General features: G+C 54.9%; 2 protein-coding genes across 5 annotated transcripts; one reads left to right on the top strand and one right to left on the bottom strand.

The window, feature by feature from the left end:
* The first annotated feature begins 56,057 nt into the window (after positions 1–56,057).
* NDRG1 (N-myc downstream regulated 1) lies at positions 56,058–105,584 on the top strand. Of its 3 annotated transcripts, XM_079134652.1 has the most exons (16): positions 56,058–56,201; positions 68,259–68,339; positions 71,870–71,905; positions 84,171–84,276; positions 86,262–86,382; positions 88,561–88,623; positions 89,298–89,358; positions 90,247–90,333; positions 92,245–92,301; positions 94,915–95,018; positions 95,842–95,898; positions 96,604–96,655; positions 97,763–97,810; positions 99,442–99,477; positions 100,920–100,971; positions 103,797–105,584. In XM_079134652.1, the coding sequence occupies exons 2-16, from the start codon at positions 68,277–68,279 to the stop codon at positions 104,036–104,038; spliced, it is 1,185 nt and encodes a 394-aa protein (XP_078990778.1). In that variant the 5' UTR covers positions 56,058–56,201; positions 68,259–68,276; the 3' UTR covers positions 104,039–105,584. The 3 variants fall into 3 exon arrangements, with proteins under 3 accessions (XP_078990778.1, XP_078990777.1, XP_078990779.1); XM_079134653.1 differs by lacking the exons at positions 56,058–56,201; positions 68,259–68,339; positions 71,870–71,905 and adding an exon at positions 78,740–79,528 and having other exon boundaries at positions 103,797–103,899; positions 103,960–105,584; XM_079134651.1 differs by lacking the exons at positions 56,058–56,201; positions 68,259–68,339; positions 71,870–71,905 and adding an exon at positions 78,732–79,528.
* A 3,910-nt stretch (positions 105,585–109,494) lies between these two features.
* CCN4 (cellular communication network factor 4) lies at positions 109,495–139,326 on the bottom strand. Of its 2 annotated transcripts, XM_079134711.1 has the most exons (5): positions 139,149–139,326; positions 126,167–126,446; positions 119,804–120,064; positions 116,903–117,096; positions 109,495–115,231 (listed from the first exon to the last, which is right to left on the bottom strand). In XM_079134711.1, exons 1-5 carry the CDS (start codon positions 139,215–139,217, stop codon positions 114,932–114,934), a joined length of 1,104 nt encoding a protein of 367 aa, XP_078990837.1. In that variant the 5' UTR covers positions 139,218–139,326; the 3' UTR covers positions 109,495–114,931. The 2 variants fall into 2 exon arrangements, with proteins under 2 accessions (XP_078990837.1, XP_078990838.1); XM_079134712.1 differs by lacking the exons at positions 116,903–117,096; positions 119,804–120,064.
* Positions 139,327–140,008: the final 682 nt, after the last annotated feature.

Genomic DNA, 140,008 nt, shown 5'->3' with positions numbered 1-140,008 from the left:
GGCAGAGGTAGCGACAATGTTCTCCTGCCCAGGTGACACTTCAGGAGGCTCCTTTGAAGCGGCAGCTCAGGGCCACCCTCCCAGCTCCTCCTTCACCTCCTCCCTGGGACCCCACGCTATTCCTACAGAGTCATGGTTTCATGGTGACCCTCTTCTTTATTCATTCATTGAGCAGAAATTCATTGAGCACCTAGCACGTGCCAGGCGCCCTCTAGGCCTGAGGGTTCAATGATGAACAAGAGTCCAAAATGGTCCTGCTCTCAAGGAACTGACTTTCCATCGGAGGAGAGACTTCCAGCAAAACAAATCCAGGTGTTGCACAGAACCACTATGAAACAGGAATGAGCGCTGCAGAGAAGAATGATGAGGGGCGGGAGGCGTGGTTCCAATGAGCAGTTCTTTCAGGAAGCCGTCTCGTGTGGCTGTCCAGGGCCCCTGCCTCTACGCCTCTTCCGCTGATCTTGTCCGTCTGTACAGACAGAACCTGGTCCATTTTCTCCGCGTCCTCTCTTCAGGTGGTCGCCCCTCATGTGTGGAGGCTTGACGGGGTGGAGGTGCTGGTGGGTACCTTCTGGTCACTGCCGCTGTGACAGGTGGGTCTGGTGCCCTTGGTTGGCTGTGAGGCTGCAGCTGCAGCTTCAAGACACCGGGTGCTCTGGCCACTAAGGGCTCAGCCAGGTCGAGGCCCCATGTGTCCAGCTGGAGCCTGCTACCCGCCCTCTCTGCACTTGTCCCCGCTGGGCCCTGGGCAGCAGCTTGTGGACAGTGGTGGGCTCCTCCCTCCCCGGGCCCTTCCACTCTGCACCTTTGCCCTCCTGCACTCTGCACGGGCCTTCTCGTCCCCATGTCCAGGCAGCGTGGCCAGCCTGGCCAGGCACCAAGTCCATGACTATGTCACATTCTTCCCTCTTTAAGCCACATTCTGAAGCCTGGGCATCTCTTGCCTGACCATGTGAAGGTCCTCTGCCTGCCATGCCCCCTGGGCCTCAGCCAGAGCCCTCTCTAATGCTCCCATCTGGGTGATACCCAGGGTCCTCTCTAGTGCTCCCATCTGGGTGACACCCAGGGTCTTCTCGGAGCCCAGAAACAAAGGCACCCACCCACTAAGGCCCTCGGTGACAGTGACAGGTCTCCGATGCAGCTCCAAAATACCTTGTGTGCAGATCCCAGCTCTGCAGGTCTCTGACCCTGCATCCTTGCACAAGGAACTAACTTGATATCTCCTTGTCTTATAACTGTGACAATGCAGGTTCCTCTGTCCTAAAAGGTGGGTGGATTCAGAGAGGTAATGCAAGGACAGACTTGAAGGGGGACCCCCAACAAAGTAGAAAGGATTCTGGTTGCCATTCAGAATGTCCCAGGTCTGTGGCCCTGCCACTTTCTGGCTGTGTGATCTTAGGCAAGTCTCTTGACCTCTCTGAATTTCAGATTCTACTGGCAAGTTCAGATGTGGGTCTCAGTGAGCTCTGAGACTGAAGGGAGAGAGCAGAGACTAGACAGCCCTGCGGGTGCTAGGGCATGGTACAAATGATTCTGCATGTCTTAGAATCTATCAGCGGTAAATCCGATATTGGCTTTTAAATTGAAATTAACTGAAATGAAATCAAATTAAAAGTTCAGTTCTTTGGCACATGTCAAGAGCTCCGAAGTCATGGTGGGGGGCTGTGGTGGGGGAGGGCCCTGCAGCACCTCACTCCCTCACTCAGTCATTCACCACACCCTCCCTAACCGCTGTGGCAGCTACTGGGCCACCCTGGGGACACAGATAGCCAGGGTCCTGTCCTATGACAGCACGGTGGTGAGCCTTCTCTCCCAGACTTGCCTCTGCCACCTCCTTTGCGGTCAGTCTGCCTTTCTGTAAGATGGATCTCAGGGACTCGAGTCTGCCTATGACCCCCAGAAGCCCGCCCAGCATGCTTGGTGCCTCGTCTGGGGTCTCTGGGGCCAGGCTGAGCTGGGATCGAATGTCAGCTCCCTGCACCAGCCTGAGACCAGCCTGAGACCCACCTGGCCACCCAGGATGGCAGCAAGGAAGCAGAAGCTGGGTCATGGCCTCCAGTGGTCTGTCCTGCTGGGCGCCCATGGAGGGGTCAAGTTGGAGAGGCCAGGGAGCAGGGAGGGAGCTGCCAGGGAGGCAAGACCCAGGGACAGGCTGGGAGCCCCCGCACAAAGTCCAGGCTGCTGGCCCAGGGAAGGCTGCCCGCCCTCCCCAGCCTCCACGCCCTCTGCTGGGCCCGTGTGGCCCAGGCTGTGCTGAGTCACCGCCCAGCCAGGAGGGATTCCTGGGAAGGGCGTGAGACGCGGCACGTCCTGAACGGGGAGGCTGCCGGCGCCACCCCCACCCCGGGCTCTCGGTCTGGTCTTCCTGTTGTCGTCCCCACTCCAGCCTGGCCGAAGCCTTGGGCAGGGCCAGCACCCCAGTCCCGTGGCCTGGGGGGAAAGACCCTGGTTTCCAGGCACCAGCCCTGGGGGTCAGGTGAGGTGGCCCAGCCCTCCAGCAGCCCAGGTCCAGGAGGAGGCTGTAATTGTACCCCAAGGTGCATGGCTGTCCTGTGGCCCTGGGCGGCTCAGGGCTCTCTGAGCAACTGCCTGCATGTCGGCACAATGGACACGCACAGCCCCGCTCTGTCCTGCCCCTGGCCCCTTGCAGAACTTAGGGCCAGTGCTGTGCAGGTGCAGAAAGGGACCCCCAAAAGGAGCAGGAGGCGGGCTGAGCCAGGGAAGGGCGGGACCAGCGTGTGCTGAAGACCACCTGGGACCCTGCTTCCATGACAGACCCGGTGCTGTCAGGCGTGGCCGCAGTCACAGTCTTGCTTTAGTGATGTGTCTGCCTCCCGCCACCCCAAACCGGGCCTCTGTTTTCTGCTTCCTCAGAAGTGTTTGTTAAATGGATAAAAGGGAGTGATGGCAGAGGACGGGCTGAGGCTGGGCGCCTGGCCCCTTCCACCCCAGGAGGCCTCGTGATCTCCTGGGGCCCAGGCCTGCCACCAGGTGGGACACCAGAGCAGCCCAGGGCCGACAGCGTTGAGCCTGGAAAACTATGGCCGTGCACCCAGCCACGTGCCCGACTTCCTCCTCTGCCAGGTGACAGTGGAGATCAAACCAGCGGCCAGACCGCCCCCCACAGGGCCGCCCTTCTGCCTTGGACAGCCTGCCTTCTGTCGGCTGAGGAACGTGTCACACAGAGAAAAGCGCAGCGTGCAGGTGCTGAAGCTTCGTGAGCTGGGGAAACACGAAGACAATGTGCAGACCAAGAGCACAGATCCCCGCTGCCCGGACTCCGCCCGGCCCGGTCACTGGCCAGCCCTTCCTCTGAGCTCTGACTGACCCCTCCGCTCCTTCCCCAGTGTCAGGCCTGCCCTTGAACTTCATCTGAAAGGACCCACAGGAGATCGGAGGTTCAGTGGCCCGTCCCAGCCCGGCCGTCTCTGGGAGAGACACTTCCACCTGCTCTTGGGGCCCCTCCTCGTGCTGCCTGGCCCATGTGTCCATGCACACACCGTCTAAGTGTGGACTCCAGCCACCCGAGCTCCCAGACCTCCCGAATCTTACTCACGGGAGCCACCAGATTGACCTGGAGGACTTGATAGGAAGAGCCCTTAGAGGCCCCACTGTGATCCCACTGGCCAGACTCTGGGTTCAGGTGGGAAGCCGAGACGCCGCTGCTCGGAACCTTCCATGTGCACGCCTAGGTCCCCGCCCTCCCGCTGTGGATCCGGTCCTCTCAGCCCCCCTGCCAGGGACCCTCCTGCTGCACGGGTCAGGGCTCCCAGCCAAGCCCACCAGAGAGGAGCCCAGGCCTGGGCTGCTTTCCACCATTCATCCCTAGCTCTGGCCCTGTTGCTCCGGGAAGACGGCCACCATCTTCCTGGCTCTCCCCTGTGCCCCAAGCTGGCCACTGTGGTCTCATTCAGCTGACAAGGTCTCTGTGGCTCAGGTGTTACTAGTCCCCTTTCACCATGGAGGAAATCAAGGCTCTGATGGTCCCAGTGACTTGCTCATGGTCACACAGCCTGTTGGTACCGAAGCCAGTCTTGGAAGCTGTCCTGGCCCCGTGGCTGGGGCTGTGCATTGCAGCATGGAGCCTGCCCGTGAGGGTGCAGTTTCCCTAGCCAAGAGCCACTGAGCACGGGGTCTCTGCCTCGCAGGGCTGTGCCTGCCGGGCGGTTCCCATGACCTTCCAGCACCAACCAAGCCCGCACCAGGGCCCCTCACTGGGGCCTCTCCACAGAGCCTGGGTCTGGGCTCTTGGAAACCAGGCCGCGGTGCAGTTTAGACATTTTAACCTTTCTTCTCTCCCTTCTGGTCCCCTCCGCAGTCCTCGCCGCCTCCCCTGGCCCCTCGCCTCCGCCTGGGCCCCACCCTGTGATTTGAGAACCACCTTGGGCCTCAACCTGGTAGTTTCTGGGGAAAGTGCTGCCTGACAGACGAGAGGTGGTTCAGAGACATTCCAAAGTGAGGGCGGTCAGGCCGGGCAGGTGGGGCGGGCAGCGAAATGACTGTAATCAGGGCCAGAGGGTGACAGGTCTGGGGAACCCACGCCTGCTCTGGGGAGGCCTGGCCCTGGGCGTTCCCGCTCACGGGCAGACATGGCCGGCCTCTGTGGTCTGTGATAAGAACCGCAGTGGTGCTGTGGACGGCTGCGGGTGCTGGGGGGACCCTGAGGCCCCCAGCCCTGGGACAGCTGCCGGGAGGCCTGTGGGCGGAGGCTGCAGGCGGTGCTGGGGCTCAACGGCCTCTGAGGCCCGGCAGGAGGCTGCGTCTCAGGGACTGCGGGGCAAAGGTCAGACACGCACGGGACAGCTGGGAAGGTGCGTCCTCTCAGTCCTACACCTAGGGGCCCGGCCTGCACCTTCCTGAACGTCCAGCCCCCTGTGCTGGCACTCAGGAAGCCACTGCCCAACTAAACCAGGGACACAGGGAAGGCGGGGAGGCCTTTGCTCTTCAGAGGGCAGGTTGGGGATGGACGTCACAGGGCAGGTGACATCAGAGCGTCGCACCCCCAGAGGTGAACTGCCAGCTCCAGCTGACCAGCGTTATTGCACCCTCACGGCTGCCCTGGTGAGGCAGCTGGGGACAGACCCGGGTCACGCTGTCTGATCTGCATCTGGCCACCTGTGGTCCTTCTGTGGGAGAAGCTGCTGTCAGACTCAGGGGTCCTGCCGTGGCCTCTACCCTGTCCCACACACTGATTTCCTGGTCTCAGCCCCTCATGCCAGGAATCCCGTCAGCCCCAAACTGGGACAGCTGGTCACCCTACCCCACACTGCTGACAAACCTCCTTCCAGAGGACCCCCCTGCTGAACACTAGCCCGTCTCTGCCTATCTTCCCACACTGGACCTCGCACCCTCTGTTCTACCCAGTGGCCTCCCTGCTGACCCTCAAATATGCCATGTGGGGCCTTTGCATGCGCTGTCCTCCTTGTATAGAATTATTTTCTGCCAAGAACCCACATTGCTACCTCCTGCGTGTCCTCTGGTCTTTGCTGACATCCACCCTTATCAGCCAAGCCTCCCCATGTGAAGTAGTACCTCCTGCCTGTGGAAGATAATCTCCAGAGATGGCTGCCTCCACTCCTGCCCTTCCTGGTGTGCACTTCCACACCATCTTCGTCAATCCAGCCCAGCAGGCTCCCCATGGAACAGGAAGAACTGCCCAGCTGAGTTAACCCAGATCACAGCATGGAAAAACGACACATCAACGTGTTCTAAACTCTGCCTTCTGTTGCGTTTTGGGTGGTAACTGATGACTGAATAGCCTTTTGGACTGATGGGTGAGGTCCCAGCCATTTTCTTCTGTGACACTGGTCTCCAACTAACACGCCACTTTGTTCTTTGATATTCACCTGGTGGCCCGGCTGCCCCTGAGCACCTGGCAGCCGAGGGATCCCGTCTGTGTGCCTGGCCTGCTCACAGGCTGTGCCTTTGAGTGGGAGCCGGAGGTGAGGGCTCTTTCCTCCCCTTTGTCTTGTGGAGCAGGTGCTGCTCAGTTTCTGTGTCTGCCCTTGCTCTAGGAGACGGAAATATGCACAAGAACAGCTCGTGGGCAGACATCTTGCCACCCAGCAGCTTCCAGAGGCGCCGTGCTCTCCCGCCTCCCCGGACCCCTAAGCGGTTTCCCAGGCCCCTGGGGAGCTCACTTGATGTTGGACCTGGAGCCAGAGGTCTCTAATCACATGCATCACCCAGTGACTTGTCAAAAACGCAGCTGCCCAGGGCCTCTGCTGGCGATTGTGGTCTGGGGTAGGGCCTAGGAATCTGAGTTTCCAACACTCTAGAACTTTCTCAGAGCGGGAGACTTTGGGCGGACACTCTTTGGTGAACTGCCCCAGCTATGTTTGGTGAGGAGCTATGTTTGCGGTCCTTTCCCAGGGCAGCTGGAACACACTCCTCCAAACCAGTGACTAACACGACCCAAGTGCAGCCCGGCAGTCCTGGGGCCACAGGCCAGTGGCAGGTCTCCCCGTCTTGCCAGGACCATGTGAAGTTGGAGCTAATTCCAAGAAGCACCCATATCTCAACAAGAAGGTTGTTGGATCTTGGGCAGTGACACAGAGAAGCAGCTGGTGACATCAGTTAAACCGAAAAAGGAGAAAGAAGGAAGAAAAAAAGACATGGAGCCCATACATCATCTGCTGTGGCTTGAAACCGGATGCTCCCCAAAGCCCATGAGGCGAAACCTTGGTCCCTCCTGGGGGCTACCAAAGTGGTGAACCTGTTAGGAGGTGGAGTCTAGGGCAAGGAGTTGAGTGATTGAAAGCATGACCTTGAAGGAGACGTTGAGATCCTGGCCCCTTCCTCTCTCTCAATTTGCTTCTGGCCACCATGAGGTGGACAGACCTCCTCTGCCACGCTCTCTCACCATGATGCACTGTGCTGCTACAGACCCAAGGGAAAGGGGCCAAACAATCACAGACTGAAGCCCCTGAAACCATGAACCAAAATAAACCTTTCTTCCTTTTAAGTTTATTATCTCTGGTACTTTGTTACAGCAATAGAGAACTAACACAAACTTACATGAAGTTTGAAGGGGGAGACATCTCCTCTCCCATAATACTTAGGGACACTTCTGGATTTCTGTACCTATTTAAGGACTATCCATGGATTTCGTTTCGACTTGATTTAATTTAGATACCATATTGAGGGATAGTTGTTAGTGGCATTTTTTTTCACAATTTTTATTGATGCATTATAGTCATACATACTGATGGGGTTGTCATGGCTTTCTGAGCCTGAAAGTCTCTAGGACAAAAGGTAGTTAATTTCTGTGTTCCAGAGCCTCTTATGACTTCTCACGCAAGTTACCATGGTCTTAGCTGCAAGAATTAGCACCTACATACAAGTGGACTGAATGATAAAGGGAACTTGTTGGTACATGGTATAAAAATTTTGGCAGGAAGGAACCTTCTGGAAAGGTTTGATTTGGCACTCTATGGCTATCAATAAGACCTATGCAAAATATGCAAATAGAAAAAGCAAAATCTCAATTAACTTGTGTGGCTGGTTCCCTAATGTGCTGCCTGCCCATTTGCCACTCAATCCAGGGCATGCCTCTTGTCTGCTGGGGGTCCCATGGAGAGAAAGCCCTTAGCGGTCAACCCCTTGGGCGACAGCAAGTGTCTCCTTGTCTGAGGTCACTGAATGCCCACAAGCAGAGCTGACTGACATGTGACATAATCTCCCAACCAGCCGACATGAGCCGAATAACATCCCCAGAAAATTACGCTGAAGTTCTAGCCGCCAGTGCCCCAGAACGGCACTGTATCTGGAAAGAAGGTTGTTGCAGGTGTAACTGGTTCAGATGAGATCACAGGGACGTAGGGTGGGTCTTCCTTTTTTATCTTTTTTTTTTTTTTTTTTTTTTGCGGTGCTGGGGATCAAACCCAGGGCCTTGTGCTTCCAAGGCAAGCACTCTACCGACTGAGCTCTCTCCCCAGCCCTGTCGTCCTTAATTCAACATAACGGTGTCCTTGAAGAAGAAGCCAAGAGACAGAGACAGGGACACTGGGAGGGACACCATGAGCCCACTGAGGTAGCGATTGGATGGATGCGTCAACAGGCCAGAAGGTGCGAAGAAATTCTGGAAAATGCCAGCATCTGGAAGAGGCAAGGAAGGATTCCTTCCTAAAGTTTTCCGAGGGTGCCTGGCCTTGCCGGCACCTTGATCTCAGACTTCTGTTGTCTTAAGTCACCCAGTGTGTGGCCTCCCAAAAAGAACCCACCACCTCGACCCAATTCCAGGCTGCGGCCACCCCAGATTCAGGCTGCCCCGCTCCTCAGAGCCCCGCGGGGACAGCTGGAGCAGGCCTTGGGGCAGCAGCCCAGCTCAGGGTCCCTCGGCTCCCTCCTGCTTCCTTCCCCTGCCTCCAGGACCCAGCGTGCATCTCAAGGGCAGCCCCACGTGAACTCTTGCCCACGGATCTCCGTCTGCTTCCCAGGAAGCCACAGTGATGCGGCTGGATCCTCAGCTAACCAGAGGTCTCCTCTTCTCATGGGCTTCAGGGGACAGAAAGGGACACAGGAAGTGAGAACCACATCAGGCCCTCCTTTGCTCCTGGGGGACCTTCTGAGCTCCTCCTGTACCCCAACCCTGAGCCAGCTCTGGGGTTACAGAGGTCAGTGCCACCACCTGTGTTCTCAAAGGCCGGGGAATCCAGAGGGTGTGGCGGCCAGCACAGAGGGTGTCCTGCCATCAGTTTGCAAAGCGGCCTTCTCTCAGGTGGATTCTCTCCAGAGGAAGACACTGGGAGACACAGATGCCCGGCAGTTCGGGAAGCCTGTCCTGCCCTGTTCCACAGGGAGGGACAGCTCACTCCCAGCCAAGCGGGGGAAATTGACACTGCAAGGAGGGATAATAAGCAGTGAGTCTGCAGGGACAGGGAATGAGGTTGCAGGAAATCGAAGCATGAGTCTGTCTTGTCCTGACAAAGGTCACTGTGGCAATCAACCAGGGAACCGCTCCACGGATTATAAATGTGTGTGCATGCGTACGTAAAGAGATGATGGACTCACGCAAACTTCGTAGGGAACAGTGAAATTGCAGCTCAAGATACCACCACACAGTGACCTTTCCCCCCCACAACTGCTGCTAAATCTCTTCCATCCCAATGCCAATAAAATAATAAATGCACCAAAAAAAAACGTGGAATTGCTGTGAATTGAATCAACATCACGGGGCTCTTGACGATCAGTTATCAAACTGTCGAGCTGGGCCGTGTGGTGCACAGCTGTAATCCCAGGGCTCAGGGGCTGAGGCAGGAGGATCGCGAGTTCAAAGCCAGCCTCAGCGACGTAGTGAGGCCCTAAGCACCTCAGCGAGACCCTGTATCTAAATAAAATACCAAAAAGGGCTGGAGGTGGCGCAGTGGTTAAGCACCCCTGGGTCCGATCCCAGCATCACACAAAACAAACAAAAGAAACCTGTGGACACCTGAGGGCCGCTGAGAGGGAGGTTCTCTTGTGTCGGGACAGTAGGCAAGCACTGCTGCGCGGTGCTAGGTGCTAGGGAAGCTGAGTGTTTAACACGCGTCCTGGTTGCAAACCTTCAAAGCACGTCTCTGGACACCTCTTTTGCAGTGTGGCTGGTCTTTCAGAGCATGGACCAGCGCACCAAGGCAAATTATTAAAGGGGAGGTGGGAGCTGAGCGCAGGCAAACAGTTCCCTGCCCTGCAAATCATGAGCATTCCCTGGGCCTTTACAAAAATCCCGAGGTCCCAACCCTCTCAGAACAAACCAAACTTGATGTTTTGGCAAAGGGCACCTGACATCAGTATTTTCAAGAGTTGCAGTCCCAGGGGATTCTAATACCAAGTTAGAATTTAGAACAACTGGTCTAGATTCTAGGGGATTTGGAGAGAAGTTTGGGGGACAAAACAATTGTCCATGAGGCAATGGCTGTATGCCTGCAGCTTCCTCCCATGAACGGAGAAGGCCAAGATGCCAGAGCGAGGCATTGAGAGAGAACCACTACGGAAAGCGCCTTCTAGCAGAGAAACGAGCAGGTGGGTCATGGCATTGCAGCCCTGGTGGTCAGTTAGTCTAGGACCATCCAGCACAAAGACCCCATGCTGCAGGGCATGCAGCAATGTCCGTGACCTGGGCTTGTGAGCAGATGTGAGAGCTGGAGTTTCCAGGGAGCATCGCTCAGGGCAGGATCCAGGGAGTCCGTTCTCCTTGTGTTCTCTGCCAGGGGCCAGGAGTCGTGCGTTCTGGAGCCTGGTGGGGAGCACGAGGTCTCCCTGGATGAAGCAGCCTCAGGGGCGATGGTGTTGCATAGGACGGAGCTGAGTCCCCAGCGGGGCAGGACGACCCGAGCAGACGCTCGCGTGAGACATAAGGTCCTGCCTGGTTTGTGTCAGTGATGTTTGGTCTCAGCTGGAACAGCTGACCCTACATCCTAATGAACAGACAGCGTGACCCTCCATGACCGGAAGTCAGCTCTGCACAAGCAGCCCTATCACAGCAGGGCATGCCGGGTGGGCAGAAGCCATCTTTAGACGGCCGCAGTGCTGAAGGCGACAGAGTTCTGCCTAGCCCCACGCCCCAAGAGGAACGGACAGTGTGAAGCCATGTCTGACATCCTGCCTTGTCCTGCGAGCCCCAACAGGGCAAAGACACGGCAGAAGTCAGAGGCTTTATTCATGGCTGACTGCCGGGGACCGTGGCCTTCCAGGCACTTACTAGGCTTGGGAGGTGCTTGCTAAGGACCGGGCCTCGTGAGCACACGGAGGACGCAGTGGGGCAGGAGGCATGCAGCCTCCCCAACGGCGGGTTGGGGCTCCAGGATTTGCCCCCACGCTGCCTCCCAGCTTCCTCCTCCCACCCTCTCCCCCTGTGGCCCAGGGCAGCGCCGGGCACTTAGCGAGGCAGACCCGCGGGCCACCTGGGGCTGGGCGTGGCCTGTGTTCCCAGGCATCTCCAGGTAACGGGGGGCTCACTGGAGTGGGGGTGGGTGCTCTGGGGGCAGCAGTCTGATCACATCAAGGGGTCCCCGCATGTCGCCTCCTCCAACAAGCACCTGCGGTCCCCAGGCTACACTCTGACGCAAGCCACAGGGGATGCTGCCCTGGCCCTGCCCACTCTGGCTGGAGCTGCCCCTCCCCTCCCCATGGGATGGGGCACCGCAGACAGGGTCAGGCTTCCTCACCCCAGGCCAGGCTCACAGTGGGTCCAATAAATGATAGAGGTTAGACTGATGCCCTGGGGAGGCCGTCTGGCCAGCTCCTGGGTGCAGACTGGACAACGAGGAAACCACCTGGCACCATGATCTTACCACCTTCTCAGGAGCAACCTCTTACGAACATGCACTTCAGAAGATGTCTGTGTGGAAAAGCAACAGATAACATCTTAACAATGAGGACAAGAAAAAAATTAACAATCAGACAATGTCCATCTGCCACATGATTTTCGTGCTTTTCTGTCTTATTATTCCTTACCACCCAGGTGGATATGTGTAATTATCCAAGTTGAAGACAGTGATGCTCAGAGAGGTTAAGTAGCTTGCTCTAGATCACACAGCCTAGACCCAGGGGCCTGTGATTGTGAGGATCTTCCTCATGGCAGCCCACACAGGATGGAGGAGCCAGTGGAGTGAGCAGCAACAGTTTTGCAGTCACTGACTCCTCCTCTGGTTTGCACCACCCCCAAACTGCCACTTGCTTTGGGGAATTTGGGCCAACATCGCCCGTGGGCTTCTAGGACCAGCAGAAGTGCCTGTCACTCCATGGGCTGTTTCCTGGGTCAGAATTTGTCTGGTGAGACTCTTAGCTGCTTTATAAGTGGAAGTCATATAATAAACAGCGATGGACTGGCTGTCGCCCTTGGCAGAAATAACCTCACATAGCGTTGAAGCTGCCCAGAGCGGCTTCCGTAGAAGGACGCAGACCCGGACACTGCGAGCGTCTGTGCTCCCAGGTGCTCGCACGTGTGGGCCCTGCAGTGTGCACAGGCAGAAGTGGTCTTGCGCGTCCAATGCCCGCAGGCTCCTCCTGGGTGGTTCTCATGGTGGGATCCTGGAGATTCGCGGGTGCGCCAGTCCTACTGCCACTGGGGGCAGCTCACCACTGGTGTGTCCAGCATGGTCTTTACTCAGTGTGTCCAAATCCTTGCAGCAAAGCAGGGAGGAGCGCCCTCGCTGCAGCAGGCCTGGAGACCCCTCCTCTTGGCTCCAGCCAGTGTCCTCTGGGGAGGGGTGGCTGTCCTCTGAGCCACCCGGACAGAAAGGGCCCAGTCAGGCTGAGCAGGGCAATCGCGCCTGCGTGGTGAGGCAAAGTTCTCCTTGGAGTCCACCTGCCTGTTTCATAGGACACAGAGCCTGACCCCCGTGGAGCCTCCCACCCTCAGGGCAGAGCTGTGACCCAAGAACAGGCCTAGCAAGGCGCAGGCATGCAAACTCGGGTTCAAATGTCATCTCTGCTGCTTACAGTCTGCGGCCGTAGGCAAATGTCCTGTGGCCTGAACCTCCCAGCTCTCGCCTCCTGGGACAGAGGAAGAGGATCCCTCCTGCTGCCGCCTCTGAGGTCCAGGCGGGTGGGGCCCCCTGGTGCAGAGCCACGTGGAGCAGGTGCTGGCCAGTGGGGCCCAATTCTCCCCACACGGCTGCGAAGGACGGGGAGACACAGCAGGCTGAGCGCCTTCCTTGGGAAGCAGGGTAGAGGAATGGGCGGGCAGCTGGGCCCCAGGACTGCTGCACCCTGCTGGGGCTGCACCCCACCTGCCTGGAGCACCCCAGCCTTGACCTCTGGGGGATTCCACTTATTCCATGGAGAACAGAAGTGGCTCACAGGTGGCTGAATCCAGGTGGATCAAAGGTACAAGCCACGAGCTAGGGGCGTCCCAAGAGGAGACACCCTCCTGTGGAGCAGGGTCCAGGCCTCCGGGCGGTGGATGCCACACAGAACTGGGCAGGAGAACGAGCAGAGGAGGAGGGGTGGGGCACTGGACCTGGCAGGCGAGGGCGGAGGGAGGTCAGCAGGGCTGGCCTGGAGGTCTGTGCCCTTCTCTGGAGCACACGGCCCTCTCCCTTGCGTTGGTTAGGCTGGTTAGGCTGCACACTGCACAAGGGCCCCTGGCCAGGGGCACAGGGAGGCTGATTCCAGCTGGAATTCTGATCTTTGTCAGGCACGTGCTGGCACAGGGCTGCTCAGAGCAAGGGGCACCTGTGTGTGACCTAGACTCAGGGCTGCCAGGACACGCATGTCCTCCTAGGAAGCTGCTGGCCAGACCACAGTTATTGTTCGCTTGGTTTTTATTTTCAGACCATGACCTTCTCAGCACCATCTGAGAGCACAGATAAAAATGCAAAGTGCCTGAGTCTGTGATGTGGAGCCCTGCCACCAGTCCCACTGGGAAAGGCCTGGAGCCACGCCCGCCCCTTCCCGGTGGCGGAGGCGAGCCCTGGGATGTTCCGGAGGTGCCTGGGCAGGTCTGCCAGCCACGGTGGTGCGTACCGTCAGCGAGCCACCCCTCTTCTTGGAATCATCTGCTGGGATGCTTGGCAGCCTCTGCCCAGACCTCACTGGAAACGCCATTTGCATAAGAGCAGAAAACTGGAAACCACCCATGAGCCATGGCGGAGTCAACTGCAGCCAGCTGAGACTCCAGAGCCCACCTTGAAGAGAAGCAGGCTTCACCTGCAACGGGGGAATGGTCCTGCCCACCTGTGGTAGGGACGGGTCACCGTGGGAGCATCTCAGTTCAGCGTGCATGTTGACCATTTCGTGGATGGCGGTGGAGCCCGTGGCCGAGTTCCAGTGCTCTGGAAAGAGCCCGCTTGGTGCACACCAGGCTGCCACCCTAGCTGGGTGGGCATGGGGAGTCAGTTGACTTGACTCAGGGAGTCCTGGGTACGAATCCTGCTTGCCACTTCCTTCCCATATGCCCAGCACCCAGTGACTCATCCTAGGTGGGTCCTTGGTGGTAAGAGTGGCATGCGGGCAGTACTCCCTCGGCTGCAGATGTGAGGACTAAAGAACGTGCCCTGTGCTGGTTCTGCTGAACCTGGAAACATGCACTGGAGAACCACATGCGGCCAGCGTGAGCTCTCAGGCCGTGTGTCCTTGAATGCACATGTGCCGTAGCACTCGACATTTTTGAAAGAAAGAATGAATTGCTCTTGCAGTCAGGAAAACAACTCTATCTTTTGGTTTCGAAAGAATGCCTTTGGAAATGGCTGCCTTGGGAGGTACAAGTGGCCTTCTACCCACTCCCTGAATAAAGGGTGAATGGATTTAGGACTCAGGGCCCCAGCAGGAGCCCCTGTGTCCCCTGCCCTGGTCCCCAGTCCCCATGCCCTGGACTCACTGCTGTCACCAATCTACCCCAGACTGACCCTGAAGTGCAGCCAGCCCACAGTCTCTGCTTCCCCAGGACCTGGGCCAGCACCAGGCTCACAGTAGTGCCCAGTGAGGATTTGCTGAGCACTTGAACATGCACGTAGAGCCCAGGGCTCGCTGAAGGAAGTGACTTCCACAGCCTGACAGTAAACACGCTCTCTGACCCTTCTGGAATGCTCCTGGCACACATTCCCACGTCAGGCCCTCCAAAACGAACACTGTGTTAATTACACGACAAAACAGCACATTCCAGACTCAACCTTGGGCAGCTGACCCTCCAGGCTGCCAGGCGGTCAGCTGGCCAACTGTAGCCAAGGCTCCCAGGGGAAGGGATCTCCAGCCCCAGCCACAGCCACCCGGCCTTGGAGAAAGCAGGTGGACCATAGGCAAGAGGGGTGCGTGCCAAACAGGGCTTCCATCTCCACGCATGCCTGTGACCCAGCACCCCAACAATCAGAGCAAGACAGACAAGATGAAAGGAGGGAGGGGAAGGAGGGCTTCGATTCCCCCATTCTGGCTCCCCACACACTCTAGAGAGGTAGCATTGAGAGTTTTTCCTCTCCTGCGAAAACTCAGCAGAACTCCTGTGGACCAGGACAGCCCACTGGCCAGGTGACCCTAAGGGCAGAGGAAGCAGGAGGGCTGCAGAGCAGGGTCCCCCAACAGGTCCCTCCAGCCACGTCTGCCCTGACAAGCTGGGGCCTGGGCTGTCAGTTACCCTTTTCAAATAACAACTGGACTGCTGGGTTTTTAACTTGAAACACACGGACATTTGTGTGTGTGCGATATGTATGGGGTGGAGCCCGAATGAGAAAGGAAGACACAACTATGCGGTCAGAGGAAGCCCAGGGGTTTGCAGCTGCTGACACTTGCCTCATCTCACAGGCGGGTGGACTGAGGAGTGGCAGCTTGCTGGGGGCCGCCGCGAGGAGGGTCCAGCAGGGGGTTTCTGGTCTCCCAGCCCAGACCTGCCCTCTGCTTGACCCCTTGTGGTCAGTACACTCAGGGAGAGATCCCTCCTCTGGCCCCGTCCACCCCTTCCCAGGAGCCTGCTCTGAGCTCGGGGGCCTGGGGCTGCACATCGAGCCCCCTTTCAACAGCAGAGTCCAGCTTCCAGCCCAGGAGGAGTCCCCAGGTGAGCGCCTATGCAGAGATCCTGGGGCCCTCTAAGATCCCAGGAGCCGCGGGCAGCTGAGCTGGACTCCTGGCTTCCCGCTTCCCAGCCAGGTGAGTCTGGGAAAGTTACAGACAGTCTCTGGGCCTCAGCGTACTCAGGTTTAGAATGGGTAGCATCCAAGGCTGCACGCAAAGTTCAGTTCATGTAAACAGAGCCACTGGGCCCAAGTAAGTGCCCCTTGGTACGAGATTTCTGCACCAGCTGGGCTTGGCCTATGTAGAGAGCCAGAGTCCTGTGGGTTTGAGCAGAGTCAGTCCTTGGTTTCTGACCGGCACCAGGAAAAATCCCATGCTTCTTCATGCTGAGACAAAGACCAGCTGAAGGCTCACAAACTCAGCTCCCTCCAAGTGCAGGGAGGGACAAGGGGTCGGGGAGAGGAGTCTTCAGGCCAGGGTGGGATGGACACAGGCTCAGGGTACAAGGCCATCAGCCCTGTCTCAATCAGCTGTGTGACTTTGGGAAAGTCACTCAACCTCTCTGAAACGGTTTCAGAACCCTAGCAGGGGAAGCAGCACTTGGTACGCCGCTTGGGAAGAGCACCGTGCACACACAATGCCTATGGTCCTGCTGCCCGTACCACAGGCGAGGATCCCGTATTCAAAATGCCTGGGACCAGAAGTGTCTCAGATTGTGGATTCCCCCCCGAGTTTGGAACATGTGCGTAGGTATGAGGTATCTTGGGGAAGGGACCCGCGCGTGAGCACGGGTCGCATTTATGTTTCATTTATATCTTATTCTCAGGGCGAAAGGGAATTCCACACAACGTTTTTAATGCACCTGTGTGTTTGCTGACTGTGACCTGACACACGAGGTCACTTTCCACCTGTGGTGCCAGGTCAGTGTGTGACATTTCGGAGCCAGTGCCCAGCCTGGGGTAGGACCGTGTCGGACGCTCACATGGCTGCCCTTGACCGCGTTGGACACTCTTGTGGCTGCCGGGCATCCGCAGCACACACTTCTCCTGGTCTCCAGCAACCCTCCAGGTGTCCCCTGGTTTCAACTTTACAGACTTCACGGCAGAAACCCAGAGATGTGAATTCACCTCCCTGAGGTCACTCTGCCGTCAAGAGGCTGAGCAAGAGCTGAATCCTGTGGTCCTTGGTCATTTCAGTGACCGCCATTTTTGGCTTCAAAGCACCCAGCCAGGGCTGTGGGTGTGGCTCCGGTGGAGCATTTGACTGGCATGCATGAGGCCCTGGGTGAGACCCCAGCACTGCACAATGAAACCAAAGCAAAGCCCCGTCGAGCTGCGTCTCTCCGTCCGCTGGCCCACCATCTCTCGCCCTGCACCCTGAGTCCTGCTCTTTGGTTTCGCTCTAACCCCTAAACTGTAATCGCCATGTGTCAGTAGGATCCTTTTACAAGGTCACTCTGGCCCCTTATTCCTCTGCTCACACCCTCCACTGGCCTGTGGCAACTAAAGGCCAGGCCTGGACTCCCTCTGGGGGCCCTGCAAGCCCTGCCTCTGAGGAGGAAAGGGAAGCCCCCAGGTTCATGTGTTGGAACCCTAGCCCCAGCCTCAGAACGCGGCTGTACTGGGGACAGGACTTTGAAAGAGCTGGTTAAGGTCAAAGCAGGTCCTTAGGGTGGCACTAATCCAATCTGGACAGTGTGCTCCTAAGAGGAGGTGATCGGCACACAGGGGTCCCAGGAAGGACCACATGGAGACACAAGGACAGGGCACCACCTGCCTTCCAAGGAGCCTCAGGAGGAACCAGCCCCCAACACTTGGTTCAGACACCTCCGGAATGGTAAGAAAATGCACTTCAACCATTTAGGCCCCCCAGCCTATGGTACAGGAGACCCCCGTTTCTATGTTACCCACAGTCAGGTGTCCTCTGGTCCAAAGATATAAAGGGAAAATTCTGGAAATAAGCAATGTATGAGATTTGAATTACACACAGCTTTGAAAAGCAAGAGGAAACCTCACACCCGCTCCCTGCTCGGTCCCACCAGAGGTGAGTCACTCCCTGGCCAGCTTAGCCACGTGACACATGGACGGCCCGTGGGTCGCCAGCAGCGGTCTGTTATCAGTGTGCGATGTTACGGTGCTGGTGTTCAGTAGCACTTACAGAGTCACTCAGAGCAAAGAGCCGGGTGCTGGCATCCGCATCACAGTCGGCATTAGGATTATCCTACTTGGCTCACCGCGTCTGTTATTGATTCAATTTAGTCGTAGGTATGTGTGTAGAGGGGAGGCGTGTTTAGAGTTCAGTGCATCTGAGGTTTCCCGCAGCCCCTGGGGCCTTGGAACATCCGTGGAAGAGGGGACCACAGGCTCAGTTATGGCAGCCCTGGTGACAAATGACCAGCTCCCCGTCCTGTGGCTCTTGTCCGCTGCTGCTCACTGGCCTCGGCAGGTACTCAGGCTGACTGCCTCCCCCGCACACCCACAGCGAGGCAGAGTGATGCGACGTTCAGAGAGATCGGAACAGATTAATAGACACCGGACAGATTAATAGACACCGTCACAGCAGCCCCTCGGGCCCTGCACTGAGCCACCTCTGTGGCGCGGAGACGAACAAGGAAGCCCCCTCCTTCTGGGGACAGAACTTCATCCAGGGACGCAGGACAAAGAGGGTGCTGGGGTGGAGAAAAGAAAAGGGGCCAAGACACCTTCCGGAATGGAGTGTGTCTACCCCAAAATGTCATGTCACAGCTGTGACCTCTGCTGTGACTGATTAGGGAGGGTGTTGACTAGGGATCAAGGGGGTCTCGAAGGTGGGACCCTCATGACACGATTATGCCTTGTAGAGTGACGGAGAGCAACCTGAGACCACTCTCTCCTCCATGCAGCAAGAGGTGGCCATCCACAGACAGGGATGGACTCATTGGTTCCCGCCTGAGGGCACTGGGAGCCGGCCCTGAGAGGTGGCCTCGGGGGTGTGCCTTGCTGGCAGTCAAGCTGACAGGCAGGCAGGGTGAGGTCACAGCTGGGGGCCAGGGGACTGGCTCCCATCCCTCTCAGCTGTGGCGACGCTGAGGCCTTGCTAAGGCCTGTTTCCTCAGCTCTGAACAAGAGATGACAAACCTACTGCTAAGCGTTCCTGGCCTAGTTACAGAACACCTGTGCATCTCAGCTGGCCAGTGTCCGGCTGGACAGGAGCTGCTGGGGGCAGGGGCAGCAGCAGCTGCAGGAGGAAACCCCACACAGCGCTTTTCTGGAACGCCTGAGGTCATCACAAGGGCCGAGTCCTGCAAGTTCTGGGGAAGCACAGAACTGACCTATCCCCTCTCTGGTTAAATATTTGCCTGCTTTGGCCCCATTTCCAGAGGAACACCACAGCCAGCTTGGCAAATCTCTGTGGGCCTGGCCTGGGCACAGGTGTTCTGCAGGCTTAGAGAGCACTTCTGTTATATGGGTTTTCATTTAACCAGAAGAGAAAAAAGTACATACATGCTCCCTGCCCCCATAGCCGGACCCCACCCCGACGGACCTGGGCTCTGCTCAGGCCCACAGTAGTCCAGGGCCCGCAAGGGCCAGAGCAGCAGGCTCCCCACAGAGAACGTGGGCAGCACAGCCTCCTTGCCTCTGAGGCGAAGCACCTCTAACCATCCCCTGACCTCCTGAGCCGTCTGTAGGCCCGAGCCCCCAGCGTCTCTGTCCCTGCACGCCCTGCCCTGCTCTCCTGGACTCCCTGTAGCTCCAACAGGTGCTGGTCTCTCTGGGCTCAGGTCCTTGCCTCCTTGCTGTGCTCCTCCCCAGCTATGGCAGTGAGGCCGCTGGAGGTGGCCGGGCTCCTGTGGGAACATCTGGGGAGGTCACCTAGGGAAGCTACCTGACCCTTCTCAGCAGGACTTCCCGTCTGTATGCTAGTGGCCAAGCACAAGGGTAGAGGGTCCTGGGAGGAAGAGGGTTGCTGAGGGGCCAGTAGAGACCAGCACTGCCTTTGGCCATCCGCCCTGGCCCGCCCTGCGCCACCCTTTCTCCCTTCCCTATCCTGGGCGGGTGCAGCGCCGGCCCTGTGTTCCCCAGAGCCCTTCTGGCCCCTGCAAAGCGCCTGGCTCGGCTGTGCGTAGAGCACGGTGTTTGTGTATGTGGTAGTGAGCGCTGGGCACAGGGACCAGGTCTCGCTGGTCTCCAACCCCAGGTCAACAGGCACTGGGTCACAGCAGTTTTCTGAAAGAGTGAGTGAATGAACTCCCGTGACCTTCCAGGCTGAGAGGGACGCGCTGCTGGTCTCTACCGGCCGATAGTCATCTATGACCCTGTTTCCGCCAGGCCCGAGAACACGATTCCAGGCTTCAAGTGTGTGACAGTGCTCACCGGAGCAGAGGGCAGGGCAGAACGGAAGGCCAGGGAGGTGGCACCTTGGGAAGGTCTTGAAACTGCATCCAAGGGCTGCCTGGGTGAGGTTCCTGCTGCACGAGGTCTTCAGACCCCTGGAAGGAGAACCTCCCCGCCTCACCCAGACCCTGGGGCAGCGTCCGCCAACCTACAGTGCCACTCACCCTGGCGTGGGCCTGCACCCCAAAGTGACACAGGAGGCCTGGTGCCTTCTTAAGGGTCCAGGAACACTAAGACAGGCATCAAGGCAACGAGACCTCAGAGTCTGAACGTCACAGACGGTCACCGAGCAGACCTCCTGTTCCACAGCCGACATACATTTCCAGAGGGTGTGCGAGGAACCAGGCCCTGGGCCTGTTCCAGTGAGCACAAGCCTGAGAGCAGGGAGCCCTTGGGGAGGGGTGTGGCTGAGCAGCCCGGAGAGGACAAGCCGCCCAGGGAATGCCGGGAGACTGCTGGTCAGGGGCTCTGGGCCAGCTCTGGGCCACGTCCTCAGCCCCCTGCGAGGTGGAAGGCGTGGACGCACCTCCTCCATGAGAAACCCAGGCTCAGAGAGGTTGAGCCACGCCCAGCTGCACCCAGGAAACACAGGGCCAGGCCCCCACCTCCTGGGGTTGAGTCCAAAGCCCATGACCACAAAGCAGAGGGCTGCAGGGGTCGGGGACACTGACGGGTCCCAGCAGGGTCAAAGCGGTTTTCACAGCAGAATCAGGGCCGGGAACCTCCCACGATCCTCCAGGCACGGACAGCACCCTGTGTGCCAGTGCTCCGCAGGACACCCTGGTGGGGCAGTTGGGGTGGGTGTGGAATGGAGTGGCCTCCGTCTTACGTGCCAGCCCCACCATTGCCAGGATGACCCTGGTCAGGGAGTCAGTGTCTCCAGCTCACCCCGTCCCTAGAGCGGTGGCCAGGAGTCCCACATGCTTGGAGTGCTTTGGGGACTGGCTGCTTGCTACGGTTTCAATCTTAAATGTCCCCAAAGGCCATCCGTTAAAGACTTGCCCTCAGCTGGTGGCGCTGTCGAGAGGAGCTGGGCCTATGAAAGGCAGGCGGGTCCCTGGGCTCTCCCTGGAAGGGTGGATTGGAACGGCGGCCCCTCCTCTCTCTGCTTCTCAGCCCCCATGAGGGGACAGCTCTGCTCCATCAAATGCTGCTGCCACGAGGTTCCGCCTCGCCACAGGCCCAGAGCGAAGGATCCAGTTGATCGTGGACTGACGCTTCTGACACTGAGTCACAATAAATCTTTCCGCCTTCTACTTGTTCACCTCAGGTATATTTTTTTCACAGCAACAGAAATCTGACACAACTACTTACTGCTTGGTCCTCCATTAACAAAGTGCAACAAATTCAAACAATACAACTCATTTTATCATATTTCTGGAGCTTGGAATTCCAAATGGGAGGAGCCAAAGGACCGGTTTCTTCTGAGGCCTCTCCTTGTCTCGCAGATAGCCGCCTTCTCCAGGTGTCTGCGTGGCCTCCTCCACATCTGTGTCCATCTCTTCCTCTCCTAATGACTCCACTCTCCTTGATGGGGTCCACCCTGATCCAACGACCTCCTTAATGCAGTTGCATCCTGAGGTTCTAGGAGCTGGAATTGGAACACGTGAACTTGGGGATGAGGAGGCGATTCAGTTACAGCTGCTTCAGCAAATTCCACCCGAGACCCTCACTGGACCCACATGCATGGCAAGCATCTTCCTGAGACATCGAAAAATAATGAGCACCAGTAATGACATAAGTTGATCTCAGTGAGAGCCTAGACCAAAACATACAGAGTCGACATCCCTCTGTGGGATGGAATGACAGAGAGAAGCCACAAACTGGGGGACAGGGGCAGGCGACCCACCCATGCTAATGGACACATCAGTGAGAAGCACACTTCCTCTTCCTGAGCCGGAGATTTGAGGTGGTCGTTCATCACACAATGCCTGCCCACTCTTCATCGTTCGTGGACAGACAGTCCCCGTATGTAATGACCTGCCATCGAATCCATCCTCACCCCTCCTCTGAGACCCTTAGGTTGAGCTTAGCACAGGACCGGAGGCAGGTACTCTGTGAATGAATGTGAGTTGACTTGTCTCGACTTGACCAGACTGGAGGAAAGGCCACTCTGGGGCTGTCCCTGGACACAGTCCCTACAGTCCCTGTAGCCTGGGGAGACCAGCGCAGCGTCCCTACTGGGGAAACAGCAGGCCATTCCGGCAGCTTTGCTGAGCTCAGGCTCAGGAGCCTGGGCTTCAGCTGGTTCTTGGAGCCCCTCCTCGGCCTGGGTGGAGCCTGACGTCACACATGGGGCCTACACCTTCCCTCCATGGCACGTTCCGGGCGCCTCGCCTGCTCTCTGCCCTCACTCCCAGGATTCCATGCTGCACTTGGGGCCTGAAGACGGGCCCATCCCTGCCTGAGCCCTGTCCTCCCAGCAGAACTCTGCTTCTTGCAGCAGGTCCTGGGCCCAGGCCTTGGGACACACGACTGAGGTAGGGATGGGAACGTCTCCAAAAACTCGTGTCGGAGAAAGAAAAACACAGAAGCCCAAATCCATCCTAGGTGACGCTTCTACATGGGAACAAATCTGCAACACTCCGGCCGTGCCGCTGGGAGCAGGCCAAGCCGAGTGCAAGAACTCGGCTGGGCCCAGCTTCTGGCCTCAGGGGCAGCGGGGCTTGGGGGGGCCACTTACTCTCCTCCTCAGTTTCATCCTCTTTAAAATGGGTATGTTTTAAATTACAGAGGAGACAGTTTATACATCCTGTTTGCTTTTTGTTTTAAAAAATGTTTCCCATTGATTAGTTGACACACAGATCATTTGCCAAATAACTAAAAAGAAAAGAAACTACTAGTAACATATGCTCAAATTTTTCCTTCCTTCCTTCCTTCCTTCCTTCCTTCCTTCCTTCCTTCCTTCCTTCCTTCCTTCCTTCCTTCCTTCCTTTCATACCAGGAATTGAATCCAGGGGTGCTTAACCACTGAGCCACATCCCCAGCCCTTTTTATTTAGAGACAGGGTCTCACTGAGTTAGTTACTTAGGGCCTCAATAAATTGCTGAAGCTCTCCTTGAACTCTCGATCCTCCTGCCTCAGCCTCCTGAGCTCCTGGGCAAATTCACTATTTTTAATCTTGGTTTAGTTTTATCTGTCCACAGAGTTATAGTCACAATGCACACAGCAGAAATAATACCCTGTGTCCACTGCAGTGTCCCCTCCTCCTGACACATGCAGCTGTCCAGTCCCTTCCTTGTCATGTCAGGGTCATGTGATGGAGTGCTGGCCAGTAGATGGGCTGAAGTGTACATGCCCCTTCACCTTGGCTGTAGATGTCCCCAGGAGACCCCCTGGCTTCCTCTTGACCTGCTGTGGTGACCCTGGTAGCCACATGTTGAGATGATGACAGCACAAATTTTGGAGGGGGCCAGGGAACCTGAAGACTGAAAGATCTCCCAGGAGACCATCACCGTGGATGGCTGTCTGGCCCACATCATGTTCTGTTTGTGCAAGAGGAAAGGCCACTCTGGGGCTGTCCCTGGACACAGTCCCTACAGTCCCTGAAACACTTGTGTTCAGCCCTGAGATTGGTGGGCTTATTTGTTTTTCCAGCATAGCCTGGCACAAACTCACTAAAATGCCGTTTTAGTCAGCTTTTTCGCTGCTGTAACTAAATGACCCGACCAGCCTAACTGTAGAGGAGAAAAGGTTTATTTGAGGACTCACAGTGTCAGAGGTCTTAGTCCAGAGATTAAGGGGGCTCCAGATGAGGCAGAACATCATGGTGGAGGAGTGGGGCAGAGGGAAGCAGCTCATATGATGGTCACAAAGCAGAAAAGGAGAGAGTCTCCACTCTCCAGGTACAAAATATATACCCCATAGCCACACTCAATTCCCACCTCCTCCGGCCACACCCTGTCACTTCAATGCAGCCCATCTGGGATTAATTCACTGATTGGGTTAAAACTCTACCAACCCCATCACTTCTCTTCTGAACCTTCCCGTACTGTCTCACATGTGAGCTTTTGGAGGACACCTGACGTTCAAACCATGACACACCCTTTGTTTATTTTAATGATCTTTATGCACATATTAGTTGCTTTCCATTGCATTATAAGCTATCTTAAAACCCACTGATGTAGGGTAGGCAATCACTTAAGGATTTAAAATGCAGAACCAGACAGGCCAGGTTTCTGCTCTTGGCTTGCTGTTACCGAGCTCTGTGTTCCTCCTGTGCCTTGAATAAGTTCCTCCTGCTTCTCTGAATCATTGTTTCATGATCTGTAAAAAGGGAATAAGAATAGCAGTAACTACTTCACACTTTTTGTGTAAAAAGTAAACAGCATAATGCTTAGCACAATACCTGAAACAGAGTAAACTTTCAACACCTTCAGAAAATTTAAAAAAGCTTTCTTAAAATTTTTAAGTCTGCCTTTTAGACCCCAGTATAAGAGCATCAACTAGGCCTTTCCCAGAACCTGTGCGTAGCTTATCTCCCATCTTATGATACCCTTGAAAGCATGTGTTATCACATCTATCTGATGCTTCACAGTTACAAATGACAGAGTGTATTCAAATCCAGGGTCGCGCCCTTTACACTATAATTTGTTGGGTTTCAGTAGGGTAGATTTTATTCCCTGGTCCCCAAATTTGGACTGGTACATTGCTGGTGGAATACTATGCAAGTAGGGAAAAGGTAGTTTGTTATAGTAGGGCCTTAAATTATTTCAAATTGAATGGGCTTATTGAGGTTTTAATAAGAAAATCCTTTTCTAATTCAGATCTTCTTTGAAAAATCGGCTCAATGGAAGAGATGGTGCTGTCAACATGTAACAATCTGACCTCAGAGTGGGGACATGTGGGTGGTACTCATGACCCTTGCCCATCAGTGTCAGCTGCTGTCCCTCCTCCAGGCAGATGTGCCACCTCTCATGATTTCTTCTCCCAATCCCACACCCCAACAGTTCTCTTGCCTCAGACCAGGAAAGTAGCCACTGGCTCTTCCTCCTTCCCCCTGTCCTGGCTCAGCGTGGAGTGAGATGGATGAGAAGTTCACTCTAACGTGTGAGAAGACAGGTGCTGTAACAGCCAAGCTATTAGTGACTATTACTGTGTTTAATTCTGGTGAGGAAGAACTTTAAGCAACATGTCAAAAACAGAAACCATGCAGAGAAAAATTAATAAATCTGGCTAAATACACCAGGTGTTTGACAAGCCAAACTCTGGGGACTGAGCCATCGAAGTTAATAACTGGCACCCAGCACATAAACCTGAACCTGTAGGACTCTTGCAGACAGGGTTTTGGATTGGATTCTCGTTGCTGTATAATAAACTCCCAAACAAGAGGTTTGGAACAACAATCACTGTCTTTACTGCTGGATTCTGCAGCCTGACAGGGTGTGGCAGGCTGGACACCTGCTCAGGTGCCAGGATGGTCTGGGGGCCCACCTCCTCCCAGGGGGCCAAGGGAGAACCCTCTAGTCCTTCTGAAGCACTCCAGAGTTACTTCTGCACATTCAATCTGTTGAGGTAGGACACCTGGGCAGACCAGCCAGGTTCAGGGGGAAGGGAGCCAGGGACCCCACAGACACCGTTCACTGCAAATGACAAAGTGACGTTCTGCCACAGTAAGAACTGAAAAGATGGTGAAGGGCAAAGGCATCACAGAGGTGGACAAGGGACCCACTTAAGAGATATCCATGGCCCAGCAGGGCATGTGTGTTGAATGCCAGCTACTCAGGAGGCAGAGGCAGGAAGAAAAGAAATCAAAATGACCAAGTATGTACAAAGTACATCCAACCTACTTGACAATTGAAGCAATGCATCTAAATCTCACCTAGTGACCAGGTGTGGCGGCACCCACCTGCAGTCCCAGCTTCTTGGGAGACTGAGGTGGGATGATCGCTTGAGCCCAGGAATTTGAGATGATCCTGGGCAACATGATGAGATCCCCCCATGTCCAAAACAAATACATAAACACGTTCATAAATACATCTCACCTCCCCGTCATGCAAGGATGGGGAGCACACATCACAGACTGACAGGCCACTGTCGGAGGAAAAGGGTCTGCAAATCCTCTGGTGGGAAAATTCGATAATGTGTACTTTTAAAAAAAATCTCTAAAAATAGTGCATCCTTTGATTCAGCAACTTCGCATTTAAGACTTTCTAGCTTATTTCAGGAAGAAAGTCCTGCGAAAAGTGCGCAGCCCTGCTTGGAACAATGGAGGGTCAAAGGGAACGTGGCACTAACATCCACTGCACAGAGCAGCTGAATGAATTTCTGCATTGACCTGGGGACACAGCACAAGAAGTGTCTTACGCAATTGGCTTTGAAGTCACCGACCTTGCTTCAGAAAATGTTTGTCAGCCCTTCCCAACTCGCCCCGGCTGGCTGTGACCGTCCAGGTGCCACGGCCTCCTGGTTCCACACTCACCCAATGCCATGTGGACGGCAGGAATTGAGCATGGCTCACTCCTTGCCTTTGAGTGTCTTCAGAGTCTTCAGAGAAAATAAGCAGAGTATTAATTACTAGATAAAAACAGTGTGACACATGGACAACCCCAGAGGAAAGCCACAAGATAGATCCAGGCATGAAACCACAGCTGGTGCTGGGGCAGAGGAGGCCAGCAGGACCTGGTGGGGGCATGCTGGCTGGCGTGTCACTGTGTCCCATGGCGGCTGGGTACATAAGTTCTACCTCTGTGAAGTGAACTCTACCTAACTCTGAATAGAGAATGATGTGCAACTGTGTCCAGGATCCTGTTAGAAGAAACAAAAGACTTCTCCTTGTCTTACCAGAGCAGTCGTGCAGCACATCCTTGGCTGCATGGAGTACATACACCCCAAATGCCTCCAAGGTAGGATGCCACTGCGCACAGCCACATCCGGGGCACCTGGGGAGTAGAAGAAGATTCACTTCTCACCTGAAGGCCTTGGGTCTTTGAGGCTGTTCTGAATGCAGTGTGGTTTAATAACGAATTTGATAAAACCTTTCAAATGTATCCAGGACTGTGATTTCACGACAGCTCACTTTGCTCACGTCTTCTAAATTCACTCACAGTTTCATGCATCCCACCACCCAAGCCCCGCCCGGGCGTAGTGTTACAGAGACTGCGGCAAGGCCGCGGCCCCTGGGAGGGGACACTCAGCGTCCAAGAGGGAAGCCTGGGCCTGCTGCAGGGGTCATGCAGGGATGTGGGGGAGGCCTCCATGGGACAGGCCATCCAAGCTGGGTTTGGGAGGGTGTGTGACCTGGTGTCAGGGGAGGAAGTCCAGGCAGAAACCCTGGCATCCATCAGAGCAAACAGCAACTGTTTCCAACTCTACCAACATATTTAGCAGGAAGGAGAAACCCACAAGCCAAAGAGAGAGGGCAGGCAGTGGAGGTGTCCAGGTTGGGGGATCTGCGAGGCCTTTGAGAGCTTCACAGAAGGAACCAAACCTTGGTTTTGCACAGTTTGAGAACAAGAAATGTTTCTCCCCATCCCCAGTCACCATGGCAACCAAAGACCCTTCTGCTCAGAGAGTGGACCCTGGCGTAGGCCCTCTCCCAGGGTGGGTCATGATGCTCCAACGTCCTGTGCAGGGCTGCTATGAGGACCGTCCACATCCGACTCAGGTGCTGAGACACATCTCAAGGACACAGCTGGAGGCCACTGGGAGGTTCTGGTAGGGTTTCCCAAACTCAGAACCCCAGTGAACACAAATCAGCTCTAAGCACAGCGGGCTTCTGCAGATGTGACCTGGGTAAGGCACTCTCTCTGAACAACCAACAACTCCCAAGGTTGGTGCCAAGATGAATGTGGCCTTGCCCGACATCAGATGCCACCCTGTGGAGCTCACCGTCTTGGGACTGTCCCCTGACCTGCGGCGACGCTCCCTGCTGGGATCTGCGACAACTCCGTCTCTGGCTGGGCTCCTCGTTCTCTTCCCCTTTTGCTTCAGCATCTGTCAGGCCAGGCCCCTCCCGCTGACGCCCCTGGCCGCAGCCTTGGTTTTGCTCCCTTTTCTCTCACTTTGAAACAGCTGTCAGTGGTCTCCTGCCTCCCTTCTCCCACCACACACCAGGAAACAGGAAGTTCTTATGAAAACACGAGTTCCCCTACCCAGCCTCCTGCTTCTATTCCTCCGGTGACCACAGTGGCCCCAAGGGAGGCGAGAACCCCAGGGAGGCTGTACAGGAGCTTTCGTGGCCACTCCCCGCCTACTCAACGAGGCTGCATTCTCGGTTCCCCAAGCCTTATTTTACACCTGGTAGGCAAGTTCGGAACCCATCCAAAGCCCGTGACCTTCTCACCTCCACGCTTCACACAGGCTGCCTGGAAACGCCATGCCTCCCGCACCTTCCCTTTGTCCAGGAAAATGACCCCGAGTATCTTATTGTCTGCTCCTCCTGCCCTGACTGGGTCGGTGGCCCTGCTCCCTCATCTCCCTGGTGCCTCCACCAGCTTGTCACAGTCGCACCCAGTCTCGGTTTGGCTTTTCTTGGCACCTACTTGCTTCACTACCCTAGAGCGACCCACAGGTGTGCCCAGCACAGGGACTGGCTGGAGAAAGTGGGGCCAGATGAGAGGACGATGCCCTTGTGTTAACCCAGGGCATGCCTGTGCCCCAACACAGCGGCCCGGAGAAGAGGCCCGGATGTTGCTAGACTCTCAGAGGCCAGAAGAAAGAGCGAGGCCAAAGGCCGGGGAGGAGTGAGTAAGGAGCATGGAGAAACCTTTCCAAGCAACGGCTGTGCACCTGAAATCCCAACGTGGCCCTTCCACCAGCGTGAGCTTCCTCTTCCTGACCTATTTATTTTCTAGAAGGAGACTACAACTATTGCTTCCATGACCTCCTTATGAAACATATGCCCTTTATCAAAACCATCCAGCATGATTTGCTTGCATGCACAATTCTAAGATAACACAAGTAGCGCCGTAGATTCTAGACACAAAGGGGAAATGGAATTCCAAGCAGTTGCGATGCGGACACCCAGGCAGGGTGCCTTGCTGGAGGACAGACGGGCAGTCACGCCCCACACCCGTGAGTGAGTGAGAACCGTGCAAACGCAGTTAAACGGAAGGGCCTGGGCGTGTTTTCCTGTGAGTCAAAGACCACGAGTAGCCTTGCTGGGAGATCTGGGAGTCTCCAAGCTGTGAGTAACCCTTACAAAACCACGGGCCAAACAGCACGCTCCCCTCCCTGCACTGCCTGGCTTCCTAGGAAACTCAGAAAGCATTAATACTGTGCTGCGTTGGGGGACTCTGTACCCCAAACTCCCGTGTTGCCGACTGAATCCTCAGTGCAGCTGTGCGGAGAGGTGGGGCCTTTCAGGTGGCTGAGCCATGAGGGCCCCGCCCTCCGGGAGGGGTTAGTGTCACCCATGGGACTGAGTTTGCCTCGCCCCTCACTGTCTCGGCCTTCTGATGGCACCACCATGCTATGATGCCACTTGGGGTCCTCCCCAGATGTTGGTCCTTCAACCTGAGTCCCCAGCCTCCAGACCGTGAGAAATAAATGTCTTTTCTTCATAAATTACCCAGTCTCTGGTATCCCGTTATAGCCACACAAAACGGACCCAGACACTGACAGACTCCTCTGTGTCTGTGTTCTAGGCTCAGATCATCATGACAATGTCTCACGGTGTGAACATCAATAGCACATATTTGAGGAGGGTAAGATGTGCGTTCATTTCTTTTGCACATTCAATGAGCGAGGGATACAGGATGCAGTGGCAGATCTGAATCCCTCTCATGGTTACCAGTAAGCCAGGAGCCAGACCACGGTGTCGGCAGGAGCACCGGAGATAAATCATGGTAATAAAAATAATAGCTAAGACTTCACTAGGCGCCAGGGACTATTCCAGGTGAAATCCCACGTATTAACTCATTGCTCCCTAACAAGAACCCTGTGAAGCTGGGCATAGAATCAGCCTGTTTTACTGATGAGAATCTGAGGCGCTGGGGGGTAACAGGACGTCCTTGAGGTCAGAGAGGCAAAGGTCTTCAGCTGGACACACCAATGTCCATGAGCACTACTGTGTGCAGAGGCTGTGCTCAGCACAGGGAGCATGGAAACCAACCACATTCAGAGTCCAAGGGAGGGAACTCGTGGCTACTGGGGACATACTGTGCACCAGGGTCAGTGACGCTGTCCCTCCAGCTGTGTGCTCTGTCCACCCAAGTGGACCCTGCCAGTCACCTGGGCAGGAATCCCTGGGGCAGCCTCCCTCTCACTCTGGCCCTGCCCTCACCGCCCTGCCTCCCATGTCCTCCCAGGGTCCTCCCCAGGCTAAGCTGTCTGAGTGAGGCCTCTGCCCAGCTCAGCCCTTGCCGGCCCCCTCACCTGGGGTCCCGGTGCAGGACTCGGAGCCTCTTCCCAGCACCCGGGCCAGCCGTGGGAAGTCCCGAGGCCCTCCTTGACCTCCCCTCTGGCTGTGCCAGGACACCCTGACTGTGCGCTCTCTCCTGCTTCTGCCTGCCTCGTCCCACTGGAATGCCAGCTCCAGGTAGGCACAGGCCTCCACGCCAGGAAGGGGCCCTCCACGCCTGACACCGTGTGAATGGGTCTAGTGGGTGGACAGGGCGAGGCGCCCGGGCCCTGAGAGCAGAGGCCATCGTGCCTCGGAAGCAGCCCTGGGGTCCTCGCCCCTGTGGCTCTCCGCCCAGCCCAGGAGCAGGTCAGCCACCCTCTGCTGCACGAGGTGCAGCCAGGGTCCAGAGCTCTGGGGACAGATTTCCTGAACCTGACGTGCCGCACAGCTGACCAGGTCCACCGCAGCCCTGGAGGAAAGGAGAGAGGCCCTGCTCGTCCTCCAGAGAAGAGGGTGCTGCCCAGAAGAGAGGGGGACAAATCCTGCACACCTGGTGTGCAATGGATACCTGGCTTCTTGGGGTCGGCCAAACTCTGGCCAGAGGAAACACTCAGCAGATCAGGGTGGAGAATAACAGGTGGCCTTGAAAGGGATCGCGGAGACAGCCATGTATTTACACAGAGATAAATGCATACATCACATTGATGGATGGATCATGTTTATGTTCGGGACACAGACGGGTCGAGAAGCAGCAAGCAGCATTCAAGGAGAACTCCAGGCTTTATCTTACACCCGCAGGCCCAGAGGAGAACACACTCCAAACTCTGAGCCCTGATCCACAGTTTCTCACGACATTTACAGGTCATCTGACGTCACCTTAGGCCCATCCTATCGCTGGGGCTTCTTCCTCTTTTTAGAAAAGCCCTGATCTACGTGGCTGAAGGCCTGTGCAGGGTCTCCAGCATAAAGCTGCTCACAGAAACAGGAAGAAGAACGGCTCCTGTCACAGCATCTGACATCTCAGGAGGCAGGAGCCAGACGCCTAGGGCAGCTATCGACAGTGGCAAAGGTGGGGACCCGTGGTTAATGAGGCTCCTGGAGAGAGGCTGAGGGGAGGGCAGGACCCTCCCCCAGGCCCTGGGGAATAACGTTTTTGTAATCTCATCTCACAACCAGCCCTGGTTTTGCCGTCATGATCTCTCCCTCTCTCTCTCTCTCTGTCACACACACATACACACATGAGGAAAGGATGTCCCCTCACATTGGCCTCCGCTGTGACCCTGTGAGCTCAAACTTGTGAGCGGCACCTCACTCTTCTGCTCCCCCGTCTTTCAAACAGGAAGGATGGCTGGTGTGTGGGCAGAGGAGCCTGCTTCGCCCTGGCCAGGGCTGGGTCATCCCGGGCAAACCCAGAGCGTGCTCAGAGCCCCAGAGTGAAGGCTGTGGTGACAGATGCTGCCACAGCGTGGTGGGAACCCCCATCTGCCCAGGACAGGGCCTTAATCCTGCCCTGGGGTCAGGTCCAGGAGCGTCCTTTGTGACTCGGGCAGTCTAGTCCCCCTCCAGGTGGGGGCGCTTCTTTGGGTAGAATTGCAATCACTCTTTCAGTTTCCCATTTGCAGGAGCCCAGAACCAGATCCTTCTGCACAAAGCCGGCTGGACTGCGCAGCTCCTTCCTGGCATCCTTGGTGTGTGCACCAGTCTTCTCCCAGCCTCTTCGAAGCCCACGCCCACTTTCCCAGGGCCCAGGGTCCATGTCCCTAGACCACAGTGCTGTGTGGTGGTGGATCCAAGACTGCCCCCCTCCCAGGGTTCTGTACGGTTTCGGTTTCACAGCAGCTGGGGCGGCTGCGGGCTCTGGATGTGGAGAAGGCCCCGGGAGGAGTCCCCGGGAGCAGAGTGCACTCTCTGCTCTCCTCCACCTCCACTTCCCTCGGCTGGGCCTCCGCCTCTGGCTCTGTCTCTGTTACTTAACGTAGCGGGGGGCCATGAGAATAGCTTCCTCCCACCTGTTTTTGTTGTGTTTTGTTTTGGTTGGCTGTTTTTAAACTGGGGCAGAGTTGCTTCTGCGTTCACTGATGCATTCATGACAATATTTACTGAGTGTCTGAGATGTTCCAGGCATATTTTATGCACAAAGGATTTAGTGGTGCCAAAACCAGACATGGCCCTCGTCCTCCTGGCCCCACTGTCTCCTGGGAAAGACCAGAGACAGGCTAGCACCCATTCCATGGTGCCGAGGATCAGGGCAAACATGAAACAGACTCGTGCTTCAGGGAGGGTGGGTCAGGGCTCTTTCCATAAATGTGACGTCGCTGAGAGCTGAGCTGCCAGGGCTGATCCACCTCGGCCACCTGTGCCCGGCCGGGGAAAGCAGGCACACCAAGCTCTCCATGGGTGGACTTGCAGGGAAAGAGAAAAATCGAACAGTGGTTGAGTACTTTAATAAGTACTCAGTGCACCAAGTTTTATCTTCAGATATATGCCAATGAAGTTATTGAATTTAAGATGATTATTTACCCTCCCCCCTTTCCCTTATTTTGCTGTAGCTTCCACATATGAGAGAAAACATTTGACCCTTGACTTTCTGAGTTGGCTTATTTCACTTAGCCTGGTAGTCTCCACTTTCATCCATTTACCAGCAAATGCCATAATCTCATTCTTCTTTATGATGGAGTAAAACTCCACTGTGTACGTGCACCAAGCTAGCGGCTGAACTAGAGCAGATTATAATCCATGCACGTGTGATTCCATCAGATTGCACGCCACTATCACATATAACCATAATGCTCTAATAAAACCTTTCGAAGGAGAGATTTTTTGGACAGTCAGGCAAACAGGTCAAGTCACGTACACAGGAGTTACAAATCAGACTGGCCTCCTCGGGGCCACAGCCACATCAATGCCAGAAGTCTGTGACAAGTTCACAACACCCTCAAGGTAATACGTGTGAGGCAAAGATGTATCCCGGCAGTGACCTCAAAGACGAGCCAGCTCAGATATGCAGACGCTCAGGACGTATCGTTTCCACTGGTCTGGCTTCAGGGAAGCCCTCAAACTTCATTTCAGCCAGACAAAATATCACCAAAATACCCAACTTGAAAAACTTAGAGGAGAAAAAGTTATTTTGGCTCATGGTTTCTAAGATTCAGTCGTGGCCAGCTGCTCCCACTGGTCTGGGCCTGAGGTGACGGAAGGAGAGGGGGAGGACAGCAGCTCAGCTCAGGCATGTCAGAGAGCAGAGAGAGGAAGGAGCTGGGGAAAATTAGTCCCCAAGGGCCCACCTCCAGCCACCCACCTCCTCCAGCCACACCCCCTAGCTACCATCCAGCAAAGCAGTTCTTTCAAACTAGGATGGACCGATTTGGTTGTAGCTGAAGCCAACATGTGTATATTTGAAAAACAAAATAAAATACATGAGCCTGTAATCCCAGTGGCCCTGGAGGCTGAGGCAGGAGGATCACAAGTTCAAAGCCAGTCTCAGCAACTTAGCAAGGCCCTAAGCAACCCAGTGAGACTGTATCAAGATAAAATACAAAAAAGGGCTGGGAATGTGGCTTAGTGGTTAAGTGCCTTTGAGTTCAATCCCCAGTACCAAAATAAATAAAATACATGAACCACAACCTAACCTGCTTAAGGAAAAAGCGGGGTAGAGGGAAAATAAATAAACAAGAAACGTTAAGAAGGAAAGAACAAGAAAGAGAGAAATTTAAAAGAATTGTAAGAGTCTATTGCTCAACTTTCAAATAAATTGGCACATGACGTCCTAAGAGGAATTCTTAGCTCTCTCCCCCACCACAAGTTGAACTTGACTTTGAGACAGCCTGGAGACTGATCAGCAGTTCAGAAAACACAGTGACATAAGAATGTGCTAAATGACACCTAGGGATGAAATGATCAAAATCCAGATGTAGGAATTCTACAAGCAACATGACCTAGTTTATTCAACAGATCGATTTTGCAGATAGCTAGGTGAGAAAGAAGGAGGTAAGATTTATAGGAAACCTGCAAACTGATACATCCAATGATTTTAATTCTTGACTTTAGTTGGTCCTTGACTTGAAAAACTATAGATATTTATGATACAGTTGGAGAAAATTTAATATTGACTAAATACTTGATCACACTAAATATTATTGATTTATCTGCTGTGACTGTAATATGCTTAGAATGAATGCCTGTCTTTTAATGGTGTATGCTGAAACATCTACAGACTAAATAATGCAACATCTAAGGTTGCTGCACAGTAATCCGGATCCCAGGGGAGGATGTGGGGAAGTAGATTAAGAATACAGGTGTAATTACAGTGGGCCACGAGCTCTAGCTGTTGGGTCTGGGTACACAGGGGTCCACTTTACTATTCTCTCCTAATTTACTTGTCTCCGTGAGGAGAGAGGCGAACTGTTTCCATAAGAGGCTCTGGTGAGACAGCAGGACCTTGGGTGGGCAAGCAAGGTCTCCAGGGACCCCACTGCTATGGCACCTCCCCAGTGACTCCAGCACAGGCAGCTGCAGGACCCCATATTGAGGAGGAGGCTCCTGCACTCCAGCCAGAATATCAGTACCTCCTGAGCTCCAGGCAAGTCTTTTTGACTCCCCAGCCCTTTCAGGAAAGCTAAAACTAGTTGATGATTCAGCTCCCTTGGACTGAAACACCTAGCCGGGGTTCTTTGTGCCAGTGGACTAATTCTGACCTATCCAAAAGATGCGGTGGGAGAAAAGCCCTTGAGCAACAGCAATAGAGTGATAAGACGTCTAGGAATAAACTGTAAAGGAAATAAGCAAGGCCTGTTACGGAGGAGGAGACTGTGAAAGTACTGCAAGACGCGAAGGTAAACCAGGCAGCAGCATGCGCTGTAATCCCAGTGACTTCAGAGGAATCACAAGTTCAAGACCAGCCTGGGCAATTTAGCAATCCCCCGTGTCAAAACAAAAACTAAGAGACCTGGGGACATAGCTTACTAGTAGAGCACCCCTCGGTTCAATCCTGTTCTGTATGAAAAATGAGAAAAAAAGACACAAAAGTAACTTGAGTACTTTGTCCTTGGTCAGGTAGGTCAGATAGAAAACGATGACAATTCTCTCCATTGTATAATGTAATTTCAATAAAATACCTAGCTTCTATTTTAGTTTCAGAAGTAGACTAGGTGAGTCTAAAGCTCATATTGAAAACAAGCAAGGAAAAAAAATCAAGAAAAAGAATAATGAGAGCATTCAGTCCTATTAGATATTCAAATGTTATGAAGCTCAATGATCAATTAATTTAATTAATCATTAATTAACTTTGAGTGGTACTGGCATTCATATAGTCCAAAGGAATAGAAAGAAAGTGGATAAACAGAACCAAACACATTTTGTAACTTGGTAGAAGACAAGGTAAACATGACATCTTAAATAATCAAGAAAAGAAAGTTAATAAGTGTTGGTGAGAAGACTGGGCAACAGGATAAACACAATTTTCTTCATACCCAAGGAAAATCTCTAAGTAGATAAAGTATTTAAATTTAAAAATTTTAAATATATAAAAATATTTTAAAAATAGAAAAAAGAAAACATGGAATAAGATCTGTTGAATTATGGTTCCTATATTGGCCTTTTTGGTAACTATAACAAAGTATCTGAGGTATATTAACTTTATAAAGCAAAGAAGTTTATTTAACTCACAGTTTTGGAGATTCAAAGTCCAGACAACATAATGCTGGTTGGGGTGAGGGCCCCATGATAGTTGGTAGGGCATTTGCTTCAGGGAAAGATCACAAAAGGAGGCCCAGAGAGATGGTGAGGAGCCAGGTTCAGAATTCCATAATGGCTTGCTCTCATGAGAACTCACTCCATGAAATCAGGGTTGCCCTAAAAGGACAGTGCTTCCAATGGCCTAAAGACATCTCACAAGTCCTCCTAAAGATTCCATCTGCTCCCACATTGCTATGTTATACCGGGGACCAAGTTCTCCACACAAGGAACTTTGACAGGATACACTTAAATTATATCCAATATTCATAAAACAAATGACTGATAAATTTACTATGCAAAATTTTAAAAAGTCTACCTAGAACAATAAAAGCCATTACCACATTCAAAAGATAAAAACAAACTGGGAAAAAAACCTTTCCACTCATATTATAGAAAAAATTATTGATATTCCTAATATGTAAAGGGCTCACAGAAATAAACAAGAAAAGGACCAATAACTCAAAAGACAAATGGGCCAAAGATATAAACAAAAGTTTACATAGCAATAGTTATTTACACAACAACTCGTAGTTATTGGAAGGCTCAGAAATGATGTATGTAAAAAACAAAAGTTGCTATTAAACATGCAAAAAGATGTATAGCTTGATGCAAAATGAGATAATAAAATAAAAAACAATCCAGAGATACCATTTTCACCTGTCAGATTGATTTAAAAAATATTGACAATATATGATGGTGAAGTTGAATAGGAACTGATAAATTCCTGGCGAAAGTATGAATTAGTATAAGCTCTAGGGAAGGCAATTTGGTAACACCTGATATTCCCAGACGTAGGTTGGGGTTTGCCACAATAAACCCATTGTAAGTTGAGAATATCTTAAGCCAAACATGCATTTAACCCACCAAGGCTACTAGACGGTACATCATGCCTGGGCCGCTAACCCGGCAACAGATGGCAATTCTAAATTTGAAGTACAGTTGGTAGCTATGGCATGCACATGGCTTTCACGCTACCACAAAGTTGAAAAATCACAGTCCAACCGCTGTAAGTCATGGGTGCGACAGCATTTATAAGGGCAGATACCATTTGAACCAACAATCCCAGTTCTGGGAATTTCTCCAGCCCATAAACTTACTCCATGATATAAATTATTGCAACACTGTTTGTAGTAAAGAGTTGGAAACAGACACGATACCCATCAGGAGAGTAAATAGTTCCAGCACACCCAGAGGGACAGATTCAAAGGCCAAGGAGATGGGGACACCGGCTCTAGGCTTTGCAGAAGTTCTAAGATAAACCGTTGCTTGAAACATGGCTCAGGGGGCGCACGCAAGTGCTCACCTTTGCTTAATACACATTGGGGGGTGACATGTATCATGAGCAAAGGTTATAAAAGCGGCTGCCGGGGTGTGGGTAAGTAGCTTGATGCATGGGGACAGGAAAGAACTGAGAAATTAGCAGTATATCTCTTCATATTGCTTATTTTGTAAGCTGTCAAAATGCAGTCCCGGGGCTGGGGAAATAGCTCAGTCGGTAGAGTGCTTGCCTTGTAAGCACAAGGCCCTGGGTTTGATTCCCAGTCCCCCCCCCCCCAAAAAAAAATGCAGTCCCTAATGTTCCCTGATTAGCACGGACACATTTGCACAGTTAGCTACAAAGGCGACGTGGAGGGGGTGCAGGTGGAAGGGAGAGTGGCCCCTGGGCATCTATGCCCCGCCCGTAGCTAGGAGCTGCTGGACAGACACGGGACCCGGCACTCCCGGTTCTGCTGGAATAAGCAACCTCCGCCATCCAAGCAGCCCTGAGACAGCACCCGGCCTGCCCCTGCGTGCAGAGAAATGACTTGCTGAAGGTGAGGCGTGAGGAACGTGTTCCCTGCCTAAGCTGACCTGTCTGCAGCAAAACACAGGCTTCTCCAACCACAGCGGGAACCACCCAACTCTCTGCGGTGAGAGCCAAAGTTGTGTCCTGGAACCAAAGCCAGAGGTCCCCGGGGAGGGGAGGTCTCCTGGGTAGCTGGCGCCGAGGGCCAAGGGGGAAAGTAGCCTCTGTCTTTCCCTCCCGGGGACCTAGCATGGCTTGGTGGAAGTCCCAGGGCGCTCTGTGCTCCAGCTGGGAGCAGCGTCCCACTGGGAGAGGCAGAGCACAAACCCCGGCAGGAGTGGGAAACCAGCTTCCTAATCTACAAAACGGGCGCCCTGGAGCCCAGCTAAGAAGGGATGCAGGCAGAGTGCCTAGCACTCGGGGCTCAGTCCCAGGCAGCCTGACCCAGCATCCAGGTGTCCACACTCCTTCCACTTCCGGCTCTGCACCCTGGGGACTTACACCAAGGAGAGAGCTCCAAGCCACCGCCTCGCTCCACGGGCGCCACTGGGTCACTGGCTATGCTCACGGGAGCCGGATTTAACTAGGCGTAAGAAGGGACCTGCTCAGGAATGGCAAAAGCCCTGCCCGTGTGGACGCGGTCACATGCACTCGGTGTCCAGGGGAGCCGTCACTAGCTGGTGGGACAGGGAATTCTCCGTGCTCATGGCTGTGGATGGCCAGGCAGAGGAGAGGAGATCCTCTTACCAATTCCAGACAGGTCTCCAGAGCCCCATCGCAATCTTGCTCTCTCTGAGTTTTCAGATTCTTTTAGAAGTTCAAATTCTAAATGATGTTAACATTTAATTTTAAAAACCATTAAAGCAGATTGCCACTTACAAATGACTTCACGGACATTTTGTTAACATTAAAACAGTTCTACTGGTGTGATAGGCAGGGGCGGAGGCAGGATTTCCTGCGAGGTCGGGTCGCCGAGGGCCCTGGAGGGCTCTCCTTGGCGTCCATCCCACCCCACCCAGCTCTCTGTCAGCCAGGAGAGTCCGCAGGACCAGCTTGGGGCCTTCTCCACTTGTGCTCCTGAAATAACCCCTGTGTATCCACTTGGGACCCACTGCGGTGGCCTGTGGGGAAAGGAGGGGCAGGAAACATTCATTAAACGCCTACTGTTTTATTTCATCTCTTCTTCTTGGCAACCTGTTGAGGTACATAATACCATTCCCACTGCTCATGTGACAAAAGTTAAGGCTCAGAGAGTTTAAATGGCTTCTCCCAGAGCTGGTAAAAAATGAACTTCTTCTCTGTTGAAATAACAGATCTGATTTTGCAGAACGAAGCCTTCCAAATCAAACCCACCTGGATATGATTGGTTGCTCCTAATCCTGAAGTGTTGCAGAACACCTGGGAGCGGGTAGAAACGTTGAATGCTCATGCCTGTGGTTTTATGATTATAGCTTGTTTTGTTCTGCGTCCCTGGAATGGGGGAACAGTCAGCTCACATCCCTATGGAACCACCTGCCTTTCTAGAAAGTTCTCCAAGATGGCTGGAAAGTTAAAAAAAAAAAAAAAAAAAAATTCCCTGTGTGCTTTCTCCAGCCTGGAAACTCTCTGTTCCCATCCATAAAGGCTCTGCCAGGAGGCCTGGTCTTCACAGTCAAGGCCAGGCTGACTGGTGGGTTTCTATGACACTGGTGAAGTGTCCACATGGCTATTGTCATCTGCAAAAGCCGAGAGCATCCCGTGCCCACCCAGGGATCTGGAGCTGAGGACAGTCTCTGCTGAGCTTTCCCCTGCTGGGCCCTCGCAGTGAGCTGTGGGCTGCTCACTCTGTATGCTGTGTCTCATTTAATCCATTTAATCCACACACCAGCCCCCTGGGGCAGCTGCTGTCACTGACCCACTACACGGATGGAGAAACTGAGGCTCCAGGGCTCCAGAGGTGAAGGCTAGTTAGTTTCCATCACTATAACAAATACCTAAAATAATCAGTTTATGAGGAGGAAAAGGTTATTTGGGTTCATGGTTTTAAAGTCCATCGCTGATTGGTGCCCGTGCTTGTGGGCTTGTGGGGAGGCAGCACCTTGTGAAGGGGAGCTGGTGGCCAGGAGAGCTTCTCATCTCATGAAAGAAAAAGAGGAAGGTGCAGGGTCCCACTACCCTTCAAGGGTACACCCCAGTGACCCAAAGGCCTCCCGCGAGACCCACCTCCTGAAGTCTCCGCCACCTCCCATGGCCCCCCAGGCTGCAGATCCCATGAACCCCTGCTGCAGCAGTGCAGACAACTGCACCAGGGCATGCCCTGCCCACAAGCATCCCAGTGAACCACGCGAACCCCTCACCAGTCTCTGTGGCCTCTGCCAAATGGGTTGTTCCACTAGAGAGCCACATCAAACCCCTGACAATAGTGGAGACCAGGCCCCATTATAAGAGAAAACTCTACTAACAGTGGTCCAGCGATAGAGAGGTGCTTCCTCTCACGTCCAAGGGGTCCAGAGGGGCTGTCCAGGGCCTCTGTGTTCAGAGTCCTTCTTTCTGTGGTAGCTGCCTGATGTGGCCTCATGGTCCTCCGCAGCTGTGGGAGCTCACGCCATTGCGTTCCGTTCCTACCAGCACTGAGGAGAGAGAACATTGATTTGCACATGCCTTCCCTTATTTCGGAAGGTTTCCACCCCTTCCGATTCGACCCCATTCATCACAACTTAGTCACATGAAGGGTGACAGGGGAATGGACTTGTTTTGTCTGGTGTGTGTTAAAATCAGGCACCTATCATGCAGAGGATGGGTGGATAGGACCCATTCTTGGGCAATTTGGCCCCAAAACAGAGACTTGAACTGGGAGCACTGTGTCCATTGTTCTTTCGTTCATTCATTATTTTGTAAAACATGCATACATGGAGGGTTCCCTGTGCTCATCCATTCCCCGGCCTGGGGATCCAAGGCAACCAAGATGATGCAGTCTCTGCCCTCCCAGTCTGCAGTCCTCGGGGCGTCCAGCCTCTGACCTCAGTGGACCTCTGACTTCCATGACCCTCATCCCCTCTCTGAGCCTGGGTTTTCCCAGGTAGAGTCGTTGGGTTGTTGTAGCTGATGGGAGACTCACCAGGGAGGGGGAGGGGCTACAGAACCCGGCTTCCATTTCCTCTTCTTAGGGACAAGGAGCACTGACTTACTGAGTCATTTCTTGGGTGTACCCCTGGGGAAGGGTCCAGCAAGTGCCTGGTTGAAAGGAAAACCTTTCTTTACAGGTTTGCCTGCTGTGTTGCTGGAGGGGAGGGGAGAGCCCCTGACTACGGATGGAGAGTACATTGGGGGCTTCAGAACATCCAGGGAATGGGGGGTGCCCAGGACTTGGAGGACTGTTGGGGGACATTGGAGAGCACCAGTGGTCATTGCCATGCACCCTCCTGCTCTGAGCACCCTTCTCCAGCCCAGGGTGTGGATTTTGTGGCTGCATCATCTCGGGTAACAACTCTCTGTGAGGCACGGCACTGAGGCTTTTGGGGCCTCCAGCCTGGGGTCAAATCCCCGTTCTGCACCCTCTGGCTATGATATGGGCTACACCGTGCCCCCCAAGTTCATCTGGTGAAGTCCTTACCCTGAGGCCTCAGGCTGTGACTGTCTTGGGGTCTCTAAAGAGGTAATCCCATTAAGGAGTCTGAGGGTGACCCAAGCCAACAAGACTGGTGTCCTTATAAGAAGAGTAAATGTGGGTGTAGGAGGTGCAGAGAGACGACCGTGTGAAGACACAGGAAGGAGGGACTTCGGCAGGAACCAGCCCTGCTGGCCCCTGGCCGGGGACTCCCAGCATCCAGAACCAGGAGGAGGTCATTTCTGATGTTTCCGCTTCTCCATCTGTCGTACTTAGAAACAGCTGCCCCAGAAAACTGATACAAACCGTGTGACACTTCCGCATTTAAATTCTCTGTCCACTTCCTCCTGGATAAATCGGGATCCTACGAGCACCTTTCTAAGAACGTTCTGAGGTTGCAGACCAGGAGAGCACCTGGGGAAGATCTGGCAGCAGGCATGGCTTAGGGTGCTCGCTTCCTGCGCACCCAGGGACCTCCCTACTTGCCCGGCCGAGGCCCCTCCTCCGTCCTCTACCTCTGCACTCGGCAGACTGCTTTGCCAGCAGCAGGGAACACGGCTAGACACCCATGACCCATGACAACGCGTAAAGGCTGCTCTCTGCTCCCTGCAGGGCTCACACGCCCTGAGACACGGTCTGAGCTCAGTGGAGGTGCTTGGAGGTAAAGCTGAGACAGCAGTAGAGGTACGTGGGCGCCGACAGGGAAAGGAGAACTTTCTTGTTGGGTTCTCAGAGGGGGTGGGGTTGACGCTGGCAGACACCCTGCCCCACAGAGACGCTGGGCCCCAGCCACAGGTTATGTTCATCTCAGAGGCTAGTGCAGACTACATGGGGAACGCGGCCTACGAGGAGGACGTGACCCAGCACGCGGGCAAGCCAGCGCCTGTGCCGGGGCCCTCCGAGAAGCCAGCCAGACCTGTGGAGCTGGGCCGCCCGGAAGAGCAGATGATCACTCGAGGCCGGAGCAGAGTGGGCAGGGGCTGAGCTAGGGCCACAGCGGCCTTCACTGCATGCCAGGATGACCTTACGACCTCACAGAGCCTGGCCTCCTCCAGGGCCAGCGTGACCTTGCAGGGCCGGCCCGTCCTCCAGGGTGGGGCCCGCCCTCCAGGACTCTCCCTGCACTTGTCTGCAGCCAGATTCTTAGTTTCTTGGATAAAAGACTCAATGGAATATTCCATTCTCTTCTCTGAACAATTTTTTAAAGTGCTAAAAGGAAAGTGTTTCCCACGCCTTGCTTTCAGTCTGGGGAAACCTTTGGGAGAAGGGCCTATTCCCCCCAAAGACCCCTCATGGATTTTTCTAGTCATCTTTTATCTATTGCATTTCTACTGAACCCTCTCCTCCCCTCCCCATTTTCTGGTTGTTGATCCCACAAACCCTCCGACCTATAACACCAGTTCTGTGAACCTAAGAAAGCAATTCAGAAATCCTAGGGTCTGGTTGTGCCAGAGCTGTAGGCCGCAGTGGTTTCCTGGAGAAAAAGAGTTCTACCCCCAGCTCTGCTGGAGATCACAGGCAGCCACCCCAGGCCAGCTCACCACCTGCCAGCCTGCCTGTCCTTCCATCACTGCTTACTAAGACTCTACTCCGCACAGCCTGGCTCTGGAGACGGTCGCACTGGTGACCAGATTTGTCTCAAAGAGCTGGGCCCCAACAGCAGGAGCATAACTACAAACAGAAAACCAGGCTTCGGCATGATATTGTCACCCCACAATGCCTTCGGTGTCACTGTTATGGTTTAGATATGAGGTCCCCTCAAAACTCATGTGCGAGATGATGCCAGAAGGTTTAGAGGTGATGATTGGTTTACGAGAGCTTTGATCTAATCAGGGCATCATCCACTTGACTGGATTAACTGGGTGGTGACTGTAGGCAGGTAGGGTGTGACTGGAGGAGGTGGGTCACTCAGGGGCATGCCCTTGGGATATTTATTTTGCCCCTACTGAATGGAGCTTTCTCTGCTTCCTGATTGCCACATCCTGAGCTGCTTTCCTCCTCCACACCCTTCCGCCATGATGTTCTGCCTCTTCTTGGGTCCAGAGCAACAGCATCGCTGTCTGTGGACTGTGTCCTCTGAAACCATAAGTGATAAATAAACTGTTCCTCCTCTAAATTTGTTGTTGTTAGGTCTTTCTGATGACAGCAATGAAAAAGCTGTCACCAGAGGGAGGCATGGAGAGCCACTCACGAAGGCCTCCTGAGAAGCCTCCACAGGAGCCATGGATGTTTCAGAGAACGAAGAGGCCACAGAGCGCCTCTGGTGCCAGGGGGAACTGATCTGCCCGTGCATTCTTCCCGCGCTTGTTCTAAGCTGCTTCTTCCACTTAATCGCTGGGAATCTTTTCTTCCACATTAACTGCTGGAAATCATTAAAGCTGCCCCTGGAGCTAAGCCTGGTCTTCCCAGTTCTCCAGCCGCGTAGAAAGCTTTTTTCCAATGCTCCCTGGAGAGCTGCCCTGTGTTGGTCAGCCTAGATGGAACTTTCTAGGGTAATGAACCAATACATCAATAGAACTTTCTTGGGTGATGGAATGTATATTGGCCAGTGCAGTAGCCACTGGTCACGTGGATGGCTAAACACTTGAAATGGGGCTAATATTTCATTACATGTCATTTTATATAGTTTAAACAGCCGCATGTGGGCTGTTGGACTCGCACATGTCCAGTGATTGAGGAGCTGCTCCCTTCTCAACCCCAGCCTCTGGTTTTCCCATGCATGTGTCTCTAAGGTGACTCTCCAAGCCAGCCCCATGCACTGGTGCTCAGAGCATGCAGGGATGTTCACAGGGTCCTGCTGCCGATGTGGGCGGGGATCTCAGGCCACAAGGTCACATGTGAAAGAAATATCAGCCGGGAATAAATATGGTCTATCCCCACCAAACCACGTGTGGGGGCTGGTATCCTCCACCCCATGTTTGGTGGAGTGGCCTGGTGGAGGCATTTGGCCCCCCAGGAGCATGAATGGGGTGTGGCTGCCCTGAGATGAGTGAGTGGTCAGTCCCCTGGGGCTGGATCAACCCTCTAGAGTGGCTGTGGTAACGCTGGACTGTCCCTTCCCTGCCCACTCTTCCTGCATGCCCGCTGTCCCCCACCTTCCACCATAAGCCCAAGCTGCCGCCTGACCATGGACCTCCAGCCTCCAGAATTGTGAACCAAAATAACCTTCTTTCTTTCTAAATCACCCATCTTGGGTATTTTGTTATAACAACAGAAGATGGACTAAGGCATAACCATTTCTTCGTTTTCTTTAACGAGTAGGAAATCGGGTCTCAGTCCTGAGCAGACATCTACTCCCCACCAGCATCGGGTTTCCAGGGTAGTTAGTCCTACAGCAGCCAGCATGATGGTCCAAGGCTCCAAGGACAGGGCACCCCACCTGTGCACCGGCGTCTCCAGAGGACGCAGCGGCCCCTCACCACAGAGTGATGGGGCCTGTGGTCAACAGCAGCCCAGCTCCTCCCGTCAGCAGAGGGCTCCTCCCTCAGCCCCCAAACTCGCAGCCTTGGCAGCCACCTTTCATGCCTTAGGTTTTACCAAAACAGAAGCCAGCAAGGGCTGTGTCTTGCTTTGTGCTCAGGAACTCTAATCTCTGGGTTGAGATTTTTTCTCAAGGACCCTACTGAAAATTAAAAAGAAACCCACCATTAAATATTGCAATATGTTGATCCTTCCTGATAGGACTGTTGGTCCCCAGACGGAGAACAGGGGAGAGACAAGGAAAAGACATTTATGCAAAAGAAAAAGTCCTTGAAGGGCCAGGACCAGCAGTGCTACTGTGGCGGCCTCAGAAACAGTCTCACACTGAGCAATTACACACCTGCTGAGCACACACTATATGATTATCTCTTGAGATGCCCATTTCGAAAAGAAGGAAACTGAGGTCCCAAGAGGCAAGACAGTGTGGTCAAGGTCTCTAGGGTTCAGCCCAGGTCTGTTCAAGCCAGGCAGCCAGCCTGAGAGCAGAGGATATCAAAGAGCAGGGAGAGACAGGTAAGACTGCAACTGGCTTCGAGTGGGTGTCCCGAGGTGAGAGACAGGATGAGTCACGGGAGATGACCTGGATCCTGACTCACCCAGGTGACTCCCAAAATCTGGAGGCCAGGCCAGCCTGGCTTCCCCAACACGGGCCTGTTGCTGAACGACTGCTATTAATAATCAGCCACAGGAAGCCTCCCACGGCTGCTCACTTAATGATTAAGCACTGAGCACGTCTTCAGAGCGCCCTGGCCGGCTGCCTGCGCTGAGATCACCGGCTCAGCCCTCTCGCCCTTCTCGGAGAGGTGGGACTGTGGTAGTGTTGGGTTCAGAGTCCCAGCATCTCTGCAGCCAGGTTCTTCCACCTGGAGAGAGGGAGCGTGGGCCGCACGCATTTCCCCCGACGTTGCCTGAGAGAATGTGTGCCGGAGAGGCTGGAGGTTCACAGAAGGGATGCGGCCTGAGGGTCATTCAGACACAGCCGGCGGGGCACCTGGTGAGCTCCCTGGGTTCCAATCCCACCTCTACCTTTTACTGGGACATCTAGAGGAAATGACTTAGGATGTGCCTACCTCGGAATTTCCATTCCGCGCTAATGAAAGCACCTACTCTTGGAGACGGGTGAAGATGCCGACAACACGTGTGGATGGTTCACAACAGTCCTGGGCACCGTGCGCTAAAGAAGCGCGAGACATTCTCCGCAGTCGAGAACCTTGGTCCCTCCCAGACCTTACCGGCCTTCTCCGTCTGCAAAATGAAAACACAAGTCCTTGGCAAAGGGGAGACATCCAGCCATGGAGAGAACCCCCTCCTCCTTTGCTTCTTGGAGCTCTTCTGATTTAGACATTCCAAGTTTCCATCAGGGAGAGATTCCTGGGCGGGTGGACTCAAGTCAAGGAGGAGAGGTGGGGTGGTGAGCACAGGAGGCCGAGGCAAGGAAGGGACCTAGGAGAGCTGGACATTGTCTAGTCCCTGGGAGAGGCACTCAAATGGAGTCCGAGTGAGGAGTGGTCCATCCCACCCTGATGGGTGCCATGGCACCACCAGGGGAAAAGAGTGAGCGTCTCTAGGAACATTCTCAGAATAACATTCTCTGGACACTGACATTCTTCTGTCCATTCAGAGGCTCATGGTACTGGTCCTCTCAGAAAGAACAGGTTCTTGAGAATCAGCAGGGTGAGTCCCTCTTCCCAACAGAAGACAAGGCCCCTCACCTCTCTGAGCTTGCTTCTTTGGTTTAAAATAAGGATTATAATACGTGTTTTTGCAACACTGTTGCACAAATTAGAAATAAAGGGCATAACTTGCCTAGTTCAGAGCTTCGCATTCATAGAGAGCAAATGAGTCTGGCTTGTTAAAGGTTGGAGTTACAATTCTTTTCCACTTTTAATATTTTCTCCCTTGCTAAGTGCTTGTCAACTGGGGTCTGGGAGGCTCAAAGAAGGAAGTGACTTAGCCCAGTCCCGACTGCTCCTTATTAGCAGAGGAAAGGACTTTGCATCCATGCCAAGTGTTGCTTCAAGTCCAGGAGCTGAAATATGGCTATAGACGGGAAGCAGAGGGGTGAGATGGGATTTGTATTTCTTATGAATGAACATAGGGTTCGGACAAGGGGATGAGATGATTCCTTTTGATAATAGAACCTCTAGTGCATAATCCTTGGAGGCCAAGTATAAATACGGGAAATAAATGACGTCATTTGGCCACAAGTGCCTCAAGACACACTGAGATTCTGGACTTCACCTCTTGGACGGCAAGCAACATGACTGGAGACATGCCCACGCTGAACGGAGGGCAGGGGCCAGCCCTCCTGCTGCCTGCTGGAAGGTGGGGTGGAAGCACGTCTCAGGAGCCTTGGCTTCCGTAGGTCCTTTGACCCAGAGATGTCGCTCCTGTGATCTACTCAAACAAGTTCTTGGAAGACTATAGAAAATGGGGGTATGAAAGTATATGTAGGGACAGGATGCTCACCCTGGTGAGGCAATGCAAATGTCTCTGTCCAACAATCTGCAAACCTTTAATGAACAGGTGTTCATCCGCATGATGGAATAGATGCCGGGCAGCCTCCGGGTCGGTGTGGCGGGAGCGTGTCTGGGTGGGCATGTTTGCAGTCTTACTCAGGTACCTGCTACCACGTTGGGTGTTCACTTTATAATCCTTCTATCACACTGTACACTGGAGTGTTCGTTTTCTTGTTTTGTTTTACGCATGTGGTATTTTATAAGAAAGTGAAGAAAATATGGGTGGGTATTTTTAATGCCAAGATGTTCATTATGAATGGGAAAAAAGCAGGTTACAAAAGAGCCAGGGTAGTATAATAACATTTCCAAAGGCGATCAGAGCTATTTATGATTAAATGCTATCCTTTTACATATACATTCAAATAAGCACACCCAGAGAAAAGTGTCTGGAAGGCAAAATCACGCAAACATTAGTGGAGGTCGTTTCTGGGTGGTGTTTGGTTTTACTTTGCTCTTTTGTGGTCTACTTTGCAGGTGTGTGTGTGCCTGTATGTACTTATGTTAAATTCCTAATAATTCTACATGAAGCATTTCTCTTTAAAACCTCTAAAAATTATGGTGAGGACAGCTGCATCATTTCTCAGGATTCCCCCCTGCTTCCTGGGTGCCCCGTGTGCACATGCTGGAAGTGAAGTCACCATCGACCTGGGCAGACACAGTTTGGACCTGCAGTAAAGTAGGACTGTCTGTCTGTTTAGACAGACAGGCATCTCAGAATCCTCCCCCCGGGGTGTGGCTCTGGCCACAGTCTCTCTGCTTCCTCTGGCAGGTAGTTGGAGACTGGCAGTCATGGTCCCTGTTCCCTGGGACTCTGGTTGCTTCCTCCTCCACAGCACAGCCGTGGGCTGGAGGTTTCCAGGAGGCCTGGTAGCAGGACACATCACCAGATCCCTGCCCAGCACTGTAGGGCATGTGGGCCACTGGGGTCCCCATGCTGGGCCTGGGCCAAACACTGGATTTCTTTGTGGTATTAGCCAGCACGTGGCCTCTGTGCACCAGCTGCCTGCAGCGCAGGAGGGCCCTCCCTCTGAGCAGTCCTGCGCCTGCGCCTACAGGGAGGAGGGCTCTCAGTGAGCCTTCGAACCTGACTGTCAATTCAGGGCCTGGTTCTTTCTCTTCCACATCACCCGCTTTTCTGCTTAGGAACAGGGCCATATGTTGTGGTGTGTGCTTTACCTTGAAGATCACATCAACTCCTCTGTGTCAGCCACTGTCCTGTGCTGCCCACCTCTGTCCTCTGGTTCCTTGCAGCTTGCAGGGTGGGTACCCAGAATGGGCTGGGCTCACACAGGGCTGCCCCTTTCCTATTTGCTTCTGGTGGGAGTTGCTGGGAGCCTGAGTGCGGGAGCCTGCAGTCCAGGTGCAGGAAAAGGGCAGGCCAGGCCCCGTGCAGTCAGGGCTGCTGCAGAGCTGTGGGTTAGAGGGCCCTTGCAAGAGGGGCATCTAAGAGACATTTAGATTTAGATTTAGATTCAGGAAGCACAGCAAGAGAAAGGAAGGGAGGAAGGGAGGGAGGGAGAGAAGAAGGAAAGAAAGGAAAAAGGCTATAGACTTGCCTTCCTAATTCCAACAGCATTGGGCGGTATAATTTATTGACTGAGATGTAATTTACCACCAGGTCCAGTAAAGGGCTGCTGCCTGTAACGTCATTGATCACAAGGTACGCACAGCCAGGTGGCACTTCTGGGTTTGGGCTGGGGATAGGTTTTATGGCTGCTATGAAATCCTTTTGTATTTCTGGGGTCAGGCCCCAGGTGAGGGTGGGTAGGGATCCAGTCAAGTTAGGTCTAATATCCCCACCACTGAAAATCACCGAGCACCTCTGGGGATAAGGTCAGCCCCGCCTCCAAGCCAAAAGGAGCAGGTGGAAGTTTAGGAAATAACCCAAGAGCCTCCCTGGCCACCTCCTAAGCCCGATCAGTGAGTCGTTCTAAGGGAGTTGTCTGCACATAAAACTCAAATCCCCTTCCTCCTGACCCCTTCCCCACTCCTTCGCTCTCCCTTCTCTCCTCCCTCCTTTCCTCTGTCCAGCCATCCAACACCACTCCATGCCGGCCTGGGTAAGGTGGAGTGTTCCCAAGGTGGAGAGCCTCCCACTGCAGAGGCCAGAGGCGTGAGGGCCCTGCCTGACCACATGTGCCCGACAAGCAGGTCGGGCTGGCAGGTACGGTGTTGGTGCAGCTGGTGGTGGAGGTGATGGTGGAGGTGGTGGACGCAGCCCAGCAGCAGAGGCCAGAAAGGTGGGCAGAACATCAAGGGCCAGCATGTAAGCAGACTTCTCGAAACTGGGCTAGCCTCTCAAGGAGAAAGAGGGGAATTTCTCAGGGCTCTGCCTTCCTGAGAGACCAGAATGTCTAATTTACTTGACAGCCTGGTGATTTAATCTAAAAAAGACCCGGCTGGGAACAAAGCCAACATCAAATAAAAGTGATCTGAGAAGTATTGAGAACTAGAGAGAAAAAGAGAGGGAGAGAGATGTCTGCTTATAGCAGACCCTGGATCCAGCTGTGCCTGAAGGCAGTCTCCTCTGGACTTTACTGTTACACGAGCCAATAAATATTCCCCTTCCTTTATTGCTTAAGGCATTTGAAGTTATATTTATACCAGGTATACACTAAAGAGTTCTAACCAATAAAAAGAAAGGAGGCACACAGTACTCGGGAGATCAGGAGGAGGTGGGGTCATGTCCATCCCTGCTTATCCTAATGACGCTCCACTTCAAATATCATCTTTTCCAGAGGGCTTCTCCTTCCCCAGCAGAGTAGGTAAAACCTTAGACCACGTGCTCTTCCACGACACTGTAGTCTACTTTCAGACACATGCACACTAGCAGTCATATAGGCATGCCGCTCTGTTTCCTGTGCTTCTCAGGAGGGTGGGAAATGTGCTTTTCTGGCTCTTGCCTTTATCCCCACTCTGCATACTGTGCCTGCTGGGCCCTACATCCTCACACATGCATACTAAGCCACGAAAACAAAACCGGCTCTTAATTGGAGAGGAGCAAGTAAGGCCTCCTGGAGGAGCTGCCAGTTTTCAACCTCTGGAGGGTGATGAATCAGCCAGGATGGGCTCCATCTGCCTCAGTAACAAATATTGTTAGAATTTTAGCAACGCAGGTGGCACACACCTGTAATCCCAGAGGCTCCAGAGGCTGAGGGAGGAAGATCGCCAAGGTAGGAGCCAGCCTCAGCAACTTAGCGAGGTCCTGAGCAACTCAGTCACACCCTGAGTCTAAATAAAGTATAAAAAAGGGCTGGGGATATGGCTCAGTGGTTAAATGTCCCTGAGTTCAATCCCTGGTATGAAAGAAAGAAAGAAAGAAAGAAAGAAAGAAAGAAAGAAAGAAAGAAAGAAGGAAGGAAGGAAGGAAGGAAGGAAGGAAGGAAGGAAGGAAGGAAGGAAGGAAGGAAGGAAGGAAGGAAGGAAGGAAGGAAGGAAGGAAAGAAAGAAAGAAAGAAGGAAAGAAAGAAAGAAAGAAAGAAAGAAAGAAAGAAAGAAAGAAAGAAAGAAAGAAAGAAAGAAAGAGAGAGAGAGAGGAAATTTCAGCAACACCCGGCAGCAGGTTTATTTCTTCCCTCTTAGTCTGTTGGGGCTGCTGTAAGACAAGGCCATGAACCAGGTAGCTTTAGGTAGCAGAAGTTTATTTCTCACAGTTCTGGAGGCTGTGAAGTCCTAGGTCAAAGCACAAGGAGGCCTGGAGCCTGGTGCCCACTTCTCTTGCCATGAACTCACTGCGGAGGAGCCTGCCGGCTCCCTGGGGCCTCTTCCAGAAGCACTCCATTCCTGAGCATCTCAGACCTCCAAGGCCCACCTCCTCCCCGTCACAAGGAGTACTGGCCCCAGGAGCAGTGGCTTCCCATCATAGCCCCCATGACGGGTTCATTTAGGATCAGCTAGGGGCTCTGCCACTTGCTCCTTCCAGGTTCCAGAGCAGAGCCTGCACTCTCCTAGCTCTAGTGGCAGAAATGAGGAGGGCGTGGCAGACACGTGGTCTGTGAAAGTTCCATCCCCAAGTGCCCAAGTCACTTCCACTCACCACTCCTTGACTGCGAATCACACCTGTGTGCCCGACTTCAAGGTGGGAGGGGCAGGAAGCTGCAAGACTGATAAGGTGGGAGCAGCCCAGCGTCTGGGCCAGTGCGTGGGCGGAGGCCCAGGGAAGGCTGGGCAGGCCGTCCAGGAGGAGGACCAAGCTGGGCGAGGGGGGCAGGGTGGAGGTGAGAGAAAGCAGAGAGTAACTCAGTGGTCAGGGAAGATATGCGGGGAGGGGAAATGGCTGGGGGACTCCACCCACGGCCACACCAGGAGGGCATGGTGACCTGGGCAGGTCGCAGGAGCTGTGAGCTAAGCCGTCCAAGATGACAGCCAAGCATGGGATGGAACCAGGCACAGGTGCAGAGCTCAAAGGTGGGTGGCCGTGGAGAAGCCAGGCAAGGGTCTCCGAGGGACTACTGGGGAGCAGAGTCACCAGGGCCAGCCTGAGCAGGTCACTGAGTAGGTCTCCCTGAACATAGGCTAAAAATATTTGCTAAATACATATTAACCCTGTGCTGGGTTGAATAATCCCCCCAAAGTATGTCTGCCCGGAACTTAAAAATATTACTGTATTTGGACATAGGTCTTTGCAGATATGATTAGTTAAAATGAGGCCACACTGGATTGGGGGGGCCCTTAACTCAATGCGACTGGGGTCCTTACAAGAGGAGGGACACAGTCACAAGAGAAGGATGCATGGAGACAGAGCAGAGTGCCAGGGCGTGGAGGGATGTGTCTGCAAGCCAGGAACACCAAGAACTGCCAGTAAACTCGGGAAGCGGGAGGGAGCAGAGCTTGCTGGACCCCCAGGAGCTGGACCCCCAGGAGCAGGGCCCTACCTTCACCTTGATGTTGGGCTTCCGCAGAGAACAGGTGTTTTTGAATCCCCCCACCCCTGCAGTCCCCAGAATTGTGGGACTTGGTGACAGCCATCCTCGGAAGCGCAGGCACGCCAGCAGGGAGGAGAAACCATTGTGGACCTGAAGGTGTACCCCGCATCCTCACGCAGAGGGCCCGCCCAGCCTCGGCGGGAGCCCCGCCTGCCCCCCACTGGGAGTTGCTTTTCCTGTCTCAGTTTCTATTTTTATTTCCCCTCCCATTGCTCACTGCTTCCACCTGAGAACTGGGAAATTCCCATAGGTCAAGACGTACAGGCCGGGGGTACAGTGGGGTCTGAAAGTGGACTCGGGATCTTGCAGCTGGTAGGAGGATCCCATTCTCCACACAGAGTCCAAGCAACAGGCCAAATAATGGAGGAGGAATTGACAAAGAGCCACGTGCCTCCACATACTCCTTCCCCGTCACCAGCTGCAGGTCTCTGCATCTCCGGTTGTGCAAGACAGCAGGGGGAAGGATGAGACGCTGCAGCTGCTGCTGATGGTGGCGGTGGTGGCGGCTAACATTTCAGCAAGAGCTCTCAACAGCCGGGCTCTGTTCTAGGCCCTTCACTCTATCAACACACGCGTTTCTCGCAAGGACCCCATGAGCCAACTCTCTTATGTGTGTCTTATAGAGCAAGAGGCCAAGGCAGAACATGAAATAAACTCAGTCACGAATGTGGAGCCTGCAAGCAGCAGAGGTAAGGTAGAGAGGACTCTCAAAGAGGTGAAACCTGAGGCTTGCCGGGAGGGGATGTGGGAAAGTCGGGCTGGGGAGAGACTCGTTTCCTAACACATTTTGTAGAATTATTCATACAGGCCCAAGAGGAACTTGCTAAATCACCCGCTGCAAAGGAAAAGGAAGAGGAGATGAGGAAGTGGAACTCGGTAGGGCAGATGCGCCTTTTGAGAAATTTGGAAAAGAAAGAGTGAGGGTGGAGAGGCCACATAGCTGCAGGGGGCCTTGGTCTGGGGTGGGTTGTTCAAGGTGATGGGTATTTACCTGCTGGCCAGAATGATCCAGAACAGAGGGAGAGGTGGATGCTAGAGAAAAGAGAGGATCCTGAGCAAGCCTGATAAGGAGCTAGAGAGATACTGGTTTTTCAGGGACAGATTCTCATTTAATCAGGAGGGAAAAGAACATGAGACTGCACCAGCTGGCTCATAAATTTTGGTCAAAAGGCCTGATGGCTTCCCTTACCCTTTCCTCCATGCAGAGAGGTGTGGTAACTTGTCCAAGGCACTTACAGCTTATAAGTGATGACATCTGATTTGTGGGCCGCAGACCTCCATGCTCTTCCCCACAAATCCCAGCTACCCCGGGGTCTCTTGCTAGTCCACATATCCACAGATACCAAGAAAGAGAGTTGGGAATAGATGATTCCTAAGGTCATTTTAAAATCTAAAGTGTTGCTAAATAGAAATTTCCAGTGAACATTAGTCCAGAAAATCTAATCTCATCCTGTGATAGAGCTGCAGTGTACGTACATTGACTAAGCAAATCTAATTCCATTGCTGACCAGTGAGAAAGAGAAATAATTTAAACAGCTCAATGCAGAGTGGCACCCACATCCAACTCCACAGCTTCTGCTGTCTCAGCTGCCCAGGGCTGGGGCTGGGGATGTGCAGGCAGCGCTCAGTTCCAGGGGTGACCCCTCCACAGTACAACCCTCCATCCTGTGTTGTATCCAGGATTGCACTAAGTCCGACTTTTTCCCTATGGCAAGCTTAGCTGAGCATGAGATAACTACTTCCTCTGCTGTTGGGAAGAAAGGAAAGCCAAGTGCAACAGGGAAGGGAAAATTGGCCGGCCACGCCAGCCCTACTGGGAGGAGTGTGGAATCCAAATGGCACCTTCCTCAAACTTTTCCAAGGTGATTTGAACTCTGGTTTTAAAATGTCACCACTCTGGGGAAATTCTACCCCACCCTTTAAGTCTCCCCTCCCCCCTGTTTTTCCTCCACTCTGATTCTGAACTGAAGGTCATCCAGAAGACTGGGCTTCCTAGGCACAAACTCAGCACCCCACTGGCTACATCCTTAGGGTTTCCAGCTGCAGGTCTGGGTTGTACTGTGTGGCCTGCCCCAAGGAAGTCTTCCTCCAAGGGACAGGAAATGCTTTCTCCTGGCAAAATGCCCTTCTCAACCCACAGGGTACGGGCTCCCTTTGTTACTGAAGGAGTCGACCCTCCTGCACACTTTTAATCTTAACACTGCATCTTCCATAGGTAGCAAGCCATAGGTGCTTCCTAAGTGTTTACTGGAAACGAAAACAGGAAAGGTTATGGGAACACGGATGTAGGTAAGCAGGTGACAGACTGCCAGGTCTGGGGGTGGTGGCCTTTGGACAACAGGATGGCTCCCAGGGATGCCAACTATTTGTTCATTCCCACATCCCCAGGATCTAGAAAAGCCTGGACGTAGCAGGTGTCAGTACGGCTGGGGAATGAATGAGCTCAGCTCAACCATCTGGTATGGATGGGGAAACTGAGTCAGAGGGCTCTAATCTGCCGTATCTGGAAGGAAAAGGATCTGCCTTTTCAGTCCTTTCCCAGAGGCTAAGAGCAGACCCAGCTCCACGCAGCAGCTCAATAAACAGTTCACGCAATGATCAAATAAGGGTCAGGGCTGATGAAGGCCAACAGGAGGCAAAAAAGAAAGTCAGTTCCCTTGCCTTCAGCACTCTTGGGCTGGCCGAGGAAAGGGGGTCACCATTCAGAAGGAGAAGCCAGGGAGGGGAACCGGAGCCTGCCCAGGCTTGGGGCTTGGAGGTAAGTTCAAAGCTGGACAGGTGGCTTTGGGACAGTGACTGGGTGAGGCTGAGTCACCTTCTCCTTTATTCATAAGATGATGTTTTTCTAGTGCAGCAGTTCTCAACATGGCTTCATGTACAGCTGACCTGGGGGAGGTTTTTAAAATGCCCAATGCCCAGTCTCTACCCCCTGAGATTCTGATTAAACTGGTCTAGGGTGGGACCTTGGCATCCACCTTCAAAAAAAAAAAAAACAAAAAACAAAAAACAAAAACAAAAAAAACAACAACAAAAAAACCGGCTCCGCTGGAGATTCTCACATGCAGATGGCACTGCGAACTGCTTTCTTTGGTCCCTGAGAACATGTAGGACGGCGCCAGTCACACAAAGCGCCGCCAGTGGGACAGGACTAAGGTTGGAAAGGCAGTTCCGCGCAAGTTCTGGCACCCAGGAGAGGCAGCGTGAGGGTGAGGATGCTCCCTCCCGTCTGCCTGTGTGGCAGGGAGAGGGGTCACCAGGGCCCGGGGCGGAGGGGCTTAGAATTGGGAGGGGGAAGGGATGGGGAGGTATGGGGCGTTGGGGTGCGGCAGGGAAGATGGACCAGATTAAATGGGAACGAGGATTTCAGCGGAGCGTTGAGGGGACGCGAAAGGAGTCTGGTGTGAGTCTGAGAGAATTGGTCGAGGAAGCAAAGGAGGCGGGCATGGGAAGGTCTCTGGTGGGGCTGCAGGTGAAGCCGTTGAGACCTGAAGGAACTCGGGGGTCCACCAGAGGGATGTCAGGGCGTGGCGCGATGAGACGTTTTAAAGAAGAAACTCTAAGGCAGGGATGGGAGCCAAGCGACCACGCCAAGGCACAAGGAAGTCCACACGCACACGCACGAGCGCGCACACGAGCACATACGGTACCCCGTGCACACGCGCCCGTGGTGCACGCCAAGCCCCGGGCCTCTGGGACTCTGGAGAGGACAGCAGAGCTAACCCCTGGGGCCCCTCCTTCCGCGCCCCTACTAAGGCTTGCGCAACAGGCGGCGGCTCCCGCGACCCGAGGAGCACCGCCCCAGCCCGGACCGGCTCTTGGGGAGGAGGGAGCGGGAAAGGGGTGTGTCCCCGCTGCGAGCGGGGCGCGGAGGCAGGGGAGGGGCGAGGCTCGGGGGCGGGGGCGAGGCTCGGGGGCGGCGCCGCGGCGCCTATAAAGTCGCCCTCCGCCCGGACATAAACAAACCTCGCCCGGCTGCCCGCTGTTGCTCCGGAGCGCACGCCGATCCTCACCTCTCTCTCCTGGGGTGTAGCTGGACTCTGCGCCGCCAGCCTAGCCACCGGCTCCTTTCCTCTCTCCCTCTGCGTTAGGTAAGCCCGACACCCTCTTCCTCCCCGGCACGACAAGGACAGCAGGAATGGGTCTCCCGGGAGTGCTGTTGGAGCGCTTGGCCCGCCTTTGTGGATCGCAGGCTTCTGGAGCTAGCGCCCCAGAACTGCAAGAGCGCGGGGACCCAGAGGCACGGGCGAGGGAAGGGACTTTGGGGCGCCAGCACGGCTAGAGTTGGGGTTTCGATTAGAGAAGAGGAGGAGGAAAAAAGACAGATCGCCGTCCACTCTTCTTCTAAATGGGGTTCTGGGGGGTCGGTGAGCACGCGTTGAGCCAGCTCGGGAACACCTGAATCGCGCTTTCTGGCGTCCTCCCAGAGGCACGGCTGGCCCCGCTGGCCCGCGCGCGTGCTGGACGTGGGCGCAGGAGGTTCTGGGTCTGTGTGCGTGTGCGTGTGGGGGGTTCGGGGTGTCTGGGGAGGGAGTGGTCGCGCCGCGTGTGGAGATGCGGGTGGAGGGGTGCGCCGCGCGGGCGACGAGGCTGGAGAAGGGGGAGTGGGTGTGTCTGGTGTCCAGACCAGGCCAGGAACGGGAGTAGGTACGAGGCGCGGGGGCCGACCCAGACCCTGGGCTGGGCGGTGTGTGAGAGAGGGCGTGTGTGTGCGCACGGGGCGGGGGCAGGGCCTGGGGTGTGCTACCGCGCGTGCCGCACGCGCGAGAGTGAGTGTCAGCCAGCGCCGCCAGGCAGGGCGAGTCCCCGAGGCGGCCCGGGGTAGGCGCTGTGGCGGGCGGGAGAGAGAGCTTAGGTGCGAGGGTCGCGCCTATATCTGGCCGCCCCTGCGCTGACTGCAGCTAGGAGTAGCGTCATTGTCGCCTCCGCCCACCCGCCCCCGCTTTCCTTCCCTCTGATGTCTCTCTGACCGGCCTCTCCTGTGGTCCAGCGGGAAGAACAGCTGGAATTGCTCGGCCGTTCCCGGGAGATCGCCGCGGTCTCTGATTCAGCCTCGGGAGGAGGTTCGGGCCGGGGCGTGGAATGCGGCGGGCTCCGGGGAAAACACAGGGTCACCGCCTCTGTCAGATTAGGCGCTGATGCTGGATTGAGTGGACCGCTGCCTTACCACTGCCATCTCCCCTATTCCCGCGTCTGTCGACCCAGGCTGCCAGCTGTGCCAGTGTGTTCACAGCGCCCCCTCTTTGGGTTGAACGTGGGAGATGCCGTCAGGAGCAGCTAGTAGGGGAGGGAGGGCCCGGTTGTCTTGTGCCCAGAACAGCCCTTCCTCACCCTGTCCTGAGCACTTCAGTTTGTTTGGTTCCTTTAAGCGCCTGGGAAGATGGAATACTCAGAGATGAGCCAGCTCCGCAAGGGCTTTAGACATCCTTATAAGCCAGTTGGCCTTGCTCCACTTTCCTCTATGCCACCCAGTGAACGTGATATCTAAGTACAAGCCCCGTTCTCCGTGTGAAAACACAGCTTCAAGGCAAACCTTCTAGTCTGGCCTCCTCCTGTCTAGACATTCTGGAGTCTTGACTTGAGTTTCACAAATGTGAATTGACAGAAGCAAGGTACAGCGGAAACCCGCCTGCCTTTAAGGGGCTGACCGACCCCCAGCAGCAGGGGCACTGTCAAGGAAAGGCACAGAGCCTGATCGGCCAGGATGGCACCAGGTAGGGTCAAGGAAGGTGCCAGAGAGGGAGAAGTTATAGTTGGTGATGGAAAACCTCCAAAGGGAGGGTGTGAGCATTGACCCTGGGGTGTCCCCTGCCCTGTACCACTTAGTTTTGTGGGACCTTGTCTCTCCAGGGTGGGGAGGAGGACTTTGACTCATCCTGGAGCCTGGCAGCTGGCCCAGGACCTGGCACCCAGCAAGAGTTTAAGCATATACATGGAATGAGCTGAAGAGCTCTTTGCCTTCTGTCCCCTTGCCCTCTGGCCCAGTGGGTGGAGTCCAAAGGAGAAAGGTATGGGTGGAGGTGATAGGTTTGGCTTAGGGATCATGTATTAGGGTCTCCTCTCCTGGAAGAGTTCTCTCAGAGTGACAAGCAAATCTGTGATTGCAAACCATTGGTTGGACCATTTGTAATGGATAGAAAAACCTCTTTGCACTTTGCCGATGGGAAGTGAGACCCAGAAACAGGGAGACTTGTGCCAAAGCCAAGTGAGAAGCAGAGCTCACCCTCCAGGCCCGTTCCAGGAGTCTCCCGGTTGGGGCTGAACTTGATCTTTTCCTGTCTACTGTAGAGAAGTGATAAGAAATCAACATTTCGCTAAGTTTGTGGAGAGGGTACTTGGAGGCAGGAGAGGCAGAATCTGGTGATATTTTTAAAATTCTAAATTGGTGTTTAGAGACTAGCAAAATCAGTTTAGTGAGCAAGGTACAAGGACCACAGACCCCTGCTGGTTGACTTTACTGGGTCGGGCTGCCCTTTCCAGGATGAATGGCAGATCTGGTGGCTGAAACCTGCTGGCCTGAGTTTACCTCTCAGGGGCCAGAAAGATGGCATTATGCTTTTCTGATGGCCTGAGGCTGCATTTCTTCCTTGGAAGCCAACTCCAGAGCATCCACCAGGGCACGACTCAAAGACCCTGTGGCTCAGCAGGAAAGCCAGCATGATGACTTGGCATCTAAGGTCCTAGCAGGGAGCAGGGCCAGATGCAGCAGGAAGGAAGGCTGGGCAGGGACAGAGCGTCCCTCTCTAGAGCAGCTGCTGTGGCCCCTTAACACCTGCAATCCTTGTAAGCCTGGGCTGTGTGAACCCCAGCAAATGGCTGAGAATATGGAGGCCAGGAAAGTCCGAGGCCTTGCCTGTAGCCACGTGCTGAGGGTGGGAGACCCACACTTTGAACCTGGAGAGTCGGTCTTCAGAGTCTCTGCTTTTGTACGACAGCATGTCGGGGAGCCTGGAGGAAGCAGGCCAGAATCAAAGTACAGAGAGGTGATCAGCCCTGTGCCTCTGCTTCATGGTCGGTAAAATGAGAATAACAGGATGTGAGAATATTGATTGAGCTGACCCAGTAAACCGAGGACAGTGCCCAGCAGGTGGGGAGCACTGAGTAGCTTCAGCTTTCTGGAGCCATCTCCAGAAACATCTCCGGTGCCTGGGGCCCTCTGTCCTAACCCTAACCAGGACTGGAAGCACCCGCAAATGCTGGACCCAGAGTTGGATTTTTGAGGTTTTTCCCAAACACTGAACTTATGGGCAGTTACGCCGAAGGCAGACCCTGCTCCAGAGTCCGGGGGGAGAGGAGGAGGGAGGGAGTGGCCACACATCCTGTGGCCTCTGGGTCTGGCAGTTAGTGAATGTTCCATACAGAACGCACCTCGCGGATAGGACTTGTACTTCTTACTTGTACTTCTTACTTCTCAGATCAGAAAACTGAGGCTTAGGCAGGGAACTTCCCGGTAAAATGAGTGGGTTCAGCCATTTTAAACTCCAGTGTTGCTCTTTAAGGCCACCCAGAGCCCCTGAGTCCATCCTTAGGGGAGGCACTTGGTTTCCTGGATTCACATCAGGCTGTCTCCCTGCTTGCATCTGTTCCCAAGCCTGCCTGCCTCCAGGGAGCTGAGTGGGCTGGGGGCAGTCTCAGCTAAGGAGCCTGGCCTCCTCCTGGGGGAGTGCCCAGGCAATGGGGGACACTGAGACCCGATGGGAGGGCTTCAGAGGTGAAGGGCTGCTGTTGGTGTTGGTGTGAAGCTGCATTCTCCAGGGTGGGCCACAATGAGGAGAATGACCAGGAGATCAGTCTTGCCATAAGAGAACAGGAACTGATTACAAAATCAAATCCACAGACAGCCTCTTTTATCCCAGAGTCTCTGACTTTTTCACCTGAAGTTTGTTGATGGCCTGCCCATCCCCCACCTTTTCACCCTAGCTAGGTGTTCCTCCACCTGGGGAGGTTAAGAGTTAGGCTCCTTAGCAGTCTGGGGACATGAATGCCCTGCTCAGGAGTGCATCTTTTATCTTATGGATCCTGTCCCACCTCAGTCTGGGGAGCCCTTTAAACAGAAGTGCATTTTAATCCCGCATGGAGCTTTGCCTCCAGAGGTGGGGTGCAGGGCCTGTCCCTCCCAGCTCCCTCCCCGCCCCCACCTGCCTTGACTTTGAAAAGGTTCTGAGCACTCTGCTGCAAATGTGTTGTGAGTGGGATGCTTAGAGACAGGTGACTCTAAGCATCTTTGACTGGGGAACCCCTGCCCCCGGGTCTTCTCTCCTATCTGCAGAAGGTCCCGATTGGGTGACTGTGTTGGGTCACTTCATGGTCCCATGTATCCTGGCCTCATCATGGTGGGTTAGGTTGTCTCTCTGCTCTTCCATTCCTCCTAGACCAGAGACCCTGGCCCTTCGTGGGTATTCCATTAATGGCACTCACAAGAAAACTCAGGCTGTAGACTCAGGATAGGGGTGGGCCATTCCAGAGGGTGGTAGCAGCAAGACCATTTTGGGCAAGGATCTTGTTGGCATGGCCAGCATCTGATCCTGGGGACAAAGGGCCCTGTATGAAGGATCCATTTCCGTGTCCTTGGGCTAACACTGGCTCTGTTTGTGTGACTTCAACAAATTATCTCAGACCATCCAGTGCAGCTCCTGCCCGTTCCACAGATTCACAGAACAATCGTTTAACGAGACCAATGTCCTCCTTCGGACTTCCAGTTACTCGGCTTGGCCCCTTGGACGGTTGTCTTCTTTCTGCCAAACCAGTGACTCTGCCAAGATTGCACTGCCAAGACTCCACAAGCCCCTCCAGGAAAATCCTGGTGTATTGCAGAGAAGGGGGTGGGCCTGTGGATTCCAGACCCTCCCTCTTCCTGCTATTGTGTTCCGGCGCTCTCCCTGACCTCTGGTTCTGGGCTGCTGCAGTTGAACACACAAAAATCTGGTTTGGGCTCTAGCTGAAACCCAGGGAGCACAAGCCATGCCCGTGGTCCCAGCGTGGGGCTGCGTTTGTCCTTCTAGTGACTCCTGGCCCATTCCTTCAATACTGAACAATTCAGTGATACCTACCAAGTTTCAGGCTCCTTGCAGAGAGGCCCTAGGAATCCCTAGGGTGGAGGTTTCCTGCCATTGACACTGTACTTGTTTTCTGATTTCTCTTGATCGCTTGCTCTCTCTCTTTGAGACTTTGAAAACCCAATCTCAACTATTCCTTTGCCTAATTGGGGAACTTTCTTGAAGGTCCGGTGAGTCCACCCATTCTGTTTGTTATGCTGATTACACAAGAAAAACAGAGTTAAGGCTGCCAACCTCCTCACCCTCCTGTGGCCTTGTGCTTCCAAAGATCCAGAAAACAGCAAGAGAGCCGGTGACCTGCCTCGCATCTTGGCTTCAGCATCTCTTTGGCAAAGAATCGACCCAAACATGTTTCCACAGTGAGGCAGGGGATCCTGGCACATCCAGGGCGGTTCTCCTTGAAGTCAGTGCAGAAATGGGACTGTTCTCTGGAACTTTCTAGGGGTTTCTGTATATGGGGAAGTCTCCGTGTCAGGCAGGAGCAGCACACATTGATCCTCCCCTCGTGCCCTTTAAAGATCTATTCTATAAAGAGCCCAGTGTTCCGGAAAGAACTCCAGTTGGTTTTCATGTGGCTTTAAAACCAGGCATGTTACTGAGAGGGTGAAATCCAGGCCTGTGGCTGATGATGACAATCAGTGCAAAAGCTGCCAGCGTCCCCTCCCCATCGGTCTAACGCAGCTTCCCTGCAGGACTCTGGGAGGCTGTGGTCCACCTCCACCTCCGGAACGCTCCCACGGCAAACCAGAGTTTGGCGCCCCTCCGGGGAGGAGTCCACACGGTGGGCCTGGGGCAGTCTGGTGGCTTTCGTGTTTGAGCCTCGTCTGCCCGTCTGAACGCTGGGCATGGCACTCCCCGCCCTCCCAGGGACTCGGAAGACCCAGCGAAGCCGTGCAGTGAACATCAGACCTCTGGGTTTGCCGATCGGCAGGGCCCTTGGGGGAGCTGAAAACGGACATTCTGGGCGTTGGGAGAGGCGATGACGTCCGGGGTGGAGTTTTGCCCACAGCCGAGGGCACCCCTGGTGTCTCAGGCGTGACTGTGCAGGGCGGAGGGAGAAGCGCGGCTGTCCCGCCCACCGGTGTGCACCCACTGCCACAAGGTCATGCGTAGTCCGCCTTAGGACGCTGTGCTGGGCCCCGGATGGAGGCGAGGTCTGCTGCGTGCAGGGCCCCATCGTGCCATTGTCAGCTTTGCCCTTCAGGGTTGCTCTCACCTGTGCCAGCTTGAGGCTTGCCCGCTTGGCACATGTCATAACTCTGCCTCGGCTGGTTAGCTGGTGAGCGTGCGCTGCCTTTCTCTGGGGCGGCTGTGGTGCTTGCAGCCAGCAGAGACTGGAGAGCTGAGTGAGCACTACAGGGGCGGCTCTGCTGGGTGTCTGCAGCCTGTGTGCCTGCCTGTGGCTGCCCTTCATGGGGCTCCGGGTTCTGCAAATCCCAGACGGGTCATGGAGGTGTCTCTGCTGAATCTCCCCTGGCCCCACCTATGCAGATTCCAGGGGTCCAAAAGAAGTGGCTCAAGAGAATAGACAGGAAACGAGGACACTTGAGCTGGAGCAGTGACAGAGCCAGAAGGAAACTTACAGGCAGGGGTCTGATGTGGGGAGGAGAGGGACTTGGTCCAAACTGCAGGGGTAACCTGGCCAAGCTGAGCTGAGCCCTGGTGAGAGTCCCCTGTGCATGGCCATTTGACCTTGGGGAAGCACTTTCCTGCCTGGTTCTCACAGGCCCCGGCTCATCATGGACCAGACAATTTCCATGGAACATGCACTGTGCCTACTTGACAGATGGGCCAACTGAGGCCAGAGAGGGCTTTGTTCAGAGGTACGAGGCAGTAAGTTGGGAAGACTACCACGCCAAGGACTGCAAAACCAGTGCTCTTGCCACTTAAGACTTTTTCTTTTTGTTATTTAAAATAAAACCTTTTTGCATTTTATTTTATTTTTTTGCAGCATTAGGGTTGAACCCAGGGACACGCTACCACTGAGCTACATCCCAGCCCTTTTTGTTTCCTATTTTGAGGTAGAGTCTTGTTAACTTGCCAAGGCCAGCCTTGAAGTTGCGATCCTTCTGAGTCAACCCCCTGAGTCACCAGGCTTTCCAGTGTGCACCCTATGCCTGGTGTTGACTGAGCCTTTTTGAGAATGGCAGTCTGTGTGTCTCTTTGGTCCCTCAGGAACTGGCTAACTACTCCCAGTGGTCTCATATTGCCCAAGACTCCTCTGCTGCTGCCTTCCCAGGCCTCGGGGTCACATTCTTGTCTTTAGGCAGATCCTGATCTTGGCTTGGTTTGGAACCCACGAGTTCCTGCTACTCTCTGACTGTCTGTGGGTTCCGGTGAACTGGAGAAGTGTTTGCCCCACCTTCTGGAACTTGGTCGCTCGTTGTGGACATGGCAGTAGCTCATCGGAGGCTGGAGACTCGTGTGCTCTTTGCTCAACGTCTTCTCTGTGCTGCCCTTTGGCTGGGCCACTGTGGGACTAACTGTGTGAAACACAGATGCCCCCGGCTCTCTGAGGCAACCAGGGGAGGGAAGACCACTATGAACTGAGCAGCGGTTTGCAGCTTCAGTGTGTCTCTGTCTAAGCCCCTGCTGCTCTCTGGGAGCAGGAGTTTTGGTGCCCATTCTGCAGATGAGCAAACCGAGGTGGGAGTCCCAGATCCCTGGTCAGGATCACAGGCGGACAGGTGCGATGCTCAAGTCTGACCCTCTGGTCTTCCCCTGAGCCCCAGGCTGCCTGCTCTGACGTTGGTTTTCTGAATTCTTCTGAGTGGACAGGTGGAAAAGGAGAAGGTGGTGCCAGTCTGCGGGATACTGTCGTGGCCTGAGCCCTGTTTTTGAAGTGGGTTTCAGCAGGAGGAGGCTGTCCTGACCTCATTCCCTGCCTCGCGGGGCTCACGTCTGCTCCCTGGAGAGCCTTGGGGATGTGGGTGGCAGCAGGTGGAGCAGTGGGCAGGGAGGCGGAGCCATCCGTGGTGCTGTGCAGGGTCTCTTCTGGTCTCTTCCCTCTGGGCGCTTTCTAGTCCCAACGTCGGCAGCTGGGACTTTACAGGGGGCTGTGGAGGGGCAGGGGCTGGGGTCCAGCACTGACCTCCTGTCTGCTGTTACTTGCTGAGCCAAGTGGCCTCTGTCAGCTGTAGACTGTGACCTCTGGGAGTGGTCCTAGTTGGGGAGTGGGCCTAGGGGCATCAGCCAATTGCCCCAAACCAGTGCACCCCCTGCCGGTGGAAGGAGACCAAGCACCACAAAGGACAGTTTTCTGCTGGAACTGAGTTCTTTAGAGGCCTTCTCCTGCTCTTGGTTGGTGACAAGCAGAGGACAAGCAGAGTGTGGGGAAGAATCAAGAGTGTGCATTGGGTGGCCCCACCCTGGCCACTTCTGCAGATGACTCTGTGTGACCGGGACAGTCATCAGACCCATGGGTCAGCCTCCTCTGTGAAGGGACAGCAGCAGCGATGTGGTGGGTGCGTGAGAGAATGTGTACGAAAGGGGGAGGGCGGGGGAGGGAGGGAGAGAGAGAGGGAACTGCGTTAAGTAAGAACTGTGTCTAACAGGCCTTTCCTGGATCCCCATTTCATGCCAGGAGCTGCCGCGGTCAGCCACTCCTAGTCAGGCTGATTGTGTTGCCTGGGGATGTTTGACCACGTCTGCAGTGGTCAGGACTTGGGGGTGTGTTTGGCAGGGGCCAGGGATGTGGTTGGACATCATAGGATGCTCAGGGCAGCGCCCACAAGGAAGAACTCTAGGGCCCCAGGTGTCGGTAGTGCTGAGTCCTGGGGCTGAGTCATGGGGAGAACGGCCTCTGCCCCCACCCAGGAGAGCACAGTCACTGGGGGACACACAGACATTGTGCAGTCCTGCTGAGTGAGCCCAAGGGCAGCTCCCAGGGGCGTAGGAACTGGGTCTGTGGGGACAGAGCTCTATGGGGATGGGAACTGGTCTGTTTGTTCAAGGCAGAATCCTCAGACCTGTCACTCAGTAGGTCCCCATCAATGTAAGGCTGCTTTTGTTCTCAGCCCCACGTTAGGTGCCACGGAACCCAGTGCAGGAGGGAACCGCTAAGAAGCTACAGCTTTGAGGCCCAGCCTCCTGGGCCCAGGAAGGAGGCACCAGGCCCTTTCCCGTCTGTATCCGAAGCAGCTCTTTTTTATTAAATGTTTCGATCTTCCCTATAACATTTCCTTTGAACAAAAACATTTGGAAAAAAGTTTAGAAAGTCCTTTGGTTGGGGCATCCGAGATGGGGAGGGGCTGGCTGTTGACTGGCCCTCGTCCAGGGAATGAGGGTGGGACAGCTGCTCTCTTCTGACTGGCTGCAGGCTGACCATGTGCTGGACCCCAGCAGCTGGAGTTTAAGTGGAAGAGGTGATCTGCTGGAGCCCAGGTGAACACAGCCCTGTTCCTGTGGGACAGTGACCTAAAGGGGCAAACCTGGCAGGTGTTCTACTCCCTGCCAGGGAGGTTATGTTTATGGTGCACAGGCCCACAGTGTCCACCCTGAAGCTGGATAATGCTTCTCTGCTTTATCCAGCCCCCCTGTAGATGTCAGAGTCCTTGGTTTGGCCAGGGTGTCGTTCAGAGACTGTTGACATTTGTGGTCAAATAATTCTCCATCATGAGGTTGTTGTGTGCATGGTAGGACAGGTAGCTGTATCCCTGACCTCTACCCACTAGGTTCTGGTGGCACCCCAGGCATGACAATCAGAAGACACCCAGACATTGCCACAGGTGCCCTGGGGCCAACATCAGCCCTAGCTGAGAAACACTGAGGCCGTCCATGATCGCTTAGCCTCTGCGCTTCCCTCTGACCTTGAGTGGGCTGGGGCTGTGCCGGATGAGGCCTCTCCAGCTTCAGAGAGCAGGTTTGCAAAGACTTGGTGTTGAAAAGAGTCAGCCAGCCCACTGCCCCCTGTTCTGTGAGGAGCCAGGTCGATAGAGGTAAAAGTGTTTTGCCAGGTGTGTATTTGGGAACCAGAGGCTGAAATTGGTCTCCTTTCCTTTCTGAAAGGAGGAAGAGGAAGCACAGGAGGCTGATGTCATGTTCAAATGGGATGGAAGTTTCTGGAAGCCACAGAAATCTGACTAAACTGGGCTGAAACCCTTCTATATTTGTGTTTTCAAGGCATTTTGCTCTTGTGCGTTAGTGGCAATTTAAAAGGGAGTTTAAGCGGGACGTGGTGGCACATGCCTGTAATCCCAGTGACTCAGGAGACCGAGGCAGGAGGATTGCAAGCTTGAGGTCAGCCTTGGTAATTTAGCAAGACCTTGTCTCTCAATTGAAGCAACACAAAAGGCTGGAGATGTGGTTCAGTGGTAGAGTGCCCCTGGGGTTGATCCCCACTGCATAAAAAAATAGAAGAAAAATGGGGTTTAAATAAACGCATCACTATTACGCTACCTTGCTGTGTTCAGAGAGCAAGTCGTGGTGGGCTCTGCACCTGGGATGTGCCAGGAGCTCCAGATGGAGAAGGGAACAGGGCAGGTGAGCTCCCTCTCAGCAGGGCTCACAGGGTGACGGGAGGTGGCCCCCAGGACCCACCCAGTGGCAGAGTGGAGAACTTGGCTCTCCCTTGGTTCCTCTGCTAAACAGGGTAGTTCAGAAGCCCCTGTGAACCCTGAAGTCCTTTCCCTCTCAGCATGGGAGTGATGTTGCCAGGGTCCTGAACTTCTGGAAACCTCTCTAGGCAGTGTAGGCGAGGCGTCCCACAGGCCAGGGTCTCGGGACCCTGAACGTGCTGAGTGAGCAAGGCTCACAGACCCTGGCTTTTCATGCCTCCTGCCTCCAAGCTGGCAGCTGCCCAGGAATGCTCACAAATATAAAACCGACTTTGTTTTCGGAATGTTCTGGAGCATAGACTCCAAAGGCCACATAAAGGCATTCCTGTGGGGTGGTTATCTACAGGGGAACAATCACGCTATGGCTGCAGACCAGAGCATCCAGTGGCCAGCAGGAGCTACCCACAGACTGCCACGTGCTGGCATAGGCCTGGAGCCGAGTGGCCCGCTCTCGCTGCTGGCCTCTGAGGAGCTTCCCACTGTTCCTGTGGGCCCAGGGAGCTGGCTCTGTAGAGAAGGCCTGGGCTGGAATTTCAGAGACTTGAGCTCTCTGCTCACAGGGCCTCAGAGGCCTGGGCAGTGGGCATCGTGAAGGCTTCCGTCAGGCTATTCCCACAGAGATGCAGGGTCTGCGAGCTGGGCCAGCTCAGGACCCCCTCCTGTCCTTCCATTCTCCTTCGCTAGTGCCTGTAACACTCATGCTTTCCCCCGGGTCCCTTGGGCCTGCACCCAGGTATTGGCCGTTACTTAATTTTTCCAGCCTGACTGTTGCCCACAAGAATGAGCGTCTGTCCGCCAGCTCCAGGTGAAGCTTTAGGCTGTACGCTCGGTGGACATCACGCCTGCCCGAGCCTCACTCTCCCAGGGGCCGTCAGTCAGCCTTGCAAGCCGGCCTGGAACTCTGCTCCGGGCGACCTCTGCAGCCCTCCTTTCCTGGGCCTTTCGTTCCTGCCCGAGTTACAGCCAAGGAGTTAGAGCCCCTGCCGCCTCCCTGCTTCGGCTCCCAAAGTGCTTCTGGCCTCAAAGGACCTCACTCTTCACAGTCCTACTGCGTGCTCGGGGCTGGGGTTTTCCCTGCTCCTTGCTCCCTCCTTCCTCCCGAGGCAGGTGGCCCAGAGGTGCGTGTGTGAGCGCCATGCGAGTCCCAAGGCTGCTTTCCCCCCCGCAATGCTCGCTCCCCGTGACGTTTCTTTCCTTTCCTTGTCAGTCCGGGGCTGCCTGGCTTTGGAATAATGCGGGGCTCCTTCTAAAATGGCACCGGAAGTGGGTGGGCCTGGGCTTGACATGGGGGTGTGCTTTTAGTCCTGGTCCACACACTGTATTGGAAATGGTTGTGTCTGAGAGCCCAGGTTCCTCTCCCCGGAAATGGGATGGGCGCTGGGTGCCAGGGACCTCCTGGAACTGTCATGCTTGTGCAGGGGAAGAGCTGCTGGGCAGGCGAAGCCGGCCTTTCCACCCATCCCCTCCCGGCTTGGACATACTTCCTGGGGAAAACATCTCAGCAGGAAGTGCTCACCTGGCCTTTTTCCCCTGGCAGGCAGGCCACAGCTTGGACATGTCTCGGGAACTACAGGACGTGGATCTGGCAGAGGTGAAGCCTTTGGTGGAGAAAGGAGAGGTGAGTGGAGGTGCCCCTGGCTGTCCTCGTCACACATGTACATGTGCACACGTAGGCTCACACACGCATGTGGGTATACTCCCTGGCACACACATGGATGTGGCATGTAGCTCATGGGCACGGTGTGCACACGCACACATGCATGTGTAGGTTACATGCCCTCATGTGACCACATGTGTACTCCACATATGTGCATGTACTCAGCATGCACAAATCATGTGTGTGTTGTGTATGTGAGAGAGAGAGAGAGAGAGAGAGAGAGAGAGAGAGAGAGAGAGAGAGCACTTCCTTCATTGCTTCCTTCAATGCACAGGGGTAAGAAGCCTGGTAAGAAGCCCAGCTTGCCCACGAAGTGCTGTGGCACTGTGGGCAGGGCCCCATCTGCCCTTTGCCCACACCTCTGTGCCTTCTCCTGCAGCCCATGTCTGACATGGTCGTTCTAGATCTTGCAGCGTGAAGCCCTGTGGCCCCTGGACTGCCTAGGCACATACTCGGGTCACACCGCCCAGGTTTCAATCCTGCCATGGCGTCTTGCAACTCTGGGTGCACAGAGATGCTTCACGCTCTCCACGCTGCAGATTCTCAGTGAGTTGGAGGCACTGGCTGTCACAGCGTGGAGTTGGGTGAGGAGGGAGCTCACTGGTTCTGGAGTGGGCAGAACTTTGCTGTGGAGATGGGCTGTGCTTGTCCACACTGAGGCTGGCTGTCACTTGCATTTTGACTTTGACCAGAGGCCTCCTACTGAGAACAGTCTCTCCTGCCCTGAGGCCCGGCTGGCCTGGTCTGGCCTGTGCTGATTGTTCTGAGATGGAGGAGCCTTTCCTTTGGCACAGTTGACAGTGAAGTTTGAAAGCCTGTTCCCATTTTGATTCTCAGAGACTCATAATTGCCCGTGATGAGGCCTCTTTTTTAAAAAAAATGAGAAAACCCAGGCTTAAAAGTGCAGTTACTCTAAAGCCAACTAAATGCTTTTAAAAAGAATCATTAACACGCGCTGGCCATGCGCTACGTGCCTGCCTCTGGGCGAATCCTATTTTGACCGGGGCTGATCCGGGGTTATCCTCTGTAGCAGAGGAAGCAGAGTCTCAGAGGTTAACTTGTCCTCAGTCACAACATGTACAGTTGCAAAATGTGGGTCATGGAGTCAGACCCAGGCCTCTGCCTTTGGTGACAGGCCGTGGAGTTTCTGGACACATGCTTTAACCTCCTAACCTCACGAACCTTTCATTACAAACACGTGAAACAACCATCTTCATTTCCATTTGCAGACAGAGAAACTGGCCTCGGCTGGGGAGGGCATTGCCAGACTTCATTCAGACAGTTAGTACAAGTAGAAACAGGAGCCAGACCTGAGGAGGCCATGGAACACTTACTGACTGTTCTGCTCTGTGGCTCTGCAGACATGTGAAGGGCCAGATGTGTCCACCATTGGCTCTGTGGGCCCCAGGGCTTTGTTGTCACTTCAGTCAGCACTTCCTATGCAGGGGTTCCATTTGAAGATCTGGCCAGGCACACATCAAAAATATTTTTAAGAAATGGCATCTGTACCAAACATGCACAGACTTATTATTCCCTGAACAATTGGAGCCTAACAACCATTTACATTCCATTTACATTATAATGCACTTTACAAATCATTTAGAAATGATTTAAATATACAAGAGGATGCTTGTAGGTTATATGCAAATATATGGTTTTATATCAGGGACTTGAGCATTGGCAGATGTTGGTCTCCTGGGACCATCCCCCTTGGATCTCTTGCTGTTGTAGCCAGACAGCAGCCATGTACATGTACATGTGCACATGGTCTTGCTGTGTGCCAATAAAACTTTATTTACAAAAACAGATGGAGGTCTGCACAGTAGGCATGCTCTAATCCATTTCCAGATCTGCACTCTCGGTCGGGCACAGTCTTCAGCAATCAGTCAGGCACAATCCTCCCGGGCAGTGCAGATACATCACACATCCCACGTGAACCGGGCTGTGCGTTCTGTGTCACCACGTGGGAATGGTGTGCCGCACCCTGCCACGTTCACTCACGCACATGTCTCAGAGATCCTTCCAGGGTCAGTCCACAGAGCAGCTTTCCCCTGCACAGCCTTCCTCTCCCTGCTGTATGGACATACGGGTCTTTTGCGTGTTTTGCCATTACAGACAGTGATGCAGAATTCCGGCACCCCACTGTACCTCGCACGCACATCACGGCACACGTGAGCGGGTACCGCTGGAGGAAGCGCTCTGGGGAGTGGCTGTGCTGGCTGGTCCCAGGGTACACACGCTTAGAACATTCCTTCAGGCAGCTTGCCGGCACCCTAGAACGTCTTGTTTTGAAGCAGGCATCAAAGAGCCACGGGCAGACTCTAGGTCCTGTGCTCATCCATCTCCAGTGGGCACTTACCATGTCTTTCAAGGTTTAAATGGAAAGAAATTCCTTCCAGTTCCCTACGTTGACTCTGCAAAATATTTTAAATTTGATTTGCTGGTGGGAAGTTCTTCCTGCTGTCTCTCCTCAGTCTGGACTATCATTGTGTTTTTGTTGACATTTTGAAAGCCTGAATGGCACAACACACACGTACACATTCCCTCACTCTTTCTCTGACACACACACACACACACACACACACACGGGGCATGAGTCGAAGCCTGTGCTTCTATCTGAGTTTAGTTCTCTTGGATGCTCTTAGCCATAGCCCAGGAGACAGGAAGCTGTTGGAACCCAGCAGCAGGCCATCTATTTGAGCCCCAGTTGTCCAAAGGGGGCCCATTCTGCCTCCCTGGCCTCCGGTGCCTTTGGCTCTGATGAGCCCTCCTTTCCTGGAGGCTTGTGGTGGACTGGGTGGGGCTTGGGTTTTCAGAGCGTTTGGATTTCCTCCCTGGGTCCAAAGGAAATGTCTAGACCACATTTCTAGGAAACACTGGCCCAGTGAGACCCCCGTTCCTCCTCCACGCCACACTTCCACAGCTCTGCTGGGCACAAGGAGCCTTTCCCTGTCTTCCTGGACTTTTCTTGCTCTGAAAGCTCTGGTGAAAGATGGAATTTAGGCTGAAATTCACAATTTTTAGATCAAGGGAAATGTTTAGAGGTTTCCTTTCTCCTCTTCCATTCATGAAGGACTGGACTTTAATCCAGAGGCCAGACAATGGCAGTCGTGGAAAAAATTTAAGGGGGATAACAATGAGGGCAGGTTTGAGTTTAAAAGTGTAGCACATGTGTGGAAAAAAGGGAACCGGTTAATGCCATTTACAGTCCTGTATCACTCAAGCCTGTGGTCAGCTTAGACCTTCAGATCTTTTTTCACCAAGGCCATCATCAAAAAGGAATCCAGCCAGTGTGTCTGCATTTCTGATGGTCTGCTATTCTTTGAGATGAAAAGGAAAAAAAAAAAAAATGTCTCCCTTTATAAGGGATGAGGGGGCTTTATAGAGGAGGGAGGGTGGAAAACAGATTCAGGGTACGTGTGTTCCAACATTATTTCTCTGATGAAGGAAACTAGGAAACTGACCACCTCTCATGTGTCTTGTCTCCACAGACCATCACCGGCCTCCTGCAAGAATTTGATGTTCAGGCAAGTACAGGGTGTGGCCTCCTTCCCTGTCCCCTGCTCCATCTCCTCTCCTCTCTTTCTGTCGGCTTGAAGTAGACCACCGTTCACACACTGACAGCCAGGGAAGAGGAGGAAGTGCTCCAGCCAGGTCCCCACGCTCAGCTGCTCCTCCAGGGCAGAAGCTGGCTTGAGTTCTGGCCAGAGAAGCGGGAGCCAGTCCATTCCCACAGGACCAGGACAGGCACAGGGCCCATGGGGTGAATGCAGGGGCATGGCGAGATGTCAGGGCCAGGGGACCCTCTGATGGGAGGCGTGATGTTCTTGACTCTGTTGTCTCGGGAGAAAAGGTGTCTCTGGAGAAGCGTCCACAGAGTTCCCAGAGAGGACTGGTGGGGTGCTTGGCATACCTGGCATAAAAGAGTCGCAGCCCGTGCCAGACAGAGGCACAGACAGGCTTATCTAGCCCAGCGGACGCACGTTCAAGGGAGAAGGCCTCCGTCTTCAGTGGAAGGGTGGTTTGGGGTTCCCGGCTCTCCTGGGTGAGGGTGGAGTGGGGAGGTAAGGAGTGCTCTCAGGATCTGGTGTCTGGGAGCCTCGGGCCTCAGGTGATGTGGGCTTCGTTATCTGATCAGAAGAAAGCATGGAAAGTCCCCAAACCACAAGGTACCGCATTTCTCTTCACTTAATTGATTGATTGGGGTTAATTAGCAGTGAACAGGTGAGTTTGCAGCTTTTCCAGCAATTTAGGCGTAACAGGCCTGGGAGGGAGACAGGCTTAGGAGGCGAACTTCTGATTGGATCTGTTTTGCTCGTCCTTTTCTGCGTCCTTCCTGCCCATTTCTTATTCCTCCCTCCTGCCTCACCTGGCCTTCCCTGGGGTGCTGGCTCAGGACAGAGCGAGGCTTCTTGCTCAGGGTTGGAGGAGGGCCAGAGGTGTGTGGACCTTTGCCCAGGACAGCCGGCCGGCTCTCAGCCCAGGGCAGTCAGAACCTCAGCACCTGAAGTCCTGGACTCGTTATCTCGCCCTGGTGGGCCCCATACTGAGCTGAGCCCTGGAGCCCAAGGGTACGGCAGAGGAGGAGGGGAGAGGAGCGCCCATGAGCCCACAGGCGGGCTGCAAGGTGCGCATCTCCCTCCACTCTCTCACACGGGCTCAGCCCATTCCACGCTCTGCCTTCCCTCCCTTGCTCCTCCCACCCCAGACAACTCCAGTGCTTCCTCCCGGGCCTCTGTTTCAGTAATGAGTCGCCATCCCCGTCCATCCACAGCCAGGAACCTGCACTGTCTTGGAAGGAAAGGGAATTCGGGGTGGGCATTTGGGAGCAGTGGTTAGCACAGGTCACGTGGGCCGTGAAGAGCCGTTCACTGTGCAAGGCCTTTGGTATCTGAGGGTCAGCCTGGTGCTGACCGCCTAACCTCTGGCAGTCAGGGATGGTGTGGGTCTGAGGCCTTGCCTTCTGTGTGGCCATTTGTTCTCTTCCAAGGACAACCTGTGTGGCTGTGCAGCCGCCATGCAAAATGTATGTGCTAAGCCACACTGTGCCCCAGGCCCTGGACTTCTAGAAGATGTGTGGGCCCTTTCCATGGCAGGGCACACCCCACTGATCCCTGGCCCCCTGTAAAGTAGGACTTCTTGTGTCCATTCTTAGGGCAGAGGAAGCTGAAGCTCAGAGAGTTTAGGTGACCTGGCCCACAGTCTCAGAGCTGGCTCACTTTTTCCTTAAAAATGTGCTTTTACAGTCACAGTGAGAGTGGGGGCCTAAGCCGGGGGCAGCAGCCACCTGCGTGCTGTTCAGGAGACAGGCACTTTGGTCCCGTGAGGAGCGACAGGGTGGGCTGCCCCTGGATGCTGTCCTCTTCCAGTGAGTCCTTCAGCCTGGGCCCTCCTCACTGTCAGGGCGCCCAGGAGGAGCCAGGTAACTCCCCCAGGATCCTGATAGAAGCAGCCAGTACAGAGGGCCCTCTCCCTCCTGCCGCTGACCCAGTGTGCACTGCACCATGTCTGTCCCAGCCTCCTCAGGCCCGCAGTTGGAGAATTCAGGCCAGATCTGGTTTCTCTGCATGTTGGGAATGAGGAAATGAGCCACCGGCACAGTGAGCCTGGCCTGAGGTCTCGCCCCTTGGTCAGCCGGTGCCGGAACGGGTCCAGCTGAGCCCTGCAAGCTCCATGCCCTGCAGCAAGTTTCTGGACCTCCCTGCACCCAGGTTATCCTCCCTCTGTGGAATTAACATCATCATCGTAGCTAGTGCTTCTGAGCACCTACTGTGTGCCCAGGGCGTCACAAGCTTGTCACATTTGCACTCATTTAATCTTCACAAGGAGCGTGGGCAGGGGTTCTGGTGTCATCTTTTAGAGCTGGCAGAACCTCCAGGTCATCAGGTGGTGACACGTGGAGCTACAGTGCAGAGCCCTCCTCCCCTGGCTTGTCGCCCCTCAGGGCACGCCCACAACTCAAAAGCAAGGGCCACCCTCTGCAAGAAGGCAGGGTGCAGGCCCTGGTGGGCACAAATGACCCTTAGTCTTGGAATCCTGAGGGATTCCAGGATCATCTCATCCAGCTATCAGGGTCCAGCTGGAGGAACCGAGGGATGGACAAGGGGAAGTCAGTCCTTCCTCCAGGGCTATGTGAAGGGCTTCTGGGAGCTGTGACCTCTGATCCTGCTTCTAATCTTTTCTCTTCTGCACTCACGTCCCAGGGCAATTGGAGCTGTAGAACTGCAGCAGCTGTCGCCCGAAGCCCTAGCTGTTCAGCGGGCTCTGTGGCCCGTGCAGAGCTTAGGTGGCCAGCCCCAGGGCCATCTGATCACTCAGGGCCAGGCTGGGCCCCTCCAGCCTCTGTCTAACCTAGTTCTCTGTCACTGGAACAGAGCGCGCCTCCCTGGGAAGCAGCCCCCGGGCTCTGTGGCTGGGTGTCTTCCTGGAGTTGTGATTATCCATCCTCCTGAGGGTCCAGGTGGCAACCCAGAGCTAGGAGGAGGGGCTGAGGTCAGGGGGGATTTGCACGCATCCTGCCCCAGGCGTGGCCGCCTATTAGTTCATCCTGAGCTCTCCCGGGAGAGTGGGGCATCTTTTCCTCCTGTAACCCTTCCTTCCTTTCACAAATGCCCACTTTGTGACTGGTCTCAGGTGCTGAGGATACAGTGGCGACGTGACCGGCCGCACCCTTGTATCAGGAACTGAAATTCTAGAAGAGCTCAGCATTAGTGAGTGCAGAATGTGTGCCGGGCTTAGTCCAGTGTCCCCTGTGCTGAGCTCCTCATCGCACAGATGGAGACGGTGCAGCCACTGGGCTGGGAGAGGGGGGGCTGGGCCTCAGGCCATGTGCTTCCAGATCACCTGCCTGCAGCCCCTGCCCTTTTTCCTCAAGGGCCAGAAAAACACACTAAGCACAGTTTAGCAAGGGGAGGCTCCAGCCATGGAGGCTGCTTGAAGACAAAGGTGGGATTGACCTGTAGTCAAGAGGAGAGGGCACGGTGGGCACTTAGGCCAGGGCTGGTGCTGGGCAGCAGAGCTTTTTGAGAGGTGACGTTGAATGAGACCTGAGGGTAGATGGAGCCAGTCAAGTGACAGGAGCTTAGGCGTAGCTCATCACAGGCGGAGGCAGCAAGCAGCACATGCATGGGCCCCTCTGACCTGAATTCTGGACCTTCCAAGGGCAAAGGGTTACCTTGTGAGCTGCTGATAGGCTCTAGCTCACCTTGAATCATGATATTTGAGCTGAATCGGAGCTTGAGTGACCATTAACGAAGATTATACTGGGGTAAAACTACTCATTTGAACATGGCTCGCAGACCTGGTGTTTGGCAGTATTGATGAAGGTCTACCCCAGATTTTCAGGGTGGCGATCATGAATACTGAGTCTCCACTATCAGGCGTGAGGTCAGCACAGGATTTCCTTCACCAGGTGCCATGCAGTGTCACCAGCAATGGCAGCCGGCCCTGATGGGATATTGCGCACAGGACTGGGAGCTGAGGGTGATGGAGCTGGGTTCAGGCCGACTGGATGCTCTTTCTGACCTCAGCATGCACATGGGATCCAGCAAAGCCATGGGCACCTGTCTGCCTTGGGCTGCAGTGTCCTCCGACAGCCAGACTGGCACCCAGGGCCTGCCTCGCTCTCCTGTAGGGTCTCCGGGGACACGTTCTGTCATCCCCACTTTACAGATGAGGAAACTGAGGCTTCTCCACAGCCAGCAGCAGTGAGGGGCCCCTGCTGATCCCAGCCGTCTGAGCCAGGCCTGCTCTCTGGCCCCTGAGACCTTGCTGTGGCCCCAACCCGGCCCTCAGGACTAGCTGCATTCCCCTTAGCAGTTTCTTTTGAGAAGCCTGGAGTATCGTTGGCTTACGTCCACTGCGTCCAGGACTCCAGTTGCTGCTCCGCAGTGGCACACTGCATGTACCTCTTTATCTACTTACCACGATAGGTGCCCTGCCTGGCCAGGTCCTTGGAATTGGGAATGTCACTGCTTTCTCCGCTGTGTGCGTCTCTGACAGCAGCCCAGGTCATTGTTCATCAAATAGCTGGTGCTTTGGCATTTGGGCTCACATGGTGGACTCCCTGTCCTTTCCTGATGTGGTCAAGACTTTCAGCGTTTAAAATGTTTCCGCGAGTCAAACATACCCTGTAGGCCCGAGCTCCGCAGAAGCTGCCGAGTGTGTGCCGCTAAGCTGTTGACAGCCCGTCTAGGAGACAGCTCGGCTGCCGGAGCAGAGGCGCCCTGGCCCTCTCCCTGGCTGGCATCACCTTAGGGGTCCGCTGGTCTGGGCCATGCTCTAGGGCAGATTGGTGGGTGATGTGCATGGAAGGTTCTGCCCGCTGCTCATTCTGGAGCCCTCTGCACCGGCAGGTCGGCTGCTGGCCTGAGAACACCAGGCTACAGGAAGGCTGCGGTTTGATCCGACCTGTGAAGGCTCTGGCACCAGGTTCAGGCAGTTGTGTGTGCAGATTTGATGAGGGGGAGGGTTGGAGCATTGGGGCTCTGGCTTATTTTCTTTGGCTAGAATTCCAGAACCCAGACCATCAGAACTGGCAGGGGCTTTGAGATGGTCCCACCCTAGCCCTGCTGCTCCAGATGAGGAGGCTTTGTTCGGACTCCCTCCTCTTTGTCTCCAGGCTTCCTGGACTGGGCAGGAGGGATTACTCTTCTCTGCAGAAGAGAGAGCAGTTTGAAGATGTGTGGGGAACTTAGAACGAGATTGTCCTACATCTAGGTCCAGCAGGCTCCCGAAAATGTAGCAGTCGTGGATGTCATGGTGACTGACGGGTGTCCAGCACAAACTGTACCCCAGAAGCGGTGCTGGGATCTCACCCCACCTTGTCTCAGTCCTGCAGCAGCAGCCGTATAAGGGAGCGCTCGCCTCCTGGAAGGTAGATGCCAGGAAGACCTAAGGGATTTGCCCTGTGTCATGGTGAGGAGATCGGTGAGGAGATGGATGGCAGAACCCTCAGCCCAGCCAGCCGGAGCCAGTCCATACAACGAATTTCTGGGAGGAGTTTCTGGGAGGGCGACAGAGCTGCCTCCACTGCCCATAACCCCTCGCTGGGTGGCTCCTTGTGGCCCAGGTCGTTTTCTGTTTGCTTCGCTCTTTCCAGTTCCTTCCTCCTGCATCTTGCATTACTCAGATGGTTTGGTTTCCATGGGAATCCACGTTCGTGTGCTCACGAGGGCTCTCTGGGAAATGAGCTGATGCTCCCCACAGGGCCTGGTGTTGGGGAGAGGGGCAGGGGCAGCCCAGCTGGTGGGCAGGGTCTCCCAGGTCTGGTGCTGGGTCCCGGGAGTGTGGTCCTTGTCAGGGGACTGATTCTTTCCCCTTTCCTCGGACGCACATCAGCTCAGGGGAAAACAGAAACGGTGACCTTTTGCTAATCTGTCTGTCCACACAGTAGCCTCTTGTTTGCCTCCTGAGTGAAGGAGTACAGATGCAGACAGAAGCTGGAAATCCTCAACCCACCAGTTCCCGCCATCCCCCGCCCCCCGCCCCACTTCCTGGCAAAGCCACCAGGATGCACAGCAAACCAGGGGACAGATGGCAGAAGCCCTCATCTGGGTCAACACAAAATAAGGCTTTGAGAAATAGAAATAGCCCAACTGCAGTTTCTGCCCTCTTCTGTGGGTTCCTGGATGCCTTCCTGCTGGAACGGAAGGGTGCCTGTCCACCAGGTCCCAGGTGGGACTTGGAGCTGGGTCATTGATGCCTGTCAGGCTCTGACACTGACCCACATAGACGCTGTCTCCAGGTGCTGCATAGAGGCCTCGGTGGCCTGTGGAGTGTCCAGACCCAGCAGTGCATCACCACTTGCTGGGCCTCCCTGCAGCTGTTTTCATATCTGTAAACCAAGGGAGGGTGTCTGCCTTGGAGTGTCTTGAACATGAACCCACAGGGCCTTGGACTCGGCCTACAGCCCTGGGCCTCCTGTGCCCACGCGGTTGGTCCCCCTTTCTCTTTCCCCTTATCCCAGAAAGACTTTGCTCCTGGTTCTTTTCTCCTCAGGGAGCCAAGGCCTGCAGCGCGTGATGCCTTCTGCTGTCGCAGCCTGTTGCCCTGCCAGGCTATCTTGTTAAGAGGACACTGAGGAATGAGGGCAGCCTCTGGTCCAGCCCAGCCTCCTGAGGTTTCCAGGTGTCCCCATGGGCCTGCCACAGCCGGGAGGAACTGGTCATGGCTTTGGAAGCCTGTCCTGAATATTTGCATGTGCCTTCGGCACCTGCACAGCCCTAGCGGCTGAGTTTAAGTACTGCCCTGGTAGTGCGGGGTAGTGCGGGGCCAGACCTGGCTGCAGTGTTTGCTGGCGAATGGGTGGCTGTCATCTGCCAGTGCTGTTGGGCTCCTCCCCTTCTCCCCAGCTGCTCCCCAGTCATCCTTCCTGCTTACAGCTGTGCCCACCCCTCCTCACTCTGGATACAGGAAGAGCTAGGAGGGCGGGGGAGGGGCTCGTTGTTTTATGAAGATATGGGGTACGTTCCAACACACTCTGCAGCCTCTGTGATTGGCCTGGTCTTGATGCAGGGTCTGCTTTCTTGGCCTGTCTTTCCATAGAGCACCCCCTGCTCTGGCCCCAAAACTTGATTGGCAGGGGAAGGGCCACCCGCTGATGTAGAGCCTGAGTAAGCGTCTTCCTCTTAGAGCCCAGTGTGGCAAGCGTCCGCCTGTGCCTGCTGAAAGGAGGGGGTTATGAGGGCGTGGCTGCTGGTCTCTGTGCCCTGGATGGTCCAGCCCCTTGACCTGCGCCATCAGGCTGCTCCTTGCCACGTCACAGTAGTCATCTCGGGAGTAGCTGTGCATGACACGTGACGGGGAGGGTGACGCTGTCCCAGCATGGTTTTAAGAGCAGCTCTGGGGAGCAGGCAGGCTGGTTATTGACCTCCATTTACAGTTCAGGGAAGGGATTCTCAGAGAAAACCAATCAATTGGCCACGGACACATGGTGGATGTGTCATTAGGATTAATATCACTCAACAAAGGGTGCCCTCACCAGGAAATGTTCGCTGTTCCTGCTGACCTGGAAGACCTAGTCTAGCAGGCCGTGAATGTCACCCAGCCCAGGTTCCTTCAGCTTCCGGTTCTGTCTTCCTGACTGTAGCTTCTGTGCTTTCCTTTATAACATGGCTGCTGAGTCCCTGAGTATCTCATCCATGTTCCAGGTAGGAAGTGGGTGGAAGGGCAAGAGGAAAAAAGTTCCAAGGTTGATTCTTAAAAACAAACAAACCAAACTCTCCGTGAAGCTCCAGAAAATTCTGCTGACATTTTTCTGGCTGGGACTGAACCTTCTGACCATCTTCAGATGCAAGGGAATGGGGAGAGAATGTCTCCAGGCATGATCTGTTTGGTACCCAATTGGAATTCTGCTGTATAAAAGAAGGGAGTAGCTGTTTGGGACGACAAACAGCAACGACCTGCCATCGTTCATGGAGCTCCCACGCCAGGAGTGGCAGCCCAAGAGATGAGATTTTCTAACAAAAGGGGAGGCATTTCCCCACTCACCAGCTTACAGGCTGTGTAGACTGTAGCAGCAGGTGCCATGTTTGCTGCTTGCTGGCTCATAGGTGGTGTAGATGGTGTCGGTCCTGAAGAGGCCCTCTGGGCTTGCCCGTGTTCCAGGAGGTAGCTGTTGGGCAGATATTTGTGGTCCAGTTCAGTGCTACAGAGCAGGGAACCCGGAGCTGTGGCGTGTGTGTGGCTGCGGTGGGAAGGGCCTCTCACCGCCCACACATCTGCCCACAGGACATGCGTAACTGTAGTCGGGGGCACGTGCAGCTTCAGCCAAACACAGGAGAAGGTCTTATTGCTCCGACTGTGCTGTGTGGATTTCCAGCACTTGGAGTTGCCAGGACGGTAGTCAGATAAATGCGGGGAGCCTGATCTGCCGCATCCACTGCAGTTTGCATAGCAAGCTTTCCTGGACCCTTCTTCACACCGCCTAATACAGGGATGCTAAAGAGCAGGCTTCGACGTTGGGCTGTCCAAATCCACGTGTGGCTCAGCTCCTTCTCCACATTCTATCTGCGCTACCTTGAGCAAATTACTTAACCTCTCTCAGCCTCAGTTTCCTCACCTGTGCAGAACAGATGGTCGTTTCCTGAGGGAGTCTGGGGATTCAGTGAGAGCACATGTAAGATGCTCAGGTAGGGCCTGGGGTGAGCTTCCATGGCTGAGAGGTCCTTACTGCCACCGTGGCCACCACTCTGCACCTTGAGAGAGTAGCCTTCTAAAGTCTTGCAGAGCAGGTGGATGAAAGATCAGTGTGGCCTGGCTTTTGTCCCCTGTGTCGTCCCAGCTGGGTGAGGTCCCTCGAGCAGGGAGTTGCAGTCTGCCTCCGAGCAGTACAGCCAAGGGGGGGTTCTGGTTGGGGAGGAGGGGACCTGTGTGTTCCCACCACTGTCCCAGCAGGGGCTGCCTTCCAGTGAGCCTGAGCCAGGGTCCTCCCCCATCGGCTGGAGGACATGCGGAGCTCTGGCCTTGTCTTGGTGAGAACATGGGAGAGGCGACAGGTTTCTCCCTGTGGGACCCTGGGTGATTCATCCTCACAGGGACGGGAGGACAGAGCATTCCTCTGGACTGAAGAGGACAATGGTGTGTGTTTGTGCTATTTTAATTCTCCCATTCAGTCTCAGACACGGTCTTCCTGGCTTTGGCCAGTGGGGAGAGTGGGCCAGGGCAGGCTCAGAACGGCGTGAGCGCTCGTGGGTGACCGAGGCACAGGCTCTGGGTGCCCAGCGTCACAGCGACCTCTCTTCTTCCTCCTCTTCCTTCCTGTGTGGGCTGGACGGCCTGGAACTCGGCAGGGGTGATGGGGGCCAGCAGGACACAGGACCCTGCAGAGAATACTACTGCTGCAAGCTGGTGACCTTGGGGAAGTCACCTAGGTTTCTCCACCCGTAGAACTGGTCTGGCAGGTATCCCTGTGGCTGTGTTAGGAACCCTGCCGGGGCCTTGGTGGCCCTCCCCGAGCCCACTTGTGACCAGAGGCAGCCTGCACCTGTGTGCCCCTACGTCACTTCCACTTCCTAAGCCTGGGATTTGTCCATAGCCAACGCCTCTGCCATCAGGACCTGCTCAGGCAGAAGGTCGGGGCGGGCCAAGGCAGTGGCCATGGCGATGACCTTCGTGCTCCTTGGTGAAGGCCAGCCGGGTGGGCTACACAGCCGCTCGCTGGTCCTGGGTGTGTCCGGAAGGGCTTGCTGAGTCTGTGGCAGCCAGGGAGAGCGGTAGAGAGTGGATCCAGAGTGGACCAGTGCTCTCGTGGAGGATGCGCTTTCCCAGGGCTAATGTGGACAGTACTGAGGGGTCTCAGATTCTGCCAGTGGACACTGAGCCTCTGCATGCAGACAGCTGTGCCGGGGCCTAAGCACGGAACAAGGCCCAGCTGGCCTTTCCTCCTCTGACTGATGTGTAGACTGCTCCGGTTAAAATTCATAATTTATAAGATCACCAAAGAAATGAGCTGAAGTCTGCTCCCATCCCCGCCCCGGGAGGTGCCATTGGCAGTGTACAGTGGGCTCGGTGTCCCCGCTCTGCCACTGTATTTCAGTTCTGCGTTGCCTGTGCCAGGGAGCCCTTCCCGCAGTGGCTATGTTCCTACTGCGTGGGGTGGTCTCCACCTCCAGGAGCCCGGTGGAGGCCACTCTCTCCCATCTTGGAGGTGAGGACCTCAGGGCTCAGAGGGATGGGCAGCGTAGAAGGCAGACATGGAGCCCGATGTCTGCAGGCACAGGGGACTGCCTGGCTTGGCCTATTTTTAGGAGCCATGTGGGTCAGCCGGGAGACAATAAAGAATGTGGCCCCATAATGAGCCATTGTTCCCATGGTGGCTTCAGGGCCGGGCAGATGATCTGTGGCCCCACTGGGCTGGGCCATTGCTGCAGAGGCTATGGATTTTTCCAGTGTTTGTTATGGGCAGGAAGGAGGTACTGGGCCCTGATGGAAAGAGGAAGGTGACAGGGGTCGGGGTGAGCTCTGAGATCTAGGACACTTATTTTGGGGTGACAAGGTAGATGACTCAGGAGGACCCTGTTCTGGTGGGCCTGGGCCCACCAGGGAGCTGGCCTTCCTGTCCCGTGCCCGTGCCGGCTCGCGCCATCTCCTGGCCAACACTCCTGCGTCCCCGGGAGCTTCAGCTTCCCCAGTCCACCAGGGCTCGGTGGGAGCCCCAGACTGGCTTGCTTCACTCCGGCGACCTGAGTGCTGGGACCCTGCGTCCCTCTGCCTGGGATGGTGACAGGAGTTTCACGTTTGTGTTAAAATAATACCGAGCTTTCATCCTGAGGTGGGGCCTGTGGTCAGTTCCTCAGTTGGGGCGCCATTGGTTTTATGGGATTCCGGAGCCTATCTGGCTCTTCCTGTAGCCCCCTGGTAGGTGACATCCTCTTTCTTCTTCAGCTCCTGTAACCCTGAGACCCTCCACCACCTCCTACAGCTTTGTCTTGTTAGTTCTCATCTACCTTAAAGACTAAAGAGCCTGGTGTTTAACAGGTACCTAATAAATGTTTGCTGGCTGCAGTTGAATCAGCTTGTCTTACAGCACGGGCAGCAGAGGTGTGATCTGCCTGTGTAGACAGTGGGGATGGCTGGGTCCCAGTGCCTCACAGGAGATCATGTGCGAATCAGGGAGCCTCCCCTGACCCCTGCACAGCACAACCTGCTGTATGCTGTGGGTCTCCAGCATCCCCAGGAGGTAGACAGGTACCCAACTGCCTTCCATGTTACCAATGGGGGGCCACTTGCCCAAGCTGAGAGGGCACCTACGTGGGTGCCCACCCCACCCTTTCTGTCTCACACGAGGCTGTGAACTCTGAGCTTCCTCTCTGTAACCAGGCAATGACTGATGCAGGTCACCTGGGCTGGCTCTAGTACAAGGTCAGTGTGGGGCACTGGGGGATCCTGCTTGAGCGTGCAGTCGGGCAGTTGCCTTGCTGGGAGAAGAGCCACCTGATGCTGTGACGTTGGGGGAGAGGAGGAGGAAGAGGGTCATGGTATCATTTAGGACTCTCCGTCAACCCCCAATGACTTACGTGGGGCTGGAAGCTGTTGCCCACGGGGCCGTTCCAGGTGGTGGCTGCCGTTGCTGAGAGCTCTTTTCCGTCTCTGGGCTGTCTGGATGTTCCTCGGCAGGCCCTTGTCCTCATGGTAACAATATGGCTGTTGCAGATCCCAGCCTCTTTGCCTCGCTCTGTCCAGTCCCATCCGCTTCTCCAGTGGTTGGCTCTGATCCGCTTCTCCCAACTCACGTCCTGGCCACCAACAGAGTGGAATGCGGGAATCGGCTTCGGACTTGTGAAATGGGGAGGAGTGAGCACAGACCTCCTGGGGGAGAATGGGGTGAATCCCCAAGGGAAGCTGGGTGCTTTTCTGGGAAATAGGGAGCGAATTCTGGGCGACCCCAAATCCTCGGACATTAGCACAGTGGTAACCTATGGCACAGGGGGGCGCGAGGGCAGGAATCAGGGAAGCTCAGCCGTAAAGGCCCCAGTTTTCTGGGTGGAAAAACAAAGCTCACTGCAGAAGGGGCCACTGGCTGGCTCCCCCGGCGGTCTGTGCAGTGGGCCTGCACCGGGCTCTTCCCTCTGCCTCCTGCTGCTGCTCTCCCACCCTCCCTTCCCCTCTCCCTCTCCTCCTGGGTGTGGTTTCTCCCCAGAAAAATCTGCTGCCTGAAACTCAGGCTCCGGTGGCCCTAGGAGCTGTGTGCTTGGCGCCTCCTCCAACACCGTTGGAAACACGCCAGTGCCAGCGGGCAGTACAGCCACGCCCGGACCCCGTGTGACAGGCCCGTCTGCTGTCTTTCCTCAGGAGCAGGACATCGAGACTCTGCACGGCTCCCTGCATGTCACGCTGTGCGGGACCCCCAAGGGGAACCGGCCCGTCATCCTCACGTACCACGACATCGGCATGAACCGTGAGTCTGAGGAGCCTCATTCCTTGGTTGTGGGGTCATCGGGTCAGCTGGCCATCTGGTCCCTAGGAAAGACTGGGAGCTGGCTGTTTCCTTGTGTGGGGGTTCTTGGAATTGTTTGGGGAGGATCTCTTGCCACAACCCAGAAAGGCCTGGCATGCAATGCTCATGGGACTTGGCACTGTCTTTGCACCTGGAGCACAGGGGACCCTCTGCTGCCTGTGACAGTGACTTAAACGTGCTTGTGCAATGCTGTTTAATATGATCAGAGTTGTGACACCTTCAGCACAGGCCATTTTCATCACTCTAGGAAGAAATCCCCTGCCCTTCATCTAACATCCCGACCTTCCCACTGCCCGCCCGCTGATAACCACACTTACTTTTGGTCTCTGTGAATTTGCTTCTTCTGGAATCTTATATAAATGGACTCAGATAGTATGTGATCTTTGGTGACTGGTTTCTTTCAGAATGTCTTCCAGATTCATACATGTAATAGCTTGTATCAGTTCTTCATTCTTTATGGCAGAATAATATTCCACTGAATGGACATACCACATTTCTTTATCTGCTCTTCAGTTGATGGATATTGGGCTCTTCCTACTTTGGGCTCTTACGGATGGATAGTGCTGCTCTGTAGGTTTAGACATTGAATTCTTTAGGTTACCAGATAGTGTTACCATGTGGGTGACCTATTTTTCATAAAGGAGTAAAATAGGATCTATCCACTGTTACGATGATCTCTAACAGTGGTGTTTCTGCGGTGAGTCAGAAGGCACTTCATCCTGAGCTGGAGTGTGCGCTGGAGGGTTGCTGGATTGGGTTGAGAACTGCCTCATTGACATGTTTTCCTACTGCATGTTCATCCTTCCAGCTGGGGACGAGGTCAGTTGCTGGCAGCCAGGTTCCCTTCGTGCTCGCTCTCTTTTGCCTCGTGCCTTCCCCGTCTGTCCCCTGCCAGGAACTGTGGTAGAGCTCATCCGTTTCTCTGGGCTCTGGAAGGAAATGCGCTCACTTCAGATGTGCCGCCTCCGGGCTCAGCCCACCGTCAGCTGCGGTAGGCGCAGGGCTCTAACCAAAGGCCCCACGGCCTCTGTGGTTTAACAGACCCTGCTTTCCTCCTCTCTCGTGTAACAATTCGGGAGGTATTCAGTGACACATGTTCCACGTGCTGACTCAGGGACCTAGGCTCCTTTTAACCAATGGTTCTGCCATCCCTTGGGTCCTCAGAGGCTTCTGCTGATTCCTCTGGTCTGGTAGGTGAATGGAGAAGACGGAAAAAGTTAGAGGTTTGAGCGACAGGTGTGCAGAGAAAAGAGTATCGTGTGCTATTGACCAGAAACCAATCACCTGACAGCCTATAGTTGCAGTGGACCCTGGGAAATGTAGTCCAGCTGTGTGCCCAGCAGGCAAAGGTTTGCAGGCCCCCAGCAGTTGGCAGACTCACCCTAGGGCATGCAAGTGGAGGGTTCGTAGTTTATCTACTGTGCTTCTACTTGTCTGAAGATTATGTGTGCCCTGGTCAGTCCCCAGGTGATTGGCCTAGGAGACCAGGGAGAAAGGGTCCACCATGGAGGCCGTGGCTGGGGAGGAGGCGGGAGCCAGGCCACAGCCCCTGCCAGCACCAGCGGCAAGCTGAAGCTTCTGCTGCACGGCAGTGGGGTTTATTGCCCATCTCCACCCCCATTCCCGCTCCCCGGCCGGAACTTATTCTTGCCTTTATCCCCAGGGGAGCGTAGAGTGGGACAGCAATGTCTGCATCCTTTCTTTTTTTTTTTTTTTTTTTTTGCAGTACTGGGGATCGAACTCAGGGCCTTGTGCTTGCGAGCCAAGCACTCTACCAGCGAGCCATCTCCCCAGCCTTCTGCATCCTTTCTTAGGAGCCCCTCTCCCCCGCCGAGTAGGAGTGAAAGCAGAACAGTGCTCGGCGCTCTGCCTCTGAGTTTCTCTCACCTAACCACTTTCCCGTTCCTCCCTGGCCTGTTCTCCAGACAAAACCTGCTACAACCCCCTCTTCAACTCCGAGGACATGCAGGAGATCACCCAGCACTTTGCCGTGTGCCACGTGGATGCCCCTGGCCAGCAGGACGGCGCCCCGTCCTTCCCCGTGGGGTGAGACAGGGGCCCTCCTGCCGCAGAGCTGTGCTGGGTGGAGGCCAAGGGTGGGGAACACCAAGTTGGCTTTGAAATTTCCAATCATGGTGAATCATAATATGTACTGTTTTAACCATTTTTGTGGTTATCTATGTCTTGTCATAAAATTGACCATTTTCACCATATTTAAGCTCACAGTTTGGTGGCGATAAGTACATGCAAAATGTGCCACTGTCCCTCCATCTCCAGGACTTTTTAATCGCCCAGAATGTGCCCATTGAGCACTGACCCCCTGATTCAGGCTAGGCGGGCTTTACAACAGGTGTGCTCACCTGCGCAGGACCAGCTGCTCAGGGGGAAAGAGAACCTAGACAGTTGGGAAGCAATACTAGCGAAGCACCTCCTTGGGCCAGGCTTCAAGATGGTTACTTAAAAATGTTGTTGGCACCTACTGCTTCTGGCCAGTGGTCTCTGGCTGGTATTGTGAGCTCCATTTTCTACATGAAGAAATGGAGGCCTGGAGGGGTTAACCACCATGCTCAAGGTCACATTGTTGGGCTGGGGAGTCTGCTGCCTGAGACTCACGTCCTCCTCGGAGCACCTGACTGCCTTGTCCAGGGTGCTGGCCCTGCCCAGCCCTCCTTAGGTCCGTGTGTATGTGGGGGAGGGGGCTTCCTTGGCATGCAGGCTTCTAGAAAGGCCTTCTTGGCATTTACCGGCAGATGTCCTTTCTCCTTAGTGACCAGAGTTCTTAATTATTAACCTTTATCCGAGAGGAAGGGAAGGGACACCCACCTCTTAAGGTAAAAATCCTTTGAAACAAAGGGACACAGTTAACTGTCAACCAGCAGACGTGCCCCCAGGTGGGACCAACTGCTGGAAAGACTCGGGGTAAGGCAGAGGCTCCCAGCTCCCCTGGGGGGTCTTAGAAGTAAGCCCACCTCCAGGAATTTTTATTCAGGGGATCTGGAGACCAACATGTAGGGTGGTTTTCCCCAAGTTTACCAGGTGACCGAGAGGGAGTAGGTGGGGACCAGTGCTGGGAAGGGATCTGGCTTGTTCCTGCTGCCTGGAGCCGTCTTGGAGGGCCTGGGTGACATCCCAACATGCTGAGGCTGAGTCAGCCCTGCAGGGTGGGGACCCTGCTGGCTCCTGGCTCTGACATTCCTGCCCTGCACAGGAATCCCATTGTCCCCTGCTGAGCACCAGACCTGGGGAGCAGGGCGGAAGCAGAAGCTCCTGCAGTTGGAAGCAGCTTCCCAGGGTCCTACGGGGAGCTTCTGGCTCACACTGAGCTGTGGCCACTTTGAGGGGCTAATGTCTTTGCATCCCTCCCTCCTAAGGCTGGCCTCTGATCGCTGTGGCCACACCGTTCAGCTCTTTCTGGCTCTTTGCGGGGCTTCTGCACATGCCGGTCCCTAGAAAGCATCTCAACACTCTTCACTCTTGAGGCTGAGTGCCCCGGAGTCGCTTCCCCTAGAAGTCCTCCCTGCCCACCGGAGCAGAGCGGACCTCCCTGTCTGGGTGTCCCCTCTCAGCCCTCGGGTTCCCTGCGTAGCCCTGTCACGTGCCATGCTTACTGGTTCCGCTGACTCACCGGCTGGCTCCTGAGCTAGGCCCTGTCTCCTGTGGCCTCACCCAGAGCCTGGCGCGTGGGTGGCCATGACCCCTGTGTTGATGGAGCTCGGCTGTGCCTGTCCCGGTCCTCCTCCCGGAGACTGGGCTGTGGAGTGCCTTCTGGCCCACGTCGTTGCTTCCCTCCAGAGCCAGAGAGGGTAGCTGTTAAGGCCAGCCGTCCACTGGTCCTGTGCCGCCGTGTGGCCTATCGCTCAGACCCAGTGACGTTCGCAGACTTGCCTGCAGCGGCCTAGTCGGGTCTTTGGAAGGGCTTGGTGAGCTTGTGTGCTGGCGTGGGACTCTCCCACGGGGCCTGGAAGAGAGGAAGCAACTCATAAAATGTCACTTTTACAAAATGCGAGGGGGGAGTCTGCTGGGGGCGTGAGGATGGGGAAGCCTCACACGGCGGAGGAGTGGGGTGGGCCCTGTGCTGTGGGGTGCTCGGCACTGGACCAGCTGGGGCCGTCCAGGGGCTGGGGGGCCGTTGCATGGTACCCCCCAACCCACGACGCAGCCCTACTCAGACCGCCCCTGCCTGCCGGGTCCGGCTCTCACTTCCTGCCTCCCAATGTCCCCCAGGTACATGTACCCCTCTATGGATCAGCTGGCCGAGATGCTTCCTGGGGTCCTTCGCCAGTTCGGGTAAGAGAAGTTTGCAGAGAAGCCTGGCTCAGCCTCCTCTTCTTTCCTGGCCTGGCCTCTACAGTGCAGGTCTGAGTTTAAAGAAGAGGCCAGGAGGGAGCTGCCGGGACACGGCCCTCTCTTCCTCTCCCCTTGGCCTCCCAGAACCTGCACCGTCTTCTTGAGCAGTCATGGCACCTGATGACACCCCCCACCATTCTGCCCTTGCCTGCTGTTCCTCCACCCCTTCTCTTCCCATGGAACATTCTAGAATGGGGCTGCCTGAGACCTAGCACCTCTCTCCGGTCCCTCATTTTGCTGGCGCTCCCTTCTTTCCCACTTGAGCCTTTCAAGTTAGGCTGATACTGTCTCCTGGTTCTGGTCCAATTAGTTTTTATTCCAAATTTTAGAATTCAAAATGAAGCTCAGGAGCAGGAGGGAGCAGTGTGTCGATGGCCTTCCTGTAAATGCCAGGCATCTCTTGGAGCTTGGCACCTGCGGGGAAGAGCAAGGGGCAGGGCAGGTCTAAGCTCCTGGTCTCTGGAGTCTTAACGCAGGTTGCTCTCAGGGTCCTCTGGAGCACCGACAGCCCCGAGGAGCGCGGGCTCCCTGGGGCCGGGGGGCGGGGGAGGCGGGGGAGGCGGAGGCTCCGTCGCTCTTTCCTCTGGGACCTGACCTGTCTCTCCTGCCTGTAGGCTCAAGAGTGTCATCGGGATGGGCACAGGAGCGGGCGCCTACATCCTGACCCGCTTTGCGGTGAGTCTTTGGGCGTTAAAAATATTACATTTTGAATAAAATTAATTCAAGATTTAAGAAAGACATTTGGAAAAGCACCACAACACCCCAAAGGGAAAAACAAATGAGCTGTACTTCCATGTCCCAAGGGGAGCTGCTGGGACCTTGGCCATCCCAGCCTGTGTGGGGGACGTGTATTCTCTCACACACACTGGTGGCTTTTATTTTATTTCATTTTATTTCCTGTCCTGAAACCTTGCACTGGGCACACTCTTCTGTCCTGGGCTACGTTCCATAGTCTCCGAGTCCAGCTGCCCCTCCCGAGTTCTGCTCCATTCTCTTGTGCCCAGGGAAAGCGCTGCTGGGCCTTTGTATCATCACCCAACGATCTTTTCAGGATGGCACGTGCCCGTTGTATTGGGTCTGCAGTATCTTGATGCCTGACGTTGGCTGCAGTTGGCTGCAGGTTAGGGATGTGGACATGAATGCAGAGGTCTGGCCGTCTCGGCTCTGAGCAGGCTAATAAGAGGTCTCAACTGGCTCCTGGGTCTCTGTACATCCCAGGAGTAATCGAGTTGCAGGGGACGTTTCCCTACCTGCCTGATTTGTGCACTGGGTAGTACGCTGACCCCTGCTGACAGCTGGGGAGACTGAGGCCAGCAAGCTGCAGAGACCTGCCCAGGTTGCCCAGTGCAGGTGCTTCCCTCTTGCCTGGGCTCCCTCCTTCTCTCGCAAAGGCCTGATTTAGTCTTGCCTGGGCAGTGACTGGTGGTGGACTGGAGCGCTGTGCTCTGCCTGGTGCCCCACACTGGCCCTTTACCGGAAGCTTCTCTCAAGTTTCCAATTGAGTCCAGGTCTAGCGTTTCAGACTGCTGGGCTGTCTGTCTCACCTTGTGTCTCTGATTGCAGCTCAACAACCCCGAGATGGTGGAGGGTCTTGTCCTGATCAACGTGAACCCTTGTGCAGAAGGCTGGATGGACTGGGCTGCCTCCAAGGTGAGGCTGAGGGCCAGGGTAGGGCGGGTGGAGGCCCAGCATGTGGAGGCCTGGAGCACGAAGCCATCCTGGATATGTATCCCTTGCCTGGAGCAGTTTCCTCTGCTTGGCTTAGAATGGCAAACATGAGCCCTGCTGTCTGTCCTCAGAACACTCAAGCAGGACTGTGCTAAGCCAGAGGCTCCACAGGTCAGGGTCCCCATTCAACTCCATAAGCCTCGCTGGATTCTTAGGTATTTGCGGGATACCTACCATGTACTACGCTTCTCTCAGCACGTTGAATATCTTCATGAACAAAGTTTCCTGAGATGAACAAGACAAGCCTCTTAAGAATCTATGTATTGTGGTGCACATGTGTTATCCCAGTGATTCAGGAGGCTGAGGCAGGAGGATTGCAAGCTCAAGGCCAGCCTCCGCATCTTAGTGACACTCTGTCTGAAAAAAGATAAAAAAAGGTGCTGGGGGGACCTGGGGATGTGGCTCAATGGTGAAGCACCCCTGGGTTCAACCTCTAGTACCAAAAAAAAGAAGGAAAAAAGAAAAGAATGCTTGTCTTGACGTGGCTCTTAGTCGCGGCTGTGCCCTAGGTTCACCATGGTAGTGAGTGCACCTGTACTGGGCCTCCTCCGTGCACTCCTTGGAGTTTACCTTGCTGCGCGTGTATTGCCTCCCTTCATGTCCTGATGGGATTCTCCACCTCTCACAGAGGAGGAGAGCGAGGCCTGGCTGGTCAAGGAGTAGCTTAGGTCCCACAAAGCTCGGGGCAGAGCTGGGACTGGATCTGTGTCCCTTGGACATGGTGGTCCCTGGGCCTGACCCTCCCTGGGGCTGGGGCTCCTGTTCAGAGTAGGGCAGTCAGGCCTGAGCCATAGGACAGCCGCCTGCAGGAGAAGCAGCTTGAACTATCTCCGGGATCCCTGGTTGGCTGGTGTCCTAAGATTCCTTGTTTATCTTTGAAAACTGATTACTGTGTTTTTTTCTTTCCCATAAAGGCCCCAGTGTCTGCCAAGGAGGGAGGGATAGTTCTGAATGAAATAGCACGAAGCCCTCGGGCCGGGGTGACCCAGCGTCCGTGGACGCATGCTTCTGCCAAGTTGGGGTGGCTGTTGGGACAGGCCTTGGGGTCATGTGGGTCCCATGTACCCCTGCCGTCCTGTGCATTTCTTCCTGGAGGCTGCCCTTCAGCCTGGGTGACGTGACCTGCAGGAGTGTGGTCCGTGCCCTGGTTTTTCTTAGACTTTCCAGCAGAGGAAGTGACGTTCCAGTTGGCCAGTTTGGCTCCTGGACAGCTGTTGTGAGCCAGACGTAGAGGCCGGGGACACGGCCCACTGGCCCCAGTGGAGCCTGAGGCGTGTCAAGGCTTTGCTCTCTGCTCCTTGCCGACCCTGGAGGAAGGCAGCCTGGGTCTGGGCCTGCGCGTCAGGCTGGGTGTCCGTTGCCTTTCGTAGCCCTCGGCTACTCTGCCCGGGCCACCGCTCCCTCTGCTTTCAGCTCCCAGGTTTGGAGGCCTCGGTTCCTCATCAGTTGGCCCCTTGCTCTGGCCTGTGGCCAGGCAGCACACCATGGGGGGAGCATGTGGCAGAGCCAGGTCACTGTCTCGTGTCCAGCAAGCAACAGACAAAAGGGAGGAAGAACCTGGGGTCCCCGCATCCCTTCAAGGGCAGAGCCCAGCCGCCCGAGGACCTTGCTCTCAACCTCACCACCCAAAGACTCCCCCAGCACCCTGCTGGGGCCCGAGCGCAGCACCCAGGCCTTTGGTGGCCATGCCTGACCACATTCTTGGCCAGGTGTCCTGGAGAGCCGAGTGCCGGAGCAGGCAGAGCCACCCTCCCCTGCACAGTGGGGTCTTGCTGACCTCTCCTCACTGCTGTGGACCCTGGTTTCCCACACACCTGCTCTTACTCTCCGCAGATCTCTGGGTGGACCCAAGCCCTGCCAGACATGGTGGTGTCCCACCTCTTTGGGAAGGTGAGTAGCATGGCCCAGTGGACGGGAGACTGCAGTGTCCACAGGCTGCTGGTGCCTGTGGAGTGACGCGCCCTGCTGATCGACAGCAGCGGGCCCTGCGTTCTCTCTCTCTGACCACAGGCCCTTGGAAAACCTCTTGGTGAAGTGCGGTGTACTGCACATACTTTTTAACAAACTCAGCATGTGCGTGCACCTGTCAGACCATCATGGAAATGGAGATGGTGAGCGTCTCCATCCCCCGCGAGCTCCTGCGCCCCTGGGGTGCCCGCCGCAGGCAGCTCCGCTCTGCCTCTGTTGCTCCAGGGCAGTTGGAGTTCCTGGACTTGTTGGAAAGGACGTCACAGCCTGCACCCCATTCTCTGCTCTGTCTCTCACTCCATATCATTGCTCAGAGTCCGCCCACGTCCTTGCATCTTGGCCATGGTTCCTGCTGTCCCATGCTGAGTGGCATTCTGCTGGATGGGTTTACTACTGTTTATTTTCTGTTCACCTGTCTATGGGTCTTTGGGCTTTTCCCAGTTCGGGGTTTTTATGAATGAAGTCTACCGCAAACGGATCCATGGCTTAGCTGTGTGCTGGGCTTGGCGCTGTGGACTTGGCAGGGGTGGCTCCTGGAGTCTGCTCTGGAGCGCTGTGATCTCTGTGATCACACTCTTCCGTTCCTAGTTTGTGGATGAGGAAATTGAGACCAGAGAGGCTGAGTGACTTTCGTAAAGTCCAACAGTCAGCGAGCAGTATGGTGAGGATTTGAACCCATGAGTCTGGCCCATTCTCATGACCACTGCAGGATGCTGGCCGCCTGTGCCGCTGCTCTTGCCTGGCTCTCAGGTGGGCTACTGTTTTGCAGAGCTGCCCCACTGAGTGTGGCACAGCCAGGCCCCTGTGGCATGCAATGATCAGCTTGGCTTCTGTCTCTCGCCTTCGCCAGAGCTGGCTGCCTGGGGGTACTGTGCTGTGTGCTTGGAAGTGAGTCCAGGGTCTGGAAAAACCCGTGGTTGCCTGGCCTCAAGGTGACCTGTTCTGTTTACTGTATGGGGCGTCCACACCACTGCCTGCCCTGGGCTGGCGCATGTGACTGTCTCATGCCCTCCGGAGTCCCAGGGCAACAGAAGATGCTCAGCTTTAGGGTTGGCAAGGGGTGTCTCCAGGTTCGGCCACTGTGTCAGTTCCCTGTGGCTGCTGTAAACCACTGGATGCAGAAACAAACGCATTTTTTCCCAGTGCAGAGGCAGAAGGCTGAAATCCAGCTGTGGCCGCTGCCGACTCGCCATGGGCCCAGGGGATCTTCCCCCTTCCCCTGGCTTCTAGTGGTCCTATTCCTTGCTGTGCTTGCTCACTCTGATCTCTGTCTGTCTTCACATGGCCTTCTCCTCCGCCTGGTTCAAATCTCCCTCTCCATCCTCTGCTGAGGACACTGGCCATGGGCTTGGGGCCCCCTGGGACAGTGCCAGAGGATCGCATCCCTGACTCTTGGTTAGCCACATCTGCAAAGACCCCTTTTCTAAGTAAGGTCACATCCACAAGTGCAGGCTTGGGGGGATGTGGACATACTTGGGGGGCCCTGTTCAGCACACTGCAGACTTCTCTTGTCCTCTGTGGTTCGTCTCAGTTAGAGAGACATTTTTTCTGCCTGCATGGGCATATTCTGGAGCTGATAGGAATTGGTAGCAATTCCGAGCCAGCTTTTCCAGCTCCCTGAAGGCGAGGCGTGAGAGCAGCACCAGGAGTCCGTCCTGACTCTACACATAGCTTGGCCCCGGGAGGTCGGGCCATGGACTCTCCCGCTGCCCGTTGCTGCCCATCTGCCTGCATTAGAGATCCCAGCTCTGACTTTTGCTGACTTTTCCTTCGATAGCCACTTGGCCTCCTTCCTGCCTAAATGACTGTGGGCCATTTGCATGCAGCCTGAGCTTGTCCCTGGTTTTCTTTCTTCCTCTGCCCTGCCCTGTTTGCCACGGATCACATCAGATCCTTTTGTGACAGCCACAGGGTCTGCCACTGTATGAGTGAGAAACTGAACCAGCATGTGAGCTGTTTGTCCCAAATCACGTTCCCGTTGAGAGAGCAGCCAGAGGGCAGAAGGCCGCTGTGGGCCTCACCAGGCCGGGAACAAGGCTGCCCTCTTGCCAGCAATTTCCTGCTGCAGGAGATGGTTCTGATTTTTCAAGTTTAAAAATTTCAGCTCCGTCAATGAGAAAAGTAACTGCCGACATTGGCATGAGATTGGCTAGTTTGCAAAGGATGTGGCGCATGCTTTACTGGAGTCTTATGACCTGGTGAAGTCGGAGGCACCCTGCCCCCTTCTAAGGCCACTCAGGCCCAGACAGGGTTTGCCCCAGAGAGGGGCAGTGGTGGACCGAGCTCTCTGCCCAGGGGACTGGCTGCCTTCAGGTACAGACTCCCCAGCCCGCTGACCCTGGGGCTGTGCTGTGCCCCTCTGGGCTGGTTCCCCTGCTGCCTCTGGTCCTCACGCAACAGTGCACGGTGTTCCTCAGGTCTCCCGGGCTCCTGCGGGCCCCGGGTCCACTTTGTGCCTGAGTAATCCGGAGGAGGGAGAGCCCTGCCCAGCCCTGGCCTGCCGCTCATGAGTGCTTTCCCCTCCTCCGAACGCAGGAGGAGATGCACAGCAACGTGGAGGTGGTCCACACCTACCGCCAGCACATCCTCAACGACATGAACCCCAGCAACCTGCACCTGTTCATCAACGCCTACAACAGGTACCGCTCCTGCTGGCAACGCGGGAGGGAGGCAGGTCGTGGAGCTCCCCGAGGTGCAGGCCCCGGGTCTGACACCCAGTTAACAGGACAAGGCTGTCAGCTAAGGACACCAGTTTGAAAACAGGAGCTTTGCGAGAGTCTGAGCCTCTGCCCCAGACCACGGGGCCAGGCATGTTGTCCCAAGGGAGCGTCCCTTGGCCAGGAAGGCGCAGCTGAGTACCTGGCAGAAGGTGGACGTGCCTGCCATGGCTGACCTTTAGGAAGGTGTGGCTGGGAGCGGAGAGAGCAGCAAGGTACAGCGGGGGAGGAGTGCAGGGAGGCCCTGGGAGGTGAGCTGGCAGCGTGGCCCTCACACTCTGGGAAGCCACCGAGGCCGACACAGGGAACCCAGAGCAGCTCTGAGTCATCAGAGAGCGTTGGCCACCACCTGAGACCTCGGGTTGGCGAGGCGGGACCCAGTTCAGAGTGGAGACTGGGAGACCATTGGGAGGCTGTACCCTTTGTCAGGTGGGGGCTCTGACCAGGGCACCGGGAGGCAGGGTCCCTCTGTAATGGAGGACACGATATGTAGTGCTATTAAAAGTACTAACATCTGGGACAAAATGAGGTGGGTTCTGCTGGGACTGTGGGCATCCTGAGCGCCCCTCGGCTGCTTCCGTGCACACCCAGAGGCTGTGGGGCACTCACGGCCACGTGACCCATGCAGGTTCGCGGTGTGGGTGGTTTTCCAGAAGGGCCAGGAGGGGACCCGGGCTTGGCCCAGGGGAGCAGGGCTTCTCCAGGGTGGGTCTGCTGATGCCGATGACGCCCTTGTTGCCCGCAGCCGACGGGACCTGGAGATCGAGCGTCCGATGCCGGGAACCCACGCCATCACCCTGCAGTGAGTGGCTCCTCCACACTTGCAGGTGGCACCCGCCACCTGTCACCTTGCTCGTGGCCATTCCAGGGCCTGCTTGCAGAGTCCGACAGGACTCGCATCCTCGGGGTGGACACCGCAGGCCGTGGGGATGACCTGTCCCTGTGCGGCTGCCTCAGCTCCAGGGTGGGGCACCACAGGGGCTGCTCTTGGAGAAGGTACACCAGCCAGCCACACTCTGAGTACCCATTTTTAAGCCACTGTGTTCGTGGCTGGGAGTGACCGTATGGCACAGAGTGTCCTGAGAGAGCCTGCAAGTCTAGAAGGAGGAGGTGGACACCCCTGAGGTCCCACCCACGATGCCAGTGTCTCTGTGCCCCTTGAATGCACCTGGGGTCCAACACTTGAGCACTAGACACAGGTCACTGTCTTTGTCCTTCATGCCATTCTTATCTCTGTCTCAATTACTGGCCATGTTCTGCTCATTGTCCCCTGAGGAGAGGGCACTCTAAATAGAAACTTCAGGACATAGAAATTCCCTGGCTGCAATTTAGACTGAGGCGTAAATGACTACTGAGCCATTTCATCTGGAGCAGAACAGAGAATGTCAGGAGAGCGAGGACCTAAGATGCTGGGGAAGCCAGGAAGCTTCTTTAGACCCCTGGGCGCAGCCAGGTGGGCCTGGGAGCGTGACCTGTGCTGAGTCCCTTCTTTCTCTCCTGACCTCAGGTGCCCTGCTTTGCTGGTGGTCGGGGACAACTCTCCTGCCGTGGACGCTGTGGTATGTGGAAGTCAGCCACTGGTGTCTGTGGGTCATCAGTGGTCTTTGGTGCCTTTGCGGGCAGTCTCCCCACCCACCCCTCCCCAGTCAGCCCATTAGTGCAGGTGGTGGTTTGAATGTCACCTGGCCTCTCTCCTTGGTGGCTGCCTCCCTGGCCACTGGGCAGCCTGGCTGCTTCCTGGTAGACCTCCCCACCAGCTTGTTTTCATGGGTGTGATGAACACATGGCTTCCTGGCCAAGAGATTCTCCTCTCCCAAGTCAGGTGGCTCTTTCCACCTGGATTGCTGCCTGGTTGCTTGGGAGGGAGAGTGGCACCTGGGGATCAGGGCTTAGGCAGAACTTTCTGGCTCCTTTTACCTCTTAATACACACCTTGGTGCTCAGAGAGGACTTGAACTCTCTAACACCCCCACATTTGGGGAGCTGGGAGACTTGGGGGAGATTGACCATAGTCCTAGATTAGTGACATGTCTTATGCAGCGAGCTACAGAATATAGTTAAGACCTGTGGTGTCTTTAATGAACCATGAGTTTCTTATGTGACTCACGGAAGATAATCATAGGATGCATCAACAGAGATGCATCGTTCGCATGAAGGGAGGTGATAGTTCTTCCTTAGGAATTTTGAATATAATACAGGTGAAGTGCTTAATTCTGGATGCCACGTTAAGAAGGCTACTGACAAAACAAAGACAGAAACCAGCTTGGCGGATGTGATTTAACATGAAGAATAACTGTCAGAACCGGGTTGTTAAGTCTGCAGACTCTCAGGCAGTGGTGGGTTAAGCCCGGCCATTCATGTAGCAGATGTTGGTGGAGCATCTTCTGTTTTCCACCCAGTCTTCATAACAACCCTCTGGAGACAGGTGTCTTCCCACTTTGAAGAGGAACAGAGGCTCCGGAAATTAAGCTCCTTACTTGCCCAGGTCACACAGCCAGCAGTGGCGGGGCTGGGATTTAAAGCCACCTCTGTGTAACCCCAGGCTCATTGGTTCTTCTGCACTGGGGACACGGGAGCCTCCGGTGGTGGCGCAGAGTGGCAGGGAAGAGGGCGGGCTTTGACTTTGGCTTCGGGTAGAACCTGACCCCGTCCTTCTCCCTCGCCCAGGTGGAGTGCAACTCGAAACTGGACCCCACGAAGACCACCCTCCTCAAGGTACGGGAACCGTGGGGTGCGGTTTCCTCTGAGAAACTCCCAAGGGCTCAGCCAGGTGGAGTTGGGCCTGGTTGAGGCAGAGCGGTGGCCAGACCCATAGAAGTAAGGCCTGGGTGGGCCCAAGACCCCTGTGGGCTGCTGGCTGTGAGGCCTCAGGAAGGGCCAGGCAGGGGCTCTGCGTCCCCCAGGTGGGGATGGGATGCTCCCCGGGGTCTGCCTGTCCTTTGAGGACACTCCTCCCAAGGCTAGCCTCCCTAGCAAGGCTGCCTCCAGTAGTCTGCTGGGCACACCGTACGCCGGCTATTTTGGGGCTGGGTCGGGGTTTGTGGCACCCGGCCGGTGCCCTGGCACCGTGGAGATCAGCTGCCTGCACAGCCGAAGCGCCTGTCTGTGGCAGCCTCATCTGGGGACAGCACAAGAGCAGGAACTTCCTGAGGGTCTCCCCGTCCTGGGCGTACTCCTGAGGTCAGGTGACCAGGAGGGACACGTATGGAGATGAAGCAGCTCCCCAGCGCTGGGGGAGGACATGGAGGCTGCTGGAGGCCGCCCTCCCCGCCCCCCACCCTGCCGGAGGCTCTGCAGCCTGTCTGGCTTCTGTAGTCCCCGGCAGTCCCCGGCCTCACTAGCCTCCATTGTCACATGGCTGTGTGTCCCTGGTGTGCGTCCAGATTCCCCTCTTCTTTTGAGGACGGTGGTCTGCAGGGCCACTCTGATCCAGTGTGACCTCAGCTTGGCTTCATCACATCTGCAAGCGAGGTCCCACTCGGGGTCCTGGGGGCCAGGACTTCAGTACGTTGTTTTGGGGGACACACTTCAATCCACAACAAACGACGGGGCCTGAGTGACAGCGGGAGGCGGAGTTGGTGGTGGATGCAGGATCAGAACCATGTAGTGTGATTCTAGAAAGATCCTTCCCCCTGCTCCACCTGCTCTGCTGAGTTGTCCCCAGCTCGAGAGTTCTCCTGAGTTCTCACTGAGCTGCAGGGTGCCCCAGGTGAGTGGGCACTGCAGCCTCTAGGCTCCTGGGCCCAGGATGGCCTCAGCCTCCCTGCTGCCTCCTCCTCCCAGCCTCGTTTTGCTGTAGCTCCCACGCTGCTCCCTTAGGGCCTTCCAGCCCTGCTCAGCCACCTCAGGATTCACAGGGGCCTAACAGCCTCGGATCTGTGACATTGGCCTAGGCTTGGTGACTCAGTTGGAGGTTAGAGCATTCGTGAAGGGTGGCCAGCCGGGAGCCACGGCACCTCCAGGCTAGCAGTTGGCTCCTGAGCCAGTCCAGGGGTGTGCATCCAGGGTCTTGTGCCCTGAACTCTTGCAGCAGGGCAGACCCTGGCTGGAATCTAGCAGGTTCCTGGAGCTCTCTGCCCAGTCTCTGCCTCCCAATGGGACACGGGCCTTCTGTGCCCGGGGGAAGGGCAGTGGGAGCTCCAGACCAGCCACGGGCTGGCCCCTTCTAAGCTGCCAGTAACATTGTTAAGGAGGCGCAGTTGGCTGCTGCCTGGTGGGTCGAGGTGCATGCCACCCATAGTCACCTCCGTGGACGGTGAACTCTGGGTGCCCGTGTGGCTCTGGCTCATAGGGTGCAGGTTGCTCAGCTGAGGTATTGGGTGCTAACCAGCTTCCCTCCCTCCCAGATGGCGGACTGTGGCGGCCTCCCGCAGATCTCCCAGGTGAGTGTTACTTGGCTTTGTGTTGAAGGTCATCGCTCCCTGGCCAAGTGCATTTGCCCAGGTGACCTCTTAACACCTGTTCCTCGCATCGCACCTCACTCTTCCGTTGATGATGGTTTATGAACTGTTAATGTCTTAAAACGCTTGCACGGAGGTCTCCCTTGATTCCCCCGGCAAGCCCTGAGGAGTCAGCTGACAGGCTCACAGGTGTGAGGGTGTGCCAAGGGCACGCAGAATCTTGTGAGCCCGTCCAGAGATTGCAGGCTTCCCTAGGGAGCCCTGGCCCAGGGCAGAGGACAGAGAACTGGAAACCACATGGCGTGTGTGTGCACGTCTGCCCTGCCTTCAACACAGAGGTCCCCTCTCTCTGCAGCCTAACATGACTGGCCCTTTTTCCCATTGTCACACACACCCCGAGGGCAGTTTTTGCATAGCTGCATGTCATTTGGTCTTGGTAGGTTGGTGGCAGGAGCTGGTGGAGACGTGGGGGTGGGGCAGCCATGCCTCTGCAGGGACCTCACTGTGCGGAGGATGGGAGGACAAGAGGACCAGGGCGAGGCTCCAGAGCTGGGTCAGTCGGAGCTGCGTGCCTCCCTGACCCCACGCATCCACCTCCTGGTTCAGAACTGGTCATCACAGTGGAAATGGGCACTGAGCTTGGACTTGGCTGTCCCGACTCAACTCAGTTCAGATGTCCCTGTTGATTGGCTGACTGATGGCTTCACCCGTCCATCCGGCCACCCGTCTGTCCGGTTCTCTGCCCCCTTTCTTCCTTAATGTTTTATTGTCCGTCTTCCCTCTTTCCTTTCTTCCATCCTGTGTTGTTGTTTCCATCCATCCATCAGTAGTCTGTTCATCGTCCTCCCTCCTGTCCGTCCATCATTTCCTTTGACCTGTCTATCCACTATTGCTCCGTCCATGCCTCCATCCACCCACCCTGCCACTGAGGGAGGCCTGCCTTGCGGACCTGGGTTCTGGGTTGGAGACCCCAGGGTCCACCTGCAGGACCCACCTCTTGCCAGCTGCGGGCCCTCGGGTCTGCGGGCTCTGACACGTCCTGCAATAGCACTCCGCTGCTGAGCTGAGGGAGTAAGTGAGCCGATGCCACGGGGAGAGGCTCGGTGCTGCTGGGCTCCCTGGATGCTGCAGCCCCGTCCAGCGTGGTCCCGCAGAGGCGCCGCAGTCAGCAGCCCCCCACCCGCAATGTTACAGAAGAAACTGGCCAGGCAGTCGTGTGACTCACCAAATTCACAACTATGAAGAGAACGCGAACCGTTCTTTGCTGACCAGAGCTGATTTGTCCCCATAATTATCCCTTAGTGTTTCCTTTACTTCTGTGTTTCATCCCCTGAACACATGGTGGCTGGGGACGCCACCACCTTTGGTGGCCTCTGGTGATCTGGCCCTCCAGCTCTGACCGCCCTGTCTCTTCTCTCTCACAGCCGGCCAAGCTCGCAGAGGCCTTCAAGTACTTCGTGCAGGGCATGGGATACAGTGAGTGTGGCGTCCCCAGCGCAGAGGGGCGGGGCAGGTGTGGGAGGGGCAAGGGCAGGTGCTGGCCAGGTTTGGAAGACAGTTCTGTGTCACCTCGTCCAGCTTCAGCTCTCGGAACACCGGGCAGGGCAGAGAAAGAAATATTTACAGTCACTGGTGGCTGAACGGCAGGAGAAGGGCATGGCGGTCAGTTTCATCATTGCGCAGACCTCGTGCAGCGAGTTCACCCAAAGCAGGACAGCTATGACGCCACTAAGCACATCATCTAAGGGGCCACCGTTGTGGTCTGTCCGCGTGTGACCCTGGTTGAGCAGAATGTTGTTGTGCAGCCTGTGACTGCAGGTGGCTTGCTGAGCAGAGGGCCGTTGTTCACGGGATGTTTGAGGTTTAGATGAGGGTTGTGCCTTCTCATTTTGATTACGAACTGCCTAAGCGTCTACCAGCTATGTTGATGCGGAGGAAGGAGGAGACGCTGGGGCAGGTGGTGGCGAGGGAGGATGGATGCAGCCTCTATTTCCCCCCTGAAGCGTCACAGTAATTCTACAAGGCATTTTTGACCTCCATTTATAAATGCATGAACTGCGGTTTGGAGAGTTAAGCAGGCAGCCGAGGGATACTCTGTGAAAGTCCTTTGTAAACTAGCACTGTTTACGTGGGTGATGAAGTCGCTCAGATTTGAGACGTGGCATGTCGTTGCCAAATCATTAGATTCGGGAATGGAAGATGGGTGGAAGCGGAATTCAGGAACTCACTACTTCTTGCCTTGTAGCTTGTTAGTACCTTGTAGCTCACTACTTCTTGGCTATAGTTCGTTAGTCAGACACAGAGCCTTATTTTCAGCAATGCCAGGCCTTGACCAGGACACAGCATGGCCAGTGTCAACTCTCCAGCTCAGCAGCAGTGGCCCTCAGTACTAGTGGGCACGTCAGCAGGGTCCTCTCTCCTTGTCCTGCCTGTTGCTTGGAATTACAATTCATGTGCTCTTCCTAACTGGGAAGACTTTGAAATTCCAATCTTCTGTTTTTTTTCCTTAAACTGTTCTTTTTAACAGAGTAACAATATATTTGGTAAACCAGCGTGGTCTCAAGATGGGTCTCGGCCACAGGTGGTTTCCCGCAAGGTGGAGAGGAGGGAGTCTGGTTTGCATGCCGGGGGCAGGACTTACGTCCTGAGGTGCCCTCTTCCAACAGAGCGCACACCGCGTCCTGCCCCTCTGCCTGTCTTGCCTGCTGTGCTGGGTGGAAGCTGGGGAGAACGCCCCTCGGCTTGGCTGACCTTTCAGGAAGTGATGTGAGCCATGTTGGCCTGCCTTGGACCTGCCATGGGTTCGGATTTCTGCTTTGAAAATGTATTCCGGGGAGAAAGGAAGGCTGTGTTTTGTTTTCCCCAAGCCAGCTTCTCAACTCCAGCTTTATGCCCAAGGTCAGTTTCTCCTGGCCAAAGCACCCTGCGGGTCTTGGAAAAATTAGGAGGAGGAGCTATATTCCCAAAGGCATTGGGCGAGAGGAAGAAAGCCACCTTTCACCAAGAGCCCACTAGTGATGGTGGCCGGCAGGACTGACCTTTCACAACCCTGGCCTCGTTGGATGGTTGCCACAGCCCTGGGGAGTCAGCCGGCCTCCCAGATTTGGGGTCGAGAAATACTGGGGAAAACATGAGAGCCATAGGTCGGGGATTGACCCCAAATCCTTCTGGACTCAAAACTAGCTCTTTGAGGAGGGAACTCAGTGCAGCAAGGATTGATGGTGTGTGTGTCTGCCGTGGAGAGCCAGCCTGTTTGCCCACGGACGGCAAAGCCACCCCGCCACACAGCTGCCCGCCTCCACTGTCCATGCATGACCTCAGCTGCACAGCTTCTCTTGGATGGGGTATTAGTCTCACAGGACGGCCCCCACAAATCCTGAGGGGCTCCCACTGACTGAGGTGCCTAAAACCACACCAAAGTACTCTCTCACAGTAGGGAGGCTCGAAGTGTGAGACTGAGGCACCAGCAGGGCTGGGCTCCTTCCAGAGATGCCAGGAAGGCCCCGTCCTTGCCTCTGCGGAGCCCCTGGGCCTCCCGTGGCCAGAACGCTAGCCCTGGAGTCTCTGTCTATCCATGACCCTGTCCCTGCATCTGTTTTCTTAGTAAAGACACCAGCCATTGGATTAGGGATCATTCTAATCCAGAATGACTCATCTTAGCTAATTATCTCTGCAAAGACCTTATTTCCAGTCAGGTCACATTCTGAGTTTCTAGGTGGATATGAATTTAGGGACAGCAGTCTGTGGGCCCATACAGGTGGGGACGGTTGTTCTATTGCCTTTCCACTCTCTCAGCCACCTGCCGTGGACAAGAGCATTTCAAGTCTTGGGAAAGATCTCAGAGAATAGGCAACGCCATTGCTCATGCCTGGCAGCTTGCTGACCTCCTGTGTGGCCCTGGTCCCCCACTAAGAGCCCATGGCATCTCTGTGTCCTCCTGCTGACTGCTGACAGGATGGGGCAGTGGTGCTCATAGGAGGGGCCACCTTAGCACTGAGACAGGGAGGCGCAGAATGGGACACTCCAGACTCACAGCATCACTAAGCAAGGGGCAGAATTGGGATTCCAACTGAGACCTGGGTTCAGATCATTTGCCATGTGATGGTTGTAAGTCCTTTTCCATCTGGACCCTACTGTCCTCCTCTGATGGACACAGAGACATCGGGAACCAGCAACTGGCCCACTGGGAGGATTAAGGTGGGACGGGAAGAGCACTCAGCCAGGCTCATCCTTAGGGGTCCATCTGGTCCCTCCACTGTAGAGGACTCCGTCCCCTCACTGGCTGTCTCCTGTCTTCCCAGTGCCCTCTGCCAGCATGACCCGCCTGATGAGGTCCCGCACGGCCTCCGGCTCCAGTGTCACCTCCCTGGAGGGTCCCCGCAGCCGCTCCCACACCAGCGAGGGCACGCGCAGCCGCTCCCACACCAGCGAGGGCACGCGCAGCCGCTCCCACACCAGCGAGGGAGCCCACCTGGACATCACCCCCAACTCGGGTGCTCCTGGGAACAGCGCAGGACCCAAGTCCATGGAGGTGTCCTGCTAGGTGGCCTGCGCCAGTGCCCTGGACTCTGGTCTCCGCAGTGGCACCCCTCTGCCCTACGCGCCTCTGCCTGCACCCTGCACTAACTTGGTATTAATCCAAAGCTTATTGTGTAAGAGTGAGCTCTGGTGATGGCAGGTTGCGTCTGTCCAGGGTGCCTTCCGACGCGGGGGGCAGCAGGGGACCGCAAGGAGGAGGCATCTCTGTGTCCTGTTTTTGTTAACTAGTGGCCTGGTTGCCACTCTTTAACCTGCCCTCAGAGACACCCAGCTGCCCAAAACAAAAACCAGCAGCAGACACTTTGCAATCCAGCGTGGGCTGAGCCAGCTTCCTGGTTCAACATCCTGGCATTTCCCTGACCCACCTACTTCCTGCTTCCTCTCCAAGGCAGTCAGATTGACCCAGCTCCTGGAAAGCAGCCCCGTTTCTGATCTGGGGAGGGGAAAGAGGTGGAGTGTGGGTACTTCTTTTACATGGGCAAAACAGGAAAGGGGAAAGGTGGAGGCTGAGGCATTTGGAAAAATAAGTCCATGAAGAAGTCAGTTTTGAAGCGTTGATGCAGAAGCACGGGAGCCTGGGTTCTTTTAACCTGTGATAGAAGCCAGCAACAGACTCCCTTGTTTTTCTGAAACAGCTTTGGGGCAAGCGCTTATGGTCAGTTGGAGGCTTCAGCCCTGTTCTCTGCCTCCTCCGCAGCCCCTGCCTCCCTCCCACCTCTGGGACTGAGTGATTCTTTTTGTTCACGGGGAACACGGTTTAGACTTGTAGCTGCATTCTTTAGAGTGGAGCTGGACATTCCAGCCAGCTGTCCCTGGCCGCCGTGAGTCTCCAGGCTGGGAAGACATAAGGGATTCTGGTGGTTGTGCTGGGATCCAGCGCCCTCGTGATTTCAGTGGACCCCAGCCTGTTTCCAAGGAATCTGGGTGATTGAGTTAAATCCAGCCTCCTGTCGTTGACTTCGGGGGTTGACTCTGAACTTGAACGCTGGATTTCTCTGACCTAGGACCAAGACTGGGTCTCCAGAGAGAACTCTTTGCTCTTATTGGATGGGAATTTATGTGGGGCGTGGGCTGGGAAAACTGAGTTCTGGAGTACACGTTCCCTGGGAGTTTCTGCTGCCACCCTCCTCCTGCCCCACTAACCTCCTCCTGCTGAATGGGGAGGTGCCCCTGACTCTTCTGAGCAGCCTTGGCACAGCCGTCTGGTTCCTATACTACTGCCTTTTGATTTTCATTTTGGCTAACCATGGATTTTCTTGTAGGAAGTTTGATCAGAATGAATCGAACATTGTGAATCAGCCACTGGGCCTTGGTGATTTCCAAGTCTCTCGAGCTGGTAGAAGGAAGTAGTCCTGCCTTCAAGGTGCTTGAGGGGCAGTGACTCAGTTTACCTTCCACCTGCCCACCTGGAGGTTTCCCCTGACCTTGTGCAGGGACCCAGGCAAGAGTGGCTGAACGCAGACCAGAAACTATTGTACACGTCTTTCCGGAGGACTTTCTTAATGAGATATTTGTATTTATTTCCAGACCAATAAATTTGTAACTTTGCAGTGGCTTGTGTCATTTTCCTCTACCTGAGAGATCACGTGTGACATCAAGTATGGGGATGAGTCTTTTCATGAAGGGTTGCATATCTTGATACCTGGGGCCCTGTCACTTCCATTCACCATGGGGATTTTGGCTTTAAAAGCATCCCAGTACAGGAGAAGCAGAACTATCAGCCACAGAAGCCACTTCAAATATCTGGGAGCCACATTAAAAGAGTAGAAAGAAACAGGGGAAACTAATTTTAAAAGTGCATCCCATATAACCCAATCTATCTAAAATGTTACCATTTTTATAAAAACCTTTAACTTTTCCCTTCTAAGTCCCCAGGATGTGTGTCACCCTTGGGGCCCGTCTCAGGCAAAGCTGCCCAGCAGCTAGGGCAGCAGGGCAGAGAGAAGATAAAGCTTTTTAACCTAAAATTAGAGGGAGGGAGACACCTGTTTTAGATTTTTATTTTCATTACAAGAAAGTATGTGGGAAGACCACCCATGTGCAAAGCTGCCAACTGACTCCCCGTTTTATTTAACGTTAACTCTAAGGTCAACCTGAATTGACAGACCAGTTGCAATGCGTGTGCAGAGCCTCCAGTGCGACACCTGCCCTTGGTGTCCCATGGACCAGGGGTCACTGGTGCAGTGTCCCCTCTGAGGCCACAGTGGAGCACTACTGCTCCCCAGCTGAGACTGGGGCTTCACTGCTCTCCCTGGCCCAGGGTGTCTTAGCTTCTTCCCGCTGTGACTACAGGACCCCACTTCACCATTGCAGAGGAGGAGAGTTGATTTGGGTCTCTTGGTTTCAGAGGTCTCAGCCCATTCCCCGGGGCCGGAGGTGAGGCAGGACGTCATGGAGGAGGAGTGTGGCAGAGGGAGGCAGCTCACACGGTGATCAGGAAGCAGAGACTCCACTCGCCAGAGACAAATGTATACCCCAGGGGCACGCCCCCGGTGCCCACCTCCTCCAGCCACACCCCACCTGCCTTCAGTCACCACTCCATTAATCCCATCAGGGATGAACTCACTGATTGGGTTCAGACTCTCACAACCCAGTCATTTCTCCTCTGAACCTTCTTGGATTGTCTCACACGTGAGCTTTTGGGGGACACTCCATTCAAGCCGTAACACAGTGTCTCTTCCGGGACACCCCATGACATTAGCCTCATGTCTTTTTGCTCCCTCTGGCTGGTCAGTTTCTCAGACATTCCTTGCCTTTTGACCTTCCTGAGCAGCACTGACCAGGTGTTTAACACAAGTCTCCTCAGCTGCGGCTTGTGAAGGGTTCTTGTAGGTGGAGGGCCGCGGAGGTGAAGTGGCCCCTTGGTCACTTCGTGTCAGGGGACATGCCTTCCTTGTGATTATCGCTTATGACATTGACCTCGCTCTCCTGGCTGCGTTCACCGTGTCCCCCAGTGTCAAGTTGCTCCCTCACTTTCCCCTGCTTGCTCTGGGAGAATGTGTCCCCAGGTGCTGCACACACTCAAGCCGGCCCGCACCTCAAAGCGGCTGCTGTTGATCTTGTTTTTTCTTCCCTCCTCCTGAGGAGTTCCTTAGCTGTGGAGTGGGCAGTACGCTTTCCAGGTCTGCATTACGGTGCAGCGAGTGAATGTGCCAGAATCCACAGGCCCGATATTCAAGAAAAAGGTTCCGCGTCGCAAGGGGACATTGACCGTTATGGAGTGCACGAGAGTTACAAACCACCATGCATACTGAGCCAAATTCAAAAGGGAAAAGGTCCTTTAAAAAGCATGCCAAGCAAGCAGCTGGGAGCAGGTTCACACCTCAAACAACTCCCAGCACCTAATTTTGGAAGTACAGAGTTGATCAAGGCAAAAGCCACAAGAACAGTTGAGGCACATATTGGTCAGAAAGACCATCGAGACAGTTCTTTTGATTACATGAGAGAATTGTTTTGATTATACATTTCAGAGTCATTTTGTCATACATTAGGGCTGCAGTCAGGGACATGGGAAGGTCCTACTGTACTGTCAACACAGTTACAGCTTCAGGAGGCTGAAAGGGAGGCACTATAAGCAGGCATACAGTGGAGTCAGGTCAGAACAAAATGGCGTTACTTTGGTTCTTTTCCATTTCATTGACCAACACAGAGGCTGAAGGTTGTAAAAGCAAAGGTGCATTTTATCCTCCTCCAAGAACTTGCTACTGAATTCTAGGCATGGATCTGTAGGGTCCGAGGACCACGGGTTGAGAAGCCTTGCTTTTGGTGTCTGTGAGGGGGGTGGGGTTCGTGTTGGTTCACACTCAGCAGGTGGAAGTAGCTTTCCTGCTTTGGAAACAGAGATAAGGAGGGCAGAGCCCCTTTGGGGAGACAGGGTGTCACAGCGACCTCTGGCCCTGCTGGGTGGGGCTTCTGAAAGTCAGGGTGCTGTGCCCTGCACATATCACCTGTCTTTACAGCACATGGTGTCGTTGAGAGGCCCTGTGCCCAGAGGCCGGTTTACCAGGTGGGGGTCAATTTCTGCTCAAGCTGCTTGTCTTTGTTTGAGTCACCTGACCCTGTATTTCACCAACAGTTGGTGTGCGCTGAGCTGAGCCATGTGTGGTGTCTCGGGGACCACCCGGTCACCCTGTACCCTTCTCCCACACAGTCCCACTGTAAGAGCCATTGGAGCCCCCCCTCACTGTAGCCTAAACCCATGTGCTCACATCTGGGCACGTGGGCCTCGTAGGCTCACGGAAACCCTTCTGCGGTGTCCCACGTGAAAGCCAGGGGCGAAGGCGAGGCTTAGCCTCATGGGTTTGGAGATGGGATCAAGGAGGGCACCAAACGGGCAGATCAGCCTTCTTGTGAGAGTAGAGTTTTCTGCCACTCTGAAACATAAAATGGTAGCCCTTGGGTTAGGGGGCCGACAGAGTCCATCAGGGCCTGTTAGGGAAGGAAGCTGGTTGGCTCAGCCTGGCTTGGGTGTCCAGTCGACCATGACTGGGCTCCCGCCCCCTCCCGCCCCGTGCGGCAGGGGCTCTGAGGAAGGTGAGTGTTAGGCCTTTTCTGCACAATTAGACCCAGCAGAGCAGGGCCCGGATGCAGACGCCCCTTCCCAGCTCCGGGCAAAGCCTTCCTGGGCGCCCCGCCCCTCTGGGAAGCTGGCCTCCCCGCAGGGCCTCTCACTTTGTGTATCCTTTCCCCCCAAAGTCTGTCCTCTTACTTTGGATTTTCAGGGCCATCCCAGTCTCGAACACACAAGAGGAGGTTTTTGTTAAATAAGCAGGTAAGAGCTTCCTCCAATCATAGAAATACTCGGGTGCGTCGTGGGTTTTCTTCGTCTCATTCTCGTCTGTAAGGAGTGCTCCTCACAGAGAAGGCCGAAGCTCAGAGACATTAAACACTGGTCAGGCCATTTCTAAGTGGGTCCTGTCCCTCGCCGCCTGTTAGAACAGCTCACTGAGTGGCCGCATGCACGCGGCCACCAGCTGACGCCTGGGGACTATAGGACACAGGTAGTTCCCGGAACTGAGACTGTGTCTGCCCGGAAGGGATTCGTGGCCGGCTGTGCGTTCTGTCCTCCGGTGGAGTCCCCACTCTCCTCTATGGGTTTATCTGGTGCTTAATTTGTCTCCCTCCTCCTTTGCTGACAGATGTTTCTCAATGTTATCAGTAAGCCTTCCTCTCTCTTTGTGAAATGGACTGAGAAATATACAATGTCAGTATTGTGTCAAATCCACGTGTAACAAGGCTCAGAGTGGAGCTTGGAGCTCTTGGGGACAGATCACAGGAGGGTACCTGGTCTGCTCCAGCTCCTTCAGCTCAGGAGCCAGTTTTGCTAGTCCTGCATTTAGAAAGAACCAGATTCAGCTATAACTTGGATTTCTGAATACAGAGGAAGTCTTCCATTTTCATTTTGTCCAGGGGGTGATGCAGAATGTGGTGTCTCTGCTGTATATTTTGATTTTTTTTTTTTTTTTTTTTTTTTTTTTGCGGTGCTGGGGATTTGAACCCAGGGCCTTATGCTTGCAAGACAAGCACTCTACCAACTGAGCTATATCCCCAGCCCTATTTTGATTGTTTTGAGCTGAGGTCTCACAGTGGTGCCCAGGCTGGCCTCAACCCTTGGGCTCAAGGGATCCTCCTCTCTCAGCCTCCTAAGTAGTGGGGACTACAGGTGTGTGCCACACTTCTAGCAGCCACTACATACTTCTAAGGATAAAGCACTTCATAGTAAAAATACTTTGGCTATTTCTCCCAAATCCCATTTTCCCCGAAACTTCAACCACCCAGCCTGGGGATTTTCCCACGAAGTCTGGATGGTTAGCTCTGAGGCACCCAAAGGACTCCAACCTCCATCTTTTGATTTTGGAAAGCAAGTGTGCTTCAAGATAGAAGTGTCTTGGAAATAATTCATGTGACCTTTTTTTTTAAATCCTTGACTTTTATTGTGACATCATCATGTGTTTTGGGGTGAGCGGGTGAGGGTATCTGCTCACACGGCTGAGTGTGCGCTGTGTGCTGTGCTGGGTGTGGAGGAGAGAAGGATTTTTTCCTTCCTGCTCGGAGGGAGCTGGGCCATGACCCAAGTTAGAGCTAAAGACAAAACACAGCCCTGAAATGACTGAGTGACTAAGCAGCCTGCGGCGGAAGGAGGCGGACGCTCAGCCGAGCACTGGGGCCACGTCCTCTTTCTGTTTACACTTTTAGGCAAAAGCTAAGCGAGTTAGATGTGTAGACACACACGTGGATGCTAATTCTTACTGTACCTTGGTCAGTTATTCCATTTATGATGAAGCGGCAGCTCAGCTAATAACAGAAGTGTCAATGAAGTGCTTACTGTGTTCTAAGTGCTGTTTTAACACCGCGCTTGCAATGTGCGTCCTGTCAAGAAGTGGACACTGTCGTTCTGTCCTGTCACCATTGAGGAAGCCGAGGCGCAGGCAAACAGGACTTCCAGCAAGGACTAGGGCAGGTTTGGAGCCACGGGAGCCCCTGCTCCACGCAGCCTCCTGGGGACCTCTCCGTGCTCCCAGCTGGAAGCGGAGCCTCTGTCCATCCATCCAAGCCCTGCTTACTGGGTCCCTGGCATGGACCAGGCACTGCTCTGGGTAGCCATTTCCCTGACCTCAGTGGCCCATGGACTACTTGGGGCTATAGAAAGAAACTGAATAATGAGTAAGTGAACAAATGAAGAAATGGATGCTAAAAAGTTCACATTGTATTTATGAGGTGTCTTTTAGCCTGGATGCATTGGTGGTTCTGGTCTCTGAATTTCAGAACTGATTCCTAATTCTGTCATCTCCAAAGTTTTAAGCTATTTTTATTTCCATATAAAATATCTGGGGTCTAATTTCTACCACATTGATTTAATGTGCTCAGGGCTCCATCACTGCCTCCAAAGGAAATTCCAAGATATTCCAAGAAATTCCACCAAATTCAGTAAGTTACTTTACTGATGATTTATTTTTTTCTAAAGAGAAAAGCTGTAAACAAAGGCTTTGAGCAATGAAAACCCTTCACATTGAACAAACATGTTCCATGCTACATAAATCATGAGAAAAATGAAGACTGTCACGAAACACGACAGATTGCTCAATGCTGTTGCTAAATCCTAAGCTGTTTCCTCATATGTGTCATTTAGTCACTTACAAAAATGGCAGGAGGACTATTAAAATGTGAAATCACAGTTTGAAAGTAGACACACACACACACACACACACACACACACACACACACACGGAAACACAGTTAATCATTATGTCCACCCATGATTCCAGCCTGGCAGGGCTATCAGTGATCACTTTGCATCAGAACAAGACTTTAAAAAGCAGTTACACGATTCAACATAATCAGCACAGGCTGTGTTCCTTGCCCACAGTCTCTGTACAATATAAGTGAGACGGTAGACAGTCAAGCATTTGAACCTGCTTTCCTCAACCACTCTCTGAAGCACTTTCAAAAGTAAAATTGCAGCTATCCTCAAGTAAGCTCCTCTTGTGTAGGTCATGCCTTTGTTTTGGGGGCTGGGATAACTAGGCTTAGTGCCTGAAGAGATGTCTCAGGTGTCAGGTGGGTTGGTCTCCTGGTCTGTGGTTTGCTGGCTGGGCTGCTAAGAGCTTAAGCAAATCACTTAAGTCAGTGAGACTCAGCTGTCTTCTCTGTACAGTAGGGCATTGATAATCCCACATCTCCTAGGTTCACTGGAAGATTAAATGAGATATGGCAGTAAAGCTCCTAGCAGCAGACCTCTCACGTGTGGAGGGCTCAGCGAACACCTGTCACAAGGTTTAGCAAGAATCAGTGGTTTGGTCAGTTCAGGTCTCCCTCCCTCTCCTACAACTCAGCACAGCAGAGAAGCCTGCTCTAGGTACTAGCGTGAATTAACTTTTCTTTCTTCTGTTGGGGATTGAACCCAGGGCTTTGTGCATGCTCAACCAGCTCTGCCACTAAGCAACACTCTGCCCTTTTATTATTTTATTTTGAAACAGGGTCTCCCTCAGTGGCCCAGGCTGGCCTCAAACTTGAGACCCTCCTGCCTCAGCCTTCCCAGCAGCAGGGATTACAGGCATGTCACCATATCCAGTCTGTTACTAACGTGAATTGCTTTACCAAAGGCTAAGTAGTCCCTAGTGTTCCTTTCCAAGGGACTGGAGGGGCAGTCTTTTGGGTCTGTCTGAATCCCTGCAGTGTGAGTCTTCCAGGCATTACCAGGCTCAGCCTGGAGGCCTCCTCCAGAGCAAGAGTGGGCATGGGTTTGGACCCAACCTGCAGCCCTTTGAGGCTCAGTTTCCTCTGGGGAAAAGAAGTGCACTTGAAATTGTTGTGATATTGATGATGTCAAACTTAGCATAGTGCTTGGTGCTAGCTAAAGACTCAAGAAATGGAAACTTTTTTCATTAGATTACTATTCTTAACTTTTCTTGAATAAGGACACCCCTGAGAACAGTTCTGTTAGAAAGAGCTTCACCCCATGGGGCCAGATCTCTGTCTTTATACTGTGACTGTAGCGTCCTGCACAGGACATTTTCATTTCTCAGAACCAATAACGACTGAGTCATCCTGGCACACCATCCCTCCTGTTCCCAGGATAATCCCCAGCTCTTTCAACCAGGTTTCTTACAATCTGGGAGGTCATGCTCGGCTCCCAAATCAAGATGCAAATTAGTAAGAACCCAGCTCTTAGGTTTCTACTGAGTTTCACATGGGCTTAGCAGATATGTGGCCTTCGAGTTTGTAGATGGCAAATGTTTATACTCTAAAAAATCCAACACAGTTCACACAAGTTGACAGAGAAATTTTTCATGGGGTAAATTCCCTATGAGAATTCTTGCACGTATATGAATAATAGGCTTTTCTTTGAAATATTAAATGTTTCTTACTCTGGCACTTAATATAAAATTTTCACTGATAAATATTAGATTTTCACATGATTAAAAGAAGAGAACTTTTAAATAAAAGTAGAAACATATGTACAATTTATTGTATTCATCAAATACACATCAAGCACCACTGTATGCCTTGCACGGGGCTAGGTCTTTGGGAGGTCACTGTAAGGAGGGCTAATGCTAAGTCCTTTTTCCTGTTTAAGAGTTCTGCATGCTGAGCACAATTCCTTGTGAATAACTGCACATTACACAGTCTACAGCTCTGGGGAAACAGAACTGCCTTATCAATACATGATATGAGCTGGTCTGGATTTGAATGAGGGGGTTATCTATAGGAATGCTTGATTTCTTCCTATCCTACATATTTTTGGATGTTTAAGTACTGAAATTACCAAAAAATCAGATACTCTCTTCTCTTTGGAAAGGAGCTAGCAAGACAAGAAGAAGAGCAAAAATGAAAGAAGTCACTTATGTCACTATTGTCCCCTACTCTGACACTTTGGGAAACTGGGAGCAGGGGGAAATGTGGATTGTGAAGTCAGTCCACCTTGGATATGATTTCCAATTCCCTCACATACAGCTGAGTTTCTTTGGTCAAGAATCCTTACCTCTCTGGGTTTCCATTTCACATTTATAAGAACAGAAATAATAATGGAATTTGTCATCATCATCATGAGGACATATGAGAAAGTGTATGTGAAGCACTGAGAACTATGTACAGCACATGAAAAAAGAATTATGACAGTAAATATTACATGCTCCTAATAAAATAAATAATCGTCTCATTTATAATTACACCAACCTTCTTTTCCTTTAGCTTCAACTCCTTTTGGCTTGTAACCAAAGGATAATGATATTAAATAGCATTCCATTTTGAAACAACTGGTCAACCTCTGACTTTACACCAGAAAAACTGAGTTTTTTTGATCCACAGACCCAAGGGCTGTAGTAGGTTACTGAAGTAGAAAAGATGTGTCCTGGGCCCAGGGACTCCTGTGGATTTATAGTCTCTAGTCCTGCAGGCCACTCCAGGCTAATGAAGGGTGGAACCACTTTGTGGTTTGACCCTTACCTGGCCTGGCAGATCTGGTCTGAACTTCAGAGGAATCTCCCAAGGTTCCATAGAGTAAAGGAATGTTTCAGAATACCACTCTCTGGCACTCTACCAACTCCCCTGAGCCCTGAGCAGAGCGAGGGTCAGAATCAAGGAGTAGCCTGGCCCACTGCCCACAGTGCTGTTGGTCAGCAGCAGATGTGGTGCTTGGGTCAGTTGCCACCTCTAAAATTGGCTGACCTTGCCCTGTTCCTGGAGTAACAATTGGATATTTTTCTCATGAACAAAATTGAAATTGAATTTCTGGTTGGGATGAACCCATTTGAGACCCTTGACAGTGCAGAAGTGAAGAGAAATTTAACCTCCACAATGCCAGGTTCATGAATATAGTTTTCCATTGATAATCAAAACCAAACAACCATCAGCCTCACTTGACAAAGTTTTGTTGCCTAAATGGTGCACAAATCTTAGGAATCAGAGCTACTTTTAAGTGTGTTATGGGCACAATTGCCTATAACATTTGGCAGGTTAAGTAACAGTTTATTCTACTGTTTCCAATTTCATGTATCCTTCTGAAGGGACTAAAGTTTCCCCTAGTTTGGCATCTAAAGAGGGAATTTGTGATACTGGATATCCAGCTGATTCCATTTCTTGGGACTTGGGCAAGATGAATAAGGATGTTCAATGACTTGGACAGGCTGAATCAGGCTTGGGTCTTGTCCAGAATAGCTAGAGATAGGTATTTTCTTTGGAGTAAGGCTGAATGCCACCAAGGAGGGGACCCATTGTGTGCGCCTGAGCGGCACCATCGAGGGTCATCTGGGTAAGGGCAGGAGGCTATGTGCCAAATCAGGTAATTGGAAGTGCAGAGGAAACAGACAAAAGAAGGCTCGATTGTGAAGTTCTTGGCCACGAGGGCTGGCTGTCTTGCCGTCACTGAGCTAGGACCCCAATCCCATGATGTGCCCACCTAATTTGCGATTTCTGAGAAGTCAGGGTAGGATTCCAAGTCAGCAAAGATATCGTTAGGATTCCTGCAGCTGAGGTTGCAGAAGCACGCATTAATCCACAGGACCTGGCGGGAGAAGCCTGGCCCCTCTGGACACTGGAAGGAGACGTCGATGGTCTTGGACTTGTAGGGGATGCAGCACCTGTTGTCCATGCAGACCCCACAGTACTTGGGTCGGTAGGATCGTGTGCTGACGCAGCCTGCGAGGGTGAAGTTCATGGGCGTCTCTGGCTGGTACACGGACAGACACTTCTTCCCTGCCTGAAGGAAAGGAAAGGGGCTTTCAGCAGGGGATGCTCAGGGAGCACACAACCACCTGTTCCCGCCAAGCCCCCCATTCCTCCTCATCCACGGAGCACTCTGCCTTATTTTCGGATTCAGAGCATCTCCACGCAAGGCAGGACACCGGCACGCAGCAGGGCCCGGCCGGGTCCCGCGGGGGTAAGGTGAGGATCACAGAAGCACATGGCCCTGCTGGGCTGTGTCTCCCTTCTGTCCTAAATGCTAGCCCTGCCAGCGCCCTTGCATCATGGTCCCCCCAGCACACAAAGCTCTGGTAGCTCTCAGTGAACCCAGTTCCCCGCAGGCCTGTGGCAGCCCTGAAATGCAGACCATGGTCCGCGGCTTGCCTTGCCTCAGCCCCCACTCCTCCGCTGCTGCCTCCTTGGAACATTTACCGTGCCACACATTAAGCTGGATTGACATTTGTTACACCCTTACATGGGGCTATGGGCCCCTTGAGACTTGGGACTCTTTCTGTGTCTCTATGGGATAATTCTGTGCTTGGTACATAGTAGGCACTTATTAAATGCATTGGAATAACAGGTCTTGGGGTCTACTGCATATCAGGTTATGCCAGAGGTGGGAGTGGAGAAGATCCAGGATATCTAGGGCTTAGGCAGTTTGCAGAACCACTTAGGGAACCCAATCTCAGAGACGAAACTAGTTGGAAGTCCCTGCCTCCAGCAAGGCTGGGCCTCAGCTCTCTGTAGCTCTGCCTTGCTTCACTCTCCGACTGCAGGCCTCCCCTCTGGACCTCCCCTCAGAGATGCCCACTGAGTCCCTGCTGTGCATCAAGCAAAGAGGACACACTTGCTGGCACAATGGGGGTAGATAATCAGAGGACGAAAGAGAACAAAGAGGGGAGGAGAGGAGGAAGAGGGGTGCCTCCAGGTGACCCCCAGAGATGAACTGGGGAGCTGTCCTGTGTGCAGGAACAATGTCAGAGGTCAGGTGAAGGTGGTGGGAAGCCAGGCAGCCTCGTGGAACCCTGGTCTATGGGGCCTGCCTCTCTTCAGCATCCTGAGAAACCACCTGTACTCTTAAAACGGAGCTTTCTTGGTTTCTGAGTGACAGCAGGCCGGAGGTGTGCGAGAGGGGCACTGAACGAGGCAGGCAAGATCCCTGTTAGCTCAGGGACGGGGCTGAGTCCTGTGGCCCGCTAGATCCTTGGCGCTCTGCTCCTGTTATCTCACAGACCTGCTCCGTTGTGACCGAGAGAGGACTGAAGCCCAGAGGCGCGAGATTAGTCACAGCAGAGAGGTGTTTTCAAGTGTCCCAGGCCCTGCACGCTGTTCCTCCTGCCACCACACGCTGTCCTGCGTGCCCGAGCAGGTGGACTTGGGACGGCACTGGACAGAGGGTGGAGGCAAGTCCCCGGGGTCCTTCCAGATCATTTCCGAGGAGCACTGTGGAGCGTCCCTGAGCTCCTTCCCAGTGACCTTGATTCTGACAGGATGGTTGCCACACCTGAGCTTCCACTGAGTGAGATCTGCAGTGCCCTGTCTCGGGTCCCAGACCACACCAGGCCTTCCTGGTGGGCATCATTATTCCCACCTTACAAGTAGCCCGTGAAGAAGCTCAGCAGCCAGACTCAAGGCCAGCTTTGTCTGCTGGTGACCTTCAAGACCCCTGGCCCTGCTCCTGACCCACCTTGATGTGCAGACGGATGTCCACGTCACACGGCCGCAGGTTGCAGAGGCGACTCTCCTGCTCAGGCCAGCACCGGGCGTTGATGTTGGAGATGCGCGTGGACACCCCCAGGCCACAGGTGGTGGAGCAGGGGCTCCAGGGGCTCGAGTAGGCTATGCAGTTCCCATGCCAGGGCTCCACCTCCCCTGCAGTTGCTGCAGATGGATCACAGTCCCCATGAGTCTGCAGCGTCCACCAGCCCCACCCACCACGTCCACAGGAAGGAGGTTAGGGGTCCCCAAAACTCAGGAAGAGAAAGAGAAAGGTAAGCAGAAAGACACACACAGAGACAGATAGGGAACCGGGTTGTCCCTCTCACAGGAGGGCAAGTTGGTTTCTAATCAGCACTGGTACCTAGGAAGGGGAGGACATTTTCTGAGGTCTTCATAATTTTCTGATCAGGAGAGGATAAATGGAAGGAAAATTATCTTTCAAGACAGGCAAACCCAAGTTCAAATCCTGTACCGTCTACAAGCTGTGTGATCTTTCAAAACTCACTTGGCCTTCGCCGCCTCATCAGAACCAGATGTGTCCTGTGGGGCTGATACGACCATGCAGTGCAGGTTTTTGACTGAACCTATGCCTAGTGTCCTGCTAGGTGCTGGGGACAAGAGGCTAGCGAGACATTGTCCCCACTCCTGCCGCAATGAAGTTGATTCTGGGAGGTTCAAAGGTGAAGACCTACATATGTTTCATAGAGGTCATGTGGAGGGCTTGGCGGCTAAGACAGGTTCCCTGGGCCTGCTGCCTACGGCTCCCTCACACCTCGGCGCCCAGCCCTGTCGGTACAGACGGGGTCAACAAGAGCATGTCCGTCTCAAGTCTGGGATCAAGGAGGGGGACGTCATACACATGCATGGTCCAGCTGTCCCTGGCCCTTAGCAACCTCCGTCCATGTGGGCGTGTGTGGGCACTTGGCTGTCGCCCGCACAACTACAGACTCGGAGTGGCTCCGCTCCCAGACGTCCCAGCTTCTAAGCACAGGGCTGCTCATCTGAGGAGTGGGGTGGAGTGAATCAGACAGAGGCAGGTAAGGCCAGCAAGACAGAGAGCTGCCCACAGAAAGGTGGAACAGACTCACGGGAGAGGGAAGGGATGGACAGACAGATGGAAAGACCCAGAAGAGAGAGGAGGAGGAGAGTGAGGGGGAGAGGAGGAGAGAGCAAGGGCACAGGCAGGGAGGAGACGAGCGGAAGAGAAGCAGGAGGGAAGAGGGATCCCGCGGGCACCGCGAGGTCGCGAAGGGAAACTGCCTCCACCCTCGGCCTCAGCTCCGGGGTGCAGGCAGCCCTGAAGGAAGGACTCAGGAGTGGGCCCGCATGGGGGGCAGGGACATGGACAGAGGGAAGAGAGGAGCACAGGCGTCCAAGGACGGAGAGGGCAGGGCTGGGCCGAGTGGGGGCTGCGAACATCTTGGGGGTGGTGGGAAGGGATTTGCCTAGAGGATAAAAGGGCTTTGGTTTCTGGGTCACCTCCCTGCGCTGCAGGGGCTCAGTTGTGTTCAGTCGGAATGGGGTCACCAGACCACACACAGCAGGCGACGGCCTCTGCCCCGCTCCACCGCCCGGTGACCCCTCTGTGACCTTGCCGAGGGGGGCTGTGTGGGACAGCTGCTCTGACGGGGCCTGCTAGGGACCAGGCTTTCCCTGTGCCCCGTCCCCTGCAGCGAGCCGCTGCTGCCTGCCGGGCAGCTTCCTCGCCCGCCCAGGGCACATTTGGCAATGCTGCAGGCGTTCTGGATGATCTCGACTTGGGGAGGGGGTGCTGCCACAGCCCACACCCGCAGCACAGCCCACTGCGAGGAATTCTCCAGCCCAAAGTGCTGCCAGGGCGAGACCCGGCTCCACGGGCCGAACCATCTCGGGCACTGCGAACTTCTACTTTCCACCCACTACACTTTCGACTCCTAAGCTCCTTCGCCATTTCCACTCATTCACGTCCACTTCCGAGGAGAGGGGGTCCTCCAGCAATGCTCTCCTCTTGTCTCCCATGGTGCTAGACACCCCTGGGGTCTCTGACCTTCTCCTCACCTCTCTCTGTCCTCCCCTCAAGCTCAGCCTCCTCAGACCCTGCCCAGGCCCCGACTCTCGCTGTGTGTAGTTTGCGTAGGCCCTGCCATCTGCCATCAGCAGGTTCCCTGAGAGACCTCTCTGCCCGCCCTCCCCTCCACGCCTGCCCACCAAGTCCCCCTCCCACAGCAGGCAGACCTCCTTCCCACCAAAGTGCTTCCTCTCTCCTACTCTCCTCCGCCCACAAGCCCCAAGAGTCACCCTCTGTCCCCACTCTCCTTCACCACACAGTGGATGGATATCAAGGCCGTCAGTCTCATTCAGGCAAAGCCTACCTACCTCAGACCCTCCCTAGCCCACTGCTCATATGACCCTGGCACTGACCTAGGCTCCCACAGACTGGTAAATCACCAGACCTGTTCCTATCCTCCTGTTCAGAACTTCCTCTTCTCTGGCTTACCCTGCCAAGCCTCACCTGCCCACCCATCCTCCCTAGCTGGAGGAACCTGGAGACATCCCGAGGCCAAGGAGGCCCACTCCTCTGCCCTGGCCGGGCACTCTTGCCTGTCTTCCCAGGCACCCTCCCTGCCTGAGTGCCCCCAGCACTGTGGAGGAGAGCCAGGCTTGGCACCTGAGAAGGCTCTGCTCTTGAGGAAGCTTACAAAGTGCTTCCCCTTGTCATGCTGCGGGAAATTTCCATCTTACAGGTGGGGACCTGTGGCCCCAGGGAGGTGTGACTTCCTGAGGACACTGAGTCGGGGAGTCTGAACTGGGCAGGCAGCTGAAGCCACTCCCAGGTGGAGGGGTGTGTAGCCCTCCTCCCCAGGCCCGCCCCTGACTCGCCTGCACCTACCCGAGGCGCTGGTGTCCCGCAGCGCGGTCTTGCGTGGCCTCCTGGCATCGTCCTCACACACCCACTGCTCGCAGCACTGGCCCTGCAAGTTCACTCGCTGGGGGCGGCGGCACCAGAGGCGCGGGGGCCGCGTGCGGAGGCAGAGGGGCGTGCAGCCCACCGCGCCGTCGATGCAAGTGCAGTTGTACTTGCAGTTGGGCTGGAAAGACTCCCCGTTGAGGTAGCGCACCCCGTCCAGGACGCAGCCCACGCCGACCACCTCTGCAAACACAGCCGGCGGCCAGGTCAGGCCCAGGAGGCCAGGTCTGCCCCTGTGGCCCCGGCTCTGCTGGACCCACTGAGCTCAGACTCCTGGGGCCAGTTCATCCTGCGGCAGGCCAGCCAGAGCACCAGGAGCTGCCTAGGGCTGGGCACACCTGGAGCACAGGGAGCGTGCGAGTTCATTAGCTTCACCCACACCCCTGAGGGTCCAGACCACGGTGAGGATACAGCCCCCAGAGGGATCAGGCAGCTTGCTCCCTGTGGCATGGACACAAAGCTGGGTACTGACAATACCTGTCCAGGGGGCCCGTCCTCAAGGCGCCTGAACACTAAACCCCAGTTCCCTCATTCGGGGCTTATGTATGGAGTGTTCTAGGGACTGTATCCTTCCATCCAGGGGAAAGAGTGTGGCTGGGAGGGGTGGTTGGGAACAGTGGGCAGCTTGGGATTGAAACCAGGTGGGCTGGGAAGGCCTGAGTGAGCCGAGGTTGATTCTGCAAAGACTAAAAAGAGCAGAGATGCAGCCTGCCCAGGTGCTGGGGGTGGAGCCTTCAAGGAGCACACCAAGGTGGGAGCCAGCTGAGTGGCAGGAGGGTCAGGGGAGGATGGAGGGTGAGGAGAAGGAGTTGGGGCAGGAAGTGGCTTCCTTGGAGGCTCAGGAGAGAGTGCAGAGCAGTTACAGCCTAGAACCATGCAACGCACACAGTAGGTGCTCAGTAAGTCACTTAAATGAAAGATGTGAATCATGCTTCACGACAATGCAGAGAAAGACTGAAGAGGAATGAAGGCCAGCATCAGAGGCCAGCCCAGTAACCCAGCAAGAGCCAGGAGTGGGTGGTGACCAGACCCAGGGAGGGACGCATGAGCAGGACTCTGCTTGCTGGTGGAGGGGCGCGGGGAGTGGGCTCCCTGGAAAGCAAGCCACGGTGTCCTGGGAGGCAAGCTGATTTGAGTGTGAGTGGGCGGGGTGGCATCTGAGTAGTCGTGGAGTCGGCCACGCAGGCCTGGACTTCCGGGGAGGGTTTGTGGGCTGCTGGCCAGAGTCGTGCTTGACGCCATATACCACCTGAGAACATCTGGAAGTGCCACCGAGGAGGAATGGGCGGCCGCCTGCGGTTCTGTCCTTCCCCCGGTTCGTGGGAATCATCCTCTATCCAGCGCCTGGGTCCGGGGCCTGGGTCTCCCTGCAGCCTGCGCGTGAGTTACCTATTTCTCCTGGAGGGGAGTGCACCATCACCTTCCCTGTTACGTCTCAGCGAGGTGCAGTCACCTGCCACGGTGACCAGAGCGGGAGCAGGCCCAGTGTGCGTGAGTCTGCTGGGCTGTGTCTCCTGGGCCTGGTCACCCGTGGGGAGGAGCAGCGAGGCAGGACTCCTGACCATCGGGTTGCGTGCCCTGTACCCTGCAGTGCGGGACCTCACTCAGGTCTCCGATGACTTCTTCGGAGTTTTACTGTCTTCACTGCGGACAGGAAAGGTCCAGCAGGTTGAATGGTCTATGTGCTCCAGGTCAGGAAACTGGGTGGTTAGAGTTGGGACTCCAACCAGTGGCCCTGACTCCACAGCCCGCTCCTCACACCAGACGAGGAGGGGAATGGAAAAGAACAAAGGAAAGCAAGACAAGCCGCAGAGGGAAAGCAGCCAGGAGCGATTGTTCAGCTTGGCCTTCCGAGTCACCCTGACCTGGCCCGCGCCCTCTGGGCAGAGTGTTGTGAGTAAGTCTGTGAGAGGGTGCAGGTGTGTGTGTTGGGGGTGTGCGGTGTTTTGAAGTGTGTAGAGGTAAGTGGGAGTGTGGGTGTATGCATGGGACTGCGGGTTTGTGTAGGTGTGTATTATGAGGGTGTGAGTGTGTCAGGGTTTGTATGGGAGTGTGAGCCTTTGTGAGTGTGTGTCTGGATCTGTGCATGTATCAGGGGTGTGAGTGTGCAGGTCTGTGTGTCTGTGAGTGTGTGTGTGTGGGAGTGTGGCGGGATGTGTGTTTGTGTAGATGGGGGGTGGGTGTGGAAGTGAGCCTGTGTGAATGGAGTGTGTGAGTCTTGGGGTGTGGGTAGTTGTGAGTGAGCTTGTGTGGAGGTGTGTTAGTGCATGTGGGAGGGATGTGTTTGTGTAGGTGCATGCGTGGAGGGTAGGGATGGGAGTGTGTGATGGGAGTGTGTTTGGATGTCTGTGTTTGAATGTGGGGGGATGAAAGTTCATGTGAGTGTGTTGGTGTGTGTGTGTGGATGTGAGCAGGTGAGAGTGTGTGTGTGGGTGCATGGAGTGTGTGTGCGTGAGGGCTGGGGGCAGGTGAGGCCGAGGCTCTGCCCCGTGCGGAGACCCTGGGGAGGCAGGGCGTGGTCCTGGCCTTGCACAGAGATCCTGCACCAGCGGCTCCACAGAACCAGCCGAGGCTCCTTGGGAAGAGCAGTGTCAGGTCATGACATGGAATCTGGGGTGGACCTCCATGTTTATCTTGTGTCAGCCTTGGTGTCAGCCAAGGTTGACGACCACTGTGTCTGAAAGGTTCCATGGTCTCCTTGATGGGGATGTGGTGAGAGCTGCTGGCCCCGTGACGAGCCAGCCCACCACAGTCCAGAGGCAGATGATGGTGTGCAGTGGCTGCGGGTGACCCCTCAGCAGGACCACCTCCTACCTGATCGGACTGCAGGACCTGGCCTGGCCTGGCTGGCTTTGCTCCTCCTGCAGGACTTCCAGGATCTCATGCAAGTGGAGCAGAACAGTGCCCAGACCTCCCTGTGCCCCGCATTTGACTGTCACTGTCCTAAACTAACCCCGTGAGCGACTTGGGGCAGATGGGTGGATGGACGGGAGCAGGCGAACGGGAGCCACGTCTTTATCAGGTGCCTCCCATGGCCAGTCGCTTGACAACCCGACCACCCAGTGAGGTCGTGCTCTGTTACATTTCCTCGTTCCCAGGAAACTGAGATTGAAAGACTAGGTAACTTGCCTGAGTCCCGGTTAGTACTTAGTTACTAGTACTAGGTTGTACGAGTGATGTTAGGGTGCCACTCAGGTTGGCTAACTCCAAAGACCATGTCTGATTTTACTGTTCCCTCACCTCAGACAGGGGCCAGGCCGGGACTGGAACCAGACCTGTCCCCTCCTCTGAGGATGACCCCAGACAGGACTGAGATGACTTCCACAAAGGAGAGGGAAGCAAAGCAACCCAAAAGTGCAGGTCACGTCAGCGTGTGGCATTCCTCGGTCCTCCTCCGCTTCATGAGGTGGTTTCCTCAGGCCCCTGAGGGATGTGCCCACAGGCACACAGCTAGCCAGCAGCAGGCCAGGGTTGTAAACCCCAGCCATGATGCTTCCACCAAACCACGCTGCCCCCAGACCTGACCCAGCCGCATTAGATGCAGTGTTTGTACAACCGAAATAGCCACGCGGTCTAACTCAGAGGTCACGCTCTGCCCACAGATGCATTTGGCTTGGCCCACTGAGTGTTTTTTAAAAACATTCCGAATGCCTTGCCAACATTTATACACACTACACAAATCGAGACTTCTGGGTTCTCTTGAAAACTGAGCAGACTGGACAAGACCAGGCTCACTTTTCCACGGCACCACCTCAGCTGAGGCCCAGGGGGTGACCTCGGACAGCCAAAGCTGGGAGCTGACAGCTTGCTGTGGTCCCTCCCATCCCCTCTGAGTTAGAAGTAGCTCGTTCTTATGACCTGTCTTGTCCTGACCTAAGTGCATGAAAATCCCTGAAGACAGATGTATCTCAGCTTAGGGAACATCAGCTGGCTGAGCTGACCATCCTTTTTCTTATCTGACTCAGAGGTGTCCTCCTCCCTACACTTTCAACCTGGCTACTCTTCTTTCTTGTGTTAAGTTTCAAAAACCCATACACTGTGACAGCATTTCTAGGACAGCAGTCAGTAGGACCTTAGTGAGTTTGCGTGTGTGTGTGTGTGTGTGTCCACGTGGTGAAGGTGGGTAAGAAAGTACCTGAATGAAATATTTCAGTATTGAAGTAAGTTTAAAATGGAAAAGGCCTCTTGCCATGGCTCCTTCTGGGACTTGACAATGAACATGAACATTCCACGCCTCTGAAGTTCTGCAGCACCTGTTTGTTTATCCCAGTGTCTGCAAACCTATATGACCAGATAAGACTTGGGAACGGTAAAACCCAGCAAACTCTTCTCAGAATCACAGTTTTTGTTTGTTTACTTTTCCAAATAAATAAAAAAGAAACATAAAAGGCTCATGGTGACAGGGAGCTCATAGGCTGGAGTGGGGGCAGGACCCGAGATACCAATGCAGGAGGAGGGATGGGGGAGGGGTTTCCAGCCCTGGTGGAGGAGTCAAGCAGGAGAGGCAACCTATGGATCCAGGAATATCTATAAAGATTTGATGCCTGGAATATGACAAGATGGCAGATTCCTACAATAGAGGTGAACTGAATTGCCTTTCTAATGACTTTGAAGAGCAGTTATAAAAGTGGACAGGAATTATGACACAGTCTCATGTAACTTTAGGTGGCTCTTACACAAGGGGCTGAGCTAGGTTTCCCTCCTGGGTTGTGTGTTACCCATCAGTCTTGAATTTCAGCATCCATGAGAAACACCTGATGTAGATTTGTATCCCTGCTTCCAAAGATTTGATTCAATAAGTCTGGACTGGGACTCAGGAATAACATTTGAACCAATATGTTGAATGATCTGTAGGGATCCTGTTGTAAGTTCTCTTTGAACACATTGTTTTGTGGGACTAATAATGAGTCTCAGTAAAAGAAGAAAGATGAGAAGGATGGAGGAGAGGTGGTTGCTTACAAAGTCAAAGACACATATCTTGTAATGAAAGTTGAAAATGAACTAATGAGCTAAGAAGAAAAGTGCCATAAGTTAACTGCAAGGCTTGGGCAGGATTGTCTGACTTGAAATTATGTCAAGCCTCACCAGCAACCCACCTCAGGAAGTATAATATGCTATCTGGTGATAAGAGACTGTACTGTGTGTGAACATGTAATGGGGTGTATGTGGAGTTATAATTATGGGGAAGGCTTAATTTGGCACTAAGGGAAGAAGGGAGTTCTTGTATTTATTAGATTCCATGGAACTCTTCAGGAGTTAGACTGCTATGTCATGATGTTTGAAGTACCTTTCTTCATCCTGCTGGGACTCGTATGGTGGGTAATGCTTACATGAGTCAAACTAAGAAAATGCAAGTCCAGATAGAAATAGGTCAGAAAGTCCCAGAGAGCCAGTCTCTGGAAACAGAATAGGACAGGATACCCACAATTTAGCAAACACTTGAAGAGTAAAGACAGCCATGAGAGTGATGTAAAGACCAAGAGCAAAGAAAAGTCAAAGACAATTAGAAACTCCAGGAAAAACAAGAGGCATCCTGAAAAAGAAATTCAAGCAAATACACTATCTTATTCTATAGTGAGCATCATTTCCATAGTCATAATATTAAAAAATACTAATGATTATATAAACAAAAATTATGGCAATGACATTGAAAGAAAATGGAGGTATTAGATGGTAATGAGGAGCTAAGTCATCAGCTGCCAAACAACATTATTAACAGATAATCCAAAATTGACATACCAAGCCAATTAAAATACAGCAGAAGGCATGAATCATGCAGTGGTAAATATAAGAAAGGGCTACAATTTAAAAGTGACTGTAAGCAACCAGAAGAACATGGTTGGTAAGAAGGGGTGTTTGCAGACTGCTGGTTTTCATTATTTGAAGTCTACTGGATTTGTTTAACCATATTATTTTAATTTATAATATTACGAAACTATTCAGAGCTCTGAAGTTACCTGGCATCCCTTGGGATGGTTCTACCCACTAAGAGAACACAACCAGGCTTCCATCTTCCCTGGGGAATCTCCTCACCAGAGAAGTATGTTTCTAGGACTGAGAAGGGAGCAAGAAGTGAGGTTCTAGATATGAAAGAAGGTAGACATCACCCTCTCCCCAGGAGGGACCTGGCCTGTGGCTTCTCACCATGGGCTGGACTGGGATAGAGGTGCCTCCTGCCAAGTTCAGGCCTGACCAGATGAATGGCTGCAGGTGTGCCAAGGGAGAGGGGCCCCGGGCCAGAGCTGGGGTCCTGGGCCAGGTGGAAGGTAGGAAGCTCTCACTTACGTGCACACACTCCTATTGCGTACCTCGGGCGGTCCCCACTGTAGTCGCAGTAGAGGCCCCGGTGCGGGTCACAGACAGCGGCCTCTGTGCAGTTGTCCCCGAGCTGTTGAGCACATATCTTACAGCACTCACAGCCATCTGTGATCAGGCTGACCCCCAGCGGGCAGCGGGGTGGGGACGGTGGGCACTCGCACGGCCACTTGCAGAATTGGGGGCTTGCAGTTGTGTCTTCTAGTGGCGCTGGAGTGAAGGTCATGGCCGTGGGGACTGGAGAGAGGGCCTGTGGGGGAAAGGCAGAGTGAAGGGGGGTGAAACCCTAAGGGAACTGCCGCCACCTGCCTGTCTTCCTGGTGTTCAGAATGGCATACATTTTCCCACCATGCTTTTGATAGTAAGGCATCTCTTTCCTTTTCAATACAATAAAGCTGAGGAGCCCAAATCTCTGAAAAGCGTGGGGTGCAGGTTGGCCTTCAGCACACGTGTGTTTCTCTTTGACTGTCTTTTCCTGTTATCCTTTTAGCCTCACACCCCCAGTGGCAGGTGAGGAGGCCTCAGGTCACAGAGGAGGGAGCTGCTTTGGGCAGCTCAAGGCCTGCTGACAAGAGTGTCACACTTCTGTGACCTGGCTGGCGTCCCTTGGCTCTCCCTGCATTCGAGGTGCCCTGTCTCTGTCTTGCCTCCACTGAGTCCCAGGCCCTGGCAGCCAAGGATGCCTCTTTAAGCCCGGGGTGGGCCAGCAGGCTGCAGTCTATCGGGAAAGGCTGGCACGTGGCAGCCGCAGCCCATGAACTCTGCACCCCTGGGCTGGCTCTCCTTGGCCGGGGACAGGTGGGCTGGGTGTGGCTGCTGGTGCAAACCTCGCCTGGAGGAGCCTTTGTTCTGTATCCAGGGTGATGGGTGCCACTCTGCTCCTCCCACCTGCACCCCCACACCCTGTGCCCAGCACCCCACCAGCAAGTCGCTTCTCTGCTCTGGCAAATGTGATATTGGCATAACGGACAGCTGAAAGGAGAAACAGGCCTTGAAGGGCAGTCTGATGGAGGGCCCTGGTGTCCCAGTGCTGGATCTCCAAGCTTTCTGTGTCTCTGGGATCCAGGCATCTTCCTGTCCCTCTAGCTGCCACCTGAATCCCATCCAGGCCTCTCATTCTAGGTTCTGGAGGAGACCAAGGCCTTGGGAGGAAGAGCTTGGGAGGAAGAGGCTGTGCTGAGGACACAGAGTGAGGGCAGGAGGCGGCCCTGCCATTCCCAGGCCACAGAGCACCTTTCAGGGCTCAACCGTGACCCCTGAATTCTGGGGCAAGCAGGCGTGAGGCCAGGGCTTCTGTGGGGCAGGAAGGTGGGGCCAGCTGGGCTCCAGGATGCTCTCTCTGGACCCAGAGGGGCCCCAATCTATGTGGCTTAGAAATCTGCATTTCATGCTCAGAGTACAGACTGTGGTGCTGAGTAATTTAGACAAATTCTTCTTCTCTTCTTGAGAAGGGAACTGAGACCCAATGAGGCCATGGATGCAATCTGTGTCAAGGCCTAGACACAAATGCCTCTCCTAACCCCCACTTACCTGCCTTTGACCTTGGCCTTCTCTGGACTCTTTCATTCACTCAACAAACATTTGCTGAGCTAGCTTGTAGCTTCTCTTAAATTTTAGGCATTTGAAGATAAATGTAAGCTTTCTGTGTGCTTGGGGGAACCCACAGCTTGTGGAAGAGACAGGCATTAGGGGGGTTTATTCAGGTGGCACCGAGTTCCCTGAAGGTACTGGGCACCTGGAGCAGAAAGTCCTGGATGCCTGGGCAGGAACTGCCCTGCCATGTGGGGGGCTCATCCTTGCTCGCTTGGCTGAGAGGATCAGAAGTGACGGGCTGCCTTAGTCTCACCTCGGTTCTGGGCCTGGCACGTCATATGTGCCCTGAACATCAATGGAAAGGAGAAAGGACCTTTGAAAGTCAAACAAGCAAATCTTGACGGGGGCCTTTGTCACCTCTAGGCTTGACTGGGGGGCCCAGGCACATTGGTCTCCTTGGACCTCCAGCCCCTTGCAGTGCAGTGCCCGAGGGCCGAGATGCCCGCCCCACCTGGCTCCCAAGGCCTTCCCCTGAGCGCACGCCGACCCACGAACCCCCAAGCTCAGGCGCTGTGCCTTCTCAGTGGCTGGACACCCGCACTCCTGTTTGGGTGAGAGCCTGTGCGCAGCATGGGAATGAGGGCAGGATGTTCTTGCTGTCCAGGTGCCTGCATGTCACCTGGCACAGAGCCAGTCCTCACTGGGGAAGAGAGGGTGATGTCTCTGTGGGGAGAGGCAGATACCCTGGGCAGCCAAGGGAATCAAGCCCATAGCCGCATGGCTGGGGAGGCCTTGCTGGTGGGGGCGAAGAGCACTCTGGGGTGGCAGTGCAGCTGGCTTCCTGACGCCAGGGAGAGAGGCATTCCCCTGCAGGACCATGGCCCTAGAAGCCCGGGAGCCCCGTGAACACCCTGGCCGTCCCTGAGGGGCCCTGTGCCGTCAGCCCTCCCTGGCAGAGAAAATAAGTGCCCTTCCCCCAGAGGCCTTCCTGCCCCGAGAGCCAGGCTGGGGTGGGGCTGGAAGGGACTTGCTGAGGGTGGAGTCTGGGCCTGCGCCTGAAACACCAGGTGGCACACAGCGGTGCTCCCAGGAGCCTGCTGGGCGACGGGGTGACTGGGCATCACTGACCTTGAAGGTCTTTGGTGTCATCTGATAGTCAAGATGTCATGTCCTGATCCTCTCCTCTCAGTGCTAAGTTTGGGAGTCAAGAAATGACATGAGAGCTGACACAGTGGCACGGGGGCTCTTTCTGTGTGGCTGTGGACTGGCTGGCTGACCTTTCAGAGACTCAGCATGGTGGACACAGTACCCTCCACTCCGGGAGCTGTTGGGAGGGTGGAGGACATAGGACATGGGGACACGTTGGGCCTGGCCTGTGACCACTCAAGCACTAACCCTGCCTGGATGTGGTTGTGCATCCCTCCTATCTGGTGCCCAGTACAGGGCTGGGGTCTGGACTGGGCTGGGCTGGGCTGTGAGCTGGTGGGTGACCACTCCACGGGTCTCCTCACCAAATTACAGATCCCCTAGAGGAAGCTGCCTTCTCAGGTACCTGCCTGGCCCCAGCATACAGCTGGTTACAGAGCTGCAGGGAGGCTTCCCTGGGACCAGGCGCAAGGCTTAAGGGATCACACTGGAGGGCTGGGCTCCTGCGTCCTCGGGCTCAACCTTTGCTGTTGGCACCACCTAGTGGTCGCAGGCTCCCAGACAGTCCAGGCAGAAGACCCTCCACAGCTGTGCAATGCTGGGGACCCTCCCCGTCCCACTGTCTTGCCCAGCATGGGGGTCCTGGGCATTTGACTGCAAGTCACAAGTAGCCCAGACTCCTGATAACCAAGCAACCCCCACCCCGTGTGCACAGAAGAAAACCGGGCTGCCTGTGGATTCCGCCATGGAGGGCTGACAGCTTAGCCAGGATGTGTTCGTGGGGTACGCGTATGGGGTGTGTTCATAGGGTGTTTATATGAGGGTGTACTTTGGGGTGTGTACATGTGTTATGTTCACGGGGTGTATGGACTGAGGTTTGTTCATAGAGTGTATATATGGGGGTGTTCATTGAGGGTGTACATTGGAGTGTGTACATGGGGTGTACATTGGGGACCCCAGGATCTCCTGAATGGTACTCTCGTTCTTCAGGCTGGATCTGCTCCTCAAACTCCAGGACGCTTTCCTGGGCCCTTGCTCCCTCTTCTCATTTTCCCCGGGGATCAGAGCCCCTTCTGTTCTCCTGGTCACAGGCAGGATTCTGCCCAAACCCTGACGCTTCCCCTGACTGCCACCCTCTTATGCACCATGAGCCGGGTGACAGTGCCCGTGGAGCAGGGGAGACACTGATATTTTCAAACACACTGACACATGGGCCTAGTGGAAAATCAGAGCAAAGAGAATGTTGTCTGGGAAGATCGGAAGAAGAGAGAAAAACATTCTTTGTCCTTCCAAACTGAAGCTGTTCATATAAAAGTCTCTTTCACCACAAGCTGCTGGAATCAGACCCTCTGCAGACACCACTGTGTTTATGGGGAAGAAAAGGAGGTGGCGACTCCAAGATTTCCGAGCAGAGCAGGATGCCCAGGGCTGGCTGGGTCACAGCTGGTCCTGCCTAGTTCTGCCCCTCAGGCTCTGGCCACACCCCTACCCTGCCACCTGACTCAGGCTCCACCTGGCCCTGCCCCTCCTCCACTACCCAGGCTGATCCCTGGCTGATCTCAAACAGAATCAAAGTGCATCAGTGGTTCCCAAACTTTCCTGCTCTTTAGAAGCACCTAGGAGCTTGAATACACATTAATGTCTGACCACTTTCCCAGAGATCCTGACTTAGGGGTATGGGGAGTAGCCTGGACACTGGGATCTTTCCAGGTGATTCTGAACTCAGCAAAGTTTGAGAACCACTGGCCTTTGGAACCTGCTAAATGCAGGTCCCTGGATCCCACTTTGCACCGGCTTCAGATGGACATCTGCCTTTGGTTCAGAGCCTGCTCACTAACAGGCAACCCTTGGGTTTCCACGGGAGAGGGCGGAGCCTGCCTTAGTGGCAGAGAGGAGGGAGAAGGCCGGCCTACAACTCACCTCCTTTTAAACATTTGACTTTCGAAGGACACTTTCAACACTGGTACTTTGGTGCCTTACCCCCGACAGCCTGAAGATGCCCCAGCACAGTCCTGCAGAGCAGTGGTGCCCAAGTCCCTCTGTGGTTCCTCTGCGCTGCTTAGTAAGCAGGCCCTAGGCAGACGATTGGAGACCATGTATTTTCCCTCCATGTTTTGTAAAACGCATTAAAAGGGAGAAAAGAAAAAAGGAGCATCTACCAAAGATCAGACCCTGACATGCCACATACTTAACCCCTCTGGACTAAAGGTAATCAGTAGGTGGGTTAAAGGGCGCTGCAGTCACGCTTGAGCTGACTTCCATGGAGAAGGAACAGTACCACAGCCCAGGAGGAAATCCTGCACAGGTCTTTTTGAGACGATATTCAGAGTGAGAGGTACTCATGGGTGTTATGGTGTATTTCAGCTCTCTGACCCTGGGTCTGGAAACCTGAGTCTATAATGTGAACCTCACACCTGAGTGCTAATGCAGCTTTATGCTCTTGCCTGGCGGTGGGCGTGGGGGCAGGAAGCGGCAGAGTGGGTGGACCACCAGAGGACCACGTCCCACTGATGAGGGAGATACGCCCTCTCTCTTCTGAGGTGTGCGTGGTTCAGTGGTGACCAGGACACAGGCCTGGTGAGGGGACCCCATGTGCCAGCCAGCTCCACCATTGTCAGCTCTGGGTCCTGGGCTGTGCTCACTCTCTTGAGCCCATTCCCCTGTCTGCAGAGTGGTGTTAGTGGTGACCATTCTCCAGCAGCCCTCCCGAGCAGTTACTAGTGTTGTCCCCATTTCAGACACGAGGAAACCGAGAGCCAGAGCGCGTAGGTAACTTGCCCAAGGTCTCGTGGCCAGGAAGCGGCATATGCTTCCAGAGTGTCCCTGAGAGCCCTCCCTTGTGATGCTGTGCCACTCCCTTCTCCACTGCCCTCCAGCTGCCCATCACACATGCACCTGGTGCTCAGATGGAGACGGGCCCTCGCCTGCAGGGAGGATTCTAATACAGTGGAGTTGAGCCAGGCCCCAGAGGGAGAGAAGAGTAGCCTGCGGGATGGCCCAGGGAGGGGCTGCCCTTTCCTACCTCCCTGGGGCCCAGCACCAGGCCTGGGTGCCAGGGGACAGTAGGATGGACACAGGTCTGCCTTTGGAAGGCTGCACCTAGATGCTCCACTAGGGGGCAGGGTGGAGGCAGGAATGGCCTGAAGGGACCACAGCCGGGGCTTCCAGGAACTGGGTGCCCTGCCTGGCAGCAGTTTTTGCCCACAGTTCTACTGAAAAGAAAGGCTTCGGGGAAGAGGGAGGTGTGGATGGGGCTGGGCCAGGGCTGCGGGCCTTCCCTCGGTCCATCTGCCTGCCCTCTGCTTGCTTCTTGTTTGCGGTGCAGGACTGAGTTGGCTACAAGAGGCCACCTCTTTCCCCAGTGCCTCTCAGGAGTGGGTCTGTGCCTCTGGGGGCGCTGTCCTCCTTAGACCACCTTCTTGGGAGGCTCTGGGCTCCAAACCCCCAAGGCACCTGGGTTGAGGGCTTTGGGACGTTCCCATCCTCCAGCACTGCCCGAGCCTCGCAGATTAGCTGGTGGGTTCCTGGAAGCTGAAGGCCCCGGCCGGTGGGGTAAAGAGGGTCAGTTGAGATTTTCTAACGCAGCCTTGTGAGTCTGTGGTGAGGAAGCTGACTTTGCGTGGAGAGAGGAGGAGGGAAGGAAGCCAGGTTTCTTTCCAAACATGAGCATTCATTCACACGCTGGCTCGCTCACTTGTCAAACATCTGCTGACTTCCAAGCGCAGGGCTGAGAGCTGAGAGCGACCAGAGAGGCCCCACCCCTCGGAGGGGAGGGATCAGAAAAAGACAAGCGCACCCTGGGGTGAGGGCGGCCCCCACAGCCCCTGCCGGGGCCTCGGGCATCTCGGTGGGTACCTGGGACGGTTTTCACGTGTTTCAAGAAACCACAGCAAAAGCATTGACATATATTGTGTATTCTATATTATGTATAATAATGTATAGATGCTGAATTTAATTATACAGTTGCATATGTAAAATATGTTTTATAAAATATAGAATATGCAATATTTTAATCTATAAGATGTAATTATTTATTATACATAACATACAATATATTATATAATTAAATATAATGTCATGTATATAATTACATATATTTGCACATACAATTTGAAATGTGTTACTTCTTTGTTGGAGACATGTTCTAATCTTCACAAGGTTGGGAGAATGGTATAATGAACCCCACATACCTATCACCAGCTTTGATAACTATCAACACCTGTTAATCTTGTTTTTTTTCTTGCTACCATGCATATGCATGCTTCTTTATTCTTAGAAATCTGCAAATCCTAGACATCTGTGATTTTACCTGAGAGTCTTCAGAGTGGATCTTTAAAGTATGAGGAATTTTTAAAAAATCCAATCCTCATATGATTATCACACCAATACAATTAGTTACAATTTCCTAATTGTCTGAAGTTAATAGCTATGAACTTGAGCTTCAGCATCTCCCTTTCCTCTTCCGGAGGGGACCCAGGCCCAGGCCAACACACCAGGACAGCCCTGGGAGCTGGTCCACCAGCGCTGCTTGGGAATCTGGTTGTGTTGGGAGAGTGGATGGCAGGGGACTGCGCCTCCTCCGCCTCCTTTGGACCACGCAGGGCTTTTGTGGGGATTTACAAGACGTGCGGCACAGCCCATGTGATCCACAGCACGCAGTAGGGATTGTTTAAGAGCTGAAGTTTGCCAGCATCAGGCCTCGGCCACTGCGAGCAGAAAGAAAGAGCTGTGCAGGGCACATCTGGGAGGGCGGTGGGGGCGAGGGGGCAGACTTAACAGCAAAGGACAGCGACTGGTAGGATGGGCGGCTGCCAACCCCAAGCCATGTGGCACCTTCCAGCTCTGCTGAGAAACGAAAGGAACTTGGGGACAGCACCCTTTGACCCCATGCTCCTGGACATCACTCTTTTTGTTGGTGGCTTCTCACCTGCTCAGCACCGACCTGTCCCTTCCCTGCCACAGGGCCCTGTGAGCTGGGCTCCCACGTCACCGTAACTGTGGCCCCGGGGATGGAAGCTCTTGGGGCTGTGCAGAGAGGAGCTGGCTCTTGTCCCCAGGCTAACCAGGCACTGTATGGCCCCACATGGAGCGTAGGCCGAGCGGGTCTTCCTGTCCCCTTTCCTTGTCGAGCCTCAGGGAGAAAGCAGAGCCTGCTTGGGGCTGGGCTCCTGACCCCAACTCTGTACTCGGGTACTGAGCCCGAAAGTCAGCACTCGCCACTGCCCTCCGAGCAGTCGGGTCCAGGCCTCCCCAGCGCGCTCCTTCCCCTCAGCAGCCGAGTCCCCACCGGTGTCAGGAAGGGCAGTGGTCCCTGCCCTGTGAACGTCCTGCCCACACCCCCAGGCGTGCTCTGGCTGAATCCACTCGCTCTGCGAGTACACCCCGAGCCCCTCTGATGCGCCAGGGTCGGCTGATGGGGTACGCGGGGGGCCAACAGGGATGAAGGCAGGAGCAGGGCTGGTGGAGGGACAGCACCATCAAAGGCCCACTGCTGCAGGAGCAGAGGCGGCCACTGAGCAAGAGCTGGCTCTGCAGGGAAGGGGCAGGGGGAAGGCGGCTCATCGTGAGCACGTCCCCCAGAGAGCCAGCTGGGCTGCGTGTCTCCTTCTGCAGGGCAAGACAGGACCTACAGGTGCCCTGGGGGAAATAAGGACGGTGTTGGTCCACGACACTGACCAGGGTGGGAAAGGGGTTTGCCATGGCCGGAGCCGTGGGCTCCTGTGCAGGCCCCATGAGCCTGGGGTGGGCGGAGCAGGCGCAGGGCCTGACTGGGAGCCGTGGAGACGGGGATCCAGGGGTCGAAGCTGCTCTCATCCTTCTTGGCTCTCTGAGGTGCCGTGGCCCAGGAGCCTGGCTGGCAGAATGACAGGGAGACGTGGGCAGAGGGGCAAAGGGTCTGGAGAGCTTTGGGGGAGGAAGGCTGTCTAACGGGCCCTCCCAGAGCGCGGGACACAGCCTTCTGGGCACAAAGGTAAACGAGGCTCCCTCCAGAGGGGCAGCAGCCTTCGGCCCCCCCGGGAGCCCTGCCCTGCAGCTTGTACAAAGACAGGTCCGCCCAGGAGTGAAGGAGCCAGCTCCTGGGTGCCTTCTAGCAACACAGGCGGGTCTACGTTCCACCCAGGGCAGGGCTGAGTCCCCCGCTCTCTTACAAAATCTGTCCACTGCAGGACCTGTGCCCCTCCCTAGCCCTGGGCAGGCCCAAGGCTCGCCTGCCTTCTCTCACTCCCAGGCTTACGCAGGGGTCTTGGAGAGACCCCTTCCTCTCCTTGGTGCCTGGGCTCCTCATGGCTCTCCTCTCACTCCCCGGCCCGTCAGGGTGTTGTCTGTCCGCAGTGGAAGCCAGAGCCTGAACTTGCCTGCAGACCCCAGACCTGGGTGGGCGGGCCCCATCTTATCACATCCCTGGAATGCCCGCTATTCATGTTTTGAGAGGCCCAGCTTTGCTCCTGATCCTGGCTCCCTTCCTCCCTCCAGCTCCCTCTTTGTTCAAGAGGTGGAGGAGGATCCTTGGATGATCAGCGTCAGGATGTGGGCGATGGAGGAGGGACTAGAGTCGGTCTGATTTGCTGGCTTTGAAATCCAATGCACACAGGATCCTGGGGGCCCAGCTCACATGCAGGCTCCTCTGAAGAACTCAAGTCCGGCCCAGAATCAGTGCCTTTACCTTCCGCTCAGCACTGAGTCCTCGGCTCACCCCTCCCTGCAACTGTAAAGATTCGCCTCCCCCAGCCAACTCCGCGGGAGGGCCAAGCAGACTCCCCTGGCCGCACCTCCAGAAGCGGGAATGAGTGGGCCCACCACAGGGACCGGTGAGCTGTGAAAAGCACAGTGTCGAGGGGCCCTCACTCTGACCCCAGCTCATGAGAGGCAGACCTTCCCAGAGGGAAGGTGTCCTTGTCACCACCACTGCCATCTTCACCGCCATCACCTTATTATTGCCACCATCCTTACCATCATTATCACCATCCTCACCATCACCACCATCCACCACTCCACCACCGCCATCCTTACCATCACCACCATCACTATCCACCACTCCACCACTACCACCACCACCACCACCACCATCCACCACTCCACCACCACCATCCTTACCATCACCACCATCACTATCCACCACTCCACCACCACCATCACCACCACCATCACCACCACCACCATCCTTACCATCACCACCACCACCACCACCATCATCACCATCACCACCATCACCACCATCATTATCACCATCCTCACCATCACTGCTACCACCATCACCACCACCACCATCATTATCACCAATACCGACACCACCGTCCTCGCCTTCCCATCACCATCCCCAAACCACCATCACTGAGGCCATCCTCACCACCTTCTGCACTCTGTTTTCCCACACAACGTTCAAGAGTGCTTGTTGCTCAGTCCCCAGCACTGATCCCAGGACAGCTAGCCAGTTGCCTGCCTCTCCCCTCGTACCTGGAGCTAAGCCTGTGTCTGCGGTTGGCTCTGGGGGTGGAGAATGAATTTGCACACGTGAGGTTCCTGCATCGGATGCACCATGTTCAGACACACAGACTCAGGCAGCTGCTCCTCTGACACGCACTATGGGGGACAGCTGGAGCCTCACCTCACAGCTGTGCACACCTCAGGTCTGACATCTGCCTGGGCATCGGCTCCCTGACACTTGTTTGCCCAGTTTTGTGCTTCCAAGAGTTTCTCTCAAATGTCATGTGCTTGGCTCAGCAGCAGAGAGCCTGATGGTCAGGGGCTTGCTGGCCTCTGTTAACTGGTCCCATGGGCAGAGGGACCTGTTGAGATGACAGCCTGTACCCCAGCCTCTCTGCTCTGGATGACATCACTCTGTGTTTCCCATTACACACTAACCTATAAACTCTATTGGGACAGGGACCATGTACATCCCACAAGTATTCAGAAGAGGGAAGCAGGAGGCTGCCTTGAGGAGTGCTCAGCTTAAGTTCAGTTGCCAGCCTCATGGTTTGCTAGCGTGTGACCTCGGGTAAATTACTTAACCTCTCCGTGCTTCTATTTTTGTCTCTACAAAGGAGATGATTATGTCCCCTTGGTACTGTTGTTAAAAGGATTTAGGGGTGCTTAATGTCAATTTAAGGACTGGGAGTGAGCGTTAGAGCAGGGGCCAGGCCTGATGTCTAGTCCCGCCCTGACATTGGGCTAAGAGCTCACTAACTTAGCAGGTGGTAGGCACTCAATAAATGTCAAAGGAGGAAAGTAAGATGAAGTAAGTTCTATCTATAGTACCTCTATCGAATCTTGGGTTCCCCAAGCCACTCGGCTGTTTCCATGGTGGCTGTCCTGCCCCACGCTGGATGGCTCAATCCTGCTGGCACCCCTCTCCGTGGCAGTACCTCCAGGCTTGGTTTTATCAGGTTTCACCCAGCTGCAAGCCTGCCTCCCAGCTCTACTTGCTCAGAGTTTTCTTGGCAATCTCACACACTTTTTCTTCCATATGGATGTTTATAATCACTTTTTCCACTAAGATCCTCGGGGACCCTAGGGGACTTGCACTCCCTTAACATATGAATCCGGGAGGGTGCGGGCATGGGATTTGGCTATCCAGTGAGCAAGAAGCACTGGCTTCTGGGCAGAGCCAGGCTCCCCCCCTGCCTGCCCCCTTTTCCCTCCCCCTCTTTCCACTCCCCTTTCTCCCCAGATCTCCACAAGGGGCTTTGCAGATGCCTGGAGAGCTCAGGTGCTGGTCCTCTAGCAAGGGCCGGATGGGAAGCCGAGTGCCCGACAGGGGCTGTGTGGCACAGGGGTCCTGGAGCTCTGCCTGGCAGCCCTCCCTCCAGCCTCCTGCCTGGGTCTCTGGGCTCCTTTGCTGTGAGTCCCTCACCCTCAGCTCCACCCCACCTCCCCAACCCCGGAGGCTCGGGGGCAGAGATGACTCTGGGGTCTTGGACCTACTGGCCGGCTCCTCTCCTGCTGGATCTCCAGCCACTGTGAAACAGTCACCGTGACCTGCAAACCTGCACCCGGAGCTGAGCGGGCTGGCCCGCCTGTTCCCCCTGCTCTGGGTGGAGGAAACACAGCTTCCCCCACCTGGGAAAGCTCTGGAAGAAAGGTTGGGATTTGGCATCAAAATCTGAGTGTGCACCCCCTCCCCGCCCCCGGCAGGTCCCATCCTGCTCAAAGTCCTCGTGTCTTTCACCTGTAAATGGAGCCAATATCTTTTTTCTGGGTGGCTGGACACCATGACCCAAGGTCCTGACCAGGGACCCCACACTCCCAGACGTCCTTACACACACGGAACTCTGAGGGATGCTCGCAGCCAGCTTCTCGGTGGGTGCCAGCTCTTGGCCTCAGAGCCCCCTAAACCAGACATGGGGTCCCTGAGCCCAGAGGCAAGCAGCTTAATGCGGAGCCTCAGTTTCCTGGTCCGTGACCAGGTGGAAGGATCCCAAGGGAGGCCCTGGGTACAAGGCAGTCCTGCATCCCCCCACTGCCTCCTGCTGCCCTGGCACAGGCTCCGGCCCCAGCCTAGGCATCTCGCGGTCAGCAGCTGCCCAGCTGCCCACCCCTGGCTGCCCCAACCCGCCTGGCTCTGCCTCCCGCCCACTCTGGCTCCAGCAGGCTGGCTTAGGGCTGCCACGTGTCTTCTGCCCTGGCCTCTGGGAGGTAGAGCCTGTGTCCCTGCCCCGGTGTGCCTGGGATGCAGGTGGGAGGCAGCCCTCGGGACGCCCTGGGCCTTGCGGGCCAGACCTGCGCACCTGTGCTGCCCGCCATGCCCGTGGAGAAGCCCGGGGCAGCAGTGCCCACAGGGAGCCCCAGCCTTGCTTGCGCTGCGGAGCTGCGTCCCAAGCTGCAAGTCCCCTTCCCAGCCATGCTTGGGTTCCAGCTCCCCTCCTATGGACTGTCCAGCCCCGAGAGGTGGAGTCTTCACTCCCAGAGACTTCAGAAGCCCCCACCAGCTCCTTCTTTATGCCACCTGGTCGGGTGAGTGACCAGCCCAAGTTCACACAGCAGCCCGGCCGGACGCACCCGCCTGGAGCGCAGCCCCGGCCCCCGCTCCCAAGGCCCCTTTCCATCTTACTTCAGGAGGGAGTGGAAACACGGGATCCGTGTGGTTTTCCCCACGAGCACCCCTTGTTCCTTGTGCCGCCAGGTTCAGCTGACCCCGAGTTGCCTTCTGCTCGCCGGCGTCCCTCATGGGCACCTCCCTGCCCCCCACCCCAGTCCTTCTCCTGCCTGGGCCCCCAGCAGGACGGGTGGGAAGGGAGCTGGGCCCCTTCTCGGAGCCCCTCCAGGCAGAACTCACCGTGGTCAGGGTGCTGCCCACCGCTGCTGCTGCCACTGCCGCCAGCGTCCAGGGCAGGAGCCACCGCATGCCTGGAAGTCGAGGACAACGGCATCCACGGATCAGCGCAGAGGATCTGGCCACCTCTCTGGGGAGCTGGGCCCAGACTGGCCCTGCCCATCAGGAGCAGCAGATACGCTTCCTCTGCAGCCCTTGGGGGGTTTTATTAAAGCAAGATCTGACGTCAGGGTGAAGGACAAACCCTGCATTTTCCTCTGAAAAAACTTTTCCTGCTTCTTTCTCTCTCTCTCTTTTTTTCTCCCTTCCCTCTGTCCCCACCTCCAGCCCCAGCTTGGCCAGCCTCCCCAGCTCTGACAGCTCTTAAAGGGAAAGTTCCAGGCTGTGATTTCACTGGGGCCACGGGGCAGAAAGTTCTCACCGAGGAGCGCGGTTCAGCCAAGAGGTGGGGAGGGGCGCGTGCAGGAGCGTGTGGTGGAGGCCGGGACCCGGCAGCAGCTCCCCTGGAGAATGCCCTCCTCCCGCTTCTCTAGGCTGCTCCTGCTTCTCTTCATTGCCTCCCTCTCTCCCCTCTCCCTGGGGCAAGCTAGGACGCCTGTCAGTCCCCCATCAAGAAATGATAGGAATCTGCAGAGGAGCCCCGCCCCGGCTCCAGCTGTCAGGGACCACTCTGCACTCAGACCAGCCTGTCATTATGGGCTCCTCTTCCCGCACATGGGCAGGAGCTGGCTCCAGTCTCTCTGGGCACTTTTATCCCCAGTGAGTTCGAGCTCCGGGCCTTGCTGTCTGCTGGACTGTGGGAAAGGGGGCGAGGACCCTTATGGGGGCCCCATCTGCGCAAGTCCAGCCATCCTCTCCAGATG

Source organism: Sciurus vulgaris, assembly GCF_902686455.1.
Source record: "Sciurus vulgaris genome assembly, chromosome: 1".
Lineage (NCBI taxonomy): Eukaryota > Metazoa > Chordata > Mammalia > Rodentia > Sciuridae > Sciurus > Sciurus vulgaris.
Note: the sequence above shows the minus strand (reverse complement) of the source record. Positions and strands in the feature narration are given on the sequence as shown.

Bases quoted from the DNA above. Each gene is read 5' to 3' on its own strand.
- NDRG1 (XM_079134651.1), top strand. From the start codon at position 79,415: ATGTCACCCAGCCCAGGTTCCTTCAGCTTCCGGTTCTGTCTTCCTGAC. The intron at 95,899-96,603 runs GTGAGTGGCTCC...TCCTGACCTCAG, and splicing joins ACCCACGCCATCACCCTGCA to GTGCCCTGCTTTGCTGGTGG. The intron at 99,478-100,919 runs GTGAGTGTTACT...TCTCTCTCACAG, and splicing joins GCCTCCCGCAGATCTCCCAG to CCGGCCAAGCTCGCAGAGGC.
- CCN4 (XM_079134711.1), bottom strand. From the start codon at position 139,217: ATGCGGTGGCTCCTGCCCTGGACGCTGGCGGCAGTGGCAGCAGCAGCG. The intron at 126,447-139,148 runs GTGAGTTCTGCC...TTTCCCCCACAG, and splicing joins TGGGCAGCACCCTGACCACG to GCCCTCTCTCCAGTCCCCAC. The intron at 115,232-116,902 runs GTGGGTCAGGAG...CCTTTCCTTCAG, and splicing joins ACATCCGTCTGCACATCAAG to GCAGGGAAGAAGTGTCTGTC.